Below are 121,896 nucleotides of genomic sequence, written 5' to 3'. Positions count from 1 at the left end.
GGGCCGAGTCCCTGCGGAGCCGCGGCCGCCGTCGGTGCCGGCCCTGCCGAGGCCGAGTGGCCGTGGCTGGGGGGCCCAGCAGCCTCCAGGCTCGGGATAAATGTCACCCCAAGGCCGAGTGGCCGTGGCTGGGGGGCCCAGCAGCCTCCAGGCTCGGGATAAATGTCACCCCAAGGCCGAGTGGCCGTGGCTGGGGGGCCCAGCAGCCTCCAGGCTCGGGAGAAGTGTCCCCCCAAGGCCGCGTGGCCCGCGGAGCCGGCGGGTAGGGGGGAAGCGGCCCCGGGAGGCAGCAGCACGGAAAGGGCTCTGAAGGGCTCCGGCTCTCCTCCCTCCCTCCCTCCCTCCCCACCCGAGCTCCAGCCCAGGCAGCGTTCGCCTTCCGCCCTCCTCGCACGGGTCCCGCCGGCCGAAATCACCCACGAGGCTCCACCGCGCCCGTCGTGCCCATCCCACCGCAGCGTTCGGCATCGCCCGCAGCTCCCGCTGTCCCGTAACGCAGAACACCGAGTCAGGAGCGAGGGGAGTGACCGCGGGGTGCGGGGCGGTGCGGCCGGGGAGGAGGGCTCGGGGCGCAGCAGCCCGGAGGCTGATCCCGGCTCTTGGCTCCCTCCGTGGTCTCGGGAAGCCACTCAACCTCTCTGCCTCAGTGTCCCCATCTGCAAAGGTGGGGGGGATTCAATTTTACCTCACCGGGCTGTTGTGAGGCGTGAGCAGCGCGTGACGTGTTCTCTAAATGTGACGTATTATTATTATTTTGTGTCATAGGATTATTCTGCAGGGGGTGCCCGAGGAGGGGGAGACTCCGCTGTCCCTGCGCCGTGGTGGGGGAGGCGAGGGCTGGAGAGGGGAGGTCTGTGCTTGGTGTGAGACAACAGCTCTGGGGGGGCCGGGGCAGAGCCCCCGGCCCGGGGGGAACCCACCGGTTGCTTCTGCCTTTGTGTCTCCCCTCCCCGGGGGCTGTAAGAGCGTCGTCTCCTTAGCAACATTTCCTGACTTGATGTTGTGATTTTACTATTGTAAAGGGTTGAAATAAAGCTTCTAGATGTTCCTCCTCAGGCTGGTGTGACTCTGTGGGGCAGGAGGGCCGGGCGGGGGGCGATGGCACAGTCCGGGGTACCTGAGGTGGTGCTGGCAGAGCGCTAAGGAGGGGGCTGAAGGAATTCGGGTGTCTCTGATTTCAGCCACAAGAGAATTTCCCTCCCTGGCTTTGCTCCTGCACTCAGAGGGGAGGGGGCTTTGGGCTGACACGGGGCCCTGCGGTGCCCATGGCACAGCTGGAACAGCTGGCACAGCCAACACAGCTGGCACAGCCAGAGGGCACCGGCACCTCCCAGGAGGTGCCCCTGGCCACTCACACAGATAAAGGTTTCCCACCTGGGCTTGGATGTGACCTGAGACCCCAACCAGGATTGGGACCCAAGGTCCAGGTCCCTATGGCTGGAGCAGCTGCTCCTCTGCCCCTCCTTGAGCGCTGCTGTGGGAACAGCCCCAGCTGCCCCAGACACATGGGACACACTGGCTTGGCTTCCCCAGGCACTTGGGGTCGGTTTTCCTGGGCACTGGGACACGCTGGGCTGGGTTCTCCAGGCACCAGCAGCACCAGGACACATCTCGTCCCAGCAGCCCCCCCTCAGTGCCAGCCCCCTGTGCCCACAGCCACTGTCCCCTGGGGGTGGCTGGGGTCCGTGTGGGGGCACAGCATGGCCCTGCAGCCCCTCACTCCCCCACAGCCCCAGGGCAGCTCTGCACCTCTCCCAGCAGACAAGCAGCCAATGCTGCTCTTCCCTACCCAGGAAAAGGCACAAAAGCCAAACTTTGCAGGAAAAAAAAAGTAAAAAATAATGAAGAGGACAGAGGCAGTTCCTACTCTATCCCTTTTTATTGTCTTTAATCTATGTTGTAAAAAGATCCAGTATCACATAACAGCCACGGAAGTATCCCAATATCACACTAGTTCGGAACCATTTAGACAATAGCTTAGTCTTTTTTTTTTTGTCTTTTTTTTGTCTTTTTTTTTAAACCTGCTGGAAGGGAAAACCATACTGCCCATTATACAGGCCAAAAGAAACAAACACTGGTCAAATAATAGTGACAACCTCAAGCAAGTGAAATGAAGATGAGCAGTTTGGAGTGACCCCAGGCTGCAGGACTCCGAGGGCCCCGCGCCGGCGTCCCCAGGGCCGGGGGGAGCAGAGCCTCGGAAGGGCCCCCCTGGGCCTTGTGCTGGCACAGCCACGGCGCCTTAAAGCCCATGAGCAGTAACTTAAATGGTAGAACTGGGAGAACCAAAGGGTGGCCCCGGGGGGCGCGGGGCAGGAGCCCCTGAGCCATGGAAACGGCCTCGCTCCCATTCCCGGCTGCAGGTACAAAGAGCGTAAGAAATGGGAATAAAAAGAAAGGAGCCCAGGCCCCGGGGGGGCACAGCCCTGGGCACGAGGGCTCCCGTTACAAACCCCGACCCTCACAACAGCCCTGTGAGGTAGGTCACTGTCTTCTTCGGACAGAGAATCCAAGGCAAAGCTGGGACTAAACTCCAGATTCCTCAGTGAGTGCTGTGCCTGTCGCAATCCTCCTTCCACAGAATATGGTCCCTGTTCATAGAAAACAAAGGATTTTGTGCCTCTGCTCCTGGCTTCCTGCAGGAGTGGCGCTCACAGGCAGCCTGGCAGCTACAATCACGTCCTGTGTTGCACAAGGGACAGGGATCCGGCCTCCTCCACATGGGGAGAACAGGAATTTTAAAAAAAAATCATAGGAACAACGCAAGAGGACGAGAAGTACAGGCAGGTTGGGAAGGACGAGTCACATCTCACACTCAGACACCACGACTGTGCTGGGGCTGGCAGGGCCCCTCGGATCCCGCGTGGAATTCCTCTCCATCCGGTGCTTTCGGGGCTTCCTCCATGTGGAGAGTGGAGAGAACACGATCAGCGATCCCCTCCCTGCCGGAGCTGCTGGATCCACGATCCTGGCACAGCCGGGACATCCGTCCTCCTCTTGAGCCCAGAGCAGCTCTGGCCCCGGAGTGGCTCCAGCCTGGCCCCGTGGGGAGGGGGCAGAGGAGGGCCCGCAGCAGCCGTGTCCTTGTTCCCGGTCAGGGACCGGCGCTGGGACGAGCGGAGGAGGCGGGTGGGCGTCCACGGAGCTCGCGCCGGGGTCCGTCGGCACTCCCAGTCCATTCCCGGCGGGACTGCGCTGCTCTTCCCACGCGGTGACCATGCACGGAGCCGACAGCAGGAGATTCAGACAACATTAATCTTCTAGGATGGAGAGAGATGACTTCACAAGGGATAAATAGAACTTTATTTAAATAAACATTTGTGAACATCTTTATACAAATTACAAGTCCCCACACGAGGCTGCAGCTCTGCCTACGAGCCGAAGCTGCCGGGAGGGCCCTTGAGCAGATCCACCAGGATGTCGAGCAGTTGGCTGTGCTGGTGGTGCAGGTCCCCGGGGATCGCGGCCATCTCGTAGCACAGGCACGTCTCCACCATCTTGGAGAGGGACACGCGGAAGTCGCGCAGCAGGCGGATGGTGTAGGAGTCCCCCTCCAGCACCAGCAGGTCGCTGTCCGTCAGGGACACCGTCGCTCGCCAGCCGTCATCTTGGGGGGAGGGAGAGCGCGTGAGCGGGGCTGCTCGGGCTCCTCTGCTGCCCCTGGGGCAGCTCCTCCCCACACTCGTTTCAGCCAGGTCCGGGGACTCGACTGGGCTGACAGCTCCCACAAAGCCAGGCAGCTCTGAGCACGCACTGGGATCCTCCCTGTTTCCCACAGGAGGTGACTGACAGCACAGCCCTACTGAGCTCGCGGCCTAGAGACTGACTGCAGCACTGCCAAAACCCCAGGGGCTGAAGGGACACATCCCCAGGGACAAGTGGGATCCTACCAGCTCAGCTCCCTTCCCCAGGATGCTCCAGGCAAAGCCCCAAGGCTCAGCCTGCGGGGGCTGGCTTTGTCTCCCTGCAGAGCAGCAGCCAGGAAGAGCTCACAAACCCTCACCTGCACAGCCCCACCACGGCAATGCGTGCCCAGCCCGAGAGCCTTGGGAAGCAGGAACTGGGGCCAGGGAGCAGGGGGAGCAGGGAGAGCAGGCTGGGCGCCCCCGGAGCACTCACCTCGCACGTGGATGTCAGTGTCGGTCATGAGCAGCACGGCCAGCGGGTGCACCTGGGACGAGTCCCGCACGAAGACGCCGCCGTTGGACTTGACGGCCATGAAGTAGGTGAGCCAGCGGCTGTAGAGCTTGGACGCCTCCCTGCAGGGGCAGCTCCGTCAGCCCGGCCGGGCCGGCACAGCCGCTGCCCCGTGGGACCCCCTCCCCGCTCACTCACCTGTTGATGGTGGACTTGTGCAGCAGCACGGTGCCAGCCTTGGTCCGGTACGCGTAACTGTTGGGCTTGAACTTCCCCTGGCGCGTCACCTTGCCTTGTCTCACCTGCCACGGGAGGGGACTGTCACAGCCTGCACCAGCCCCGGCAGCCACAGCCACCCCTCTGACAGGGGGAGGGGGATGATATCCCTCCACTCCCAGGAGCTCCATGGCTTAGCGGAGCGCGTTCTGGGGTGACCACACCTGGCAGTCACCCAGTGCCAGGCAAGGGACAGACAACAGGAGGAGGAAGATGCCACCTCAGGCAGCAAACAGGAAGAAAATGCCACTCAGTGGCTCCCAGACCAAGTGACGAGAACCTGAGCATGGACCCAACACAAGCCGGGGTGGCCACTCCTCACGAGTGGGGATCAGGGACAGAGCACAGGGCAGAAGCCTGGCTTGGACACTCACTCCCAGGAGAGCAGAAGCATCTCTGCACCTCAGCACTCCGGTGACAGCAATCCCCAGAGAGCGATGGCAGCGCCAGTACCTGGATGAGGTTGGGGTAGAGCCCAGCCATGAGGACGCCCTTGACCAGTTCCTCCTCCTCGCTGTACTGGTTACACACAGACGAGGGCATGGTACAGTCGGATGGGGACGACACCAGGAAGGCTTCGTAGAGGTTCTCAGAAAACTGCTTGACAAGGCCTGGAGGGAGGAGACAGGCCCAAGGATGAGATTCACCCTCTCCTTTCCCCCATGGAATGAGTCACCCCGGCAGGGCAGCACCAGCCCAGGCTGGGACAGGAGACCTGTCCTGGGCCAAAGCCAGACCCTGCCCGGTGCCACGGTCGCTGGCCCAGCACAGCCCACTTGTGCCCCGTGTCCCTCCCTGTGCAGCAGCTGTGTGGGGCCAGGGGAGGGGCAGGATGGCCCTGAACTCACCGTTGATGAAGCGCAGGCTGGGCCCATACAGGTAGTAGTCCTGCAGGTAGTTGTCCCTGGCACGGCTGTCCCTGCGCCGCAGCACCTCCTCCCAGCCCGCCACCGCCCGCACGAAGGCCAGGTGGTCACTGCCGCTCTCCCGGCTCAGCACGGCCTTGGCCTGGGACAGGGACACAGGTGAGCCACGGGCAGCCCCGCCCCTCGCTCCCTCCTGTGCCAGGGGGGCTCCTCACCTTGTCCACCTCGGCGCGGTTCTGCAGGCTGCTGCTGAAGGGGTCCCGCGTCAGGCACGACACGATGACCAGCAGGGGGTGGAGGCAGCGGTAGATGGAGGCCAGGACAATGGCCTTGGCCAGCCGAGGGTCCGTGGAGATCTGGGCCAGGCGTTTGCCCAGAGTGGTCAGGGCTTCCCGCTGGTCCAGCACTCCTGCAGGAGAGCCACCCACGTGGCACATCCATCAGCTCCCAGGGCAGCCAAAACAGGGCATTTGGGAACTGCCAGGGCTGGGAAGATTTGGGATGACCTCCTGAAGAGGCACGAGGACAGGGGCCTGCAATGAGCACCCAGAACCCCCCAGGTCTAACTGAGCTTAGGACAAAGAAACAGCTGTCACAGCCACAGGACCATCAACAAGGCCCGGTCCTCAGCTCCAGATCACCACTTCCCTTCCATCACCTCCCCACCCCTTTTTTTTTTTTTTTAACCTTGGGAAGTTACCCCCAATTCTTAAGCAAAGCAGTGTGGGAAATAAAACAGCACAGGGCATGGGGTTTGGGAAAGTCACTATCAACTGCCATCCCCATCCAGGGACAATCCTGCCCAGTCTGCCCCACAGCAGCCTGGGCCAACTCGCACTTCCCACGTTTATAGACAGCAGATGTGTTTCCATTGAGAGTTAACTCACCGATCTCCTGCAGCAAGATCACGGCTTCATCCACAGCTTTGATGTCAGGACTGTCCAGAGCCTTGGAGAGAAACTCAACTGCCTGCAACACAGCAGGGAAGGGAAAAAGCCTGTTTCCCATACAGGTATGTGGGAGAGCCCTCAGGAACCCAGACTGCAACATAATTCCCTCTTTGTTTGCCTCCAAGGACATGAACTCAGCCCTCTCCATTCCTTCAGTCTTCCAGACACACTCTGTAATCTCAGAGATCTACAGAGTTCCTGGTCTGAACCTCCCTGGGCAGCACCGTGCTCAGCAAAGCAAGAACTCAAGCAGCAGCACTCTGGGTTCTTCCAGCTCCTGTCCCTGGGGCTCCATGAACCCTGCTCGTTCCCCGCAGGCAGCTGTGCTCACCGTTTTCTCTGGCATGTGGATCTTGGCCTGCACCACCAGGTTCTCCAGGGGCGTGCGCAGGATCTCGGGCACCTGGTACGTGGGCATCTTGTCCAGGCGGCTGCGCGGGAACAGGTGGTAGGCGAAGCCCGACTGGCAGCGCCCGGCGCGCCCGCGCCGCTGCACCACGTTGGACTTGGACACCCACACGGTCTCCAGGCAGGACACCTGCGGGGACAGGAGCAGGGTGAGCGCTCCCACAGCTCTGCTCTGTTCACACCATGGAACCCCGGATTGACTTGGGCTGGAAGAGACCTTAAAGCCCATCCAGTGCCACCCCTGCCATGGGCAGGGACACCTCCCACTGTCCCTGGCTGCTCCCAGCCCCAGTGTCCAACCTGGCCTTGGGCACTGCCAGGGATCCAGGGGGAGCCACAGCTTCTCTGGAAAATCCATTTCAGCCCCTCACCATCCTCACAGCCAAGAATTCCTTCCCAATATCCCATCTAACCCTGCCCTCTAGCACTGAGAATTCCCCCTTGTCCTGTCACTCCAGGCCCTTATCCAAAGTCCCTCCCTTTGCCATCTTTCCACCCAGCCAAGAGAACTCAGACTCCTCAGGACTGATGAATGGTCCCACAGGGCCAGAGGTGCCTTTCCCTCTCTCCTGCCTCTTGCAGTGCCGCTCTCTGTCCGGCAGCAGCGCCGGGGCTGCATGGATGGGACCCAGATGCCACCTGCTGGACACCTGTCCCAGGCCCCATCCCAGGGCTCCCCATCCCAGCCCTGCCTCGGGGTCTGCAGTCTGAACTGAGATAAAACCGAGAAAATATCAAAGGGTTGGGTTTTAACCAGAACTGCTCCAAGGTGTGAATGGCCACCTGGCCCTGGGAGATGATGTTCTAGAACAGGGGCAGAGGGATGCTCCCAGAATTCCTTCTCCCAACAGCAACAGCAGCACAGTTGCCTTCACCTTGCTACAAAGGTGTACGAACAAGAGCCTTCCCAGGGCCCAGCACTGCCAGGAACAGGCTCTGGGGCAGCAGATCGTCCTCGGAAAGCTGAGGAACAGGCTGTGGGATTGGGCCAGGAGAGCTGGAATTGAGCAGAATCTAACAGGTCAGGGCTGCCCTGCAAGGGCCAGCAAGAGATTTTTGATGAAATCATAGAAAAAGGCTGAAAGCAAACAGAAAAGCTACAGATGTTCTATGGTGAAACAGAGAGCTGGAAAGGGAGTAGGATTTGCCTTAAATTTGTTTGAAAAAACTCAGAATTTGATGGGGAGCCTGGCTCAGAGCTTGGACACAGCAAACACTGATGAGGAGCCAAACACTGTCCCCAAACAGGGACACAACGCCTGTGTCCCAGGGGCCAAATAGGAAGCAGCTCCATCATCCTCTTAATGGCACCTCCAACACTCCTCTGACCACAGCCCTCTCCAGTGCCCCAAATGAGTCAGAGGCAGCAGGGCAGCAGTACCTTGGTCTTGAGGTCGTAGCGCTCCTCCTTGTGCGTGCCACTGTCCACCACGTGCACGATGTCGTTGATGGTGATGGAGGTCTCCGCGATGTTGGTGGCCAGGACAATCTTCCTGACGCCTGGTGGAGGCCTCTGGAAGATGTTCTGCTGGTCCATCATGGGGATGTTGGAGTGCACTGGGAAATCAAAGCAGAGTCAGTCCCGCCCGGCTGAGGTTCTCTTGTACCATCACCTCCTGCTTCCAGAGATGGGGGCAGAAATGGGGACACCAGCTACCAATAGTCACAGCCAGCAGCTTCCTGCCAGCCAGACCCCAGGAAGAATCTTCCACAAGTCATTTGGGAAGGCCTCATTTCAGTTGCTTCAACCTGTGGCTCAGTAGCAGCAGGAGCTCTGCTCACCTCATGTCCCAGAGCACCCCAGGAATATCCCTGGCAGAAATCCCACTCCCTCCCACAATCCAGTTCTGAAGCTGCCCCTCCTCAAGAGTCCCCTGGGGCAGGGGAATGGGGAATCCTCACTACCACCTGGGTCCACTGTCTGAAGTGGGTCTCAGCAAGGGCCCGTGGCTGTCCTGTGTCCCAGCTTTGCCCTGTCACAGCTCAGCGACGCGCAGGAATCCCCAAGCAGCGGCAGAGGAGAACAGGCACCTTCCACCAAACAACACCTGCACTTATTAACAGCCCAGCTGCTCAAAGCTCTGCTCCTCCCTGGCCTGGTTTGACATTAAATAGGCAGAGCTGCTAAAAAACAAACAAAAAATGCCAAAACCCTAAAGAGCTTTGCAGAGCAAAACGGGCTTTTGTTATAAATTTCCTCCTGGGGCAAGGAATGTTAAATTCACTGATCAAAGCTGAGCTCTGGAGTTCACCTGCATCCCACAAAACAGGTCCTGAGATCTTTTCTGTGCAGGCTCAGCATGCAGCCACAACACTGCAGAACTGAGCTGCTTTCCCCTTGCCTAATTCCGAATTGCTGGAGGCAAATGGGAAGCCACTCTTTGATCACACACAGGAGTTACTCAGCCTCTGCTAGGAGGAGTTACTCACACTTACCACACACCATTACACAGCTGGGACATCAAAGCTTACCAGCACTGTACCAGAGCAAAGCTGAAGGAGCACATTGAGCCAATTGTCCCAGATTCTCCCGAATCCTGGGAAGAAGGGGCTGGCCCTGCCCTCTCACCTGGCAAGACGAGGTAGCGGCTGTTCTGCGAGCCCAGCATCTCCAGCAGCCGCTGCTGCACCCCTTTGATCTCCTGCCAGCCAGGGAGGAAGCACAGGATCCCACCTGGAACACACCGGGAGTTAAGAACACACAACCTCAAAATCCAGGTGCTTCTCCCCAGCTGGAGACACAGGTTTCCAGGGCAGAAAGCAACCAGGCTACCTGGGGTTTGACAGTGAATAGCCAGGAGCTTTGAAACACTTCAATCTCTTGGAAGTCACCCGAGAGTTCTGCCTTCTTCCCAAAAACATCACCCTCCAGGCAAGGGTATTTGACAGGATGGGGCTCCAACACAAAAGGCAATTGTGCAGCACAAGGCTGCCAGTGATGGAGCACAGACAAGTCCTAGACCAGCTGCCCAGGACACTGAGGAGTCCAACCCTGTCTTAGCCAAAGACTCAGAATTTGCTTGTGCCACATGGCTCAAGACCACTTGGATCAGCAGGAATTCAAGGAGCCCTTGCACAAGAGGCATCGGGGTGTGTCTGGAGGGGTTCCCTTTCTCTCCCCCCAGCAGAAGGAAAGAGCTCGAGGTGAGGCAGGACCCACCTGGCTCTCCGTGGGCATCGATTTGCAGCACGAGGTCAGTGATCAGGTCAAGGTCGAGGACACACTCATCGTCGGATTGCTGGGTGGAACAGGACAGGCAGGTCAGGGAGGTGTCAGCACACAGCACAGGGGCACCCTCCAGAGCACCTTCTGCAGACAGCAAACGCCTGTACTTGGACAGCCTGCCCAGGACTTGGAGCCAGGAGCCTGGTCTGGGCTCCATCTGGAACCTGCTCTGGTCACAACTGATGCCAGAGAGAAGGCACAGTCCCTTCCCATTGTCCAGATCTCAGAGCTGAGATCTGTGCACCTCTGCTGAACAGCACCTCACAATTAACAGAATTCCCATGAGATACCTGTGGACAAACTGTGCCACATGCACCTGGGAGTTCAAATCCATCAGGCTCTGAGCAGCAGCTTCTGTATCTCTCAGTAATTTGGAACAGACCATTAAAGCGCAGATAAAATCCCTGCCACAGCAGAAACAGGAAGAATGCCCTGGAGGCACTGGGATACCCCAAGCGAGTTTGCTGATCATCCAGGACTGGGAGAAGTGGCTGATACTTCAGACACTTGTTCAGCCACAGGGAGGGATCTCTCCAAGGCTGGAAAAACGGGCTGAAAGACTCCAGACCAGCAGGTTGGACCAGAAAACGTCTGGAGATGCCAGCCAACCTCAGTGAGTCTGTGACTCCATGACCCATCACTGGTATAGGATTACCCAGAGCACAGCACATGTCTGGAGGGCATTTTCCAGAGGAACAGTCAGACTAGTTGCAGAAAGCAGCAGTCAGGGAATTCAGTCATGCAGGACGGTAAGCACTGAGGTAACAGTGCTGGAAGCCACAACCATCCCAGTCCTGGGCCATGCTTGCCCGGGGTGTGCAAACATCCAACTCTGCGTCTGTGTACACACAGCAACGAGCTCTCAGCCTACTCAAACATCAAACTTCCCATTAAAGGGAGACAAAAGCAACTCGACCTCAATGTGGAGTCATCTTCATGCATAATTTAATCAAACTGCTCTGGGGTTCTACTAAGCCGACTACACTTCACGAGGACTAACGTGGAATTAAAGCTAAGCAGTGTCCAACAACCACAGGGAAGCAGGAGCAGTTCCAGGCCCAAACTCTCCCCCTGCTGATAGGCCAGAAGCCAGTGCCCCATCCAAGGGGGACAGCTCCCCCACGACACTGCACACCCACCTTGATCTCGTAGTGCCGGTGCCGGTGCCGGCCCAGCTTGGCCAGGATCTCCTCCAGGTAGTATTCCTTCACCGGGTACATGAAGCCCGGCACCTTGACCACGGGGCAATCCCCAAAGTAGTGGGAGAAGCGCTGGTTGTCCCCAGTGGCGCTCATGAGCACCAGGCGCAGGTCGGGGTTCAGCTTCTGGATGCCTTTGAGCAGGATGAGCAGGAAATCTGTGTTCACGTCCCGCTCGTGCACCTCGTCCACCACGACGTGGCTGACGCCCTCCAGGCTGGGGTTGCCCTGCAGCTTCCTGAGCAGGATGCCCACAGTGCAGAAGAGCAGGGCCCCTCCCCGGGCAGGGGGTTTGCTCTCCAGCCGCACCTGGTAGCCCACGTTCTTCCTCATGTTGGGCCCCAGCTCCTGCGCCACGCGCTGGGCGACCGAGATGGCGCTGATGCGCCGGGGCTGGGTGATGACCACGTTGCAGCGCGCGCCGCGGCCCTCCAGGATGTAGTGTTCCAGCAGCAGCTGCGGGATCCTCGTGGTTTTCCCACAGCCCGTGTCTCCTGCTATCACCACCACGGGGTTCTGCTCGATGGCTGACAGGATGGTGTCCTTGTGAGGGTCTACTGGCAGCGGGTGGCTCTCCTGCCAGGAGGCTCCTCTCCTTTTCCAGAGGGCCAGCAGGTTCTGGCTAAGGCGCACTTCCTCTGCTTCCAGCATGGGGATGTAGGTCTTCCCCGTGATGGCATCGCTGATCGCACCGGATTCCTTGGTCAGGTTCATCATGTCATCAGCGATCCGGGGCCTGGACTCCCTGATGTCCACGGGATACTGGGAGAGAGCGAGAAAGTTGGCGAGGACAGCAAGGTTAGTACCGGTCCTAAGAAGGACAGAAAGAAACAAGTGCCTGGAACAGACTCAGCCAGTCTGGCTTGGCCAAGGCTCTGCCAAGGTCTCCTCAGATCTTAGGTAACTCAGCCTTGTTCGGAACTGAGGTTATTTAAAGTGAAAACTAATTTGGGCAGCCCCCTGTGTGTTCCTTGCTGCATTCCCTGTTTTAGGAGGGGTATTAGTGCTGCTGCCTGAACTGACAGGCACAAACCAGTAACTTCAGCTCTCCAACACAACAGCCCCTCAAAGACAACTTTTGGAAACTATCAAGTTACACCACCACCCAGACACATAACTTACACAAAACACAAGCGTTTGGCTAAGCCAGAAATATTCTGTCTTGGCAAAAGAAAGAACAGAAGTCCCACATCCCACAGGAAGAACTACAAGGAGCAACAGGTCAGGAATTGTCTAGAACAAAAATCAAAGCATTGGCCCAGATGTTCATGGGATTAGAAGTTGCTGAACTTTTTATCAATCACAACTTTTGGATTCAACCTTAAGAGTCCTGGAGTCTTCCAAAGGGAAGGCCACTGCCCAGAAAGGGCAGCAGAGACTGATCAGGTTTTGTGGCAACAATCAAACCATGAATTCCCTCAACATTTTGACAGGAAGCTTTCAAACACATCCAATTCCTGAAGTGAAATGGGATCAGGCAAAGGAGATCCTCAGGGGGCTGAGCCTTACGTGGTTCAGGTAGTTCTCAATCTTGCGCAGGGTGGCCTCAGGGACTTTGATGTGGCAGGGCTTCCTCTGGTTCTCCCCCAGCTCCCGCAGGGACGTCATGTTGTACATGGCATGGCTCAGGGGGTTGTTGTTCTTGTCCACCAGGCCAAGGCTCTGCAGGGAACAGGCAAACAACACCATCAGGTCTGAGGCTGCTCACACCAAGGGCTGGTATACAGAGCACCCGGATCCCATGTTTGGCTAGGCCCACTCCTTACCATCCCAAATCCATCAATTCCTGCCTTTCTTGCCACAGCAAGAAACCAGACATGATCCCACTCCAGCTCTGGAGAACCAGACACACCAGACACAACACTTGCAAGGTCTCAAACAGTCCCATGAGAGGAACAGCAGACATGACTGCAAAACCCTCTTGTTGAGTCCCTTGCTGTGGTTCTGGCATGCTGTGAATCCCAAGGTTTGGAAGTTCATGTTTATTAAGCATTAGCTCATTAAGCAAGCCAAAGATCAGGAAGTTTCCGGCATCCCCTGTCAGGCTCAAACCCAGTGAGTGATGTGGGAGGAGCTGTATCCACAGGCACATCCCCAGGGGATACAGGAGCCTGGGGCACTCACCTTCAGCTTCTGACAGGCCAGAGCTGCTGCTTTGTTCTCGGCCTCCACCTTGCGCCGGCCCTTGGCAGCGAAGGTCATGGGGCAGGGCCAGCGCAGTGTGAGCTTGCAGATCTTGGTCTTGGTGCCCACCGTGCGGAACTGCATGTACTCCTGCAGGGAACAACAGCACCGGGCTCTGCAGGACCGCCTGGGCCCAGAGGGACCACCCTGCCCAGCCCCTGGCCCTGCCCAGACACCCCAGCAGCCCCACCCTGGGCATCCCTGGCAGCGCTGTCCAAACGCTCCTGGAGCTCTGGCAGCCTCGGGGCCGTGCCCATTCCCTGGGGAGCCTGGGCAGTGCCCAGCACCCTCTGGGGGAAGAACCTTTCCCTGCTCTCCAGGCTGATCCTCCCCTGGCCCAGCTCCAGCCACTCCCTGGGTCCTGTCCCTGTCAAAGGGAGCAGAGCTCAGAGCTGCCCCTCAAGAGGAGCTGCAGCCCCTGCTGAGCTCTGCCCTCAGTCTCCTCTGCTCCAGCTGAACCAACCCAGTGCCCTCAACCACTCCTCGTGTGGCCCTTCCAGACCTTTCACCACGGGGTTTTTTGCTGGATTAGTTGGATTTTTTGGGATTTTTTAAAACGGAGCACTAGAAGGAGTTTACTGCACTGAACTCCACCGCCTCAGCTCGCCAGGCGCTGTCTAAGCCAAAGTGAGAGCAAGCAGCTGTGGGGAACATCCTGAGAGCCTTGGGGTGGAACTCAGCTCCTTTCTGCTGAACACCTCCTGGGAAGGAGGTGGGTAACACATCCCGGGAAGGAGGATCACCAGATACGGGCAAGAATCGAGCTGTGGAAAGATTCCATCAGCACAGAAGCTACACATTGCTCCCAGTAACACAAACTTGTGCTTGTTGCAGATATATGGGGAAAGGAAACCTTAGATAGTATCTCCTTCATTCAGACAGCAGCTCCTCCACTGCCCTGGCCTCAGGGAGCAACATTCCTCATGATTCTATCAAGACATTCCCTCATGTCTCACCACAAAGTCTTTTCTCTGCTGTTCACACTGATTTCTCTAGGTCTAGTTCTAACTTCCCTCCTCTCCCCAGTTCTGCTGCCCAAAGAAAGCACTGAAAATGATTCCAGTTGGAGCCTCTGAGCTTTGTCCCTGGCAGGGGTCAGACAGCACCTTACCTTGACTGTGGAGGAAGAGGTTGCAATCTGAATCACTTGGGCCAGGAGATTTTTGGGAAGTGGGAACTGTGTCAGGGCACGGATGGCGGTGTTGTCGTCTGTCATTTCAATGGAACTCCCTCCTCGGCTGCATGGAACATGAGGAGAGTTGGATGTACAAATGCCCACTTGTGCTCAGACCCACTCCACTCCAGGAGTGCTGCTGAGCTCTGAAACCACTCAGTGAAAGCCCAGGTAATTCTGGTCATGTGCAGAGTCCAGCTGTCCCTTGCTACTAAAATCTGTCAGTCACGACCACCCAGCCCAGCAAAGCCACCTACTACAGAGTGATCCAACCTTCACACCAAGACTAAACAGCTCTAAACAGATTTAATTAATAAATAATTCTGAATAAAAAACCCCATCACTGAAATAACCACCATCACCTACATCTCTTACAGATCTTGCTCCTGCTGCCTATTAGAAATCCAAGATCTGTGCTCATAAAGTCAAGCAGGCAGCTTCAAGCAGGGGATGAGAAGGAGCATATTTAGCACTGCCCTCAAAACCAGGGTGGTCAAAACCTGGTGTAAGTGCACATGCACCACTTCTGGGGATGGAAATGTCCTTAGGCACAGAAGAATAAGGCAGCTAACAAGACTGGCAGCAGTCTCTCCAGAGGGCAGAGCTGCAGAGAAGAAGTCTATGCATTCCCTGGATGGCAGCCAGGTACAAGACCAGGCTGCCCCAGTATTCCTCTGGCCCATCTCCAGGCCCCCCCCAGCTACAGGAAAACCCTCCCTTCCCTCTGCCCTGGCTCAGCATTCCCAGCCAGACCCACCTGGCGTCTCTGCCTGGGGTCCGGGCGTCCTGGTGTGCCATGGGCAGGTAATCCGAGACATCGATCGCCTCCTCCTCCAGCTCTCCTTCCTCCAGCTCCCCCTCCTCCAGCTCCCCTTCCTCCAGCTCCTCTCTCCTCATGGCTTTGGGCATCCTGCCCTGCTCCATGGGCTGGATGGCATCATCGGGCTCCATGCGGCGCCAGCAGGTGGACAGGTCAGCGAGGGAGGGGCCGGACTTGGAGCGCCACTTGCCCTCGGAGCACCAGCGCTCGTCGGGACAGCCCAGCTGGTCGGCCAGCAGCCGGTACTTGGCCGCATCGAAGAGCTCGTTCCGGGGGCCCAGCAAGCCCCAGCCCTGCAGGAGACAGGGGCAGCTCTGGGAACACCCCCCTGCAGCTCTGGGAACCCACACCCTGCTGGGGACAGGGGGGCAGGAGCGGTCCCCTCCTCTCCTTCCCCACGCAGAGAGAGAGCGAGGAAAGGCACTTTCAGGAACTCTGAACTTTCCCCCGCCACTGTTCTGTACCAACGGGAATCTGGTCCCTGCCCTCTCTTCCCAGGGCATGCCTCTCAGCCCCACACAGCTCCTTAGAAAGGGTGGGCCAGGATTTATTGGGGTTTTACAAACTCTTGGCTATATTTAGAACCCTCAAGTTTTGAAATCACCCTCAGAGCAGGAAATGCATCTTTTTGGGAAGGCTAGTCTGAACTGGCATAATCTGGGATAACACAGGATGAGAATTCAGGGAATGGTTCATCTTTCATTTCCCAGGAAGAGTTTTTTGTACAAGCAGCAGGAAAATGTCCCTAACCTGGCAGATTCTGAAGCAGGCCTGCAGTAATTAAACACTCTCCTACCATCACCATTTAGGACTGAACCTTGCAGGAAGCTCCAGACATACCTGGAGTGCAGCACACATCATTTCTTACCAGGATGCTGCAGTAAGTTCTAGCTTTAATTTTCATAAATTAAAAGTTACAGCTTTAGACCTTTTAATGGCCTTAATGGGCCTGTACTATAAAAAGCTGTATTATTTTGTGCTGTGGGAGTGCCTGAGACACCAAAGTTCACCTGGCTTGCTGCTCTACTCAAAGCCTCTGTATTCACTCTCTGCACTAAATAGATGCTATTAATTTTCTTGAACTGATGGCTTTTTAAAGCAGCATTTGTAGCTCTTTCTATAGCTGTGATCACACAAGGCCTCCATCACAAGGGTCTTCTGCCAGCTTCCAGTTTAGCTGGCAAAGAAAGCTTTGCATGTTCAATCTGTGGTTTCAGGGGCCTGGGTTTTGGTTTAAGCTCTAAACTAAAGTACACTTCAGCCATTTCCAAAATTTGGGGAAAATGTGTCAATAGGGTATTTTTCTTTGAAGTCTCCTTTGAAAACTTCCAGGCTCTCAAAGAAAGCAGGGAACAACACTGGACTAGGGAGGATAAAACCAGGATGTTTTCCCAGCGAACGCTGACTGCGTGAGGTGGAATCAAGTCAGTGAGTGAAACAAGTTTTGCTGATTCCAGGATTAGAGGACCAGCTCGAGCAGCTGAGGAAGCTGAGTTTTCACACTGTCTTCCTGAATTTCTGAAAACTGGTTATTTCCTCACAGAGCATTCTGATCTACAAGCAAACCAAAACCTGTCTCACTGTCAGAGCATGCACAGCATCTTCTCCTGAGCAGAGAGATATCCCTGTTCCCATTCTACACACAGATCAATGGGAAACTCTCAAATCAGTCTCACTTGCTCAAGGTAACACATAACAGCCAGGGGCAGAGCTGGAGATAAAACTGCATCTTTTTCTCAGCTATAAAACACCGTCGAGAGAGACCTTCAGAGTTTTACTGTGCCTGTTTGATACTGGCTGCACACACCCATTTCTAGCCATAAGTAAGTGCCAAACAAAGCATAACTGTCAGAGTAACAGCAAAACACAACATGTAATTGCCACGCTGGCTTTGATGAAGAGGAAACAGGAGGCTCTGAAGGTCCTACAGCTGCAAACACACCCAGCTGTGCTGGCAGAAGTGGGAGTAAGTGACCAGCAAACCCACCTGAGGGATGCTCTACTCACTGTAGATGCTGGGACTAAGGAGCTGATTAAGGTCCAGGACAAAAGGAACAAAGACCAGGACTACCTGACGCAAGCGGGATTTTAAGCTCAAATGGATTCAGACTCAAGACTTCACCCTCTACCCCTGACTACCAGAGGGGCCAACTAAGGGAGTGCACAGGCAAAGAGAGACGAAAGAGTTCCCATCACCAGGCCAGGCTGGCTGCACACTGCAGGGTGTGTCGGGCCAGCCGAGCAGCAGCAGAGCTCACCTTGAAGAGCTGACACGCTGCAGCCGCCGCCTGCCGCTCCGCATCGATCTTCTTGGTCCCATAGCCCTCCACTTCCACATTCTTCGGCCACTTTATGTGGAGAGTGACTTTCTGAAAGGCAAGGAGAACCAGAGAATGAGCCAGGGCAAGCTCTCCCCTCCACCAGAGCACACCCACTCCAACCATCTCTGCACTCCAGGCAAAGAAGAGAAACACAGAAGAAAACTGTGAACGAAGTGTTGTCTGGTCCCTTCACAGGAAGCTCCACTCCAGGAGCACTGAAGGAAAAGGCTGAGCAGGGCACAGAGGTGCCACAGCCCCACAGGAGCTGCAGGGCTGAGGTCCAGCATGGGCTGTGGTGTCACAGCGTGTCAGCACCGAGGGATAAATGCCAGGAGGTCATTACAGGAACAATTCCATTCCAGGGCTGTCCCTCTGCACTCTGCAGCACACCAAAGTGTGCCCCGGAGCAAGATCCCCTCTCCAACAGCTTCCAGCTGCAACAGCAAGGAAATCTTCCCAACTGTCTTCCTCACTGTCATGGAAGCAGCACAGGGTTGCCTCAGCTCCCAGGCACTCCAGCACTCAGTGGGCACAGGAGCACCCAGCTCCAGCACAACACAAGCACTGGCAGAACCACAGCCCCACCACAGCTCCTGCATGGGAGCATCCTCCTGGATGGGAGCACTAAATCCTGCAGAGAATGCTGAAAGATGAAGCCTGCCCTCTTCAAAGAAGTGCTCCAAATCAAGAGCTCGCTCAGCTGCTGGCCCTGCAGATGCCACAAGGCTCCAGGAGGGAAATGCCTAAGGAATTCTCTCCTGTTTCTGCAGCACAGATGAAAGGCGGCAATGGATGGATCGGCTGGGGAAGCCCAGCCTCCAAGGCTGGAGCACAGGCTCCTGACTCTCCAGCACCTGGCTGGCTGCCTTCCTGCCCCTGAACCCAGCTCTCTGCAGGGAATTACTATGGATTTTGCCTCGGGGCTCTGCCTGGAAAGCACAGACCTGCTGGGAAAAAAGGTGTCTCAGAAGGCCAAGTACTCACAAAGCCCCTGTTCACATCCAACAAAAGCTCTCCAGGCTCTCACCTGTCCTTCTGCCCACATCTGCTGGCTTGTTTTTCTTTGTGAGCCAACCCTCATTTTTTTCCCAGGGCTCCTTTATCTCCCTTATTGTTTTCCTGGTTTAGTTTTTTGTTTTAATCTGAAGTTACTCTGCACATTAATCTATTTAAGTGCTGGCAAGAATGGGAACCAATTACACAAACTGAAGAGATGAGGCACTGCCTGGGGTATTCCAAATTTTAGGGATGAGGCACTGGCTATGGTATTCCAAAATTTAAGTTAGGAAACTGCACTACTGCTTGAGAAAGAGCAAGAAAAACAAACACAAATAATGAAGAACTCTGAAGTAACATTACTAATGTATCCCCTAAAATCCAGGGATGCTTAAGAAGGATGTGGCAATAAAAACTGTCTGGGAAATTTTAGACAGAATGTTATTGGAAAATGTTAATCCATCAGAACTGAGTCTTTTCCTGGAATGTGGGTTACAGTTAAACTTCAGCTGGAAAGGGCTTTCAGCTCTGGAATGAGAGCTGGTGTGACAGGAAGAGGCAAAACCTTGACCATGGAGCACCATTAGGTAAGAATTCCTGCTCAGTTCATAGCCCAGACCCAGATCTGGGGCTCTGGCATCCCAGTGACAGCTCAAACTACCTGGAAAACTGTTTGCTTGGGATTCCTCCACTTCATTTAACAAACAGGCTGTATTTCACCCTGCTCTTAAATACTATTAGAAGCCTCCCTCCATTGCAAACAAACTCCTCTTTTCCGGTTGCAATTGGACATTTTTGGCTTCGGAATTTTTTCTATTGGAATCCACAATCAAATCTAGGGTTCCTAAGGGCTAGAATACAGCTTTTAAATCTTAATTTTCTAAGGTAGTAGGACACCTTTAAGCACATTTAAGCACAGACTCTGTGTCTTTCTGGTGAGAAAGGCCAGATACAACAAGTCACTTAAAAGAAAAATATCCACACAAAAAGAGGAACAGCCCCTGCATTTATACACCTTTAAAGCATATGGAGATCAGGAAAAATAGCAAGAAGTGAGAATATTTCTTGTTTGAAACTTTTATGTGGAATTAAAACTCTTCTATGATTTTCTCTAGGAAAGTTACTTCCAGGATTAGCAGTTCCGTGGCTCCCTTCCCACTCTATGTCCAACACCCCTCCAGCAGCACGGGATTACCTTTTTCCTTGGCCCATTAGTGTGGATGTAAACCAGCTTGTCCCTTGCATGGGAAATGCCCAGGGCTCGGCCAATCACGCTGTTGAGCAAGTTTTTAGGCTGTGGAAATTCCTTTAGTAAGTCTCTGGAATCTGGAAAAAAAAACGAAGAGGAACTAAATGTCTCCCAGTTGCTGTGCAGTCCCGTTCAGAGGCGCGTTCCAACACCTGCGGCTCCAGGAGAGCCGGGCTCAGGGGGCAGGCAGAGGGTCCGGTGCTCACCTACAGCATCTCCAGGCACCAGCAAGGTCCTGGATCCCTGAGGCTGGGACAGACCTCCAGGATCATCGAATCCACCCTGTGCCCAATCCCCACCTTGTCCCCAGCCCAGAGCACTGAGTGCCACCTCCAGGTGTTCCTTGGACACCTCCAGGGCTGGGCACTCCAAACCTCCCTGGGCAGCCCCTGCCAAGGCCTGACCACCCTTTCCAGGAGGAATGTTCCCCAATATCCACCCTGAGCCTCCCCTGGCCCAGCCTGAGGCCGTTCCCTCTCCTCCTGTCCCTGTTCCCTGCGAGCAGAGCCGACCCCCCCGGCTGCCCCCTCCTGTCAGGGACTTGTGCAGAGCCACAAGGTCCCCCCTGAGCCTCCTTTGCTCCAGCCTGAGCCCCTTTCCCAGCTCCCCTCAGCCACTCTGGGGCTCCAGCCCCTTCCCAGCTCCGTTCCCTGCCCTGGACACGCTCCAGCCCTCAAGGTCTCTCCTGTCAGGAGGGACCCAAAGCTGCCCCCAGGATTCCAGGGGATCCCTCAGCAGGGCCAGCACAGGGGACAGTCCTGCCCTGGGGCTCTGCCCACACTGGGGCTGGCACAGCCCAGGGGCCATCGGCCTCTTGCCCACCTGGGCACAGCTGGGCTCGTGTCCAGCAGCTGGCACCAGCATGGACCCAGTGCCTTTCCTCACCAGCTCTGTTTGTTATTCCTCAGTATCAAAACCCAACTGAGCAATAACAACTTTGAACAGTTTGGGCGTTTGCAACGTCCCCCCCCCAGCCACAGGTTAAATCCAGGGTCTCACAAGTTACACATTAGATCCAGCCAGCAGTAGAAACATGAAAAAATGCCTGAGGACTTCATCCTGAAATGACCGGGATGGCTGGATTAGAGCCTGGGAATGTGGTTTAATCTGAATTGCTTGGAGAATCCCCTGGAAAGAGGCTTGCCAACAGCGTTTGGAGATGCAGCAGCCCCAGAGGCAGCAGGACAGAGGGCAGGTGGGACTGGCCCCGGCCCCCACAGGGAAATGCTGCTCAGGGTACAGCAGGGAGGGGATGCTGATGATCAAACCAAATCACTCATTTAAAAAAACAACAGTAATAAAATCCCACTGCCCCCAACAGAGCCATGTCACACCCACGTCCCAGGTCAGTCTCCTCCCTGACCACCTCCAGCAGTTTCAGCAGTGAGGGAGCTGCTCCAACTCCTCTCACCTGCATCACTGCCATGGCCAGCACTGGGAAGGGCCTTTTCTTCCAGCAGCAGGTCCAGTGAGATCAGATCAATGGGATAACAATTCCGGATGTTCCTACACCTCACAAACAGAGAGGTGGCACAGCTCCCTGGTGAGGAGAGGGGCAGCTGCCCCTTCTCCCAGGCTCCAACACCCCCACTAACCCAGATGTGCAGGGAGACGACCTGCAGCCCTAATCCCACAGAAAACCAAGGCAGGAAAAGGGAACGCACACGTTTTTGCTGGGCTCACAAGTGAATCAGCCAGCACAGTCCTGCAGGTACCAAAAGCAGCACAAGGGAACAGGGAGAGGGATGGGGTCTCCTGCTCTGCAGCAGCAAGGACAGCTCATCCCACACTCAGCCTCATCCCACACAAACTCCCCGGGCAGTCAGGACTTGGGTGACCTCCCTGCAGACCACCCTGGGGGTGAGCATTCCCTTTTGGAGGGTTTCTGAACCCCCTGCAGGAATTCAGGGCATGTTTCAGCAATGAATCAGAAGCCACCACAGAGATCACTGGTACCACCAGAAACCAGAATTTCTGACTGAGCCACCAAATCCAAGGAGAAACGAGGAGCCAACAGTCACTCATCAGAGCATCACCAAGCATCACCGTGTTCTGCTGGAAACTGATTCTAGAGCTGCTGTCATAAAGACACAGAGGAACTGCAGAGAATCCCAGAATGGTTTGGGTTGGAAAGATCCTTGAAGATCTTCCATTCATTTATTTAACAAATGGGCAGGGACACCTTCCACTAGACCAGGTTGCTCCAAGCCCATCCAACCTGGCCTTGGACACTTCCCAAGATGTTCAAGGCAAGAAGAATTTAGGAGAGGCTCTGTCACACAGGCACGTGGAAGAGATGCTCTCCAAGAACATGCTCATCATGATGATGTCCTAGGAGGGCCCAGCTGGAAGCTGAGCAACTGGGAAACCATGGGAGATTTAGAGAAGGCAGAGTTCTGCTGTGCCACTGGAGGCCTGACACTGTCAGCCTGGGGACACTTGGCTAACGGAGAACAAAAAGCCACTGCTGATCCCATCACCCTCTCTGGCAAAACCCAGCAGGCTGATCCACAGCTCAGCACAGAAGATTCACTGGTGACACTCAGTTTTGAAACTTCTTCTTGCAAACCATAGAAGAACCACCTGGATCTTGAGAAATGCTTTCAGTAGCCTTGGATAACTCCAGGGGAATTGCAGGAATTACTGTGATTTACGACCACGATTTGTCCATGAATTACCTTCTATATATTGGCCAAGGGAGCAGGAAAATGGTCTCAGCCTAACAAAAAACTACGAGCCAATTTTGTGTAATTATACAGCAAATGTGCTATTTCTATCTACTCAAGCAAGTTTCTCTATATTCAGACTTTGGCCTGCTCAGGAAAACTGGAAAAGCATCCAAGATTTTGGCACTCTGCAGTTGTATTCCGTTCCACAGTGGTGGGACAAACGGAGGGAGGAGCAGTAACACAAGTCCCAAATGCACCATTCAATTCACTTAATAAAAAAAGAAAAGCAGAAAGCAAATCTCCAGCACCAGCATGGTTATTTGGCTTCCAGCTGTTTCCTCTTTCAAAAACAATAACCTGGGAAATTCTGTGATAGGAGGTGCAAGAAGCACATTTTTAATACCCCCCCAAATCCAATTACCTATGACCGAGGCAGTTTCTCACATTCTAAGGTGACTCCTCAGTGAAGACTAAATATTTAATCTGCTCTAGAGGGGAAAATAGGATCTCTGACTAACAAAGCCCAGTTCTGGTGACAGCTCAGGCTTGGAATTCCCAACAAGGTGCAATGTTTTCTCCCCAGCTGAAAACACCACATCCAGCAGCACATTCTGACTGTGTCAGGGGCTGATGGATCACCTTCAGCCCATTCCTGCCCCAATCCCAGAGCTGAACGGATCTTATCCTGCAGGAAGCCATCCCTCCCTCGGAGCTTTTAAAGAAACAACCCCAAACTGCAGAACTGGATTTGCAGAATGTTCCCTTCCCTGCCAAATCAGATTTCTCAGCATCTTCCTCCAAGGAGTGTCTCAGTTCTGTCACAGCTGAGAGTGGATGTTTGGGTGGGAATTGTGTCAGTGGGAGCACAAGGAGTACAGCTCAATACTCCCAAAACTGAGCCACACATGACACCCAAACAGCTCTGAGATCACGAAGGAATATTAAAAGCCTGTCTTGGAGAGCAGACAAGTCAGGGTGGGGCTATCAAAGAAGCCAATTAACTAATTAAAGTTCCTCAAAGCCAGTGAGCGCTTTAGGTTAATTCAATTGTGAAAGTCCAGGATAATTCCAAGCTACACTGAAAAACACAAAAACCAAACCCCAAAACCAACAAACCACCCAGCTGGAGTGGCCCAGCCTCCTACAAACCCCAACAAATCTGAGTGAAAACACTCCTGTACGAGAGCACAAACCAAACAGCCCAAAGTCCTGTTCAAGGAGGACAGAGGAGATACATTAGTTTCTCTCTTCTCTCCAATTCTGCTCCCTGGAAGCAACAAATTAGCACCAAGGACAAGCCAGCAATGACAAAATTCCTCAAGATATAACAAATTCAAGTAATAAACCTGAAAGTGTTTTCAACACATCAAAAATCCCCAAAAAAGAAAAAAAGCCCTGTGGGTCCACAATATCCATTTCACAAGGAATTAGCCCAGACATGTTCCACTGCAGAGATGGAGGGAGACACAGAAAGTTCCTCCTGGCAGCTTAGCTTCGAGTACACCAAAACATGGCTTTTTGGGGAATTTCGGGGGTTTTAAACCATCCCCAGCCATCCTGAACACGGCCCCTTTCAACACACACAGACTAAAACCCACACACAGCTCCTGGCTGAACAAGAGCTTAAAAACCAGGAAAACTGAGCAGGTCCCTCCAAAAACAAGTGGGATCAGCTGAGGAGAAGGAGCAGTGGCCAAGCTCCCCCTCGGAGCCACTGGGGCTGATCAGGAACCTGCCCTGCTCCAGGAAGGGATCCAGAGCTCCAGCCCAGCCCAAATTCTGCTCTGGTTCTACAGGACAAATTTAATTAGTGACAGAGGAGGGTTCCTGGAGCAAACCCGAGGGCAAGGGCACGTCAGCCTCGGGAACGAGGGGAAGTGACTGAGCTGCCCAAATCCCACTGTCTAAGCCAAAAAAGTGAAGCCTCAGACAACAACACGGATCTACCAGTGACTTTTTGAAGCTGGCCTCGGGTCCGGGTGGATTTTTCCGTATTTGTATCCAAGGCTAATAACAAAGCAGCCAAACGAGGATGGCTAAGGAGACATCAGCCCACAAGCTGAGGGTGAAGAACCGATCTCAGAAAGAGGTTTTTCAAATGACATTCATGATCTCCACGTGCTCAAGTAGCAGCTGGACAGGTAGGGCAAGTTCACGAGACCCTGAGGGCTTTTATTTGTTCATCCAAAACAAATCCATTATTGGAAACAATCCCAGTATCACCACACTCCCATCTCAAGAGCCTTTCATGGTCAATCCACCACATAAACTGGGAGGGCGAGTGAACTGAAGACCAAAAATAAAAGTACTCGGGCACTGCCTGAAAACACATTACAAAAAAGTGCTGACAGACGAAATACAAAAGAGGAAAGAAAAAAAAAAAATCCTGGTTTATTCCTTTTCTCAGGCAACACCTGAAGCAGCTCATTAAACAATAATTTGGGGTGGCTCAGCACCTGCTTTAGCAGGGAGTTAATCTGCTCTGTTGAACAGCTTGAACGTAACAATTAAAAGACCATCCCACTATGAACGCCAAATTAAAGCTCAGCAGCTTCTGAAAGGCAAATGGAACCAAGACCCAAAGAATCCTGAAATTACAGAGAAAATAATAACTTTAAAAGTGCTGGAGAGTGGGAAAGAAGCACCGAACACAGAAGGATAAGGGTTGAGAAAAAGGGAAAAGTTCTATTGTAACAATACCCCAAATTTCCAAAACGCAGCCCACGAAAGAAAACTGAAACCAAAACAGTGATTTTCAAGGGAAAATGGTTCAAGTCACAACCTCTGGCACAAAAGCACTCGCATCTCTCTAAGCTCCAAGTGCTCTCCACACTCCATAATCCAACAAAAAGTGATTCAAAACGTGACACCAGACCCGAGTTTTAAACATTCTTTCACAGCAGTGACGATTCCGAGCAGCGGGAAGGCATTCACCTTCCCACCTGGGCCCACGCACCACTGACAGCCAAACGGGGAAAATCTTCCAGGCTCTGGCCAGAGACATCACCCCTGGCCGGCTTTAGGGACGCTGCAGTACCGAAGGCCGGATGCTCCAGAGCTGTCGGTGTCTCCATCGGCGTTTCCCGGGCTCTCCAGGTGGATCCAGCGGGATCCCGCGCACGGAGAGGCGGGGAACGGCCCTAACGGCCCGCGCTGCCCGGCGCCGCCCGAGCGCTTCGCAACCCATCCCCTTTCCCTGACACATCTCCACGGGGGATTTTCCTCTCGCGTCAGCGACGGGAGGCGGCCGGAGTTTCGCCCAGGCCCGGCTCGGCGACCTTGAGGGGAATCACCGGGGAAACCCAACTCCGGCCAACAAAGGGCTGCCGGGGCGGCCACAAAGCAGCTCCGCGGTCCCCCCGGCGCCCCCCGGTACCTGCGCAGCTCGGCGGCTCCTCTCCCTGGCCGCGCATCCCGGTCCCGGCAGAGCCGCGGGAAGGAAAGGAGGGATGGAGGGAGGGAGGGATGTGGCGGCTCCCCCGCCCCGCCGCGGGCCCGGGCTCGCCCCTCCCTTCCGCTGCGCGAGCGCCGCGCGGGGCGCCGAGAGCCGGCCGGCTCCGCTGCTCACCCTGCGCTGCCTCGGGCTCCTCCTCCTCCTCCTCGTCCCGGCGGGGCTCGGCGGGCCCGCGGGGAGCGAGCAGAGCCCGCGGGGGCCCGTGCAGGGCCCGCGGGGGCCGCGGCAGAGGCGCAGCGGCCCCGCCGCCTGCAGCAGCAGCCCCAGCGCCGCCATCTTGGGCCGCCCCGCGCCCGCGGGCAGCGCAGGGGCCGCGCGCGGCGGCGCCCCCCGGCGGGCGGGAGGACCGAGAGCGGCCCGGGAGAGCCGGGCCTCGCGTCCCACCGGGAATGGCGAGGGAAGCAGAGGGAAAAGGGAGGGAAAGGACGAGAGGGGAAAGGAAAAGAAGAGCGGAAAGGAGAAGGAAAAGGAGTGGGAAAGAAGACGGAGAGGGGAAAAGGTGAGGGGAAAGGGAGGAGATGGGAGAGGGAAAAGGAGAAGGGAAAGGGGGAAAAGGAGGCGAGGGAGGAAGAGCTGCTGTGGTGCCCGCGGCCGGAGCCCCGCGGCCGCGGCATTGCCGGGGCTCCGGAGCCCTGGGAGCGCAGGGAGTTCGGGCCGGGGAGCTGCGGGGCGCACAGAGCCATTGTCCGGCCCTGGCGGGAGCTCTGCGGCCCTGCCCGGCCCGGCCCTGCCCCGGCCCGGCCCCGGCCCCGGCCCGGCCCCGGCCCTGCCCCGGCCCCGGCCCCGGCCCCGGCCCGGCCCCGGCCCTGCCCCGGCCCGGCCCGGCCCCGGCCCTGCCCCGGCCTGCCCCGGCCCCGGCCCCGGCCCTGCCCGGCCCCGGCCCACAGCTCCGGCGGGAGGCCCCGGGGCCCGGCCCCAGCCCGGGGCCGTTTCCCTGTCCCCGAGCCGGCACCACGGGGACGGGGCGGGTTTGCTCCCAGATCCCGGCGGTGCCTCTCCCTGCATCCTGGCGGGTCCCTGGATTTGAGGATCGCTATGAATCTTCCCTGATGAGAGGGAAAACACAAACACACAGTATTTTCCTGCTTTCAGCAGCATCTCCCTGGGCTGGGTTTCCTCCCACACCTTTTCCTCTCAATCCTTCCACCTCCAGGCAAAGCCAGATCTGGGATGGTTCCACACGAGTGACCCCAGGTACGACTCCAAGGAGAAATCCTGAAACTCCTTTGGGGATTGTTTCCAGCTCCACACACCCCAACACACACACAGACCAGGCAAGTCATGGCCAAGTGCATATTCCTAAAAACCAAGTCGTTCATCCTGCAGCCCATTATTTGCTAATATTTGAGAAAAACACTAAAAAAACTTAAAATCTTTATAAGCTTTTAAAATGAGTCTTTCTAAATATCTTAAAATCTTACATCTTTATCAAATCTTAAATCTGTAAAGATCTAAAAATCTTGATAAAGATCTTATAACCTTTATAAAATAAGTCAGCCCTTCCCCACTTCTCCCAACTCCGAGTCCTCCTGTTACTCAGTTCTACATGAATTATTTCATATCCAGGTATGGAATTCTTAAGGCTGTAGAGCTGGTTGAAATTCCGACCCTATGGGATTGTTTATTTGTTTATTTAAATCTGAACTATTTTTTCTAAGCAATTAATCTATATTGGCCCTGGCTGTACTGGGACTACCATTAAGTTTTGTGTTTCTTTAAACCAGGGTCTCATTTTTATGTCAAAACTTTATTACTGAGTATTTTGTGTGTAAAGTGAAAATGAACATGGATGGCTGGTTAAGCATCATGATGCAAAATGAGTTTTTAAAAAATTTTAAGTGGGTTTTGTTACTTTTGAAGTCAGAAAGAGAAAACTTCAAAAAAACAAAAAGTAGTGACTGATACGATGGCACAGTTCAGTTTTACAAAGCCTGGGCTCCATGAGAAGAGGTTCAAGAAGAATAAAGTTATCGAATAAAAACCCTGTAGAAAAAAACCTCAACATTGGAAGAGCTGAACTCTCAAGAAAAGTCTTATTATACTAAGTTTGCCTTTTCCTGTATTCACTTTTTAGAACCTCTGAATTAGCTGCTAATTTGTCTTTGTAAGTTCTTGTACTTAACAAAAACCCAAATGGAAACACAAACCCAGATCTTGAAACAGCACCAAATGACCAAAAAAAAAAAAAAGCACTTCTTTTTGAAAGACATGAAGTTATTCTGGCACTCAGATTACAAATTTTAAGAGATTGGTCCACTAAAATGGGAAAAATCATTCAAAACTGATTGTTCATTCAAAAATCATCCAAAAATCATCCAAACCACTAAAAAGGAAAACAACTCATTCCATTTAAGGGAATTAATCCTGTGTTAATCTTGTGACAGCACGTTGCAAAACTATTATTTTTATTTTTTTACTGTAATTTTTACTATTTATTCAGAAATAAATGGAGGTGGTTTGGAAACAAAAGCTTCGAGGAGGACTGGAAGGAAAGGGAGGCTGGAAACAGCACGGCACCATCCCCTCATCCTGCTGGGAGGCAAATCTACTGAGAAACTGCTTAATGTGACAGAGTTCCTGGGTTTTAGCATCTCCCCAGATCCAGCCGAGGCAATGAACTGTCCAGCAGGGAAGGAACCCAAATTCTAACCACAGCCATGGAGCTGCTTCAAATCCTGGACATGCAGGAAGGAACCCAGGAGCCAACAGGAGAGATGGGAGATCTCCCCAGGGAGATGGGAACCGTGGCTGGAGACCATGGGGGTAAAGCAGAGCCACCCAAACACGAGTGAAGTACAGGCTGGGGAAACTTGGAAACACACGGGCAGGGGGCTGGAAAAGCTGAGGGAAACCTTGGAAACACACGGGCAGGGGGCTGGAAAAGCTGAGGGAAACCTTGGAAACACACGGGCAGGGGGCTGGAAAAGCTGGGGGAAGAGGCTGACAGGCAGGCCCAGTGTGCAGGAACAGTTAGGGGTGAGGAGGGCTGGTGGTTTGTCACCAAAAATGATATAAAAATTATCTTGTGGGCACAGAAACAGCAGTGAAGACTCAATTTATTAAAAAATTCCAGAAGTCGCCGATTCCAAATATCTTTATTTTGCAGAGAGCAGCGTTAACCAGCACAGACAGGAGGATCTCCAGAGCCATCTCCCAGATCTGGCAGCTCCTGGGATGAGCTGGGCTGGACCAGCCCCTCCAGCCAAGCCTGTGCAGAGGCAGCAGCTCGTTAACGAGCCAAGTTTCATTAACGAATTCCTTTATCCCCAGGGCTGGAGCATCCCGAGTCCCAAACCCAGCCTGGCCACGACAAACCACCAGCCCTCACCAGGAAAGCTCCTTCTCTCCACCCAGACTCCAACCCCGCTCACAGGATGTGATGGAGGAAAGGGGCTTTGCTCCCAGCTAAAGTGACTTCATACACAATTCCTGCCCTGGACTGGGAAGAATCCTGGGATTTTTGGTTTAAATCCAGCACCCCCAGTGCTGGTGACACAGAGCAGGGCAGTGACAGGAGTGCTGGGGTCACTGTTGGGTTTCCTGAGTGCCAAGGGAAAGGATGAATTCCCTGGGATGGAGGGAGGGGTCCCTCTGCTTCAGCCAGCGCTGGAATATTTTATTCCATTCTATCCACTTTCTTTAAGACCAAGTAACAGAGCTCAGGAAAGATCCACAAGTTAAAACAGAAAACTGTGACTGGAGGGATTTCTGAGGACAAAATATGATTGAAAGGAAGGTTGGCAAAGCAATGGCAGGGAAAAGAGCCATGGTGACAGTGACAGGTAATAAAGGACCAAATCCCAAGCAGGAAGAGCTCATGGAGTTGGTACTAAGGGATACAGGAATATTTAGGAGGACAAAATTAAAAGGGAAAAAAACCTGTACTTGAAACTAAACAGCAAACAAGTGTCCAATGTGTCTGGACAACACTGCAGGGCTCCTCCCCTGCCCAATCCCACTGTTTCCCTGAAACCCTGTCCTGTCCCTCCTGCTCCCAGCTTTCCTGCCACATTCCCTCCCTGCTGCACCGACCGGGACACAACTGAGCTGCCTCCTAACACAAATGAACTCCTCATCCACCTGCTCCAGCTTCCACCTCCAAGCACAGGGAAATCCCAAGTGGAACTCAAGGCTGTGTCAGGTCTTACCTTTGAGGGAATTCAGCGAGAACATCTCCATCCCCGTGGAAAGGGTGGGTTCCTGGGACAGCAGGAGGGAGCACAAAGAAACAGCAAGTTAGAATTGATACTTCCTTTAAAATGTTTCAGGTGCTTCTGCTTTGTCTCCGTGGTGACAATGAGGGTTTTTAAAAAGCTCTTTAGGCCAGGATTAAGTAGAGTATTGCCATTATTCCCTTTAAAGGAAAAAAAAAAAAAGCCAGGAGGAAAAAGAGAACTGTACTTTTGATAACGTTCTTTGCTGAAACTGTGTTAAACTTGCTATTTAATTTCTTACTAAAATAACTTTCACTCAAGACAAAACCAACTTTGCTTTGGGGTGTTTTATCTGTCATGCCAACTATTAAATACACTGTAGAAATTCTTGGAAACAATAACAAGGATTTTCTAACAAACTTGTATCGGGTGGGAGAGGATTGAAGGTCATCATTTACACACAAAGTTGAAGTTTGGAGCTGGACTTCCATGATCCTGGTGGATCCTTTCCAAGTCAGGATATTCTGGGATTCTATGGACATTAACTGTCCCTATGAATGACTTCCTGTGCATGCAATTAATAGCCTGCAGTTATCATTCAGATTACTCACTTTTGCTTTCAGTAAGACAAAATTACTTCAGCAGCAAAAAAAAAAGGCTTCAAATAAACCCACCCCGTTTTCTGGCCACATCTCTGGATGTGACACCTTGTTTGTGGTTCCCTCCCCACGGACACACGGACACCAACCTGCCGTGGCTGCCAGGGCCACACCCGGCCTTGCCCAAGGACCAGATCAATAAAAACAGAGTTCTTGACTTGGCAAAAATGAAACCTCGCATGTGCTGTGGTGAATCTCGGAGGGAAATGTCCTTGGTGTAACTAAATCACTGCAGGGAACAAAGTCAGGGAACCCTTTTGTGGTCCTGGAGCGAGATTCCCGAGGCTGGAGCGCTCAGCCATGGAGCCCAGCCACAGCAGGAATGCCAAAGGAATTGCAGGGAGCGGGGCACACAGCAGCCTGTGCCCCCTTCCATAGGGATCATCCCAGCCTGGGTTAAACTGCCTTAAAGCCAAGGGGATTTGTGACAAATTGGGTGAGTCCAATATTGCTCCGACAGGAAAGAGTCAATCCTTGAACCCCCCGAAGTCGCTGGAGAGAGAAAACCAGGAATGTGCCAGGGAATGCTGCAGTGAACCCCAGCTCCGAGGTATCGGCCATGTCCTCCTCCTGGACTTTGAAGCGTGACCAAAGAGGGGGAGCTGTTTGCCTGCAGAGAGAGTGAGTGTATCCCAGGGAATCCCAGGGAATCCAGGGAATCCCAGGGAATCCCTCCCTCAGCGTCCTGGGACACGGCACCACGAGGGCACTTAACCTGCAACTTTCCCTGCGGAGCAGGAATTCAGGGAACGGAGCAAGGAACGCCTCACCCACGCTGGCATGGGGAAAAGGGATCTTCCAAAAATGGCTTTGAGCCAAAAGAGGACAGGGATAGATAGGATATTGGGAAGGAATTCCTGGCTGGGAGGGCACAGGGTGCCCAGAGCAGCTGGGGCTGCCCCTGGATCCCTGGCAGTGCCCAAGGCCAGGCTGGACATTGGGGCTGGGAGCAGCCTGGGACAGTGGGAGGTGTCCCTGCCCATGGCAGGGCTGGCACTGGATGATCCTTAAGGCCCTTTCCCACCCAAATCATTCCATGATTCCATGGATAAATGCAACATGGAAATGATTGGATATGATGGAAATGGTCTTTTCTGCTCAAGAACAAGGAAATAAAAAATTGAAAACCTTCTAGGGATGAGGTTCCAAGATGAACAACTGAGATCCCCTTGGATAAGCAAGATTCCAACCCAGCTGTTTGTATAATCCTGTCTGCAGATCCCAGCTGAGCTGGGACCCTTGCTGGGAACCAGTAAGAGTCAGACTGGGTGGGAGCAGGACAGGACAGGGAGGAGAATAAATCTGAACACCGAGATCTGGACCTGGGAATCACTTTTAGCATGTTCAGCAGCCTGGGGGAAATCCCAGGGTTGGTTGCTGCAGATCCTGATCCCAAATAAAAAGAAGCGTCCAACTACAGCTGCTGCTCCAGCCCCCAGGGAAACACAGGGATGCAGGACCAGCATGGAAAGGGGATACTGGGAGACTCAAAATCTATTTTGTCTGATGACAGCAAAGATGTGGGAGCTCCGAGGACACTGGATCTGGGAAGAAATGGAACAGGATGACACAGGACTGGTAATGGTACAGCTGGAGTGAGAATCTGTGGGACTGTGGAGCCTCGTGCCTCACACCCAGCAAACTCCGGAGTCCCAGGTGGGGAAAGAGACACTAAAAGTTTGTTAGGAAGAGACTCAGTGCTCCTGCTGCAAAGGCAAAGAGTGAAACCAAGCAGTGTGGCACAGAAAGCTGTTAGATAAAACCCCAAAGGATGGGAAGGAATTGGGTCTTTGTTGGGTTTCCTTGATCCACTGGAAAACAACTGTGTGAGGGAAAACCACATCCCCGAGAGAAACACAGGGAAAATCACAGCAATTCTGATTATTGGCTGCTGGGATATTCCAGCAGTGTTGGAAGAGGCAGAGCCCCGAGTGCTTTGTGAAGAGAACAAAGGAGAAATCCTGCTGTCTCCCACATCCAGCCCCAAGGATCCCCTGCCCCGGGCTCCAGGCAGAGCCACTTGCAGTAGAGATTTCTTTTTTTTTTTATTTTTGGCTACTCGGGCCAACGGAGCAGCGGATCCGTGCAGGAAACCTTCCCTTCCCAACCCTAACCCTGCCGGATCCTCGCTGCTGAGAAGCTGGAAGGGACAATGAGGGGCTGCAGGTGGGAATGGGCGCTGGATGCTCTTGGACACCCCCCGAGCACCGGGGCCAAACGGGTGACCCGGAGCGACAATTCCCATGGCCACGGGGGAAACGGGGCCAGCGGTGACACCCGGGGCGAGCCACAGGAGGGGACGGAGAAGGCAGGACTGGGAAAGGGCCGCGGGAGAGCAGCTCTGTGCGGGAGCGAAGCCTTCGCAAGGCAGCGATGGGAACTCCAAGGAGAGCCGCGCTCCCGGGGCTCTCCCCGCCGGCCCCTCGCCCAGGGCCCGCGGCGAGCGGTGCCCCGGAGCCCCCCCGCTCATCCCTGGGCCCCCCGAGCATCCCCAGCCCCGCCGGTGCTGCCGAGCATCCCCGGTGCCGCCGAGCATCCCCGCCCGCGCCGCCCCGCCGCACAGGCCGCGGCCCCGCACGGCCCTCCCCGCCTCACCCCGCTCTGCTCGGCGCCATCCCCCGCTCCTCCCCCTCCTCCCGCCACCGTCTCGGCCCCGCGGCCCCCCCCGGTTCTCCCCGGGGGTCGCGGCTCGACCCCCCGCCCGCCCGCACCGACCTCCGCACCGCGACTGCCGCCGCCGGGCCGCCCCTCGGGACTACAGCTCCCGGCAGGCCCCGCCGCGCGCTTCCCGGCGCGGGCGCCGCGCTTTCACTTCCGGCCCTGCCCCGGAAGTGAGGCCGTCCGCGCGCTCCCTCCGGCCGGCGGCTCCACAGTGCGGAGCCGCGCGTGGGCGCGGGGCGGGAAGACTGTCCCATGGCAACGGATGAGCCAATGGGCGGCGCTGGCTGTTCCCATGGCAACGGCAGAGCCAATAGGCGGCGCGGCCTGTGGGGGCGCTGTAGCCTCGGCCCGCCGTGGGACGCGGCCGGGCCCCGGTCCCGACCCCGGTCCCGACCCCGGTCCCGACCCCGGTCCCGATCCCGGTCCCGGTCCCGACGGGGAGCTGCCCAGAGCAGCTGGGGCTGCCCCTGGATCCCTGGCAGTGCCCAAGGCCAGGCTGGACATTGGGGCTTGGAGCAGCCTGGGACAGTGAAAGGTGTCCCTGCCCATGGCAGGGCTGGCACTGGATGGGCTTTAAGGTCCTTCCAAGCCAAATCCTTCTGGAATTCTTGCCTGTATTCGCTGCCTTTTCAGAATGGCAGTTCTGAAATTCTGAAGTTCCGATTTCTGGATGTTTGGTGGGTTTAATATTTCCTGTGTCTCCAGGCGTTTCCTCTCCTGAAGGTGTTTATTTCTGCTTTGGAGTGTTCAGGGATGGGGCAACATTTATAAACTACGGTAATGCAAGGGGCGTTCTTATATCAGGAATTGTGATTTTAATGAAGGACTTTTTGACACTGTATTTGATAATGTTCGAACTGAAATATGCTGTATTTTTTAATTATATACATTTTTTGCTTGTTTTTTTTTTTAATTTCTCTGTTATGTTCGATTCACAAATAAAGCATTAGTAGACACTCGAAACGAAGTGGGTTTTATGAAGGGAATTTGGGGGAAATTGCTTCGTAATGACCCGTTCCGTGGGTCTAGATGTGGTTATGAAAAGGTAAAGGTACCCAGCAGTGAAGACTTAGTGCAGATACCTGTAGGTAATTATGTCAGCACCCAAATTACTCCCTAATTGGATCTCAGGGTCTCCATAGCAGGCTTGAGCTTCGGGGTCCGGAGCAGCCCGGAGCGCTCCCCGGCCGGTACCGGGGCACGGACGGTGTGTTCGGGAGCCGGAGCGGCTCGGGCGGGGCCGCCCGAGGCGGGGGCGGGGCCGGTCGAGGGGCGGTGCTGCGCAGGAGCGGCGCGCGCGTTCCCAAGCGCGTTCCCGTTCGCCTTCCCGATCACATCCCCAAGCACGTTCACGTTCCCGTTCGTGTTCCTGTTCGCATCCCCAAGCACGCTCCCGATCGCGTTCCCGTTCCCATCCCCGAGCACTTTCCCGTTCACTTTCCCGGTCGCGTTCCCGTTCCCATCCCCGAGCGCATTCCCGTTCACACTCCAGGGCGCGTTCCCGTTCCCATCCCCGACCGCATTCTCGATCGCGTTCCCGTTCCCGTCCCCGAGCGCGTTCCCGTTCACACTCCCGGGCGCGTTCCCGTTCCCGTCCCCGAGCGCATTCCCGTTCACACTCCCGGGCGCGTTCCCGTTCCCATCCCCGAGCGCATTCCCGTTCACACTCCCGGGCGCGTTCCCGTTCCCATCGCGGGCGCGCTCCCGGGGTGGGCGGGGCGCGGGCCGGGGCGCGGCGCATGCGCGGCGCGGGGCGCGCGGGGACAATGGCGGCGGCGGCGCTGGCGGCGGGCGGAGGCCCCGGGAGCGGCCCCGCGGCGGTCCCGGCGGGCGGGCCCGGCCCCGCGCTGGCCGCGGCGCGCCGCAAGGACGGCGGCCCCACCGGCAAGTTCTGGGAGAGCCCCGACACCGTGTCCCAGCTCGACTCGGTCCGCGTGTGGCTGGGGAAGCACTACAAGAAGGTGCGGCCCGGCGAGGGCGGCGGGCGCCGGGCGGGCTGGCGGGGGATGGCCGGGGATGGGACGGGGGGCCCGAGGTCGCCGCCGCTCTTTGTGAACCGCGGCCTCGCCGCTGCGGCGGGCGCGGGGCCGGGTCGGGGGCAGCCCCGGGGACATTTCCGCTCCCTCGGCGCCGGCCGGTGCTCGGGGCCGCGTTTGGGGCAGCCCCGGTAAGCCCCGGGGACGTTGCCGCGGCCGCGGGGGCCCGGCCGGTGCCCGCTCGCCCCAGGCAGTGACTTTCCTGTGCGGGCAGGTCCCGGCCCGGCTGGGTTTCGGTTCAGCCGCGCCCCGGCCGTGTCGGGAGTGCTGGAAAAAGGGAGGAAAAATCCCTCAAAATCCCTTCGGTGCTTTTGGGGACCGCGTCCGGCCGCGTTAAAGCCCCGCGTGTTGCTCCGAGTTCGCTCGGCGGCAGCGTCGCTGCTCGCTCTGGTGCCCTTGGGCTCCTCTTCCTCCTCGCGCACTTCGCTCGGCTCGCTTGCTTCGCTTTAAGTGGTTTTTCCCGTGTGCTGGTTTTGTAACTTCATTTCAATACCTGAGCCGTGAAGAATCACCCGGTGTAGCTTTCCAGCGCTGTAGCGATCCTGGAAGAGCTTTAGTTGGATCGGAGCGGTGCCCAGGGGGTGCTGCGCAGCCCAAAGGTGCCTTAATCTCCGTATTTTCCCAATGCTGGGGCCATCCCGCCGGTCCTCGGCAGGCCTGGTGTCCATCACCCGTGGATGAGCTTGTCCCGTGCTGTTGGTTGGGTTCTTTGTGTGGTAAAGAATCTGAGAACGGGAATCTGAACTGGGAACCTGAGCTGGATCGGTGTGGGGTGAAACCAGCTCGGGCTCGGGTGTGTTTTTCCAGTCCTTCCAGCTCGGATCGGTGTGTGGGGCGCAGTTTGAAGCGGCAGCTCGAGCCCTTTGTGTTGATAGGGAAATGTAACAGAATATTTCTGCAGTTTGGCTTGTTCCGGTTGTGGTTCTGTGCTGTCCCACGCTTTGGAGGAGCTGTGGTTTTCCCTCTCGCTGTCCTGCCTGAGCACCCCAGGATCCCAGCAGATCCCTGGAGCAGCACCGCTGTTCTGAGGAGGGTCTGGGTGCCCTGCTGAGCGCAGAAAGGTGTTTGCTGTGACTCCAAACCCCCCAGCCGGGCTGGCTCTCTCTGTACTGGCTGGGCAGGTTGTGTGTGGTGCAGGAATGGGAGCCAAGGAAAAACCTCTCCATTCAAATTGGTTATAAAAATGAGATGTTCGTTTCTGATGGCTCTGGAAGGTAATTAGAGTTGGGCTAAGGAGACTTTACAGGGCAAGTGAATTTTGGAATGTTGCTGTGAAAATCCTTTTTAAAAATGGAAAATAATTTTGGTTTGGGGAAATAAGAAAGCTGATACCAGCATTTAAAGATGGAGCCTTAACACTCCAGAGGGAAGGGTTGATTCCCTTTTGGATGTGCTGTAAATGGAGTCTGCTTCATCTTGTGCCTGCTTTCGTCCTGCTGTAGGTGTGTGGCTCCTTCCAGAGAGGTACATGGTGATTTTAACTGGCTTTTGTCCAGTTTATACTCTTAAAAATAGATGTTTGTACATCTCGGTGGCGAAGCTGTCAGCAGCAGTTGGTGTGTCCAGCTCTGGGAGCTCCAGGGACACTGGGGGCCAGCTGGAGAGAATCCAAGAGCAGCACCAAGCTCCATCAAGGATCCAGAGGTCCCAAGGGGCAGGGAGACTTAGAGAACTGCAATTACAGAGCTTCTCATTTTGTCTCTCGATTAGACAAGACTTTAATATGGAAGAGTTTTCCGTGTCTCCAGAGTACAACAAATATTGGGGAATTCTCTGTCTCCAGAGTACAATTAAGAAAGGAAGAGGTTTAAAGAGTAGTGTGGAAGACTCACACTGGACCTTGCAAAACTTATTGATGGGCACCAAACATAATGACAGAAAATGAAATTATTAATATTGTAATGAAATTATTTATTCCAGGCTCCCTCCCGCCCCCTGTTTGTGTGTGTGAGGTCGGGAAGTCAGTTTGTGCTGTTTCTGTGCATCAATGCAGGAGGTGCCCAGCTCCTTCCCAGGCAGTGGGGATGCAGTAGGGATGTTGCAGCCTTGCTTCCCTGGGAGCTGGGAATGGGTTCATGCCGTGGGTTTGGAGTCCTGGGGGATCTGACAGCCTTTCATAGAACAATGTCACAGGATCCTGGAATGGTTTGGGTGGGAAGGGCCCTTAAAGCCCATCCGGTGCCCCCCCTGCCACGGGCAGGGACACCTCCCACTGTCCCAGGCTGCTCCCAGCCCCAGTGTCCAGCCTGGCCTTGGGCACTGCCAGGGATCCAGGGGCAGCCCCAGCTGCTCTGGGCACCCTGTGCCAGGGCCTGCCCACCCTCATACCCAGGAATTCCTTCCCAATCTCCCATCCATCCCTGCCCTCTGGCAGTGGGAAGCCATTCCCTGTGTCCTGTCCCTCCAGCCCTTGTTCAAAGTAATTTGGGTAGACTGTAATGGACACCTTGATGTCACCATAGTTAATTAGAAATTTACAGTTCAGAAATAAATTGGGCAATTCTCTGTTTATTGTACTAATGCTTGTTTATCTCTAACATTGTGTATTGTTTAGATAGTTCCTTTCTCAGTAAGCCACATCCCTCATATTAAAATGGGGTGTCCCAAAGCAGTTATTTCCTGTCTATAAAACCTCTTTCTAAAGTATTTTGGGAGGGTTTTTAGCAGCTGCCTGATGAAGGATGCAGCCCCTGACTTTGGCCTTACAGCTGTGCTCCCCGAGGACCCATCCCGGTGAGTTGTTCAGATCCAGGTCAATACAGTGACCCCTGGGAGCTCTGGTGGCTCTGACAGCTCTGCCCCTCTGAGACAGAAGGCCGGAGAAGTTGATTTTTGGGACGCAGGGAGGAGGGCATTGAGGTTTTTAACGAGCAAGTGGAATGTTGAGTTAGAGGGGCTCGGGGCACGGGCCAGACACGGACTCAGCACTCGGAGCTCTGGGGGCAGGGCAGAGCTGGGACCCCCTTGCACTGTGCAGAGGGGTCTGTCCCCATCCCTGGAGCTGCTGCTGCTCCAGGGGGTTGGACCGGTGCCCAGGGAGCGTCTGCAGGGCCAGAGCTGCGGGCAGAGCGGGGGATCCTTGCTCGCTGCCGCGGATGTCCCTGCGCAGGGGCCGGGGCTGGCTGGGGACCCCCTGCCCGTCCCCGCAGCCAGGGCTGCCCTGGGAGCGGTCGGAGCTCGCCGCCGCCCGGCTCTGCTGGCCTTGGCAAGAGTCTCCTCGGTGACTGGCTCGGATTTAATCCAGGGAGGGTTCTCTTTCTGCGGCTCTTTTGTGTTCTCACCTTTGAAAAGAAACAAGGGTTGTAACCCAAATCAAAGCGTTTTAGTGTGGGTTTTCTTTTCGCTCGTATGTGGTGATCTGAGCTGAAATGCGCTTTGTTTTGGGGGAAGGTGTGTGCACCGGGGCCACACCACAGAGCGCGATGTGGTTATTTGAGGTCAGTGCCCACATCAAAGGCGGGTGTGGATCTGTCCCCGGTCGGTGACAAAGGCTTTCAGGGCAGCTGCAGTGCAGGTCTGGCTGCAGAATGATTCCCTCTGCTGCTGCTCACACTGGTTTCTGACCACACGTTTTCTGCTCAAGTACATTGGGGGTGGTTTTGTGCTTCTAATGATTGTGGAAATGTTGGAAAACTCTTTGCTGTGTCAGTGGGGCTTTGGCATTTTAGCACGAGAGCAAAATCCTCTTATGGAACAGGGCATCATTCTGTCCTCCAGAATTCACCGCTTAAAAACCTTTATTTCCTGCAGGATCATTTTGTGGAGACAAGGGGAAAACCTGGAGATCTGTTGGGACTTGATCCTTCTGTGGTCCCTCAAACCCTCTGCGAATTGATCAGGAAATTGTCTGCTGTGTTTTAGTGCTTAAAGATCCGTTTGTGCTGCTCTTTAGGAGGCAGAAATGATGGAGGGGAGTCTTGGGCTTCTTTTTGAAGGGTTTTCTCCCTTATTGTTCAGGGGAACCTCAGGCAAGGTAATGGGCTTCTAATTAAAAGGATGTTCAGGATGTGCAGAGGAAGATGAGAAGGTGTTGTCTTCCTTTATAGCTTCTAGCTGTCAGTGCCTCCTGCAAGAGGTAAAAATGGGAGCTGCAGGAAAAGGAATGATTGCCTGAAAAAGTTCACATATCTAAGAATAGGCTTTGCTAGGTGTATTCTCATGTAATTTTCCTTTTTCTCCGAAGGAAAATATCTGAAAAAAAAAAAAAAAAGAGTAAGTCAGTACAAGGATGCCACCTCTTCTGGATTTGTTTTTTTGAAGGCGTTTCATAAAATCCCAGACTGATTTGGGTTGCAAGGGACCTTAAGGATCATCCAGTGCTACCCCCTGCCATGGGCAGGGACACCTCCCACTGTCCCAGGTTGCTTCCAGCCCTGTCCAGCCTGGTCTTGGACACTGCCAGGTGCCCAGGGGCAGCTGCTGTGGGCACCCTGTGCCAGGGCCTGCCCACCCTCCCAGGGAGCAATTCCTTCCCAATATCCCATCTAACCCTGCCCTCTGGCACTGGGAAGCTGTTCCCCCTTGTCCGGTCACTCCAGCCCCTTGTCCAAAGTCCTGTGCAGAGCCAGGAGTCCGACTCAGTGATCTTTGTGGATCCCTTCCAACTCAGGATATTCTGTGATTCTGATGTAATTAAAACATTAATTCCTGGGGGAGGGAAGAGGTCAAATTAAAATGCAGCTTTGAAATTGTAGCCTTCAGTTCTTTCCAGGCTCGTGTTTCTAGGTTGGGATTTATACACAGGACAGGACACTCGGGAGCCTCACAGGAATTTGTGTCCTTTGAGTTGGGAACATTTAATTTCTCAGATATGTGTCTGCTCCTGAGAAAGTGCTGGGGGAACTCACATCTCGGGGTGGTCAGGCACTGAAATTATAATTGTTTCCATTCACACAATGTCTTTATGGTGTCTTTGGCTTTGGAGCTGGTGCTTTGCAAAGCTCAGTTAGGTTTGACTGGCATTTGGCACCACAGCTTTAAAACTTCGAGGGTTCTGGGTCTCAAAATCGGGTTTTTTTAAGGGGCTTTAGAAGAATCTGGTTTGAGCAAAGAGCAAAGGCTGAGAGTTACTGAGCAGAGGGACTGGGGTAGCTCAAATTGCTCCATGTTCTACCTGGAAAAGTGGTGTTTGTTCTTCTCTTGGAAGTCTTCTGGCACAGCGAGGAGGTGACATTCAGTGAGTGAGTACTGGATATTTAGGAGTGAGAAAAACTCAGCACCATGGGAGGGGTTTAATATTCCATGCTGTGATTTTACATTCACATTTTATTCGAAGCAGAACCTTGGGAGCTGCTCAGATTGTCCCAAAACATCGCAAGCGCAGCTGTGTGGCTCAGCTTTTCCCTCTGTGCAGAACATCCTATTTATACCAAGGGGTGCTCTGAGGATTAATTAGGAGTTGATTACAGCAGGAGGCTGTGAAGTTACTGCAGAAAGCTCTGTGTGTGTGGGCAGCACGAGCCTGTTCCTTTATTAGGAGCTGAGATCAGCTTGCAGCGGTTAATCTGTGTCTGTAACCCTGAGGAGCTGGGCACGAGCCTCGGGTGAGTGCTGGATTTTTAGCCTAAGGCTTGGAAAACGTTTGTGCTTGGTGCTTCTCCTGTGCAAACCCCTGCTCCACGCCTCCCCAGCCACACAGGGATCCCAAAATGCTAAAGCTCTGCTCTCCAAGTGCTGGAGGGAGCTGGGGTGTCACCAGTCAGCCTTCACTCCGAGCTTCCCTCTCCTCAATGAATGTGTGCTTTGTGTCTTGCAGTACGTTCAAGCAGATGCTCCTACCAATAAAACACTGGCTGGGCTGGTGGTGCAGCTGCTGCAATTCCAGGAAGATGCCTTTGGAAAACATGTCACCAATCCTGCCTTCACAAAGCTTCCTGTGAGTATTGGGGTTCTCGCTCTGCTCTCACAGCTCCGTGTCCTGCTCTTGCTCCAGTGTAGGTGCTGCTGGAATGTGTCCAGGGCATCCCTGCTCCAGCCCAGGCTCTTCCTGATGCACCCTCTGGAACAGCACACTTCTCCTCAATGCAGATTTTCAATGTAATGCAGCTTATTCTCTGTATATTTGAAATTATTTCTGGAATGCTGTGGGAATATTTTAGTTTCTACTAAAATTCAACGTAATTCATCAGTTTTAAGTAAAATCTAGACTGGTGCAGACTAAACTGAGTGAATAAAATGCACTTTCTGAGGCAAACAAGCTCCCACTGGGCGTTTTGGTTGATTAAACTCCAAACTTGTAAAGCTGCCAAGGCTGAGAAATGACTTTGCCACATTCTGCAGCAGCACTCGGTTACCTGGTTGGTCTGGGATGGTTCTCCAGTCCCTCAGGATACAGGTAGCCAGAAACAACATTGTGCTTTCAAATTCCAGCCTGGAACCCTGCCCACCACCCAAAGGATCTTGTCCCAGGGAGTGTGAGGTCCAAAGAGCTGGTGGAGGGCAGGGGATGCAGGACAGGGAAGGACAGAGGGATCTGGGAGGAGGGCAGGGATGGCAGCCAGGTGCCAAGGCCCAGCTGGATGATTGAGGGAGGTCTGTGGGCCAGGACAACTGTCCTAAACCTGTGTGTAAGTGTGGCATCAGCAGGGAGGGGTGTGCTCATCTGTGCCCCAGGATGTGTCCTGGCATTGGGGTCACGCCTTTGGGGTTCTGGATAGGTGGGTGCACACAGCTGGAATCATTTACAGCCAGTTCCAATGCTGAAGCCAATTGAAACTGAAGTTGGCCTGACAGCTGTTAGAGGAATTCCTGTGGCTGTGGGTCCATGTGACAGGACAGGTCCTTTCTTTGTTCTGTGCTGGGTTTTCCCAGGTGTTTTGCCCCTGTAACCTCTCCATGAGGGGTGGGATGTGCACACTCCTTCACTGGAAGGTATTTTCAAACTCACAGGGTGAATACTGGAACAATTCCCAGATGAATTCTGGAAGGAGTCCTTCCCTGTGAGGGTGGTCAGGCCCTGGCACAGGGTGCCCAGAGCAGCTGTGGCTGCCCCTGGATCCCTGGCAGTGCCCAAGGCCAGGCTGGACATTGGGGCTGGAGCAGCCTGGGACAGTGGGAGGTGTCCCTGCCATGGCAGGGTGGCACTGGATGGGCTTTAAGGTCCCTCCAACCCCAACAGTTTTGGGATTTTAAGAATCTCTTGGTGCTTTGGAGTGCACCCAGCAGCACCCCAAGGTGCCATTGAGATCTCACCACTTCTCCTGATACCTTGGTGATAGTGGGAAGCTTTAGGGACAGAGGGAGCTTTGCAGGGCTTTATTTGGATGTGGCAGCACAAACCATAAACCTGCCCACATTCCACAAGTGCATAAACCATTGGAGTGCTCCCGAGCCTTAAATCAATTTGTGTTATCTTAAAAATGGGCAATAAACGCTGCAGTGGCATCATAAAGATGTTGTTCCTGTGTTTGTTCTCACTGCTTCAAAGGTCTAATCTGGTCAAATTTGCTCAGCTTAATTTACAGCACTTGGATCTCGGTTACTTCCAGCAGGAGACACCTCCTCAGCACATCTTCAGGAGTGCTGCTGCCTGGGGGTCTCTGCTCTGCTCCCAGCAGAAGGCCCCTGGTAACCAGAGCCTGGCCACTGAGCAGCTCCCCACGCTCTGCTTTGTGCCTTGTGCAAGTGTTTTATATTTACTGAGAAATACAAAATAATCCATGATCAAAGCAGGTCCTGCTGTCGCCTCTCCCTGGTCCTGCCTTCAGCTGGCCCACCTGCCTGTCTCCATTTCCAGGATAACTTTGACAGCAGCCGGCTTCTCCCAAGCACAACCTTCCTGACCAGAGAGGTCAGGAAAGCTGCAAATAAAATCCCAAACTAAAATGTGTCAGAAAAAAATGAGCTTTCTGTGCAGGAAACAGGGGTTTTCTCAATAATCTTTCAGAGGAGGGACTTGGTGGGACTCCTGGAGCCTCCAGCCTCCTCGTGCTCCTGTTTGAAGTGCAGTTGTGGAATTCTTGCTTTGGGAACGGGTGACTCACGTGTACTCTGGTGAAACTAAGAAGGAAGAAATGAGCTGGATTGAAATGAGGTGGATTTGGTGCTCTAGGGCAGATCTACAACTCCTGACAAACAGCTTTCCGTGGGGGAGGGATGTGAATACGGAATATCTGAACTCTGCTTCAGGTGCTCATTTCTGATGATCTGGTTTGATGTTCTCATACAGAAGAGCTGCTTCCCTGACAGCTATGATTTGAGGTTTAATTTACTATGAAATGGGTGTTCAAAGAGTACTTTGTATTTTTACAGCTCTACAAGGAATTATTTTCGAGGAAAGACTTGGAGCTTTCAGATACATCAAGTCCTTGCAAATACAAAGAATTCTGCTTAATCCAAATGCATTTAATCTTCAGGAAACATTCTGAAAGGAGAACCTCAAACTCCCAAAGTGCTTCATCTGAAAATTAACTTTTCATTTGATATGTTCTATGTCTAAAACTCAGCTAACAAGTACATATTTGTTTAAAATAATTGCATAAAAGTCAGTGTTACTGTTTTTCCTTGTTCTCTTGGGTTCCAGGCAAAGTGCTTCATGGATTTCAAAGCTGGAGGTACATTATGTCACATTCTTGGTGCTGCTTACAAATATAAGAATGAACAGGGCTGGTAAGTTTTTATTTGTGGTTTATACACCTTTTGCATGAAACCAAGCACATGAATTGCTTATGCAAACTACCTAAAGTTTAATCCTTCCTGGAGAATCGGGCAGGCAAGGCAGTGGAGATGGGAAGAGGGAATTTTTTCCTGTTTTGCTGATGGTAGCTTTTTAAAGACACACCCCCACACTTCTAAATTTAAAGAGAAATTGGCCAAGTTTAAGGTTTTGGGTCTGTACTTGGAGTTAATTACAAGTGTGAGGCTCTTTTTTTATTTCCTTGCTGTCTGACTGAGAAAATGAACCAGGATCGGAGTCTCACTTCTGTGAGATGTAAATCTTTGTTTCTGTATTGATTATTTGGTTTAGTTACAATTGGGATATGCTGCAGATTCTAATAAATGCTCAGATTTCCATTGCTCCAAAAATGGGGAGTGTAAGCACTTAGAAACTGCCCCTGTAGCTGTTGACACTGGTATGAAAAATATCCCTGTGACATCCCAGGAGTGGTTTAACCTGGGTGTTGTTAAGTTATAATCCTCTTCCCAAGTGAACAGCAGCATAGGATCATAAAATCCTGGAATGGTTTGGGCTGGAAGGGCCCCTAAAGCCCATCCAGTGCCACCCCTGCCATGGCAGGAACACCTTCCACTGTCCCAGGCTGCTCTGAGCCCTGTCCAAGCTGGCCTTGAAATTAGGATTTTTGAGAGCATTGGGCAAAAAAATGAGGATGAAAAGTCAATAAAGGTAAACAATAAAAATAAGCAGAGATTGTTCCTGTCCACAAACTTAAATAGTTTGGATGTGATGTTTCCAATCTGTAACTGCATTCCTGGAATTGACTGTCGTTTTTACACACAAGAGCCATTTAAAAGGCAGAATAAAGTTGTTTGAGAATGGATGGTTGTTTTTAGGAATTATTTATGCTTATATCTGCTCTATCTGGGGTGGATATATCAGGAATAAGCTGCTCTCAGGGGTTTTCCTACTCCAGTCTTGCCAACACCTGGGACAGGCACCTGTTTGCAGTGTGGTTTATCAGGAGTGTCTTGCTACCTCTTGGCCTTAAGATACAGGAATGAAATGGTTCCAACTTGAGGAATATTTGAATATTTCAATGCCCCACGTTTTTACCAAGCAAATCTCGTTTCCAGTCAGTTGCCCAGCCCAGCTGAGCTCTGGGGCTGCCTCCTCCCCTGTCCCTCCCTTGCTGCTGCCTCAGGGTTAGCGTGGTAGTGCCTGGTGTCTGTGCATGTGGGCCGTAGCGGGCAGTAATCCTGGAACTTAACTCTGAGGATCACCCCTAGAGCCTGGAATGTGTCCTCACTGACTCAACCAAATAATCCGTGGTGTTTGCCTGAACTGTGATTGATTTGATTTTTGAATGGTCTGCATTGTCGCTCCTGCTTAACCTGTTTGTGACTGATCTGTCTTATAGGAGAAGTCCCTTTCCTCGCCACAATAGGTATGTCTGAGAGCTGGACATACCTGTCCCTCACTGCAGCCCAAGCCAACGTGGCACAGGGAGTCTCTTAAGCTGAGGACAGGAAGAATTAGTGCCATTTTATCCAAATGGGCAGCTAAAAAGTGCTGATGATTAATGTATCGATGTCCTTCTCTGGGTTTCTGAAGCAGGCAGGGATCTGGGGTCATGCACCATTCCATGGATGCACAGTGCAGGTTTTGAGCAAAACATGTAAAAATTTTGGTCATGCCCTGAGTGTCTTTGTCTCACAGGTACCAAGAGTTCTGTAGGTGTTTATTTGGCATTTATCTCCCACTGAGCCATTCTGGGTGTTTCAGATACAAACCATGGCTGAGTACTGGAGAAGGGGCTTGATCTTGACTCTAAAATCCTCTGTTTTATAGGTGTAAAATACTTTATTAACAGGGGCCTGACAGCCTTGATGTCTGGTCCTGCTTCTGCAGGTCAGGGTGAACTTTTCAAAGCACCCAGCAGAGTCATAAATTCCTCTTAAAAAGGCTGATTCCAGTAAACATGCCAGGATCTTACGTTTGATTTGTTTGCCATGTCCTCAGTTTGAAGGGCAGAGTCCCTAATGTCCTTTAGGACAGAAACCATCCCCCCTGACAGAGGATGTTTGTAGAGCTGCCCAGCACCTCAGGGTGTTCCCACAGAACCACCTGCCTGGGCACCTCCCTCCTGAAAATCCCAGGAGCCTCCCATGGAGAAGAACGTGGTGCTGCCAGCTGGGGTGTCACGTTTGATTTAGTGGGGTCACATGCTGGTGTGGTCACAGGGCTTGGGGCTAAAAGTCTTGGGGCTACTCTTTGCTTTCCTTTACCTTCTCTGAACATTTATGACTGGGAAAGGGGGTTTGTTGCTGGAAAAAGGGCTGTGTTTATAGGAAACTGTCCTTGGCTGTGGAATAACTGGTTTGAGCTGGGCGGTGGTTGCAGCCCATCAGTCCCTCGTGGGGAGGCTTTCCCGCTGCACTGGGTGTGCAGGACTTTGGATTTCACACCCTGCCACCACCTCACACCCCAGGGAGCCTTTCCAGACTCCAGCAGCAGCGTGTCCCCAAACCGGGGAGGTGCAGGTCACGTTCTACATCTGAGAGGCACAGCCTGAGGGTTGAGCACCTCCTGGGGCTTTGGGAGAGGCTGGGTCGGGAGGGCTCAGTCCCCTCCCCGGCACTCCCTGGTGGTGCTGTGGAAGTGCTGGTGCTGGACGTGGTGAGGGGCTGCTTTGGGGCTGGGGTTGTCCCTGCTCAGGTTCTGGGGGTCACCACTCAAATCCCTTGTTCGGGTTGGCCCATCCTTGAGTTCCAAACGTGTGCAGGGGTCAGGTGGGTACAGCAGAGGGGATCTGGGGGCTCTCGTGCTGCTTCCCAGGAGGAATTCTCAGGTTTTATGTCCTTCCCCCATTTCTGATGGACAAATCTCCGTTGGTATTGCAATAGTTGTGGTGATTTGCCCATGAAATACCGAACTTCAAAGCACCAGGGTCCAGTAAAGGCAGTGATAAAATGCTGACCAGGATTATTCGCTGCCTGTGTTCTGGGGGGGGTGGTTTGTTCTCACACCAGGCAGAGGAATTGCTGGTTTTCCTGGATTCCCAGGACTGGAGGACGGGTGCAGCTAGAAGTAAGAGAACCGTGAGAGCTCTTTCATGAATTTTCTCATCTGGCTGTTGAAATCCATCGTGGTTGTGTGTTTAATTACCCCCTGTGACTGTGGTGGAATGCACGACCCTGCTGCAGGGTTTGGTGGGCACTGTCAACCTTCCTTTTTCTCCCTGAACATATCACAAGTCAGCTGCATTTGTTGATTTGGTTCATTGTGGTTTTCTTGGCTTGAGGGTGCCAAGTGCAGCAGGAATAGTTGTGCCTGTGCTCCAAGTGTCCTTACGCCGCTGCCATGATCCAGTGTTTGTGTGGAACGGGGAAGGTTCTGGACTGCTGGCAGGGAGGGGACTTGGGGAGTTAATATTTCTGAATCATTTCCCTCAACAGGAGGAGGTTTGACCTGCAGAATCCCTCCCGGATGGATCGGAACGTGGAGATGTTCATGAACATTGAGAAAACACTGGTGCAGGCAAGGAGCTCCCCCAGCAGCACTGCTCGGGCCAGGGATCCTCCCCACCCCCTGGGGACTCAGGGAAGGGCTTCATCCTGCCCTTTGCAGGAATATGGGGCTCTCCCTTCCCTCTCCCACCCAGTTTAGTCACAATTCCACGTTTTCACTTGAAAAATGCAGAGTATTTCCACTGACCCTCTGTGGATATGCAGAGGGTGAGGAAAACCTGTTGTAAGGTAGGAGAAAACATCCCATGTGTCCCCATGTCCCTGTGGAAGTGGCACCCTTGGGACTGAGTAAGTGGTCCTGTGCACACCCATTCCAGGGCTGACCTTCAGTTTGATCTACACTGGCCTTTTTTCAGGTTAAGGTACATTTTAGTCTCACTTTATCAAACACATTATTATCTATACCCATTAAGCAGCTCTGTGGAGTCTAATTTGAAGTTCAGTTTTTTTCACTGCTGCATGGGAATAATGTATGATTTTTTCAGACTCTAAAGCCAAGTTCAGTGTATAATAGAGTCAAAACATAACTTTCAGGTGTTGTTAGGAGTGGCAACAGAAAGAAGAACAGCAAAAAGCAACAATATTCTTATTACAGAAAGACTTTGCCAGTGTGCAGGGGTTTCAGTGCATAATAAAACCTGGGCAGGGCTTTGCTGGGGAGGTGTGTGGAGGGAATGTCCCTGCCCAGGGCTCCTGGAGCTGGGATCACTGATCTGTGTTGTCCCCTGCTCTGGGTTCCTTTGGAGTTCCAGCACTGGGGGTTTTAATAGGAATATTGTGATTTTTGCCACGGATCACCTCCTAATTCCTTGTTTAACTTGCTGTTCTCTCACAGAACAACTGTCTGAGCAGACCAACCATCTACCTCATTCCTGACATGGAGCTGAAGCTGGCCAACAAGCTGAAGGACATTGTCAAACGTCACCAGGTGAGTGTCACACAGCACAGCTGTACCCAGTGTTGGTCAGCTCTGAGGGAGAACCCCTGGGTTACCCTGTGTGGGTCTGAGGACACGGGGCTGCAGCAGCAGCTCTCTTGTGGAGTGGTTTTTATCCTCCCATGGATGCTGAATCCTGGCTGTGCTCCAAAAGCAAACCTGGACCTGCTGCTGCCAGGTGGCTCTGGCTGAGCTGGGGGCAGGCCTGGCTGATTTATTGCTCAGTACAGGTTTGTCCAAACCTGGGACTCAAGCAGGGAGTGAGGCAGCTGTTCCAGATGTGTGGGACAGCAGAAGGAAGCTTCACTCTTTAAGTGATTGTTGGTTTTTGCTTTATTTCACTCTCTCACTGCTGGTGCTGAGCAGAGCCCAGGCAGCCCCAGACATTCCAACACCTTGGAATTCCAGGTGCTAAAGGATGGCCTGAGCGAGATTAATGGCTTCATCTCTTACAAACATAAACAATCTTCTCCCTTGTCTGGAGAGAGATACCCTGGAACGTGACCCCTGGGTGGTCTGATGGCTTTTGTGTCAGGACAATTCACAGCTGTAGCCAAAGAGTTTCTTTTCCAGATTTAATGTATTTCCTGTGTTGTGATTATGAACCATTGTCTCAGCCTCAGTGGGGCAGATTTTCACAAGTTGCTCTTAGTTATTTGGCTGATTCAGGACGGGTGTTATTGCTTAAATTAGAGTGAATGAGTCAATTTTCCTTTCCTAGAGGAAGTCTGTAGTGAGCTCCACGCTGTATCCATGAGTGATTGAAGGGATTTCTAAAGCAGCTTTGTCTCTACAAGGATGTGAAGAGATGAAAACAGAAGTTGTCCCTAATTCTCTTTTTGGGCTCTCCTTTGCTCTGCCTCTGAATTCTCATCTTGTCACTAACTTTGCTTCCTCACTCTCTTGGTTTTCACTTTTTAACCCCTTGCTGTCATCTCCCCACGACCCCAGCCCAGCGCCTGTAGCTCCCTGGTATCCCAAGTCCTCCCTGCTCCAGCTTCTCTTCATCTCTTGTGTTTTAAAGCTCCACAGGAAATAAATGAACCTTAATTATGTGGTTCACAAAGCTCAGATCTACAGGAGCATCTTCAGCTCATGGGGAGCTAAGGGAGAATTTCCGTCCTTTTTCCTCAAACACTGGGCAGGTTCTTCATTCGTGCCAGGGCTCTTTCTCTAAATTCTTATTCTCCAGCTCCCTCCTTTGCTGCTGCTCAGAGCTGCTCCTGGCCCTTCTCTGAGTTCTGGGAACTCTTGGAGTGGGAACTCTTGCCCTTCAGCCCCTGATCCCAGAGTATCTCCTCATCCCGCTCCCACAGTGCTGCTCTAATTCCTCCTTTTGCTGCTGCCATCCAGGGATGGGATTTGCAGCTTGTTGTGCTCTGAAATAAATCTCCACGTGTTTATGGGATGGAGGTTTTGAACACCATTTTCCTACCAAACTGTTGCAAAACACAACATCCCTGCAGACTGGGAGATTCTGATCTTTGGGAATGACTCTTCCCATGTGGAGGCTGGGGCTGTCAGCAGCATGTGGGGGAATCTTCTGGGCCTCTGCAGGAGGGAAGGACACTTGCTGGATTGGCAGTGTTAGGGATTTATTTCACAGATATCTGAGCCTGTAGTAGATTTTTTTTCCAGATTGGTGTAGGTTGAGTAGGAATGTTGTTATGGCTTGTGCCCATAGGAAGAGAAATTGCTTTATGGACCTCTCCACAACTTCCTGACAGGAGGGTGGAGCTAGTTGAGGTTCTCTAGACTTTTTCTGCTGTAAATTGTCATATTTACAAATTGGTTTGGACCAAAATGTAGAAAGTCCCAGGTACTTTCTTACAACCTATTTTTGTGTGAACTGGTTCCATTTATCGTGAGGGTTGGGGCAGAGGGAACAAGGGCAACAAAGGGTTTGGGATGAACAGAGCAAAAGATGACAGAGTAATTTGGCAGCAGCCTTAAAGTAATTGCCTTTTCCTGGCACTTCTTGGAGCTGGTTTTATTCATTAAAGGTGGCCTTGAATATTCCTGGGGTTTGTGGGATGTGGGTAAAAAGAAGCAGCTGCGAGGTTTGGGGTGATGTGTTGAGGGTTTCTCATTTGGTTTCTCCTCTTCTTCCGTGTTTCCCACAGGGAACAGTCACTGAAGAGAAATCCAAGGCTACCCACCATGTGTATCCCAGTCCTACCTCAATGGATGATGGTAACGTTCTGTTACAGTTTTTGAGAGGGAGTAGTCCTGTAATTAATTCCATGAGAAGTTCTGGAAGTGTTCCCCAGACTCAGCTGTTCCCAGCCCGCTCTGAGGAACACTTGCTGAATTATGGATAATGTCCATGGGGAGCTTTAGGTTGGATATTGGGAATATTCCTCCTGCCCAGGGCCGTGGTGGAGTCCCCATCCCTGGAGGGATTTCAAAGCCCCGTGGATGTGGCACCTGGGGACATGGGGCAGTGCTGGGGAATGGCTGCACTCTGTCATCTTGGAGGGCTTTTCCAGCCTCAGTGATTCCCTGATTCTGAGTTCCTGGCTGTCCAGGAATTCTGTTGGGAATGCTGGTGCAATCCTTGTGTGTGGGAGCAGTGGCAAGGAGAGCTCCTCAGTGAGGCTTGGCTGTGTTAGAGTTCATTCTGCCTGGATGAAGGGCGAGGTCCAAAAAAAGCAATTTCACAGCTGCCACCTTCAGCTGACAGCAAAAAATACTTCTTCATTTCTTCATCTTAAATGCATTTAATTACCTGGTGGATCGTTGTCCTCAAGTTGCACAGACATAAATCCCTTTCCCACATTCCCTGGCCTGTGCTGGCCACTAGATGGAAGTGCTCCCTGCAGTTTGCAGGGATCAGGGGTGGTTTGTGCTCTGTCCCTCTGGCAGTGCCATGCCCAGGCTCAGCTCTGTGTCTGTGTCTGGCCAGTCAGGCTCTCAGCAGGGTGGGACAGAGCTCACAGCTCTGAGCCCCAAGTTACACTGTGGGGAACAGCCCTAAATTCCAGCAGGGATGAGAGATACAGGTTCACATCCTCTGGATTCCTCCTGTAACGCTTCTCTGGGCTCTGTTCTTGGGATTTGGGTTGCAGGGTTTGGTACTTGAGAGCTGCCCCAGCCCCGGGGCCAACAGCACCAGGACCTGGAGCTGCTGGAGAGAGTCCAGAGGAGGCCCCGGAGCTGCCCCAGGGCTGGAGCCCCTCTGCTCTGGAGCCAGGCTGGGAGAGCTGGGAATGTTCCCCTGGAGAAGGGAAGGACACAGGGAGAGCTCCGAGCCCCTTGCAGGGCCCAAAGGGGCTCCAGGAGAGCTGCAGAGGGGACTGGGGACAAGGCCTGGAGGGACAGGACACAGGGAATGGCTTCCCAGTGCCAGAGGGCAGGGCTGGATGGGAGATTGGGAATTGGGAATTGTTCCCTGGGAGGGTGGGCAGGCCCTGGCACAGGGTGCCCAGAGCAGCTGTGGCTGCCCCTGGATCCCTGGCAGTGCCCAAGGCCAGGCTGGATTTGTTTTGGAGCAGCCTGGGACAGCAGGAAGTGTCCCTGCCATGGCAGGGGTGGACTGGGATGAGCTTTAAGGCCCCTTCCCAGGTCAGGCCCTGAGCAGACCTTTAGCAGAGGGGTTTGCAGTAACTTCACTCTGATTCACTGTGGAAAAGTGAATTACTGTGCTTTTCCTTCCACATCTGAGCTGGATCTCGTTCCCTTTGCAGATGAGTGGTTGAGACCTGTGATGAAAAAGGACAAGCAGGTGCTGGTACATTGGGGCTTTTTTCCAGACAGGTAAGGATGGTGGGGGGAAAAGCAAACCCTGAGTTTTAACTGTTTGTTGGTGGAAAAGTCTTGATCCCAACATGCAAAGCTTGAAAAGAATTAACCATTGATTTAAAACAGAAATATCCAGATCCATTTGTGGCACTGGCAGGTGGCTGAGGCTGGAAAAGGAGTTTTTCTGCAGAGCCACAGGGAACTGGTTGGAAATTGAACCAGATTTTAAAGCTGGGATGAGCCTTTCCTTAAAGGGAGAACTTCCAACCAATGGCTGAACTTTGACAAAGAGATTTCACTCCAAGGGTTGTCTTCAGTCAGGTGCAAGGGACTGTTAAAGTTCCCCTTTGAGAGACCTGCCCTGTGCTGCTGGAACAGGTTAAAATTCTGTGTGTGTGCTGTTAGGAACTTAAATGTATTTGCAATAACTGGTTTCTGAGCCCAGGCTATGGAAATCAATCAAAAAGTTGATAACCCAGTATTGACTTCTATTTAATTAACTTTTTCAGGCCTCTAAAATCTATGGTTCACACACAGAATTCCCAGGAACTGTATCTCATATGAGGATTTCAGTGGAAGAGAGCAAACAGTAATCACACTGAAGTTTTTTTATTCATACAGATGAAGAACTTTTAAATATTTTTATATTTCTATCAGTAGTCAAGTTTGTATTGGTATTTATAAATCCAGGCACACACAAAACCAGTATAAATCCAGGAATGCTTGTGCACATCTTTCCTTGCACCTGACCTTTCCCTGTTCCTCAGTACCTGGTGTTGATTACCAAGTATTTTGACTCAGTGCAGTTTCTTAATAAAGAGGCTTTTGAGGAAATAATGTGGAAGAGTGAATGTAAATAATGAGTGGTTTCCAGGACAGGATGCAGCTTCCTCCCTTCCAGGAATCCAGCAGCTCTTGCTTTGAAGGCATGAGAACAGAAAAAAGTTAATTAATTGAGTGGCAGGGTTTGGTTGGGTGACTCAGAGCTGTCTTTAACCCCTGAACCTCTCCAGATTTGCACTTGAAGCTGGAGCTGGTTCACAGGGAGGGATTTTAAATTCTGGTGTGCATCAGATGCCCTGGAGCCCTCCCTCTGCACTGTGCCCAGCTCCTGTGGCACAGAGCAGGACTATTCCCTGTGGGAAGCCCTGCAGTCCCAGCAGTGGGATCTGCACGTGCCAGAGCTGCTGGGAAACCATTCCTGAGTGATCCTGGTGGCTGAGCTGCTCTCTCCTGACTCTCTAGCTACGACACCTGGGTCCATGCCAACGAAATAGATGCCGAAATCGAGGATCCCCCGATTCCCGAGAAGCCGTGGAAGGTAAGCCTGGCTCAGTCCTGGCCAGAATTCCCGTGCTGGGGCAGTGGGGTGTTGGCACTGCCTTGCTTACTCCTGCCCCTCACTGTGTTACCCTGACAGTGTTCTGTGAGTGCTGCTGAGCAGCTCAGGCTGGAGGGACCTTGGTGTCTGTTCAAACACTACTTACTCCAGGTAGTAACCTGTAACTCGCTGGAAAGCAGGACTTTGGAGTATAAACCTTACTAGGAACAGTAAGAGAGCACTGTAGGAAGCATTAATAAATCCATAATAAATTGTATCAATGACTCTACAGCACCAGAGGTTTTTTCAGCTGTATAAACCAAACTATCTGAAGGTGGATGTTGTAATCCAGACAGTTGGTCGTGTCTCTCCAGGGAATGGCCAGCTCTTAGTCATTTTTTTGGTGTTTGTGGCACATCTGCCCAGGGGATCTGAATACTTGGGAGGTTTTGATGGTGATGTTCAGCATCCAGAGAACACTGTTAACCCAGAGCTGTTGTCCCAGCTCTGAGAACTGATCTCACACTTCAGGAGGCTTGGAAATGGTTGAGGAGCAGAGGTTGGATTCTGAGTCCTGTTCATCCTTTGTGGTCTTGCCTTGTGACACTGCCATGAGTGTGTGTGAAACCGGTGGGAGAGATTTGGGCATGCAGACCTGATAAAGCTCCAGGAATTTCCTTAATCCCGGGAGGTCTCTCGTGGAGCTATTTCTTCCCAAAGCATCAGCCTCTCAATGCCTCCTGTTCTGCAGGTTCACGCCAAGTGGATCTTGGACACAGATGTGTTCAATGAGTGGATGAATGAGGAGGATTATGAGGTGGATGAGAACAGGAAATCCGTGAGTTTTCGCCAGAGGATCTCCATGAAGAATGAAGAGGTGAGTGGTTCTCTGCTGAGGGGGACCTGGAGGGACAGGAATGTCCTTTATCTCTGCATGGATAGAGCTGGAGAAGGGAGGGCTCCAGGGAGAGCTCCGAGCCCCTTGCAGGGCCTGAAGGGGCTCCAGGAGAGCTGCAGAGGGACTGGGGACAAGGCCTGGAGGGACAGGACACAGGGAATGGCTTCCCAGTGCCAGAGGGCAGGGCTGGATGGGAGATTGGGAATTGCTGGCTGGGAGGGTGGGGAGGGGCTGGCACAGGGTGCCCAGAGCAGCTGTGGCATCCTGTTGTGGGATGGATTAAGGAAGGACGGAGCCTCCAGCACTGCAGTCAGAGTATTTGGGAATAACTCAAACCTCTGCTCCCTCCCAGCCTGTGCGGAGCCCGGAGAGGAGGGATAGGAAAGCAGCAGCCAGCACTAGGAAGAGGAAACATTCTCCTTCTCCACCCCCCACTCCTGTGGAGTCCAGGAAAAAGACAGGGAAGAAAGGGTGAGTGTCTGGAAATTGCCAGAGGCCTGGAATTTGAGGTGAAAAAAAATGAGGAAAAAAAAGAAATTCAAGAAATGCTTTTGGGGAGAGCTCTGTGACCTGGGCTTCCATAATTATTTCTGGATAGGCTTGAGGGATTATTCCTGAGCAGTTAGTGTAATTCCTTATTGTGGAGGTTTGTTCTTATTCTACCAATCTGCTACTCAAATAGGAACTTAATTATGGGGTTTTGTGGGGGGGGATGGGGGGCAGCACTTCAGAGCTAAAAATTCAGGTCTTGTTTATGGATCTGTTGGGCTCTAATAAGACAAAACTGGAAGTTTATCAAGAATGAGTTGATAATCTGAATTACTCCTTCCCAATGTAAAGCCTGAGCTGGGGTCTGTGAGGAGATGTGGGGCTGGTTCTGCCTTTGCTCCCAGAGTGGTTTCAGGAGGGTTTGACCTGAACAATGTCCAGAGCAGATCTGGCAGAGCCCCTGTGTCTGCTCTGTTCCAGACAAGCTGCTCTGTATGGGAAGAGGAGGGGGCAGAAGGAAGAGGATGAACAGGAGGATCTCACCAAGGACATGGAGGATCCCACCCCAGTACCCAACATAGAGGAAGTGGTACTTCCCAAAAATGGTAAAACATGAGACCTCTTCGGGTTCTTTGAATGTTAAAAATTAAACTGCATTAAAATTGTGGATATATCTTGTCAAATCTTTTCAACACTTTGTGGCCACGGAGCAGGGATCTCTGCAGTCAGGGATGTAACAGCTGAGAAGGGCAGCATATTCACCTCCTTTTGGCCTTTTAAAATACAAAAATACATTTACAAAATACACTTTCTAAAGTAGATTTACAGCAATCTACTTAAGTGTTTCATTTCACCTGTTCATCTTGGGGGAGATGGAGTTCTCTGGAGCAAAATATTTCCCTGCCAAGTCCCCAGAAGAAGGATGTTAAATGAGTGGAAAATGTGCTACATGGCAAGTGCTTTTAGTCCTTTTCAGGGAAGTGCTGGTGCGAGCAATAATAATTCTGGGAAAAAGAATTCCTTCTGCATCCTTGACAGCAGATTATTTTGGGAGTGTCTCCGTTTGGGTTTCCCTTGGTTTGGATTTGCACATAAGCCTTGTTGTGTGTTGGACAGGTGGGGAAGTGCAGGGGTATCCCCGGGTAGATCCTGCTTTGTGTGGAGCTGGGAATGCAGGGAAATGGGACAAACGGGCCCTTGTGCTCCTGTGTGAACTCTTGAACTGCAGACAGGGCCAGCAGAGCGCAGGGAAATCAGGCCAGACTGGATAATTCCCCGTCTGCTGCTCTCTCATCACTCCCTGTTCCTTTGCAGTGAACCCAAAGAAGGACAGTGAGAACACGCCCGTGAAAGGAGGAACTGTGGCAGACCTGGGTAAAGCCCCCTGCAGCCCTGCCCCACACTTCACCCTCAAGTCCTGCTTGCAGTCAATATTTTTAAATAGATTTTAAATATTTCTAAGGCTCTCCGTTTTAAAAGCAATCTCTGGTTCTGCTGTCTTGTTGAATTAATTCACTTTCCATATGTGTTTGAGTTCCAGTGTACCAGCTCTTCTTCTTTTCTTTGCAAGGCTGTTCCCTCATAGGCTATTGTTATTTTCATTTTTTTAACATGACATACATAAAAGAGTTTTTATTTTTTTACTGGGAATCAAGGTAAATCACAGGTGCCCTGAGCTTTGTTGAGCCTTGACACGAGATACAAACTCGTATCCCATATCTTATTACACAAGGCTCATCTAGGAACTGGGAAAGGAAGTAATTAATTATGGATTCTGAAGTGTTGAGATATTCTAATTATCCTTCCTCTGTGTTCTTACCTCTTCCCTGGTGTGGGATAGGTAGAGCTGTAATTGCTGTAGTGATGTGGGATCCACTTTGCTTCTTTCCAGTTACACAGTGGTGTTGCTGGAAAGGCTCGTGAGCATTTAAATGAGTTTTGTTGGTGTAATTCTCGATGTTTTTACCTTTCAGATGAGCAGGATGAGGAGACAGTGGCAACTGGAGGAAAGGTAACAGCACCTGGTTCTTCCTAAATTTGGTAACAGCTGAGATTGTAGAATCCCAGATGGTTTGGGTTGGAAGAGACCTCAGGGATCATCCCATTCCACCCCCTGCCATGGCAGGGACACCTTCCCCTATCCCTGGCTGCTCCCAGCCCCAGTGTCCAGCCTGGCCTTGGGCACTGCCAGGGATCCAGGGGCAGCCACAGCTGCTCTGGCAATTCCAGCCCAGCCCCTCACCAGGAAGAATTCCTTCCCAATATCCCATCCAACCCTGCCCTCTTTCTCTTCAAAGCCATTCCCTGTGTCCTCTCAACATCTTAATCTCACCTTCAGTAGCTTCACCTGTACTAATTTTCGAGTGATCTGTAAGATTAAATCAGTTACGGACAGGATTGAGGGTTTGTTATTATAAACCTCTCCAGATTCTGTGGGATTACTTGGTGTTTCTAAACCTAGTATATTAAAAAGGAAAATGAGGAGACAGATGCCAAGTGTTTTCCAAGAAGCATTTTTCAGATGAGAGGTTTTTCAGAGGTTTTGCTTTTTTTTTTTTAGGTTTTAGGACTAAATCTAAACCCTGCTTAGACTAAATCTAAACCCTGCTTCCTGCTCATTTCAATAGAGCTGCAGGGGTAGTTTCTGTACTGAGTTGCATTTGTGGCATGCCAGGCACTGTTTTTTACAGTTGTCAGATCACTGAATGTGCTCAGAGTGTACCTTGTTGTCTTGGGGGAGCTCAGTCCCAGACAAAGATCCATTATTGATGCCACTGGCTCCTTAGGGTCTGCCTGTGGGGGCTTGGTTATTTTAACGTTGCTCAAACAACCCCTGAGGGGTTTTGTGCAGTTCTTGTCACGTCCTGACCCTGTTTTGATGCCTCCTCTGTGCCCTCCTCATGATCCTTTGGGGTCAGGAGTTGACTTCTGCTGGAACTTGAGGTGCAGAACAACAGCTGTTCACAGGAGGCTTCTGTGGAGCAGCAGAGAGAGACCAAAGCTCTTCCTCCTCCCAGGGGTGTCACAGAATGTGTGTGGGGTGGGGAAGCCCCTGTCCTGCACTCACCCTGCAGTGTCAGGGTGCTCAGGGGTCCCCTCTGAGTGCTGTGTCCCCTCTGTGCCTCAGGAGGACGAGGACCCCAACAAGGGTGACCAGAGCCGCTCCATCGACCCGGGGGAGGACAACGTCACCGAGCAGACCAACCACATCATCATCCCCAGCTACGCCTCCTGGTTCGACTACAACTGGTGAGAGGGAGCTGGGGGACACTTCTGTTGGTTTTGTCTGCTCATAAATCAGCCTGAGAGCTGAAGGAGTGGCTGTTGCTCAGCTCTGGTTCCCGTGTTTTGTGTTTAAATCGTTCTGGCCGTTCTCAGGGACTGGGAGTGAGGAAAGGAATTTCAAACAGCAGAGATCTTCACTCTGCCTGCTCAGCAGTTTTTGCTTACACTGATTTCCCTCTGATTCCCACCTTAATTCCTTTCTCTCTTTTACTTCTCTGGTCTTTATGTGATCATTCTGTGCTTGTCTCTACTTCTAAAAGCCTTTTTATTTTGCTTCAGAGCTTGACTTTGAGAGAAGTCACTGATTATAGAGGGAGGATATTTGTTCCAGCTTGGAATCCTCCTTGGAGGCTGTTCAGGATGTGACATCTGAACTGTTTTTGTTGCAGTATCCACGTGATTGAACGTCGTGCGCTTCCGGAATTCTTCAATGGGAAAAACAAGTCCAAGACTCCAGAAATGTGAGTAAAACGTGAATATGGGCAGTGACAGCGTGGCAGGATGAAGGAGCTTCCCATCCCATAAATCCTGTGGACACAGCTGGGGGTGTGTGAGGTTGGTACTTCTGTAGGGCCCTGAAGGAGGGACAGAGCCACTGACGGTGTTTGTACATTGTTGTGGTAGAGATAGAAGTTTAAATATCAAAGTGATGTTTACCAGTGGTTATCCAGGTAAAATAAAACCACTTTCTCCCGAGTAATACTGGAACAACTTCTTGAACTGTGTGTGGTACACGATGTGATCAACCTCCAGAGTCACCTAAAAATGTCATGAAAGGGTAGAAGTGGAATAATCCTCCTTGCTCCTCCCTCTCTCCTCATGCCATGCTGTATTTCTGGATTTCTGTGTGTTGTAGATCCTCTCAGACTCCTGCCTGTTCTGGGTTTGTTTATTCTGAGTGATCTTGAAAGGTGGTGGATAAAGGAAGATGGTCAAAGGCTTTTGAACAATATGCTTGTTTCTATTAAAATGATCCTAAAATCTGAGATTTCAAACTGGAAAATCCTGGATTTGGACACCAGTGTGTGTGCTGGTCAATGTGGGCAGTGGGACTGGGCTGGTTGGGGTCACTTTGTCCTGGTGTCAAATCTTGGCCTGGTTGCAAAGCAGCTTTTGTGGATTTTAAAAGGTGGTTTTTCAATCAAGTCCCAAAGGAAGCGTTTGAGGTGTCTCCTCATTGTCCTAATGTCAGCTGGGCCCTGCATTTCTCATACACAGCATTTCATGGAATCCCAGAATGGTTTGGGCTGCAAGGGAACTTGAAAAACACCCAGTGCCAGCCCTGCCATGGCAGGGACACCTCCCACTGTCCCAGGCTGCTCCCAGCCCCAATGTCCAGCCTGGCCTTGGGCACTGCCAGGGATCCAGGGGCAGCCACAGCTGCTCTGGGCACCCTGTGCCAGGGCCTGCCCACCCTCCCAGGGAACAATTCCCAATTCCCAATCTCCCATCCGGCCCTGCCCTCTGGCACTGGGAAGCCATTCCCTGTGTCCTGTCCCTCCAGGCCTTGTCCCCAGTCCCTCTGCAGCTCTCCTGGAGCCCCTTCAGGCCCTGCCAGGGGCTCGGAGCTCTCCCTGGAGCCTTCCCTTCTCCAGATGAGCACCCCCAGCTGTCCCAGCCTGGAGAGGAGAATTCCCCCAGATTGTCCTTGTGCTGGAATCTCCCACCTCAGGTGTGGCTGTTGGTCTGTGATGCTTTGGATCTGATAAAGGAATAGAAGTTAGGGACTGCCCTTTCTCCTGGGCCCTTGGGCTGTTTGTCCCCTGCCCCAGGAGGTCCCTGGGGTGCAGCCAGGCTGTCACTGAGCCTGTGACAGGGCAGAAGCAGGTCAGGCTGAAACAGCAGGCTCTGGCTCGAGAAAAGGGGAGTTTTGAGCTCTGAACAAGATGAGGCACTGGCGTGGGGCCTTGGGAAGTTGGGATTGCTCCTCCTTGGAGTCTTTCAGGCCTTCCTGGACAAAGCCCTGAGAAACCTGGTGAAAATTCATGGCTTGAGGAGGAGCTTGGCTCAGACACCCCCTGAGGCCCCTGGCACCCCAAGGATTTCCAGTCCGTGGTCTGTCCTCATGGCTTCTGTGCAGGTGTGAGTGCAGAGTAACCACAGCTGGATCCCAGAGTCCTGCACGGCCTGGGTGGAAGGGACTGCAAAGCTCCTCTTGTTCCGCTCCTGCCCTTCCAGAAGGGGTTTGTTCCAAGCTCCATCCAGCACTAACTCTGTCCCATCACTTCTGCTGCTCAGCAAGTTGTACTTTGGGGGTTTCTCAGAGTGTGAGGCAGCAGACAGCTGGAATGTGGAAGGAATGTTTATCTCCTGCATCTCTCACCCCTGTGATTGTCACTGCAGTCCCAGGGCCCTTTTCCTGTTGGCATCACAACATCAGCTCTCCTGATGCTGCTCCCTGGGCTGCTGCTGGTTACTGCCTGCGAGAGGAGCAGGCTGGGGGCTGCTCCCAGTCCTCGTGTCAGCCTGGAGATCTATTTTTGGTGCCATTTCGGGATTGTAGGAGTAGCACGTGGTCCTGGCTTTGTGTTTTCTTTTGAAATAAAAGAGGAACATCCCTCTGAATGGAGATGAGTCGCCTCCAGCTGAATGTTCAGGCCAAAACACCGTGTTTGGGGAGCTCACACAGGTTCCTCCTTGTGACAGCAGTGCCTGGGGGTGGGCCCTGGCTGAAAAGGGATTGAACTAAATCCTGCTTGACTTCTCACTGGCGACAGGGTTTAGCTGATGGGTCGTGTCATGGCTCAGAACAGTCTCCCTTCAGGATAAACCTGGGGATGTTTCTGTCTTGGGCTTCTCTCTCCACCTCGTGATGTGACCTTTGCTAATAAATATTAATTTCTGCAGCCAAGACCTGTTCCTGCGCAGGTTCTTCCCCTCCTCCCCTGGAGCATTCAGAAGCATTCCTCAGTGTTCCTCTGTGGAAGAAGCTCCTTTTGTTTCTGGCCTCCCAAACATCCCACATGGAGCCAAACACCTACTCCAGCAATTTCCTTCCAGCCAGTTGCACATATGATTTGGTCAGGAGGAAGATGTGGGATTTTGGCAGGGACATGTGCTTGCAGCATCTGCCTGCTTAGGCCTTGCCTGGATGATTTATATTTTTGGTTCCCAGCTGCTTCACACATTGCATGTGAAACATTCCCCCCAGGAATTTTCCAAAGGCAGAAATCTGCTTAAAAACCACTGTTTTACACACAGCTTTGCATGGGATACTGACTTCATAGAATCCTGGGATGGTTTGGGTTGGAAAGGACCTTAAATCCCATCTCATTCCACTCTGCCATGGGCTGGGACGCCTTCCATAGTCTGGGTTGCTGCAAGCCCCATCCAGCTTGGATGGTGCCAGCCTGTCTTTGGCAGATTGGGTTTGTTCCCTCCAAAGAGCAGGGCTATCAATAATTTTATGGCAGTTTATTTTCTTTGGGATAATTGGTATTAGGAAGCATCAGTATATTCCAGATATGGGAATCTCTCAGGGATTGTTTCTGCTCCAGCTGTTCCCAGCTGTGCTGGCTCTGGGCTCTTGTGCTCTGCTTCTCAAAGATCTTTTCTTCTCCATGTTGCTGTTCTCAGCCTTTCCTGCCTCATCCCTTTATCCATTAAAAACTCTGCATGCAGCCACAGCAGTGTTCCATCCACTTCTGCTTTCCTGTGCAGCTTTTTTCCTTCCAGCCTCACACAGGGATGCACAAGGATTATTTCTCCTGTCCCATGTGAAGACCAGACCCCGTTATTTTTTTTCCTGCAGCTTCTGTTCTGTTGTGGGAATATTTGGTCAGTGATCAAGTTACAACAGATAATTGTGTGATTTACAATTTAGACATATTTCCATGTGCTGCTAATCCAAACACGGGGAAAATCCCGAGTGAAGCAGTGTGGCAGAGTGTGAATTCCACTTACCTGTTGTTTTTGGTGCTGGTTCTGAAATTTCACCAATGAAAAGAGATGTGTTGGTGTTTCCTGGTCAGTAAGGGGTGTTTGGGGGAGTGGACATTAAAATGAGTGCCCTGACCTGTGTGAGAGGTGAGGGGACACGAGCTGGTGGCCGCTGTGTTGCAGATACCTGGCCTACAGGAACTTCATGATCGACACGTATCGGCTGAACCCGCAGGAGTACCTGACCAGCACTGCCTGCAGGAGGAACCTCACCGGGGACGTCTGCGCCGTCATGAGGTGACACCGGGGGCTCAGGGGCTTTGGGGCTTGGAGCTCTTGGACATTTCCAGGCATCAGCAAGATCACAGAATAACTGAGGGTGGAAAACCCTTCTGAGATTGATCCCCACCAGAGCACTGAGTGCCACCTCCAGGCGCTCCTTGGACACCTCCAGGGCGCCTCCCTGGGCAGCCCCTGCCAAGGCCTGGCCACCCTTTCCATGGGGCAATTCCTGCTGCTGTCCACCCTGAGCCTCCCCTGGCCCAGCCTGAGGCCGTTCCCTCTCCTCCTGTCCCTGTTCCCTGGCAGCAGAGCCCGACCCCCCCGGCTGCCCCCTCCTGTCAGGGACTTGTGCAGAGCCACAAGGTCCCCCCGGAGCCTCCTTTTCTCCAGGCTGAGCCCCTTTCCCAGCTCCCTCAGCCACTCCTGGGGCTACAGACCCTTCCCAGCTCCGTTCCCTGCCCTGGACACGCTCCAGCCCCTCAGGGTCTTTCTTTGGGGCCCAGAACTGGACACAGAGTCAGGCTTTGGTTCATACATGACACTCAAGTGCCCTCAGGTGTGCACAGAGCTCCTGCTCTGGGATTCGTTTTGCTGTTTGGGATTAATGAAGGCCTAGAGAAGCTCCCGGGTCTGTGTTTGATCCAGAAACATCAGCTTTGTCCTTTGTCACCCCTGCGCGAAGCACAGGCGGAACTTTGGTGGTAAAGGTTGGATTTGTCCTGTTTTCCACAGGGTCCACGCCTTCCTGGAGCAGTGGGGGCTCATCAACTACCAGGTGGATCCTGAGAGCCGCCCCATGGCCATGGGGCCTCCCCCCACCCCTCACTTCAACGTGCTGGCCGACACCCCCTCAGGGCTGATGCCCCTGCACATCCGCACCCCGCAGGTGAGCCCAGGGCCGGGGGTGCCTGGCCTCTGTCCAGCAGAGGAGCCTGTGCCCAGCTGGGTGAAATGTCCCCTTCCTGACCAGCTGGGCTGAGCATTTGGGGCAGTTCTGTGCAGAACTACTCACACACATTGCTCAGAGATTTGGTTTAATGTCTTGGGCTTGTGTTCAGCTTCTCTGGCCAGTCTGTGCTCTTTTGAGAACATTAACTTTGAATTCCTGCCCCTCTCCCCTTTCCCCTGTAACGTTTGTTCCCAGGTTCCAGCTGCCCAGCAGATGCTGAGCTTTCCTGAGAAAAACAAGGAGAAGCCAACTGACCTGCAGAACTTCGGCCTTCGCACAGACATCTACTCCAAAAAGACTTTGGCCAAGGCAAGTGTCCTGGGATTCTCCCTACAGCTGCCAGGGAGCTTTGTCATTCCTCAGGTGTCCCCCACTCTGTGTCACAGAGGTGACTTGTGTTGCTCCCCCATTCCTGATTTGGATGTCTTCCACCCCTGTGCAGGACACTGCGCTGGGAGGTTGTGCTGGAATTCTGATTTCATAGGGATAAAGACATGGACAACTTCCCAGACAAGTGCACGCTGCCAGCCTTCAGATCCCAAACTCCTTGTGTTCCTGCATGCCCTGCTGGAACGGTTCCGAATGAGCAAACCACCCAATGGCTCAGGACACAGAGAGCTTCCAGCAGGATCACTGACTCTCCTGTGTGCCAGTCTGAGCAGGGTTTCTGGGCTGACAAACAGGGACCCCGATTCCCACGGGTTTGGGTGTCCTGGGGCTGTTGCAGGGGACCTTGGGGCACTGTCACTGCAGGCTGTGACACAGGATCATTAGACTGGGAGACACGGCTGCAGTGATGAGTTGATTCCACAAGTTCTGCCTTTCCCTGCTCCCTGTGTGTCCCTGGAGGTGCTGTGGCAATGCCACGTTACCTTAGCACAGCCTCCAGTGGGAATCCCCAGAGCTGGGTGGTGCCTCTCGTGGGTGGCATCAGGCTGATTCTGTGTCATTGGTTCGTTGTCCTCAGAGGTCACTGTTTAAACCTAAGAAATAACTGTTTAAACACTGTTCACCACTTCAGACCTTCATTAAAAACCCTACAAACCCAAAGCAGTTCTAGAGCTGAGTATTTTTTATAAAGCTGGTTCCATCTCACCTGTGATGGATTGACTTTTTCACTTGTTAGGGGAGGTGTAAATATTCTCCAAATTGATAAATCTGTAGTTGGTTCTGGGCTCTGGCTCTGTTCACAGGAGCTGTGAACTGGAGCAGGTTTGTTGGCAGATTTCCCTGGTTGGTTTCTGTGTGCTGGGGGCTTTGGCTGTGGAGAGCAGCAGTTGGGTGACTCACATTGATTAATGTTCTCTGTGGGTTAATGAGCTGTTTGAAACGCAGCTGGAGATAACATTTATTATCCTAAATAGCCTCTTCCTTTTGGTCTAGCACGGAGCCATCCAGTGGTGCTGATGTTCCTTAGGAGCAGGTCCCAAGCTGCTTTTGTGCTGGGTCATGGTGTCACAGGAGGGCAAGTTTCACCATGAATTTGGGGTTTTTAGCCAATCTGAGCAGTTTACCACAAGGTGTAGATTGGGGAGCAGCAGCCCTTGGAGCAGGTGATTGCTGGGTGTGCAGATGATCCTGCTGGAACTACTCTGCCTTCTCACACAGCTCATCCCCCTGTGAAGAGTTGTTATTTCTCTGCTGAGTTACTGATGAACTTGGAGATAGATTAACTTATTTTGGACCATGCACAGCCCACTCTGCATTCAGCACTCAGAGGGGGTTTACTATTGAGGGAAATCCTCTTTGCTGTGTGTGCAGGCACGGATGACTGGGAGGAAAATGTGCCAGATTCCTTTCCTTTAGCTTGGGAAGGCACGGTGGGAAGTTGGGATGTGTAACCCCCAGCTGTGCCTTCACTGAGGGGTAAATCACATGAGCCCCTGCACGGGGTCACAGGGGCTGCTGGAGGGGGGAGGTTTGAGTGGATCAAATAACAGATTCTTCCCCTTTCCTCCTCAGTGTTTTCTTCTACAAGGTTTTGTGCAAGTCCTGTGTTTCACCTTTATTTTCCCCTCCTGTCTTTTGTAGAGTAAAGGTGCAAGTGCTGGCAGAGAATGGACAGAGCAGGAGACACTGCTGCTGTTAGAGGTGAGTTCATGAGGCCAAGCCAAAGGGTAGGAAACCAAACCAGCAGGGGTAGTTCAGGCTTTAAAAATCTTCATGTGCATTTTTTGGAGCTAGATGACTACTGCCATCATGGCTACAAGAATGTTGCTACCAAAAAGAGATGGCAGGAGCATCTCTGTGAGAGAGGGGCTGCCTGTGTTTAAGGTTTAGTTCTAATTTGGACCTGCAAGCCAGAAATGAAGCATTTAAGAATTCTGTATAAGTCAAGAACAGGTTTTGCACTGCAGAGAGGTGTTTTCATTCAGCTGGACTCACTGACAGTAGGAAATAATGTAAGTAGTTCAAATAGTGGTAAGTAATTCAGGTAAAGGTTTACCTGGCACTCAGATAAACACTTGGAAATTCTGGTGATCACTCCAGACCTCAGCCATGCCACAGCTTAGGGAAACAGCTCATTTTGGAAGTTGAACTGGTAGAGAAACAGCTGAGGCATCTGAGAAGGGGAGTTCTTTGGTAGCTCCTTCATCCCGTCCATCTCCTCCTCGTTTTCCCTGTAGCTGCACTTGGGGTGTTCTTTGAGCTTTTTCTGGAAGTCTACCAAAAAAAAATCCCTGAGATGACTCCATGAGGTCCCTTCCAATGAGCTCCAGGAGCTGCTGCTGGCTGGTGGCCCCAGGTGGCTTCATGTGAAGCTCTGGAGCCACACGGGGATGGTTGGATCTCCTGGAATTGCAGTGGGGATGGAAACCCTCCCGAGGAGCTGCAGAGGCCTGTTCTGGGCTCTCACATCAGGGCAGTTGTTTCTCTCTGCTTCAGCAGAAGAAGAATCTCAGTGGCCTGAAATAATTTAAAGTGCTGCCACTTCCTGTAAAGAAAATCTCTTCTCCCCAGTTTTGCTTTCACGGGAACATTTTCCTGATGGAGAGGCTGCATGGCTGATTTCTTTCCTTTAATGTAATTTTTAGTTCTAGGAATTCCAGTTTGGGGCTGTGTTTTTGTTGGGTGTTACTTGCAGAGCTCAAAGCAAACTGCAATTGCCTGGTTGTTTCAGCTTTTTTGTCTTCCCATGTGTCAATAAACCCATTGAAAAGTTAATTTCCTAGGGAAAAGCCTGGAGGATGGGCCTGTGTCAGTGCCAAATCAGCAGCTGTGATTCAGCCTTTACACATATGGAGTGTGGTCATCGAACAGCCAAAATCTCTCTTTTATTTCTGTTTATTTTAGGTTGATATTCACTGTTTAGCCAATACTTTTCTATTGGCACATGGAAAAATTTTGCTTTTAGGGTGTAAACAGCTCAGATGTTTTCCATGGTGTTCTTGTAGGGAGAAACAAGGCTAATGCCTTGATACCCTGACTTCTTTCCTTTATTATTTATTTAAATGTATTATTTAAATATTTAATATTAATAGTACTATATTTAAAATTCATTGGTTGGTGTGTTTTTAGCTTATGGTCATACACTGCACATTGTAGCCTCATGAAATAATCCAGTGACATACTCTGTGTATAAAATAAACCAAAACCCCCCCTAAATCTTGAGATTGCAATCCTATTTAATGAGTTTAAATTAATAATGGTTTTGTTCCTCCTTTTTCATGGATTTGCTCTATGAATAAATCAGTAAAGAGTATATCAGTTCAAGCATAAGTAATTCAGCTGTAACAAGCCAGCTCAGTCCAATTAAATCCTCAGGGTAGCTTTGGGCAGATAGATATGCAGTGAAGTTCCAAATAATAAATCGTATCTGAAATAATTATTGGCCTTCTGCCTGTTGACTGAATAATTTGGGGGAGGAAATAGAGTTTTGCTCCCCAAACCAACCCTCCCTGCACAGCCCCTTCCGTGTCTCCACGGCTCAGGCAGAGTTAAGTGCATTTTCAGCTATTTTTAGGAGGGACATTTCTTGTGAGCGAGGGTTTGTCTGGCAGGAAAACAACAGACGGGGAAGGAGAAGGAGCAGAAAGCAGCAATTTGGGGGTTGAGAAGCAGAGCTGATCTCGTGTGCTGGTGGGGTTAAGAATGGAGACAGGGATGGAGAGGCCAGAGATGCAGTTAGGGAAAGGGGAGTAAAGGCTGAGCAGAGAATCAGTATCTCCCTCGAGTGTGACCTGCTGAGCTGAGCAGTCTCTCATTTGCTCAAAGCCCCCTTGGAAGATCCCAGGGGCAGCAGGAGGGCTCAGCAGGGCTGGGGAATGTTGATTCCCATGGTGGGGACCAGGCTGTCGAGGTTCATTCCCAAGCCAAGTGGCTCCTCCCATGGAGCTCTCACAACTCTTCGTGGTGTTGCTCGGGGTCTCAGCAGCTCCTGGGTGTTCTCCCCACCCAGCTGAGCTCCTCGGGGCCGTTCCCAGTCGGGCACTGCCCAGCTGATCCCACTGCTGCTGCTGGCAGGGAAGGAGCAGGGAGCCAGAGGCTTTCTGGAGATACACGGGGTTTCCCCCTCCCCACCCAAGTTAAGGAGCCAGACCTGGCTGTGAGAGAGAAACTTGAGCCAGGTTTCAGCTGAAACCCTCTGGGGTCAGGGGGCTGGGGAGTGCTTCTCCAGTTTGAGGCGTGCTGGATCTCTGATGCTTTGCCATTGAATTACCTGTCCTTGTAGCCAGTTTGCTTCCACATCTTTGCAAGCAGGAGCATTTTCATGACCTCAGCTGACCTCCTGCAGCCATGATGGGCCTGAGGGCCCCGTTCAGGTCGATACTTTGTCCTTGAGGAATTCTCAGAGGTTCTGTTTTAACTGAACAAATACTGAAACACTTTTCCTCCTGAAGAAACCAGTGTGTTTGGAAGGGACCTGAGAGCTCATCCCACCCCACCCCACCTTCCACTATCCCAAGTTGCTCCAAGCCCCATCCAGCATGGCCTTGGTGTTCCATAGAAGTTGTTACATATTCTGGGCCCTTCCCAGATGGGGGAACTCTGGGCACCAGGCTGGTGGCTCACTTTGGATCTTCCCCTTGTCCCTGGGAAGTGCTGAAAGCCCCAGCACAGGAGCGTCGTGTCCCTCTGTGCTCTGCTCTCCCACCTTGGGTGTGTCCTCCCCGGGACCTCTGGCAGATCCAGCCCAGCTCTGAGTTCTCCCTCCTTGCTCTGGGAGTTAAGTCAGTCTGGAAGGTTGAGACTGACCCTGAAGGTTGAGATTTCTGGGAGTTCTCAGCCTTGTGGGAGAGATTTACTTGAGAAAACCCATTGTCACATTAAGCATCTTCTGCCAGAATCTCAAATGGTTTTTTTGCCTTTTCTGGGTGAATGCACCATGAATCCTCTCAAAAATGTCACAGTTAATGGTTCAGGATATGTCAGTATTTATTTTATACTGTCCAGATGCTTCACTAAAACGATTTTCAGGGAGAAAAATGGCTTGTTAAGGAGTAATAATTTATTAGGCTGTGACTTGGAGGGTTTTACAGGATTAATGTGTTGGTTTTTCAGGAACTAGTACAGGGCCTTCAGGAGCTCATTGCTGTAAAATTGCTTTAAGACTTTTCTTGAGGAAGTTTAAAAATGACTGAAACTCAGAATTACATCTTTGATATAATCTGGAAGTTCTTACCTTATCAGGTGCCATATCTACCCAGTAATGATGTGTTAGCCTGGATGTTAACAGGAATCACACTGGTGCAGAGCTCCTGGAGAGCTACTCTCTCCTGGCCTCAGGATGTGGGATAGATTTCCCTCTTTTCCCCTGGTGTATTGGTTTGATGCTTTTCCACTTCCATAACATCTGTTGGGTCTATAGACTGGATTTCGCCATCACAGGTGGTCCATATGTGAGAAATAAATCCTGTTCCTGCCCCAAAGAGCTTCCTGTGTTCAGGGAGGGAACACAAGAGCGCTCAGGGGGGAGTGATGGGAATTAAAGAGTTGTGAGACTTGGTAGGAACAGCAGGTTCAGTTCTCTGTGGAAGCCAGGTGGGGAACACCTACTGTGTGAATATTAGTAAATCCCAAGTCTTCTGACAGTCCTTTCTGATACAGTAACAGCATCCACTCATGTGATGGTCCCTGTGGCATCCATGTCACTGATACCCCAGGGAAATGCTCGTATTTCTTCTGCAGATAATTTTGATACCAGAAAAAAAAAGATCTTTAATAGTTGTCTGATCCCCATTTATTGTTCCATCACCACAATAGCCAGTATGGAAAGTCTTTGTGCCCAAAGCAGCGCTGTTTTCCCCAGCAGTCCGTGTGTATCCGCTGGTTTTGCCTTTTGCAGGCCCTGGAGATGTACAAGGACGACTGGAACAAGGTGTCGGAGCACGTGGGCAGCCGCACGCAGGACGAGTGCATCCTGCACTTCCTGCGGCTGCCCATCGAGGATCCCTACCTGGAGAACTCGGACGCCTCGCTGGGCCCCCTGGCCTACCAGCCCGTGCCCTTCAGCCAGTCGGGCAACCCCGTCATGAGCACCGTGGCCTTCCTGGCCTCCGTGGTGGATCCGCGCGTGGCCTCGGCCGCCGCCAAGGCCGCCCTCGGTACGGGACAGCCCCGGCCCTCACCCTGTGTCTGCCTGCCCCTCCTGCCAAAGGGGTTCTGAGCCCTTAGTGATGAGTAAGACACGGAAATTGGGGTACTGTTTATGTAGGAAAAGCTCTGCTGTTCCCAGGTTTGTGTTCTGCTTTCCTGAAATCCCCAGGTTGCAGCCAGGTTGCCCCAGTCAGGCACAGCTGGAATATCATGTGCAGTTCTGCCTGGGCTCCTCAGTACAAGGACAAGGAGCTGCTGGAGAGGATCCAGCAGGGGCCAGAGAGATGTTCAGGGCTTTGGAGCATCTCTGATGAGCAGAGACTGCAGGAGCTGGGCCTGGTCAGTCTGCACAAGGGAAGGCTCAGAGGGGATCCCATCAATCCACACAAATCTCCCCCAGGGCTGCCAGAGGATGGTCCCAGACTCTGCTCAGTGACAGGACAAGGAGCAGTGGCCACAAACCAAAACACAGCAAGTTCCAGCTCAGCAGGAGGAAGAGCCTCTTTCCATGGAGGAGGGGCAGAGCCCTGGAACAGCTGCCCAGGGGGGGCCTGGAGTCTCCCTCTCCAGAGGGATCCCAAACCCCCTGGACACGTTCCTGTGTCAGCTGCTCCAGGTGCCCCTGCCCAGGCAGGGGCTGGACTGGATGGGCTCCAGACCCTCCCAACCCAGGCACTCTGAAGTTGGAGTGGCTCCAAGAGGCCACTGAGTGCCTGGGAATGGTTGGTGTTCCCTTCTGCCCTCAGTGCTCCTGATGTGTTTGCACCTGGTGGATGGTGTTCCTCTGACCACTGTCACCAGTGCAGCTCTGGGTAAATTCAGCGTGAATCTTCCAGTTTTACCTGTGGGAAATTATCTGCCAGAGATCCTAGAATTCCCAGATTGGATTGAGTTGGAAGGGACCTTAAAGGGACCTCCTGTTCCACCTCCTGTTATGGGTAGGTGCGTCTTGCACTGGAGGGTTCAAGTCTCTAGTGAGCACTGGATGTGTCCACTTGATAAAATAGTTCCTTTCACATTTTTCCTTGTTCTTCCACATAAAACACAAATTTATATAATTGGAAGGAGACTCTTTACTGCCACATCTGAAAGACAAAATCAGCTACGTCATGTGACAGGAAGGAACTCAGATATTTGAGAATTCCCTTTGTCCCAGGGTTTACCTGCACACCGATCAGAGAAAACGTGACCTAATTTGCTGCAAAAGCCCCAGAATGCCACAGCTTCTGTGTCCTGTCCCACAGAGGAGTTTTCCCGGGTCAGAGAGGAGGTCCCCCTGGAGCTGGTGGAAGCCCACGTGAAGAAAGTGCAGGAAGCAGCACGAGCCTCTGGGAAGGTGGATCCCACCTACGGCCTGGAGAGCAGCTGCATCGCCGGCACCGGCCCCGACGAGCCCGAGAAGATGGGTGAGTGCTCCCTCCCCGGGGAGTGCTGCAGGTGGGGTTTCTTGGGGCGTTCTCTTCTGAGTCCTGATGAGCCCTAAGTCCACCTCCAGCAGGAGATGGAAGTTGTGGGTGTGGAGAAGGGGATGGGTCGTTCTGCTCACTGCAGGATTGACTTGGACACTGAACTAAGGAATTCAGGAGTGGCTTGAGTTTCAGGGGTTTGTTTTCCTGCTCTCACTGTGTGGAAATGCTGTTGCTTGGGATGCACAGAGTGGACTGACCAAAAATACCAGAGCAGGATATTCCATCAGCTGGGGTGTTGGAGCAGTTGGAGGATGCTGCCTTTGCAGGGTTAAGACAAAGCAAGCTGAGGGGTTTGGGCAGTGGGTTTTAAGGTCAGTCTGGCACTCTGAGTCTGTTGCTCACTGCGAAGGCAGCAGGAGAGGAATTTCTGATGAAGTGCTGGACTGGCACATGATAATCCAGTCCTGCTCTAGTTGTGCTGGAATTCTGCTGGGCATTACCTGTGCGTGTTAACAAGCTCTGGTTTCATTTCTGTCATGTTCAGCAAATATTCTGCTGTTAAGTCTCTTCTCTGAAACCCTGGCTGGTGCCAATTGGTTCCTCAATACTCTGGAGTGTCAAAGCAGCTCCCTGGGAAGTGAAGCCCTGTGTGGCCCCTCTCTGTGGGACCCTCATGGCTCTCCCCAGCAGGAGGATCAGACACTTTACTCTGTACCCACGGCTTCCTCAGACTTTGCTTTTCTCGTTTGGGTGCAGATCTACCATCTTGTCACTGTTGTTTTCCTCTCAGCACTGTTGGCTCCTTCTTTGTTCAGCTTATCACAAATGATTTTAGTGAATTTAGTGACTGGACGTGTAAAGGCACGTCTGGCTTTGGGTGAAGCTAAGCAGGATGTGATGGAGCTCGACCGGGAGGCTGCATTTGGGATGTGCTCCTGCATTTCATAGCTGACCTGCTGTCACCCCATCCAGAGACACGAGCAAGGTGCCAGATTGTGGGATGGGATCACAAGGGACTGTGTTTGGTGCTCCTCAGTTATCAACTGCTACCCATGGAAGACTGCTATTTATAGCATTAATGTCCACTGCACAACTACCCAGTAAATGAGATTTCAAAATGCCATTTAAATCACCAAGATAGTTTTTAAATAGAAAAGAAGCAAACAAACCACTCAGCCCTTCTGTCACATCTCTCAGTTTTGCACTCAGTGGGACAGACTTGCCATGAGCAGCTTGGTGCTTTGGGATGATGTGCACTTTGTGCTGGAAAGGGAAGAGAAACATCTGGAATATCTGCTGCTCCCTGTTCCTCAGAGCTGACAGCAGGCATCGAAGCTCTGCTGGAAGGACAAGGCTTTGGGGTTTATTTACAAGTGAACTATAGACCAAATCTCAGTGCTCCTCTGTCTGGGGCTGAGTTTAATTTCATAGTTGTTTTAAAATAAGGTCAGCTTAAGTTAAATTTTTCTTCCAGTCTTTGTTCCCCTTTCCCATATTTCATGGTACAGGTGTCACTGTGGGTTGTTAAGGACCTCACAGGATCATTGCAGTTGGAAAAGCCCTCCAAAGTCACAGAGTCCAAGCTGTGCCTGATGCCCGCCTTGTCGCCAGCCCAGAGCACTGAGTGCCACAGCCAGGCCTTCCCTGGACACTTCCAGGGCACTCCAAACCTCCCTGGGCAGCCCCTTCCAGTATTTAACAACCCTTTCCGTGAAGAAATTCCTCCTGATGGCCACCCTGAGCCTCCCCTGGCACGTCCTGAGGCCATTTCCCCCTGTCCTGAGCATGTCCCCGCATAACACATTTGCTGCTTCGAGTCTGCAGCCCCACCCTGGGAGTTTTCCCCATTGCCAGGTTGGCCCTTTCTGGCCCTTTCTCTGGGAGAACTTGGGCCCAGGTTGGAAGTGGGGACTCTGAAGTGCCCGTCAGTGGTGGGGGTCTCAGGGCAGGTGCCCACCCCACCATTGCGTCCTGAGGGAGCGGCGTGGGGAGCTCCAGGCCAGCCCTGCCCCGGCGCCGTTAATGCGATTTGTACTGGGCTGTGACTAATGGAGTAAATGAGGGCAGGAGCAGATGGTTCTCCCTGGGGGAGCTGCTCAGCCCGAGTGAACTGGGTCACTCAGCAATCTGTGGTGCCTCCCACCCCCCTGAGCTGGGCACGGGGACCCCGAGTGTCCATGGCAGAGAGGGTCCCGCGGGCTGTGGCCGTGCTCGGACGCCGGGGGGATTGTACCTCAGCGCAGCTGCACAGGCATCAAAACATCTGCTGGGGCTTCCAGATGGGAATTAAAGCTCACTGGCTGTTACATTGTCATAGAATCAAAGGATGCTGGGGTGGAAGGGGCTTTAAAGCCCATCCAGTGCCACCCCCTGCCATGGGCAGGGACACCTTCCTCTATCCCAGGTGAGCCCCATCCAACCTGGCCTGGGACACTTTAAGGGATGAGGCAGCCACAGCTTCTCTGGGCATTCTGTGCCAGGGCCTCCCCACCCTCACAGGGGACAATTCCTTCCCAATATCCCACCTAACCCTGCCCTCTTTCTCTTCAAAGCCATTCCCTGTGTCCTGTCCCTCAGGTAATGGAATCACAGAATGCTGGTTTTATATTTAAATGCAACTATGGATAAATAAAAGTATCAGCTTAGGGTTCCATACTAGAATTAAAGTTCATTAGTTGTTATATTTCAGAAACAAAATTATGTCAGAGCTCTATAATCATTTTAAAACTCTTTAATATCAGTAAATTATAGTCAATAGGGAATGTGAAAAGGGAAAATGACTGGAACAGATTGGAGGAGCTTAAGTTAATACCCAAGAATCTCCTCTTCTAAGTCTTCATTGTCAGTTTTTCTAAAAGCTGGTGGTAATTCCTTTTAAGTTGATAAAGTGAGGCTTCAGTGGAGTTACGAGGAGACTGAAGTGGTTCAGGTGCTGTGGTGAGTGTGGTGGACTCTGTCCTCTGCTTTCATAGAGTCATGGAAACGTTTGGGTTGGAAGGACCTTAAAGCCCGTCCAGTGCCACCCCTGCCATGGGCAGGGACACCTCCCACTGTCCCAGGCTGCTCCCAGCCCCAATGTCCAGCCTGGCCTTGGGCACTGCCAGGGATCCAGGGGCAGCCCAAGCTGCTCTGGGCACTCTGCTCTAAGGTTCTAAGACAGTTCCCCACAATAAATACTACGACCTTTCTTAGGTCCTGCCCCAGTGCAGGTTTTGGAACAGATCACTGGAGCTGCTCTGCAGCTGTGTCAGTGAAAATCACCTGAGGGGAGCAAAGGAGGATCCAGCTCTTCGGGTTGGGATTGAGCTCCAGAGAAGGGGAATATGCAGCACACCTGTGGTATTTAATGATTTCTAGGAAGTCTTTGTTAATGTCTTTCCAGAGGTGGTTAAGGACACTGATTCCTCGAGGCAGCCTCTGAAGGGGCTGTGTTGGAATTACTTGAGCATTTCAGGTCTGATTCCAACAAGTATTTCCACTGCCACCAGTCCTGGGGGCCTCAGGCTGGAGCTGCTCTGTGCCAGTGAGTGAGGGAATGGTGGTTTGATTTCCTGCATCCCTACACTGTAAAGGGCTCCAGTGGAGGGTTACATTCACCACTTTGTGGATGGCTTTGATTCACGCCCAAGCACACACACTGGAAAACCACACACAGGGAGGGCACATCCACACGGGAGTTATTTTAGTCATGTTTGGTGGGGAGATTCCCTCCTGCTCTCCAGGGCGAGAACTCTGAGGTGATGGAAACTTTCCTAAACCAAGGGATTGCACAGCACTTCCTCAGCTTTGGGCGTGTCCAGGTGCCTGGTGGCTGGGTCTGCACCACTGGGGGGTTGAGCCCTTCAGTCCTCTCCTGGTGAATTCGTGTGGCTCACACTGAAGCTGCTGCAGCTTTTCCAGCTCCCCCAGCAGCTTTTCCAGCTCCCTCAGCCTTCCCCATGGAGCCCCCCTGTTGCTGAGCCCCCAGGCTGTGTGAGGCAGGGGCAGAGGCAGCTCTGGTGGCTGTGCAGCCCTGATTTATTGTGGGAAATGTAAATGATGGTTTGGATAACAGCATCATTATCGTACCCAGAGCCAGGATATTTCCACAGCTACAGTGTATTTCCTCTCAATTAAATATTAATATTCCAGCCTGGCTGTGACAGGTTGTATGTTGCCTCAGTGAAAACAAAGGAGTCTGGGATGTCTGGAGGGCACCTTAAACTGTTTGCTGAGCTGAAACTGAGGCAGGTGACTCTGCTTTTGTTTGCAGAGCTTTGTTTGTTCCTCTCACGATGGCCGAGGTTCTGGACCTGCTGCTTCTGCATCTCTTTGGTAACGCAGGGAATTCTTAGCAGGGAGATGTTTCACAGGTTTCCTTGTTGACCTAAGTCCATTTGAGTTCTCTGTGAAGTCACTGGGCTTGGGCAGAGCTCAGCTCCAAGTTCTTTGTGTTAGAAAAAAGGCTCAGTGTTCTTGGAGATAATGTGCAAGACAGAACAGAATTCCACAGAAACAGAATACTGCTGATTCGGGGGCAAAGAGGGCCTTGGAGAGGTGATGATTCCTCATCTCCCAGTGGCTTTTCCCTCGTGAGAGGTGTCCTGTGGTGGCTCACAACCATCTGCCTCTTCCTGACCTAAGAAACATCCTTTCATTCAGGGAACAGGGGCAGGACAAGAGGGAACGGCCTCAGGCTGGGCCAGGGCAGGCTCAGGTTGGGCATCAGGAGGAATTTCTGCATGGAAAGGGCGCTCAGGCCTTGGCAGGGGCTGCCCAGGGAGGTTTGGAGTGCCCATCCCTGGAGGTGTCGGGGGAATTCCTGGACATGGCACTCAGGGCTCTGGGCTGGGGACAGGGTGGGCATCGGGCACAGGGTAGATTTGAGGTGTATTCCAGCTTTAATGAATCTGGGATTCTGTGATCCCACATCCTGCAAGGTGCAATACCAAACCTGCTGGAGAGAGTTCAAGAGTATCTTTGGTGCAGGGGAAAGGGATTTCAGGGGTTTTCTCCTTAGAGTCAGGGCTTCCCCCTTTGTCCCAGGGACACAGATCTCCAACTGATCGATTCCTCTGGGATGTATTTTCATTAAGCTCATTAGATCACACAGGAAAATCAGTACAGTTGTGTTTGTGTCTGTGCCAGGGGCCAGAGGCAATTCTGTCATGGCTGTGCAGAAGGTCAGGCATGTTTTGGGCTTTGTGTGAGCCTTTCATTCTGGAATTAGGGATTAAGTTTTACCAGACTCAGCTGTTTTGAGGTACTTCCTGAGGAATTCTTCGTGGAAAGGGTGTTAAATGTTAGAAGGGGCTGCCCAGGGAGGTGGTGGAGTCTGGAGGTGGCACTCAGTGCTCTGGGCTGGGGACAAGGTGGGCATCAGTGGTCTCAGAGGTTTTTTCCAGCCTCACTGATTCTGTGATACTTTGAGCAGTCTGTGATTTAGAACCAAAAACCTGCTTCCACCCAGGCAAACCATTTCCCCCCAAGACTAATAATGGATCATTTAATCTGTTGTCCCTTGCACGTGAGTTGTCCCACCCGTGGGAGCTGGGAGCTGCAGCCACCGCGCTGTCGCTGCGCGTCAGGGCTCTGCAGCTGATGCAGGAAAACACTTTCCAAAACCATTGACTACAACCTGTCTGAAGTTGTCAGCCTGGTTTTAACCTGACATTTATTGCTGCAGCCAGAACCAGAGAAGCGAGGTTAAATCAGGCTGTTTGCAATAATCTCAGTGTCCCATGTCCCTTTTCTTCCGAGGGTGTCCCTGGGAATGGGAAGGAGCACTTGGGTTTGGATGGTGTCCATCAATGTGTCCTGGCACAAGGGAGGATCTAAGGGCAGTTTGAGATGCTCTGCATGCTTTTCCTTGAGAAAATCCTCTCTAAAGAGTGAATGGGAAGCAGTTTGTCTTTCTGGGATGTCCTGTTTGTTTGGAACCCCTCCCTGACAGGAGGGGGCAGCCGGGGGGGTCGGGCTCTGCTCCCAGGGAACAGGGACAGGAGGAGAGGGAACGGCCTCAGGCTGGGCCAGGGCAGGCTCAGGTTGGACAGCAGCAGGAATTTCCCCATGGAAAGGGTGCTCAGGCCTTGGCAGGGGCTGCCCAGGGAGGTTTGGAGTGCCCAGCCCTGGAGGTGTCCAAGGAAGGGCTGGAGGTGGCACTCAGGGCTCTGGGCTGGGGACAAGGTGGGCATCAGGCACAGGGTGGACTCCATGGGCTGGGAGGGCTTTTCCAGCCTTTCATTCTGGGATCCAGTGAACTTCCTCCACAGCAGCAGCATCAGTCCCTCAACAGCTCCTGTGGTCCCTGGATTGGTCTCTTGCCCAGAGCAGCTGGGGCTGCCCCTGGATCCCTGGCAGTGTCCAAGGCCAGGCTGGACATTGGGGCTGGGAGCAGCCTGGGACAGTGGGAGGTGTCCCTGCCCATGATGATCCTGATGATCCTCCCCACCCAAGAATGTAAATTTGGGTATTTCTGTGCAGTACTTTTTTGGTTGAGCTCCACCAAGCTGGGCACACTCAGAGTGTTTTGCACTTTGTCTCCCCTTTTTTTTCTTAAAGGATTGAATTCAGTTTTCTTAAAGGATTGAATCCTTCCCTTTCCTGGGAGGGATGACACTTTTAAGACCAGTTTGGAACTCTGCTTCTAGGCTTGAAAGAGCTGTCTGACAAAATCTAATCGAGATTTTCCCTGTGACATTATTGGGTCACTAAATCCTAACTCCGAGATAAAACTTGTGAGGAAGAATGTCCCCAGTCTCCCTAAATTGAATTATGGTGGCAGATAGTTCAGATAAGTGGGTTTATCATCTTAAAATAGGCCATGAGGAAAACCATTACCCTTCAGTCAGACATTTTAGTTGGTTTTTCTTATATATGGAAGGGACTTGTGTAAAAACTTCTCTACAGAACTGTTGCTATTCAAGGAGGACACTTTGTACCTTGTTTTTCCTCAGTGTAGCACACAGGAATTAGCAGGCAAATGAGGATTACTGAAAATGAACCCCCAGCACCAGCTGATGTCTTCAGAAGCTTAGAGATGGATCAGGGCTTGTCACCAGCAGTTCTGCATCGCCCCAGTCCAGGATCTAAATAAGCTCCTTTAATGCCTCTGTACATTAAATTGTGAAATCCTGGGCCAGGACCACGAGGCTGTGCTTCCTCCCTGTCCCTCCTTGCAGAGCTGTGGATAAATCAGGATTTCTCGGTCTTCTGAGCAATCCAACAAAATATCAGGGATAGTAGCACATTATCCAGCACCTCCATGGTGTTTCCTTGGCTGGCTGTTATCCCCTGATCTCTGGAACCAGCTGTCATTATAGCAACATTTAAAACCAATGTTTCATAAAGCAATAAAGGAATGAGCCAAGGGCTGTGTCTGGAGCACAGGGATGCACTCCCAGCTCTTCCACCACTCCTGCCAGGAGGTGCATCCATCCAGCCCCTGGAACAGTGACTCTCTAATCATTATCTTTATTATTTCTTTTTCTTTCCTCATGTTGGTCTCGCTTTCACACCAGTTGGGCCTTGTCTGGTCTGGGTTAGGGCTGGAGGGAGATGGGGGTGCCCAAGGCCAGGTTGGACAGGGCAGGGCTTGTAGCAGCCTGGTCTGTGGGAGTTCAGTGCTGGGACTTTGTTGAAGCCACTGTTAGAGAGCAGCAGATTTTAGTTAAGCCCAAAATAGAGAGCGAGTGTGGTGAGTGGCTGTGGGGGCAATTCTGAAAACTTCCCTCTTTGTTTCTCAGATGGAGCTGAGGAAGAGAAGATGGAAACGGAGGCAGAGGGGCAGCAGGCAGAGAAGGTGAGTTTGGGTCCGCTGGCAGGAGGCTTCTGGCACTTAAATCCTGAGTTCCCAAGCTTTAGGGTGCCTGTAAGACAGGGGACAGTTGTGCTGCTTGTGTGTCCACAGTTTCCAGCCTCCACAGAGCTTCTTCTCGGTGACTGAGTCCTAAATCCCAGCAGTGAGGCATCAGCAGTTGTTCCTGGTCCTGGGGAGGAAAGGCTGGGCTGGGAGGAGCTGGGAGCTGGCTGATGCTGTGGGAATTGGGATTGGAGCTGCACAAGGAGCTGGCCCCGTGGGCTTTCCTGCCTGGGGGTGCCCTGAAGTGTCACCTTGCCCTGGGACAGTGGCTTTGGCAAACGCTTTCCAGCAAGGCTTCCAGGGCACGCAGGGCTTGGAGCACTCCCAGTACTCCACAGCCATTTGTGCCCCAGGTGCCTCCAGCTGAGCTGCTCAAGGAGAATCCTCCTCACAGGAATTCTGGGCTGGCTCTTGGGCATGGATGTGTTTGTGTCCTCCTGATGCTGGGGGTGATCCACCCTGCCCAGGAAGATCAGATATTTAGACACCAATTATTGTTATCCTTCAGCCTGTTGATAATGACCACAAGAACACATTTGTGGCTTTTTCATAACCTGCGTCCACAGACAGGTACCTCAAACTGCAGTGAGTGTTTCACACCTGAACTGGGATTAAACTGGGATCCTGGAATTGCAGGATAGCACTTCAATTACTGCTAAATTATTCTAATATTTAAATGATTACTATTTTATTTGTTTATATATTAATATAATGTTGTTTAATATGTATTTTCATAAAACTAATGTTTTAATTATATATTTATATGTAAATTTAATTTTAAAGCTATAATTAATTTCATGTGTAATTCCTGCTACATTCTTGATAAATAAATGGGGATGGTTGTTTCTGGAGTCTGCAGCAACAGGAAATATTTCTTGTTGCCTCCTTCACCACATGAGGAGTTCAGACTAACCTGGGGCTGATCAGTGCAGCCTTGGGGTTATTTCCCACTCTGTTTTCAGGTCGTTCTTCTGCCTCCCTGATATACAGGGGCATTTGGGAAGAGATAAGTGGGGAAGACTCACTCAGGACTTGGAAATCTGCATATTCCCAGCCATTCCATGATTCTGTGATCTCAGTTCAGGAGTTTTTGTACCCACAGAGTAACCCAGCTTGGCCTGGGTCACTGGACTTGGTCCAGTTTAGCATTTACTTTTACTCACATTTTGGCTTTGTTTGTCAGATTTGGCTGAAGCAGCAGCCACCCTTTAAAGTGTGATCTCTTCATTTATGGTAATTAATTAATTTGAAGGCCATGAATGAAGTTAACGGTGAATATCTTCTCTCCCTGCCATTCTCCAACCAATCTCATCCCCTTTAGGTGGAGAACAAAGCCGAGAGTGAAACTGAGGAAGGGGAGAAAGTCCCGGAAGGGGAAAACGAGCGGAGTGCGGAGAAGGAGCCGGAGAGCGAAGGGGCTGCGGAGCCCAAGACAGGTAACAGCTGCCAGCTGCTCCAGCACCTCCCCCAGAGTGCCTGGGACAGGCCCCAAACCCAGCTGGGAATGTTCCCCTGGCACCTCGGGCTGCTCCGTGTTCAGCAGAGCAGATTCCACTGTAACCTCCCTGCAGAGCTCAGGCACCAAATCCCTCCCTGAGCTTCCCAGCCCTGGGCATGGGGGAAGGAATTGCAGCACCAAAGTGCCTGTGGGTCGTAGAAATGGGTGGGGGTTTGCTCATATTCCACAACATTTGATCATTTTGGATGCAAAGAAGTGGAACTGCTGGAGGTGCTCAAGGTTGGACGGGGCTGGGAGCACCCTGGGCAGTGGGAGGTGTCCCTGCCCGTGGCAGGGGTGGGATGGGATGGGTTTTAAGGTCCCTTCCAACTCAAACCATTCTGGGATTCTCTGCTCACTTCTACCCTTGTTCAGTTTCCCTGGGAAGTGATGCAAAGCCTGAGGCTGAGGAGTAACAACACCTACATAAAACCTTGTTCTTTTTGACATTTCTCATGTGCCCCATAAAATCATGGAATGGTTTGGGTTGGAAGGGACTATAAGGGTCATCCAGTGCCACCCTGCCATGGGCAGGGACACCTCCACTGTCCCAGGCTGCTCCAAGCCCCAGTGTCCAACCTGGCCTTGGGCACTGCCAGGGATGGGAATGGATATATTGCTTTTTTCCTGCAACTTAGATTCAGGTTCTTAGCACCAGGTAGAATAAGGAGCATTTGGATTTGATGGAGTTGATTTGGAAATGATATGGGGAAGCTGATGGCAGGTGCTGAATTGAGAGGATGGGGATGAAAAGCATTTGAAGTTGCCCCATTTGTTGGATCAGGTCCCCTCAAACTGGGGTTCCCCTGTCAGCATTTGGATGGGGAGCAGTGCTGGAAGTCAGGAGGAGTTAATTAGTGCCTGCCTAATGAGTGTGGGGCCCTCCCATCCCGGGAATGCGTGTAACGGCCTGGGCTGGGAATGTCTTGCAGAGGAAAAGGAGGCAGAGGAGAACAAGGAGAACGTTGATGGCAGCAAAGACAAAGAGGCCGAGGCTGGGAAGAAGAAAGTGGAACACGAGATCTCGGAAGGAAATGTGGCCACAGCTGCAGCTGCTGCCCTGGCCTCTGCTGCCACCAAGGCCAAGGTTGGTGCTGCCCCAACACCCTGGGCTTGGCTTCCAAGGACAGCAGAGCTGTGCCTGAAGTGCTCCTTGGTCCCAGAGCTGTGGAGTTCACACTCTGATCCCTGACACCTTGTGGGAGCACAGGTGCTGCCTTAATTTCTCCTGCCTGGGCCCCTGAGTGAGATAACGAACAGTTGTAATTAAGCAGCTCCTTGGGTGATTATGGACTCGATGAACATCCCTGAGGAGCAGCCCAAAATGTGTGTGATTGCTTGGCAAGGCTTTTTTCTGCTGGGAGGTCTGGCTGTGGTGCTGAGGGTGCAGGTCTGGGGCACAAACCCTTCGATGGCCTCTGCTGCTGCCCCAGGGCTGCACACAAACCCCTGAGCTCTGTGTGGAGCAGACACAGAGGGATGTTCTGTCCTGGCACTACAGCTTCCACAGACACCTTAATGATTCTGTGTTTTGTTAAGAGCTCTGTTAAAAGCACGTTGGTGTCTTCCCTTGACTCCTGTTTGTGTGTGGTCTCTAATGAGCTGTGTTGAATCAGCTTTTCTTTACCCTGTAATTACTAATTGCACGTTGTCTTGCCTTTCCTTCTTGCAGGAACCACACTGCTTTCATTGCTTTTAGAGTATCTTTTTCAAGTCTGTTTTCTCTTTACAAATTTCTCTGGATTCAAGTTCTAATTTGGGTTTTTAAATCACTCTTGGATTCAGTGCCACGTTCCACGTCCACCTGCTTTACAGAAACCAAGAGCGAAGCATGGGTGGTGTTTATTCCTGATGGATTTCCACGGATAGAACGAGCTGTTGTGTGTTCTGTTGACTTTTCCACTCTGATCTTTGACTCGTTAACTTTAGACTCTTTCCCCAGCTGCATCCCCCAGAGTGAGGATGGTGGGTGATGTCATGTGCAGTCCCTCCTTTTGAACCCAGGAGATGGAGGATATTTTCGTTCTTACCTTTCAAACCAGGTTGTAAAATCCCACAAGGCAGAAAACTCCTTGTCCATTAAAATCCCAAACTGCAGGCAAAGCTGAGGTTCAGTATTTTGGTGAAGTGAAGCAGAGTCCAAAGTGGTTCCCTTGTGCATCACTTTGAACCTGAGGGTGACTCTCAGTTCATCAGACTCACAGATCTCCTCAGCCCAGCTGGAAAAACCTGTGCTGCATGAGGAGCCGTGAGATTTAATCTGTGCTTTATGGAAGGCCACTTGCTCCAAATGAAGATGAGCTGCTGCTCCCTTCCTCTGGAGACAACGAGCTGGAGGGAGCAGGGACCTGGCTGATGGCACTTTCCATTATGGCAGTAACAATGTTCTGGAAGAGCTTCAGCTTTCCATTATTGGGAATAATGTATTGTAATTAGGAGGCTGACGCTTCAGAGTAGAATTCAAGTTCAACAGGGATTTCTCTTCCCACTCACTTAAAAAGCCAGACAGTATTAGAGCTTTGGGTGGTCTGTGTCTTGTCTGAGGGAGTAATTAAACTCTTCATCATGAGCTCTAGGCCTGGTCATGTGGAAAGCTGTTTTCCTTAGGATTTGATATCAGAGGAATATTGCAGTTGGATTCTGAGGAAAGACAGGGGTTAAACACAAGTGATTGAAATGGGGTTTCATTTGTTTTGGGGCCTTTTTTCTTGGTTTTTTTCTTTTGGGATCAGTAGCTTCACCAAGAAATTGTGAGTTGTGCTCTTTGAGAAATGGTGAACATGAATGTTCAGGGTGAGACTCTGTATTTCGTAGAGAGCAACAGTTAAAATGTGTTTTTACGGGTTCTGGTTTCTGAACAAACACCATCAGAATTTAACTCCCTTCTGCTCATTTTCCTCCCAATGGAAAGCCAGTGTGAGCTGGTTTTTTCCTTTCTGTGCAGAAGTATCCCTGCTGGATCCTGTCCTGTGCTGCTCCTGCTCTGCTCCAGCTGGGACTGAGCTGCAGAACTTCTGCTCTTCATCCACCACTTCCCCTTCCCAAAACAACTGTTCTGGTCCCAGTTTGACCTCCTGCCAGACAGACCTCCCTGAATTCCTGCTGGGAGTTGGCTGGGACTGAAGAGATCATTCCTAGAAGGATCACTGCTGATCCCAGTGATGCAGTGGGGCTCCAGGAGAGCTGGAGAGGGACTTGGGATGGAGGGACAGGACCCAGGGAATGGCTTTCCTCTGCCAGAGGGCAGGGCTGGATGGGATAGTGGGAAAGAATGGGCTGTAAGGGTGGGGAGGCCCTGGCACAGAGTGCCCAGAGCAGCTGTGGCTGCCCCTGGATCCCTGGCAGTGTCCAAGGCCAGGCTGGACATTGGGGCTTGGAGCAGCCTGGGACAGTGGCAGGGCTGGCACTGGATGATCCTTAAGGTCTCTTCCCACCCAAACCATTCATGCATTCCGTGATTATTTTTTATAGAACCATTTAGGCTGGAAAAGCCCTTTAGGATCACTTGCTCATTTGTGACTCAAGGCTGGTGCAGTGATGGGTTTATCAGGCATTTCAAATTACCACTGAATTTGTGTTCCTGGTTTTCCTCAGCTGCAGCTGTAGGGATTTGTCCCTTGTCCACGGAAAGCTCAGGTAATGTCAGGCTGGGGAACAGCCTCTTTGAGTCTCTCTAGGAAAAACTTCAGGGATAATTTCCTTTCTAAGGTGTATTTTGAGACCTGTCCTTTACCTAATCATGTGCTTTGATTTGCTGTTAATCCCATTTCATTATTAAAATTGCACGTGTGACACAGAGTGAAGTGTTTGGTAGAAGACTCTGTATCACCAGGTGCTTCCCTCACTCTGAATTTTCACACAAACAAGTTTAGTTTACTAAACAGTGTTACTTGACATGAAATTCCCTGTTCTGTCAGCATTGTTTCATTATTTTGTGTGCAGCACTTTGGTCAGTTTTGGAACAGCTGATGGAATTTCAGGCGGATGTGGTGTTGGATGAGGTTGGAGTCACTCTGCTTCTCTCAGACCTGATTTAAAATTTACTTTAGAGCCAGGAGTGCATTTACCCACATTTACTGAACCCTCCTTCACTGCTGGTGGGTCAGGGAGGTGAATGCTGTCAAATGGCACAGTATCACATGGGTTTGAGAAATTCTGATTATAATCAGGGTTTTACAAGGAGGTTTTTAATGGTGCTTTCCTCCAGCTTGGTGTTTGTCCCAGTTCTGAGGCAGTTTGGGGCCCAGCTCCCTCGGTCAGGGTCTGTTTGCAGCTGGGGCTGGATGAGCCTCCTGCTTTTCCTTTTTTCCTTCTTCCCCTCAGGCCTCACCTTTCCCTTCTGACAGCCCAGCCCTCCTTGCCCCCAGGCCTTGGATGTGTCAGGAAGGCTTGGACACGGTGGGAACGTGTGTGCCTGTGAGCACAGAGCCCCCAGGCAGGACACTGCGGGTGCCTTCTCAGGGCGTTCTCGTTCTGAGCAGCAGGTTTTTATAAAAACGACTAAAAGCATCATGACCACACTTGTCACACTCTGAGGGTGTGAAACACTTCCCTGGCTGTCTCATGTATCAAATATATATATACACAGAGCCCTGGTGTTATTTATGTGTGTGTATAAATGGGATGAAGCTAAAGCCTTATAAAGAATCCACGTGCGCTTTACTTGAGCAAAAACTATTTTAATGGCAAAGACATGGCAGTGCCATCTACCTGCTTGGGGGTCATTCTGGGTCACAGCCTCTCGTGTGTGTCCTGCTGGGAGCCTTTTGGGTGACCCACAGCTGACTCCACTGAACCGACCCTTCTCCCTCATTTGCATTCCCACTGGAAGTGCTCCCTGTGCCCAGTGCTGGGAAGGCTCCGAGGCAGAGCTGGATTGCTCTGAGCATCCTCCACAGCTCCTGTAGGAAACCTTCACACCTATTTATTTGATTAAAAGCCTCATAATCTTCCAAGGGCCTCTGGTTCCCAGCATAAGATTTATAGTCTAATTCCCTGTTTTCTGTCCAGAAGCGGAGCAGGGTGGCTGAAGCTAGATGATTCCCTCCCTCCCAGCCCCTTATTGTGCCCAGCTTCCCAGAACAACCCCTGTGTTTCATCCCCAGCACCTGGCGGCCGTGGAGGAGAGGAAGATCAAGTCCCTGGTGGCCCTTTTGGTGGAAACTCAGATGAAGAAGCTGGAGATAAAACTTCGCCACTTTGAGGAGCTGGAAACCATCATGGACCGGGAGAAAGAGGCAGTAAGTGGGAATTTGGGATTACATCTGTCACTGCAAAGATCTGTGTGCGCCAACGTGGAAAACCAGCAGCTCCTCTCCTCTCCTTTATTTCCTTCTCCTTCAGCTGGAATCCATGATTCCCTCCCACAGTGGCTTTTGAGCCCTTTCCTCCTTCATCCAGTGTTTTGACTATTCCATAAGCAGCACACTGGGGGTGTCCTGGGTTTGCTTCCTCATCCTCATTCCAAGCAGGAACGTGGAATTGAGCCTTTAGGTGGCCTTTTCACATGGATTATATCTGACCTAAGAACAGCTTTTCCCTGGAGGAGTGAAATGGGTGGAACCCTTCCTTCCCTAGGAGGGGAACCAGCCCTGTCTGCCTTTCCCCCGACCCAGGGGAAGAGTCAGTTCCAAGGAGATGGTTCAGGTTTTTGGGGGCATTCTGAGCAGCTCGTGGGAAAGCCCTGGAAGTGGGGTGTGGAGGTGGAAGGGGAATGCTCAGGTGTGACAGCCTCATTTGTGGTGGTGGTGCTGATGATGGGTTTGCCTGAGCCGGGAAGGCAGCAGCAGCTTCAGGAGAGGGGAGGTCAGAGGAGGAGTGAGGTCAGGACATGGAGAGGTGCTGCCTGGGCCTGGATTACTCAGGAATTACGAGGAGTTGTGTCACACACAGTGCCAGAGGCTTTGGAGAAGTGCTTCCTCTCTGGCTGCTCGAAAGATGACTCAAAATCTCATTTTTATCAGAATGGCCATTTTTAAATGTATTTTTTCTTAGCTGCCTCATTGTTGTGGGTAGATAGTTACTCCAAATGGGTTGAAGATGTTGATTCATCATTCCAGGGATTTCCGCATTTGCCCTTCTGTGTGAAGGCAATGGAATTATCCCCATTTGGCATCCATGGAATCATAGCCCAGGCTGGGAAGGGCATTGGGTCCAACTCTGCTGCTCACAGAACCTCAAACTAAACCATGTGAGCAAGAGCATCATGCAGACATTCCCTGAACTGTGCCAGGCCTGATGCCGTGGCCGCATCCCTGGGGAGCCTGGCCACCCTGTCCATGGAGAACCTCTTTTCCAGTGCAAAGCTCCCCCTAATCACACTGATGGAGTTTGACAAGATGTGGACTTCTCTTGGAGCAGGATGTCAGCAGGAATTTCTGGATTGCTCCACATCCTCTACCGTTTCAGTCTGTATTTGATTGGCAGCTCAGGAAATGGACCTAACTCTTTTGGAAAGGTTCCCTGCAGATTCTTTCTTTGGGGGATATATTCCATTAGTGACAGGGAGGGGTTTTTTCCTCCCTTTTGAGGCATATGACATTTCCCTTTTTAAAAATGTGCATACAGATTTTCCCCTTGGCTTCCTGGTGGTTAAATTCGGTCTTTTCACCTGTCATTGTGGATATTTAGTGGAATAATTAAAGCAGAAAAAGCTCCTTGTTGCCATTGCACACTGTGCCTGTCGCTCCTGCTGCCCTGGCTTCTCCTTGCAGGGAAGGAGCAGGGATTGTGAGTGTTGACAGGAGTCAGTGCTGCAGACTGGAGGGTGTTACATTTCAGGCAAAGCACATTTATTTGTGTTTGAGCTGAGCAGTGTCAGCGCTGCCAGTGCTGAGTGTGGCAAACCAGGGGCCTGTTGGTGGAGCTTTGCCAACCCAGAATTTCTAATGGCACCTGAAGCTTTGCTGGTTCTGTTCAGGGAGGAATCCCTGAGGCTGGAAAAGCCCTCCCAGTCCATGGAGTCCAGCCTGTGCTCAATGCCCCCCTTGTCCCCAGCCCAGAGCACCCAGTGCCACCCCCAGGCCTTCCTGGGACTCCTCCAGGGATAGGGACTCCAAACCTCCCTGGGCAGCCCCTGCCAAGGCCTGAGCACCCTTTCCATGGGGAAATTCCTGCTGAAAGGAAGTTCTGTGCTGGAGATGAAGCTGTAGCACAGTGATGTGTTGTATTAGGGAACATTAAATGCTTGTAGTTGCCCCTCCTGGTGCATCGCTTTTACAACAGTACAGAAGTGGTTGTTGAATATTGGGGGATTGTCAGGTGTAACACCCAGAACCACCTCCCTGAATCCCAGCTGATTTCCTGAGCAGGGTTCTGTAGGGAGACGCTGTGGGAGAGGGTCCAGCAGGGGCCAGAGAGATGTTCAGGGCTTTGGAGCATCTCTGATGAGCAGAGACTGCAGGAGCTGGGCCTGGTCAGTCTGCACAAGGGAAGCTCAGAGGGGATCCCATCAATCCACACAAATCTCCCCCAGGGCTGCCAGAGGATGGTCCCAGACTCTGCTCAGTGACAGGACAAGGAGCAGTGGCCACAAACCAAAACACAGCAAGTTCCAGCTCAGCAGGAGGAAGAGCCTCTTTCCATGGAGGAGGGGCAGAGCCCTGGAACAGCTGCCCAGGGGGCCTGGAGTCTCCCTCTCCAGAGGGATCCCAAACCCCCTGGACACGTTCCTGTGTCACCTGCTCCAGGTGCCCCTGCCCAGGCAGGGGCTGGACTGGATGGGCTCCAGACCCTCCCAACGCAGGCACTCTGGGATTCTGGGGCAGGTGACAGGAGCTGGCCTTGGTGAAGGTTCTCAGCCTCTCTCCTGCCTCATTCCAGCTGCAGGAATGACTGAGACTGGGGAGCAGCTGTAAGTTACTGATGGAGTTCCCACTGGAAAATGTGTTGCTGCAGTTGTTTTAATGCCAGTCCAGGTGTACAGCCAGGGGTTGTGTCTGAGGTGGTGACAGAGCCTGGTACAGAACCAGGGGTTTGGGCTCTGTACTAGAGCCCAAGCTTAAACTTGGCTCAGCTTTACACCAGCTCATGTTATAACTTGTCTTTCTGTGCCTTTTTATCCCCTGTCCAACTGTCTGTCCTCATCCCAAGCATAGGGATTGTATAGAGGGGAAGTTTCCCCTGGCTTTCCATACTCAAATGTGAATTTTCAGGCACTGGCTGCTGTTTGGGCATCCTTGTAAGGACTCTTTTAAACTGTAGCGGGATGGGGTGCCCGAAGAGAGCAATGCGGGCCACAAAAGGGTCTCAAAGGAATAAAAAAGTGTTGCCTGAGCCTTTGTTTGGGGTCATTTGCAGGAGTTCCTCTCCCAGCTGTCTGCCACCTCGGGAATGTTTCCCCACACGCCCCATTTCCCCGGTGGGGTGGATTGATCGGGTGCTTCCCTCAGCGTATCAGCGTGTCCGAGGAGAAAGGAGCCAGGGCAGCATGAATAATGCCATTGTGGGCCTGCAGCAGCCGCTCCACCCCGGCCAGGATCATGTTTAATTCATGAGCTCGGCCCTTCTGGGGCTGCTGAATGGCTGCTCTGTGGAGCTCCCTTCCCGCTCCCCATCCCTGCCTTGTCAGCAGCCAGGCTGCCAACACCGAGTACTGAGGGAGCTTTGGGATTTTTGGAGAACTCGTGCTAGGTGAGAGTCTCCTTGGCAACCTGCTTTTCAGCTGAATTACAGTCTCTACCTTAAAACACTCATTGAATATTTGTAAGTGAGTCACGCGACCCCGGGTCTGGTTGTCCAAGAGTTATAATGTGGGAATGTGTCAGTATTCCTTAAATAAGTCAAATTCCACTTCCTTCACCAGGACACTGATCCATCAAACAAATGCCCGATTGTAGGGAATGCTTCCTGTAGCTTTTTTGTCTTTTCATGGAATTCCAGACTGGTTTGGGTTGGAAGGTTCTTCAGGATCATCCAGTTCCACCCAGGGCAGGAGCACCTTCCCTAGGCCAGGTTGCTCAGGTCTCACTCTCTACACGATTTCATAATTAATCAAAGTAGCCTATTTGATGTTAATTGGCCTAGGTTTTTTACATAAAGCTCTTAATAGTGCAAACGACTGGTGTCTGGCTGCTGTGGCATCCAATTCCTGCACTCAGAGGATGGAGAAGGCTCCTGCCTGTGATCCCCAAGCTCCTGCAGCTGCACACATGTTCTGCTTTGGGCTTGCCTAGAAAACTCCTTGAGTTTCCTGTTCTCCCTCATTCCAGCATGCAGAACATGGAGAGAGAAAGCCCCGGTTTCTTCCAGAGCTGCATTAGGGCTGAGTTCTCAGTGCAGAGCTCTGTGAGTAACGAGCTGTGTTGCTGAGAGGTTTTGGGACAGAACAAGGTGAGTCCCTGTGTTCCAGCTGGAAGAAGCTCTGGAGACTTTCCCAGAACCTGCTGCAAACATCCACAGGACAGGTGTTCGATTTGGGTTTGGTGGGGTTGGAATGAGAGGCTCCTTCCAGCCCAGCCCCCGTCTGGTTGGTAGGAACACGTTTGAAATGCATCCTTCCTAACTTGCCTGTGCCTTCTGTCCCCTTCTGGCACAGCTGGAGCAGCAGAGGCAGCAGCTGCTGACCGAGAGGCAGAACTTCCACATGGAGCAGCTCAAGTACGCCGAGCTAAGGGCTCGCCAGCAAATGGAGCAGCAGCACAGCCAGAACCCCCAGCAGCCCCACCAGCACCCCAGCGGGCCTGGCATGAACCCCCTGGGGGCACCAGCACACCCAGGGCTGCTGCCCCACCAGCAGCCCCCGCCCTACCCCATGATGCACCACCAGATGCCACCTCCTCACCCACCTCAGCCAGGTAAGAGCTGGGAGCAGGGAATTCCTGCTGTGAATCCCTGTAGGAGTGAGCCCAGAGGGAGAGGAGCTGCCAGGAGAGGCTGCCCGAGGGGTGTTGGCTGGTCTGGGTTACTGGTTTGTAATGGTGCCACTGTCAGACACGGCTGGCTGGAAGGATGAGCTTTGCTTGTTCTGCAGGTTCATTTTGGAGCTTTTACCCCATTCTGGATGTGTGGATGGAGTTTGAGGAGGTGGTGTCTTATGGAGGGTGTGAACCCCAAAAGTTGGGAATGAGGGAGGGCCAGGCTCCCCCCAGCAGCACCAGGGTGGGAGGCAGTGGGCACAAACATGAGAAATTCCTTCCAGCCACAGGAAAACACCTTTTTTTTTCCCTGGGAGGTTCATCAGCCCCAGAGCAGATTGTCCAGCAGGGCTGGGAGTCCCCTGTCTGGGACAGTCAGGCTCTAAAGTCAAGTGAAATGTGAAGCTACCCCAAGCACTTCCAGATGTTTTTAGGTTATTTGTATTTCTCTAGACTTGTTTTGGTGATCTGAGCAGATGCTCCTTCAAAAACAATCATTCCTCAAATTCTCCAGTTCATGGCACGGAAGTTAAGAGACTGGGACAAGCAGCAGAAGCTCCTTAAGGAACTTCCTTTGGCAGGAGACCTGACTGTGAGAGGTTGCTGTGTCCTGCCTGGATGTGTTTGATGCCAGGGGAGGGTCACAGGACCGTGTTGGTCAGAGGGGTCACCTGGAAGTGTCCAGTGCAGCCCGTCCTGCTGGTAGGGGACTTGTCCTGCTGAGGGTTGGGTATCTCCAAGGGGGGAGATACTCCTGATTCCAGAGGGTGGGATGATCAGGTGCTGATGTGAATTGGCAGCTTTTACTTGCTAAAGGTTGTTGAAATGGTAATTTAAAATTGAATAATGGTGTCTGACACATGGGAATCTGGTTGTGGGACTGGACACAGCCGAGGAGCTTGACCAAAACCTGCTCCAGAAGAAGACCTGATCAGTTATTAGCCAAAAGTATTTTGGAAGATTTTTCATAGGCAGCTGCTGAAGAAGCTGGAAAGTTTGAGTGTCATAATCCAGATAGAACGTGGCAACAGGAAGCTGCAGGAACTTGAGTTTTCCTCTTGAGACAAAAAGCATTTGATTTGGGAAGGAGCAGAAGGGCACAGGAGACAGCAGGATTTGCAGGTGACCAGGAAAATGGGCACTAATCCAACTGGATCTGCAGAGTGATCAAAGTGGATTCCTTCAGCAGGGGCAGAGGACTGGTGACTGGGCAGGAAGGGAAGACTTGTCTGGTGAGGCTCAGGCTCACTCCGTTTTTAAGGCTCAGGGAGTTCCTGGGTTCGCTGTGGACAAAAATCCGTGGGAGCTGGTTTGGTTTTTGCTGGAATTGGATTGTGAGTGTGATAAAACATGGTCTAGCTTTAGACTCAGATTTAACATGCTGGCTCAGTGTGTCTGTTGTGGGGTGTGGACAGCTCAGGGCTGCTCACGTGGCTGTGAAGGAATAACCTGGAAAGGGAAAACTGGCAAATGGGGAACGGAGTAAAGGAGGCAATCCTGGCACATCCATACACAGCTCTCCTTCCATGCTGCTGTGGGGACTGGGACAAGATTAAAGCATTGTTGTGTTTATTCTCTGGGGAGCTGATAACTCCTGCTTTCTGATGTGCTCCCATCCTTGGCTCACACAGCCCCGTGTTACTCCAGCCCCTCGCAGCCACCCAGGCTCTGCATTCCCAGGGGTCCCTCCCGGAGCAGGAACAGGGAATGTGGCTCTGTTAATTAGTCAGAACATCTCTCTTTCAGGTTTGATTAAAGCTGGTCGATAGATTGACTTTTCCAGCAGCACCTCCCCTGGCTGAGGGCAGCAGAGCCCTGGCTAAGGCTCAGCACTCCTGACTCCCACAGCAGCATCCAGAGCTGTCCCATTCCACACGCCCCCAGCACCGGGATGTGCCCTCACCTCCTCTGACAGTTCTCTGGTTTGATGCTTCTGTGAAGGGAAGAGTTGGAGGCCTGCTCAGAGTTTGGAGCAAACCGCTCTGTGTCTCCAGCCACAGCCCAGCTGATCTTTCCTGGAAAGCAGAAGGGGCTCGTTTCCTTGAGTTCTTCAGTGGCAGTTTGTTAGGAGTGCCTGGGAAGGCCACAGGTGCCAAAGCTCCTTGGCTGCACAGCAGAGTTATTCTGACTTGAGGGCATGGAGAGAAAATGGCAAACTGGTGAACTTCACCTTGCTCACCCTACACCTGTGAGTTCCCTCACTGGGTCTGCCCCTGAGTCTCCTGCAGCCTAGGGGGAGATCCCAAATTTTGGTGAGTGAGGAGATTATGGAGTCCTGGAATGGTTTGGGTTGGACCTCGATAATCACCCAGTGCCACCTCCTGCCATGGCAGGGACACCTTCCACTGTCCCAGGCTGCTCCAAGCCCCAATGTCCAGCCTGGCCTTGGGCACTGCCTGAGATGGGGAGAAGAAACTCCCAAACCCCTGAGAGTGATCCAGGAGCACCATGGGGCAGCTGGGCTGGCAGTACCTGCACAGTTCCTGCTCAGCTGGCTGGGTGTCACTCCAGCCCTTACCTCGGTGCTCTCTGGTGGTTTCAGACAGGTTCTGACCTCAATAGCAGCTGGAAGTGCAGCCGTGGGCTCAGCAGACCGTGAACAGAACCAAGGTCGGTTCCTTGGAGTGATTGACGAGAGCTGAAGGGGTGGTGGGAAGCAAAGGGAGGAAAGGATCTGAGATGGCATTTGGAGAGGGAAGAGAGGAAGATAAATTCCTGCTCACGGCTCGTCTGGACTCGGGGGCAGAAACAGTTAAGTCAATCTCTTAACTAAAAGTGAGGCTTTTCCCAGAAATGTGGTTTTTAGCTCAGATGTCAGTCTGGACATGGTGGTGGAGAACATCTCCAGTGGAGGGTTGGGCTGGAGCCATCTGGAGAACATCTCCAGCTGAGGGTCACCCATTTCTCCTTGGCAGGACCATGTCTGGCTCTGCTGGACCGTAGATTCATCTTCCCTGAGCTTATTTTGTTCTCCCCTTTGCCCTGGAATGAAAACTTTTAGAATAGGGGGAAAAAATTGGATTCCAGTTTCACTGTGAAAAGCTGCACCTTGTCATTATAACGGGAAATAAAATTTCCAGTTTCTTCCCATGGCACTTCATTGATTTCTGTTTAAGCTCTGGGCTGGTGATCAGTGGGATGAGAACTCCTGGTTCTGGTGATACTCGTGGTGTGGACTACAGGAAACTTCTGGAAATTCTTGGAGGAAGAGAGATAGCTGGGATTAGTAGCTGTCATTATTAACTCTTCCTTCGGGTGGAATTTTCACCTGGTAAATCATCTCTGACCTAAGGCAGAAATGGAATGAGGAGGGCAGGATACACTTCCCACCACAGCTGGATGAGCAACTTAATAACCTTTCCCTGATATATTTTGCCCCATTTTCTGTCAATGGTTGAAATACTCAAAAAAAATACTTTGTCAGGAATTTTGAGCTTGTGGTTTTTCAGCTGCTGAGCATTTCATTATTTGTAGGTTTAAATTAAGTTCCTGGATGCTATTTGCTTCCTTATTGGGCTGGTGACTATTCCAGGGGGTTTTTTTTTGGGTACAGATAAAGATTTTGAGTTCACTTGCTTTAGGTAAATACTCCCTAACAGCTGTCAGTGCTTCCTGTTTCTCCATCAGATGTACAGAGTTTGCTGGGGAGGTGCAGGGAGCAGTGGGATGAAAGGAAATCCAAGTCATGGGGTGGTGCATGGGGTTGGAGCTGATCCACAGCATTGTAACCTGGGGGTAATTTGGGGTTGAAGGTGTGAGGGAGGTCGGTGGCACAGGAACACTGGCACCACGTTGGGCTCTCTGCAGTTTGGCTGTTTAAAAACCTGCCCCAGGCAAGAGGCAGCGGCTCCTGGGGCTGAGCGCTCCCGGGGATGTTTGGTGCAGGATCCTTTCCTCTGGGAGGGTGACAGCAGCAGCTTCCCCACGAGGTATTCCCAGAGTCTCCTACGTGCTTCCCGGGAGGCACGGAATGGTGATCCCGGCGCGGGGCCCAGGCACGGCTCCGGCCCTGGAGGTGCCCGAGCGCGGCACTCGGAGGGAGGGCCAGAAATGCTGGATGCCAGTGAAGTGGAAATTCTGCCTCTTCTTCCCGGAGACACGAGGCCAAACGAGTTACTGTGGTTAATTATTCACAGTGCTTGGCTGGGGGGGCAGCGGGAGGGAGGGTGGAGGGAAGGATGGATCTGCTGTTGGAATATCCCTGCCCATGGCAGGGGTTGAATGAGCTGAGCTTTAGGGTTCCTTCCAACCCAAACCATTCCAGGATTCCCAGAGCCTGTGAAACCCATTCCCAGTGGGAAGGAGCACACCTTGGAATGCCAGCCAGCATTCCCTGGAGGTGTTCTCTGCCTCTTCCATGTCAGGGCTGGGAAACAACTCCTCAGTAGCAGGAGAGCAGGCTGTCAGCCAGGCTCATCCCCACAGAGCTGCTCCGTGCCCTCCGGAATCCCGCCCGCCAAAGGCCCCTCCTGCACGGAGCACTGGCTGTGTCCACAGGTTTTCCCTGCAAAGGCTGGACAGGGAGAGGTGCTGGAGCATTTGGATCAGCTCCAAGCCTCGTGCATCAAAACAAAACCCCTCTGGCTGCTTATCAGCCCAGTGCTCCTCAAGTGCTGATTTAATAGAGGCAGAGGCTTTTTAATGGAGATAAATACCTTGGAGAGCCTCTAAAGGCGTTCCTCCCAATTCCCTGGAGTGTGAGGCTGCGTTGGTAACAGGGGAGGGTGCTGGAGAAGGTGCCCAGCCCCTCCCTGTGAGGGGTTTTCATTCTGGTAAATCTCGATGTGTTGAACCTTTGGACTGGACCTTTTCCCACAGCTGCTGTTCCTCGGCTCTCCCCCCTATGTAGGTCACACTTCCACATTTTCTGCTTGAGCCGCTGTCTTGGAGCGCTTTCTCTTGGAAAAAAACATCTGTGTAGGAGCAGGGCTTTGGTTCTGCCATGGTGGCAGCAGTGATTTCCCTTGGTTAATCCCACTCTGGATGGGTTCAGTACTTGGGTACTCTCAGCTTGGGTGTTTTGGAGCTGGGATGGGATGGGATTGTTCCTCTGCCAGCTCCCTAAGCTCATTTTGAGGTAAAATTGTTGCATCCCGTGTCAGGAAGGGAAAAAATGGGCAGCCAAACCCCCACACAGAGGAGCTTCTCAGCTTACGGACAACTCCAGCAAACCAGCAGTGCTGCTTGGTTTTAAACCTCCAAGGTTTAACAGGGAAAACAGCTTGGGACAATCCATGGTCCAGGAAGGAGGGAGCTTCCCAGTGAGCATTGCTGGGAGGTTGGGAGTTGTAGAATCCCATGGTATGGATGGGAAGGGACCCTAAGGACCATCCAGTGCCACCCCTGCCGTGGGCAGGGACACCTCCCACTGTCCCAGGCTGCTCCCAGCCCCAATGTCCAGCCTGGCCTTGGGCACTGCCAGGGATCCAGGGGCACACTTTGCATTTATGAAGAAATGACATTTTAGAAAGTAGATTTAATTTCTGTTCAGAGGTGATTTTAGCACAACTGGGGTTGATTTGCATATCAAAACATCCTTGAAGCTGCATGTCCCTGTGGGTTTGACAGCCTTTTCCTGAAGGAATTCTTGCCCAGTGCTGGAATTTCACGTGAAGCCACTCAGTGTGTAGTAAAGTCTGATTCAGCTTCCGATGTTTCAGAAAAGGGATTTTAATATTAATCACTTCGTTAGTGAGAGAGAATCCCGTAGGCCTGTGGTGTTCAGGGATGCCCAAATTATTGAGGGTCCTTTCAGGTGGCAGCTCCCAGGCTGGGAATTTCTCAGTTCCCAGCTTTCCTGGGCCTTTCAAACACAGCTGTGTTATTCCAGTTTTTATGTTTTTATTCCCTGATCAACCTTAATTTTGCCAGTGAATAACACCCCTCGTAGCTGTGAATATCTTCTTCTGCTACAAAGTCTCTGAGTCTTTAGGAGGTTGGAACTGGATGATGTTTCCCAATATCCCATCCCCCTGGCACTGGGAAGCCATTCCCTGTGTCCTGTCCTTCCATGCCTTGTCCCCAGTCCCTCTGCAGCTCTCCTGGAGCCCCTTTAGCACTGGAAGGGGCTCTGAGGTGTCCCTGGAGATTCTCCTCTAGGAGTTAATGGTGTTTGTGCCCAGGTGTTGGCTCCATCCCAAATGCAGAGCTTTAGCCCCGTGTGACTCTGGTGCTGTTCATGTGCGTTCAGAGCCTTTGTTGTGTCAGAGGGTTCATCACGTTCATTTCCCCCCTTGCCTGAAGGGAAGGAGCCATTTCCATCCCTGTCTCATTAAATACTGTCCCTCCATGGACATGTGTTAAAGGAAATGGAATTGGATTATGCCAAACCATCCCTCAAATGAGGTTTTAAAGTATCAGCCCCAAGCTGGAGGTGTCCAGGGCCAGGTGGTGTAGCTGGAACAGGGAGGTCTCCCACAGAGCTGGTTTGTGAGGAAGAGCCTTGGAATCCTCCTCACAGCAACACCTGGAATCATAGCAGGAATTCCTGTGCAGCCCAGCTTTAACTGTGTGATTTCAGTTCTCCCAGGAAGCTTATCCATGAGGCTTCATGGCTGCTCCTCTCCATCAGGGGCTCTTCCTCTGATGCCTTGTTACTCCGTCTGGTTCCCAGCACTTGGATTCCGTGGGATGCCCTTTCTGGTGGGGGTTCCCCTTGGGTTTGACTGTGTTCCCTCCCACTTGCCCCTTGTTCCGGTGTTCCCAAGAGGTTCCAAGTGCCCCCTGACCCTTCCTGGAGGTGTGTTGGGGGATGAAGAGGCGTTTCCTGGGAGTGTGGAGCGCACGCGGAGCCGCCTCTCACAGAGGGCTCTGCTCACTGCTGGGAGCACAACCCCACTGGTTTTCCCTCCCCAGCACTTCGAGGGCCTCACGCTCGTGTCTCTCCCTCCTCTGCAGGTCAGATGCCGGGGCCTGGCTCCATGATCCCAGGACAGCCCCTGCCGGGCCGGATGATGCCAAGCGTGTCCGCCAGCATCCACCCCGGTGGCGGGGCCGCCCCGCCCGGGATGGCCCCGATGTCGGGGAACCTCATCGGCCCCCGCGTCCCGCTGGCAGCTCCCAACGGCATGTGTGAGTGCACCTCCTGGGGATGCTCCTGGGGGGCTCCTCTGTCACTGGGAAAGGCATTCTAGTGGGAACTCCCTATTTCCTGCAGGAATAACGGGATCTGTGCACACTGCCAGCCCGAGAGTGGTGCCGGGGATGTGCTGGAAGCTCTAAGTGCTCCTCAGCCCTCTGGGCATCCCAACACATTCCATTGTCCTTTATTTTATTTATAACATCCCCTGGTTTATTTATAGTGATACAGAGGTTCAGTGGTGATGATCAAAAACTTCTCCCAGCTTAGTGGAGGGTCAGGAATTAACTATAACTCCTAAATAGTGGAGGTAAGAGTAGGATCCAGTTCAGTAATACCTTACTGAAAGCTTGGCACCCTGGAATCGGAGCGAGGAAGTCCTGTTTAGGAAGAAGGAGAAGATAAACCATGTAAGGAACATTCCCAGTATAAAATCTGCACCTCTAAAATGAAGTTGATTTATGGCAGCCAAAAAGGCAGCTGGATCAGGAGCCATGGTGTGGGAGTTGCTTGAATGAGTGTGAGAGTGTGGCCAAGCCCAGAAGGCAGAAGACAAGCTGGCACAGGGAGGAATGAGTGAGGAATTCTCTGTCAGGAATTCCTCAATAAATTTGCCATTATTAATTGCAGCCTGGCCCACTGCTGCTCAGGAATCCTCACCCCCAGAACGCTCGGTGTGGTTGTCACTGGACGAGCAGGAATTGTCATCACTTGTAGTACCTCTCCCAAAAAATGATGGGAAAAGCCCGTTTGATTTTGGCTTCAGCGGCAGGAGCTGCTGCGAGCTCTGACTCACGGGCATCCCCAGCCCCAGCGGGAAAACTCTGCCTGTGCTATTTCTGTTTGGGCTTTGCTCCTGTTCCTCTGCTCTCCCAGCTTTACTTCTCCGTCCTTTTCCCTGAGCCTTTACCACTGGGAATATCTCGTGTCAGGTTGTATTCCTGTTTGCTCTCTTCCCTTCTCTTAATTTCTCCTTTTTTCCTCCCCTACTAAACAAGTCAGTCATGTTCCATTAGTATCTCCTCTCTGGGCACGAGGCTGGTCCTTTGTATCCCTCCTCTCTTCCCTCCTGCTCGCTGCATCCGTGGATTCCTCTGCTTTAACCTACATCCACCCTTCAGAGGGAGGGGCAGCCGCTGTTTATATCAAACCCATTGTTCCATCTATTTTAAACAGAAAAGAGCTGTAATTTGGGCTTGGGCGCAGAGCTGGGAGGTGAGAGATGCCAATTCCAGCTCTGCAAGTTGCTTGGCATGGATTTGCCAGCTGCTGAGCCGCATCCCCGGCGCCTTGTCCATAAAAATATGGGAATTTTTCCCTCTTTCATGAAGTCCATGCGGCGCTGGGTGGTGGAAAAGCACCATAAAGGTGCAGCAGAGCTTTGGGAGCCACCATGGTGCCGTTCCTAGGGACGGTCCTGGCTGCAGGAATTCCCATCAGACAGACTGTCCCGTGGCCTGGAGACACCTGGGCACAGGCGTTGTGTCCCTTCTCTGTGTCCAGCCCCCCCAGTGTCCCTCCCTGTCCTCCCAGTGTCCCTCACTGTCCCCCTTGTCTCCCTGCAGATCCCGGCCCAGCGCAGCCGCCGCCGCCTGCGGAAGGAGTGACCCCGCCACCGGCCGGAGCCCCGCCGGCCTCAGCCGCTCCCTAAGCAGCCAAGGAAGGAGGAAGGAACTTCCACAGCAACATAGTGGTGACCAAAAGAGAATTCCTCAGTTCCCTTCTGTTCCCTGGGGAGGTTCCCCCCTCCTCTCCCAGTCGTGTGTGTGTGATCTGCACACGTTCGCGCGGCGGCGTTCCCCCGCTCCCCACCGGAGCCTGGCAGAGCTTGGCATTCCCTTGGGAAAGCTGGAGATAGGGATGCCAGGAGCGCCTCCATGTTGCTGGTGGGAAGTCCTTTACCCCTTGGCCTGCTTGCCTTGCAGAGCTCCACGCTGGTTTCCTTCCTCTTGGTGCTTTGAGCTTGGGCTTCTCCCGGGAAGGGTGAAATAATCCAGGTTTTCGGGCAGGAGCTGAGCTTTAGGACGTGCCCACCCCAGGGTGACTCAGTGTTCTGAGGTCCCTGGGCAGAGCAAAGCACTGAGAGGAGATGCCAAACCAGAGCTTGGAGCAGAGCAGGAAAACCAGGGTGTGCTGGGGCACGGAGGCGCAGGGCCGGCAGCCGTGTCCGCAGGGATTCCTGGTGGCTGCGGCCAGAGCTGCCTCTAACTTATTACAGGAAATATTGATCCATGGGAATGAACCGGGAGTGAATCGACCGGAATAAAACCACTCAATGGTAGGAGTTTTCTTGCTCCAGTTTTTACCTTTCCTTTGCCTTTGGAGGTGGTAGTTGGACCTTCCCTGAGTAGTTCGGTGCAGTAGCCAACTGAGGAATAACCCCCGTTTTTAGTCCCTCTTTTTGGAGCATATACTTTGTACTTTTTAAAATGAAGAAAACAAAAAAATAATAATAAAGTAGATAGCTGAGAAGTGCTAGAATTTGGGATTGGGTTGGGATGGCTGGGATGGGAATGCCAGAACTACCTCTGGACGGCCGGGGCGGCAGCGAATGCAGCTGGGACAGCTCCCGTCACCCCCCACTGCGGCTGGAGGGGTGGGGAAGGGAACAGCTTCAGCAGGTGGATCTGGGAGCACCCCAGAGCTGCTGCTGCACACCTCCAGGCTGCCAAAACTTGGGGAAAAGTCCTGCAAAAAGTCCTTATCAGGTTCTCTGCCCTCATCCCAGCCCAGGAGCGTTTGGGGTTTCCCTGCTGAGGGTCTGGAGGCTGCTCCTTGATTTCAAGGGTGGCTTTTGGCTGGGTGGGAGTTGAGGTTGGGCTGGAGAGAGACTCCCACAAACTCTGGAACCACTTCCACCATTTAAAAATTAAGGATTTGCCAGGTCTTCCAGCACGACTCCCCGGTGCCACGCAGAGAGCGGCCGGGGCCTTCCCATTCCCCTTCCCAAGGCTTCCTTCCCCTCCAGGGTCTTTGGGGTGAGCATGGGATTTCTGGTGCAGCCCTTAGTCCAGTTTAGAGTAACCTCAGGTTGTTTCTAGCGTGAGCGATTCCCAGGATCCAGGTGGAGACTATTTTTTACTGTCCTAGTGCTGATCCTGCCGAGGACCTGGATCCTGGACACTGTTTTGTTTCTGTATAAATAATCCCTGTGCCCACTTTTTCACCTGATCTCTGTATAGGGCCGGTTTGATTCCTGCAGCAGCCACCCAATTTTGTGAAATAAAAGCAAAAAAAAGCGGTTTTTGTACAAAGCCTGTGGAGTTTGTGAAGTCTCCTTTGCCTTTGTGTGCGGGAAGAGCTGGGAATTGTCACTGCAATCCGGGGCTGTTTTGGGGCTGAACGTGAACTCCGGAGGAGCAAACACAAAACCTGAGCTTGGGGCAGACCCCGAAGGCACGGGGGGAGCGCAGACCCTTCACTCACCCGGAATGTGCTGCTGTGGACAGGCCCTGGCAGGGTTCGGAGCTCAGGGAGGCGGCTGCAGCGGAGCAGCCCCGCAGCACGGCTGCTGTGGGCTTCCCGCGGGCTCCGGAGCCTGTTCCCGCTGGGATCGCGCTGGAGGGGGAGCTCTGGTGAGGCAGCTTGGGCTGGGGAGGCCTCGGTCCCACTGCTCCCCCCTCCAGCTGCTCTGGCAGGTTCAGTCCTGCTGCTGCCCTGCCCTTCCCTCCAACCCCGGCGGGCTCTGCAGGCTGCGGGGGGGGGGGGGGTTTGTCTTTTTGATTAAACTGAAACCAGAATCCAGTCTGGATCACATTCCAGCCATTCCTGCTGCTTTGCCCAGGGAGAGGCTTTGCCTCGGAAGTGGCACCTCTTCCCAGGCATCTCGTAATGCCCGCAGTCCTTAATTCCCGAGGAGGGAAAAGGCCAGGGGTGGAGCTGTGTCCCCGGGTCCAGGACACGCCATGAAAGCCGCATTCCCAACTCGGAATTCCTCCTTGGGTGGGCAGGGGGGTCTCCAGGGCTGGGGCGTCCTGCTGAACATCCTCTTGTGGGCTCCTTGGTGCTGCTCCTGCACGGGGCAGGAAGGAGAGGGAAGGAGCTCTTGGATCTTTGCATTCCAGCAAGGCTTGTCCCTTGGATGATGACCTCTTCACCTCCAGCACGGCCAGCAATGGTCACTTTTCCTCCTCATCCTGAGGATCATTCTCCTGAGGGATGCACAGAAAGTGGTAAATCATAAATGTCCATTTTAGAAGTCTTCTATTGACAGCCCCCAAAGCTTTGTGGTCGCAGCAGCTGCCAAGGCCAGGCTGGGCAGAGCTGGAGTAAGGGAGAGGAGACTGGATCTGCTTTGGGATCCCAGTTTTGGGAAAGCTGGTGGGTGAGGAGCTGGCCAGACCCCGCCGTGCCTGGGCTGAGCCCCAGCGTGGGCAGCAGGAAATGGGGGATTCTGCCCCTCGGCCCCACTCAGGTGAGACCCCACCTGCAGAGCTGCCCCAGCCCCGGGGCCAACAGCACCAGGACCTGGAGCTGCTGGAGAGAGTCCAGAGGAGGCCCCAGAGCTGCTCCAGGGCTGGAGCCCCTCTGCTCTGGAGCCAGGCTGGGAGAGCTGGGAATGTTCCCCTGGAGAGGGGAAGGACACAGGGAGAGCTCCGAGCCCCTGGCAGGGCCTAAAGGGGCTCCAGGAGAGCTGCAGAGGGACTGGGGACAAGGCCTGGAGGGACAGGACACAGGGAATGGCTTCCCAGTGCCAGAGGGCAGGGCTGGATGGGAGATTGGGAATTGGGAATTGCTGGCTGGGAGGGTGGGGAGGGGCTGGGCTGGAATTGCCAGAGCAGCTGGGGCTGCCCCTGGATCCCTGGCAGTGCCCAAGGCCAGGCTGGACATTGGGGCTTGGAGCAGCCTGGGACAGTGGGAGGTGTCCCTGCCCATGGCAGGGGTGGCACTGGGTGGGCTTTGAGGTCCCTCCCACCCAACCCATCCTGGGGTTTGACTCCGCTGTGGGTGTTTGGATCCCCACAGCTGGGCTGGGCCTGGGGTGGGGGCCGGGGCTGCTCCTGCTGCTGGAGCACGGAGCGGGATTAGGGAGTGAATCCATTGCTGTTCTCAGTTTCCTGCTGTGGGTACAGCCGGCTGGAAGGCGGCTTTAGGACAGGGCTCTGAACCGGCTGAGTGTCCGCTCCAAAACCGCTGTTGGGGTCATTTCAATCCAAGATGTCTTTAGGATAAAGGGAATTACCTGCCCAGGGTGAGCCCTTCTGCCTTCTCCAGAAAATTCCCTGTAAAAATCCTGCCTGTACGGCGGAGAGGGGTTTGCATCTTCATCCGAGTAACCGGATCCTGCTGGAGACGGGCGATGCGATCCGCAGGATTTTTCCTCAGCACCATTGGCCGAGGGAGGGAAGAGGGAGCGAAACAGGAACAGGAACGGGCGCTGGCACCGCCCTTGTCCATCCCAAAACCGCCCTAAACCTCCAGTGTCCTGCCGGGGGTACGCACTCCACCTCGGGCTGCCTGAAAAGCTGCTATTTTGTCCTTTTCTGGCCGATTTAAAGCCCAAAATGCGCCTTGGGGCTCGTGGGCAGTTTGGGGTGTCTGAGTGCGCGTTGTCCCCTCGCTGCTGTTTCATCCCTGTGCCTGTCTCACGGGAAACTTCCACGCGAAGGGTTTGGAAGGCTGGGAGCTCCTTTTTCTCTCTCCCTCAGGTTTTACAGGAACGAGTCCAAGGCTGACCCTGGCGCCCACCCCCTGGATAATCCCCCCAAATCCCGGGAGGAAGAGACGTGCCCCAGACAGGACGGCTCTGGGTGACCTGCCAAGGGCTCGGCCATGCCGGGGCCATGCCGGGGCCGTGCCAGGGCCGTGCCAGGGCCGCTCCTGCCCGGATTTCCAGGAGCACTGTCCCCCTTTGTCTGCAGCAGCTCCCGCCCGGCCGCCGGCGCTGCCCGGCTGGGAATTTCCCCTTTCACGGGAACCTCGGGACGCTGCCGGGGTCCCGGCACAGGGACCCTTCCAGCGGCCCTGGGAGCCCTCGGGACCTCACCTGGAGGCTGCAACGGGAAACTGAGGGCTGATTATTGGGAATTTTTTTCCCCCAAATTCCTCGTTTTCTGTGGTTTTGAGTTGCAGTGTGATAAAAACAACCTGGTGTCCATCACAGCCAGCAGCCTTCCAGGCGTGTTGCCAGAATTCCAGCCCTGGGATGGTGCTGGTGGTCCCTGTGTGCCAGGACCAATGGTTGCCCACCCAGCAAAGACCCGGGGCCACTTCCAGGCGCAGGATCAGCCCCGCGGGACCTGAGGGACGTCCCCTCGCTGAGTTCTGGTCCGAGTGCTGCTGTGAGAGCCCCCAGATCCCCCCAGGAGCCATTCCATGGAATTCCCTTGTTCCTTCCCAGTGCCAGGACCGGGATGTTGTGATCCCACTGGTCCGGAGGCGGGCGCTGCCCTCGGAAGATGCTCCGGGGGGATTTCGGTGCCCTGCAGTTCTGGGTCTCTCTGCTGCTCCAATTTTGGGTTTCCTCCTCCAGAGGTGCTGGAGCCCGGGGGTGGTGAAATGGCTGTGACCTGCCGTGGGAGGAACGGGGTTTGCGTTCACATTCCGGGCTCAGCTCAGCCCTCCCCGAGCCCTTTTCCATCATTTCAGGGGATGAAGTTGTGTCCTCACTCCTTGTCCTGAGTGTGGAACAGCCGCCTTGACTCACCCGCGTTCCCAGCAGTGATGAAAGCAAAGCCTTGGAGGTGAAAAGCTTTTCTGAAGGGCCTTTAGTGCCCTCTTGGCAAAATCACAGGCACTAAACCGGGTTCCGCAGGCGGGAAGGAGGAAGGTGTGGGAGCAGTGCTGGCGCTCGCGGTGACTTACCCCGGTCAGGGACAGCTTTATTTGCCACCTGTGCAGACTGTGCACGTTCACAGACACGAAAGGAGTTGGGCACAGCTGGCAGGTGTGATGTGTCCTTGGATGCAGCGCTCCATCCTTGGGATGCAGCTCCCCGCTGGCCCCTCTCCCCAAAGCTCGACCTCACCTCGCTCAGGGTTTTCCTCACACTCTGCAGCTCAGAGCTGGGACAGGTGATTATTAAACCTCTCCCACCTTTTCCCTCTGCAGCCCCAGGGCAATGTGGCTCGGGAATGGCTGGGAGACCGAGCCAGGGGCTCTGTCCCTCCAGCATGTCCGGCACAGCCTGAGGCCTCTCGGACACTGGACTCTGCCCCTGCCCGCACCAGCTCTGCCTCTGCAGGCCCAAATGCACCGGCCCCTGTGCAGGTCAGGAAGGGTTTCTTTGGGAAGATCCCGGCTCCAGCGCCGCAGGACACGCAGAGGTTGTGGATCTGTGTATTTTTGTGCCTCCGGCATCCTTCCCCAAGCTGCTCCTGCAATCCCAAACACGGCTCCTGCTTCGAGGACTTTGAATTGCGGTGATTTTCGGATCAGCGGGGTGCCGGGAGCAGTTTGGCGTGTGCCGGATCCGGGGCGGGGGAATCTGTTCCCTGCAGAAAGGGGTTGGATGCTGTGGGCTGAGCACGGAGGAGGCTGAAGGTCGATGCGGCGGCGGCTCCTCCAGCGTTCGGTGTCGCATCGGGACTCGTCACCTCAGAGCCAGCCCGGGCGGTGCCAGCCCCAATCAAGGACAAAGCTATCCCTAAAACCCCGCCTGGCTGAGCTGGGCTCGGCCCTGGGCTCAGGCTCAACATCCAGGATATTATGACAGGGAAGGGTTCACTTGTCCAAGGGGAGTGGTGCCTGAGCCAGGGCAGGAAACGCCAACCTCAGTCCTGGCTCTTTGATTCAATTCTTTATTTTCTTTGCACTTTTCCAATACTCGTTAGTGAAAGAAAAATGGGGGAAAGGTGACTTGAGCCTCTCCAGTACCTGGCTGAGGAAGGAGGGAAAGATGATGGGAGGAGCAGAAGCTGGGGTGAAGTGCTGGCCCGGCCCATCCTGGCCCTGCCATCGCCCCCCCTGCCCTATCCCGCGGGTCTGGATCCCCTCACTGGACACGGGGATGAGGCGATTCCTGATGCTCAGATGATGGGAGGGAGCTGGGAAGGTGGGGATCCAAGCCCAGCCTGTGCCTCCCCCTGGCCTCCGTCTGTCTGTCCATCCCCATGGGATCCTGGACCACAATCCAACCTGGCACCTGCGGCCAGCGGTGCCCCCGCGGGAGGAAGGTGCTGGTGTGGGGCTGCCCCACGGCCACTGGGGCACTGGGAGCTGCCAGCCAGCATGAGCTGGGCTGAGGGACTGAGCCGAGCACTGGCAGGAGCGTGAAGCAGGACTGGGGGAGCAAAGCCCCTCCCGTGGGCTTTTGGGGATCCCAAGGTAGGGCAGGATCCACGGGCAAGCTCCAGTCCCAGTGCTGAACTGGGCAGGGAAGGGGTTTGGGATGAGATCCCTCCCCAGCTCACTGCACCGATGGACAGGGCTCACGGATTCGCTCTGGGAAGGCCCCCAGTGATGGCTGCAATTCCCAATCTTTTAAATCACCTTTCATATTCTGAGTAATTCCCCCAGGAAAACACAGACTTGGCAAGAGCAGCTGGTTCTCCCCAAGTGAGGGAGCTGGTGCTGGATTTCTCCTTTGAGACCGAAGCACCGTCACTGTCCATCTGTCTGTCTATCCATCCTGTCCATCTGTCTGTCTATCCATCCTGTCCATCCGTCTGTCCTGCCGTCCCTCATCCAACCCTCTGCTGCTGACGAAGCCCAATCCAAGGCAGGTTTGTAGGATTGTGGTGGGATCTGGCTTCAACCCCGTGCTGGGTTTGGGCACAGTGGTGGAATTGGCGCATTGGGGCTCAGCCCCGCTCCGCCCCTGCGAGGCTCCGGAATCCTCCCCGGCTGGATGTTCCTGCCTGTGCACGGCACCCACCGCCCTCCCTGAGCTCTGCCCACCCAGGGGCACCCACCCTGATCCAGAGCCGTGGGCACAGGGATGGGTGTGGGGCCTGTGTGTGAGGTGGGGGCTCCTCCCGTGCAAAGGGGACCTGCAGGGAACGTCCTGGCCCTGTGCCCTGAGCGCAGGCGAGCAGCCTCCAGCAGGGTGGGGATGCCCACACCCTCTTGTCCCCAGCACAAGGTCTCAGCCCCCTCATGGGGCTCTGAACCCCACGGTGACACTGGCTGGAGCTCCTGGGATGTTGATACCCTGAGGGGACACCAGTGAGGGTGGGAGCGGGATCCCTCAGGGTGGGGGACACCCCTGGATGAGGTGCCTCAGGGCTGTTGTGGGACACTGGCCACACAACTCTCTGGACAGGAGGAGCTGGTGCTCCAGGACACCAGCCCGGGCTGTCCTGAGGGCTGGCAGAGCCTCTGGCCATGGAGGTGTCCAAGATGTGACCCTGCGTGGCTCCAGGCCTGGCACAGGTGGCCCCAGGTGTCCCTGCCAGCCCCACCAGCTTCCTGCCCCCAGGAGTTACTGTGGGTGCTGGAAGCTTCCATGGGCTGCCCATGGAAGCCCTGCCCAGGCTCCATCCCAGCACCATCCCCATTCCCGGATCCCACCCGCCTCCCCTCAGCCTCCTGCTGCCAGGCAGGGACCTGGCACTGGGACCCCCCAGCCTGTGGGACCCCGATGCCTCTTCCCAACCCTTTTCCCGGCTGTCAAGGCCATGTCCCCCCATCCATCCTGGCGGCCCCTCGGCTGGTCCCCTTGGAAACGCATCCAGGGGCGGAAGCCTGGGGAATACTAAGCAGGTGCAGCCCCTTCAATCCCCCTTTGAGAGGGACAGAGCTGGGCTTGTTCCCGGCGCGGAGCCGGGCCAGGAGCCGCGGCTGCTGGGGGGAGAGGGGACCCCCATTCCCGGCATCCCCCCAGCCCAGCCCCCTGCACACACAGCCCATGGGGGCGGGGGGACACGAGGGGGTCACAGCCGAGCTGATGTGGGTCCCACGTGGGAGTGGGGGGCACTGCAGTGGGGTACCCAGGGAGCATCCTTCAGTGGCGTGGGTGCTGTGGGGTGTGGGATACGGGGTGTCTGATGCGGGATGCCCGACGTGGGATGCAGGATTTGGGATGTGCGATGCCCAGCGCAGGATTTGGGAAGTACGATGCAGGATGCCTGATGCAGGATGTGGGATGCCCGATGTGGGATGCAGGTTGTGGAGCAGCCATGACAGACACATCCCTGCGCTGCAGGTGGAGGTGTCCAAGGACACACAGCGACCTTGGGAGGCCTCGGCCAGCCGGGAGCCGGTGCCGGCCTCAGGGGGACGAGGTATCCATGGAGCCAGTGGTGCAGGGACAGCGAAGGAGCAGCCGCTGTCCCACGGACGGGTCCAGGCTGAGGCCCCAGAGCAGCCCGGGGTGTTCCCGGGTGCTGCTCCAGCACCGCCACCACACCCTGCGGGGGTGGGCTCTGGGGGCGAGGGGCCGGCGGTCCCCGGGGGCCCGTGGCCATTGCGAGGCCGGGCACGTCCGCGCCCTTTCCCTCTCCCGGCTCTTCCCCGGCTTCATCCAGACGCTGCTCCTGGCGCTGGGCTCCAGCCCCCTGCCCACACCCCTGCCCGCCCCCCCTGCCCATTGGAGGGGCCAGCCCATGGTGCCCGCGGGGACAGGTCACTGGTGACAGAGGCCGCGGTGGCACCTGGTGGCAACTGGACCAGTCTGGCACTGGCAAGCGGATCCAGGGCCGTGGGGCACCCACGCGGGGAGCAAGGAGGGTCCAGCCTGGCACTGGGGGTCTCTGCCTGGGCGCTCTGAGCCGTCACAGCCCCGGCTGGGCCGGAGCCCCGCGGTGCCCCCGGGGCGGTGCAGGAGTGCGGGTTTGGGGGCAGGGTGGGGGTCCCCCCGCACCGGGTGAGGATGCTGGGAGAGGATCCCGGTGCTGGTGCGGGGAGGGGTCCCCGCCCCATTGCAGGAGCAGTTTGGGGGGGCCAGAAGGGGATGCCGGCGCTCGGGGATTCCCGGAGCTGTTCCCCCCGGTGCTGGGGGGTGCCAGGATGTGTCCCCGGTGTCCTGCTCCAGGAATGCCGATGCGGGAGGTGCCGGGGTGTGTCCCCCCAGGGATAGTGGTGCCAGGATGTGCCCTCTGTGTTCTCCGCCCCAGGGGTGCTGGTGCCGGGATGTGTTCCCCGGTGTCCCTCCCCGAGGATGGCGATGCCGGGGGGTGCCGGGGGGTGTTCCCCCGATGCTGGGAGTGCCGGAATGTGCCCCCCGGTGTCCCCCCCAGAGGATACCCATGCTGGGGGTGCCAGGATGTGTGTCCCTCGGTGTTGGGGGGTGTCGGGATGTGGCCCCCCGTGTTCCCCTCCGGGGATGCCGATGCTTGAGGGTCCCGGGGTGTGTCCTCCCCGAGGCTGGGGGGTCCCGGGGTGTGTCCTCCCAGAGGCTGGGGGTCCGGGATGCGCCCCCCGGCGCTGCCCGCGGGGTGCCGGGGGGGTGCCGTGCCCGTGCCCGGAGCCGCCGCCGCGTCCGCGGTCCCGCCCCCGCCGCCCGGCCCGGCCCCCCGGCTCGGCGCGGCTCCGCTCGCTCGGCGCGGCTCGCTCGGAGCGGGGCGGGCGGAGCCGCTGCCGGTGCCGGCCCGTGGCGGAGCCGGGGTCCCTCCATGCCGCCATGGCCCCCGCGCCCCCGCGCCCCCGCGCCCTGGCCCTGCTGCTGGCGATCGGCGCCCTCGGTGCGTACCGGGACCGGGGACACACGGGATGGGCACGGGGGGGGCGGATCCCGGGGCGGGGGGATCCCGGGGTGGGGAGACGGGGGGCTGCGGTCCGGGCGGGGGCTGCGGGGTGGGGGGATCCCTTCACCGGGGCTGGATCCCCTGCCGGGGGCTGCACCCCCGCAGGAAGGTGGATCCCCTGGGCGGGGGGTTGGATCCCACTGCAGGGGGTGATGATGTTGATCCTGTTGCCGGGGGCTGAAGTCCTTATGTGGGGGGCATCTGCAGGAAGCCGGGGAAGGGCTGGATCTCCTTGCAGGGCGGGCGGGATCCCTTGCCGGGGCCGGATCCCTTGCGTGGGGCTGGATCCCCTTGGAGGAAGGGCTGGATCCGCTTGCCCGGGGCCGGAGCCCTTGCGGCGGGGGCTGGATCCCCGTGTGTGCAGGGGGAGCATCTGCAGGAGCTAGGGAAGGGCTGGAGCCCCTTGCAGGAGGGACCGGATTCCCTTGCAGGGGCTGGATCCTCTTGGGATTATGGGGGGCACTTGCAGGAACCGGAGGGGGTTGGATCCCCTTGGAAGGGGCCTGGATTCCATTGCAGGGGGAGTTGGATACCCTTGGAAAGGGGCTGGATACCCTTGCAGGGAGCTGGATCCTGTTGCAGGGGCTGGATCCCCTTGCAGGGGCGGGATCTGGTTGTGTGGATGGGGGGCACTCGCACGAGCCGGAGGAGGGCTGGATGCGCTTGCAGGAGGCTGGATCCCGGTGTGGGAAGGGCTGGATCCTGTTGTGTATCTGGATGGATGTGCAGGAGCCAGAGAGGGCTGATCCCCTCGGAAGGGGCTGGATTCCATTGCAGAGGGGCTGGATCCCGCTGCAGGGGCTGGATCCGCCGTGTGTAGTGGCCGCATCCGCAGCAGGCAGAGGGGGCTGGATCCCCTCGCAAAGACCGACGGATCTATGGGGCGGGGGGGCTGGATCCCATTACAGGGAGCTGGATCCCGTAGCGTGTATGGAGTGCACTTACAGGAACCAGAGAAGGGCTGGATCTGTTGGGGGGGGCCTGGATCCCCTTACGGGGGGCTGATTTCTTTGGGTGAGGGCTGGCTCCCCTTGCAGTGGGGGCTGGATCCATCTGGGGGAGGACTGGATCCATTTGCAGGGGGATGGATCCCGTTGAAGGGCAGCTGAGGGGGCAGGGCTAGGGGCAGCTTGGTTTGGGGGGGCTGTGCTGAGGGGGGGGCGTCACAGAGTTGGGTGTGGGGGCACCCGCAGAGCTGGGGCCTTCTGTGGGGTTCACCCCTTCAGTCCCCGGGAGAGGCTCAAGGATTCGGGGTGCAGCCCCCCCCCCCCAACCCCCCAAATGCCTTGTCGTGGTGCTGGTGGGTGCAAGGTGGAGCAGGTGGGGACCTGTTAGAACCCTCCCCCCGGATGCCGCGTCCTTCCGGGGGTGCGGGGGCCCCTCTGACACGTCCTTTCTCTCCTTGCCCCCCTCCAGCATCCGCGTGGCCCCCCCAAAACTCCAGCGTTGGCGAGGGGAGAGCCTGGGAGGGCTCGTTGGAGAGCAGTCCCCCGAAATGGGACCTGGCGAGTGGAGAACCCCCCTGGGGGACCCAGCAACAGCACCAGCGCCGGGGGGGCCGCGGCAGGACCCAGCTAGAGCCTCCCGGGGCGGGCACGGCCACCACGGAGCCGTCGGCCATGCCCGAGGGGTGCCCGGGCTGTGCCGGGGAGGGCGAGGCCAGCGCCGTGCCCCCTCGAGCCGTGACCTGGCCCGGGGACGGGGGCACGGTGCCGGTGGCCCTCGGCAGCCCCGAGGAGCCGGGGAGCGGTGACCGGCCCACGCCCGCCTCCCCGCCCGGCGCGGGGAGCTTCGGGGGGCTCCCGGCCGCCCCGCCGAGCCCCCCCGGCCCCCAGCTCGCCACCCGACTCTGCCGAATCCGACCTCCTGCTGGCGGCCGGGGGCTCGGCGGCGCCGCGGACCCCCGTGCTGGGCGAGCCCAGCCCCGTGCCCGCCGCCGGGGGGACTCGAGGGGTCCCCCGGAGCTCTGGGCGGCCGCCTCCAGCCCGGCCCCGGCGCAGGGGGCTCGCGGCTGGACGGATCTGACGTGGCTGCAGGAGCCCATCACCGCCGCCACGGGCCCGGCCAAGCCCCCGGCCGACCGGACGGGCTCGGAGATCATCGACGTTGACTACTACGACCTGTTCGAGGGGGGCGAGGGACTGGGGGGCTTCCCCGGGGGCGGCCGGGGGCGGCCGGCTCGGCGCGGCGGCGGGAGCCCGAGGGGGCGGCCACACCCTGGGCCCTCCACGAGCTCTACGACGACTTCACGCCCTTCGACGACGCCGATTTCTACCCCACCACCTCCTTCTACGCCGATGGGGACGACGAGGACGAGCTGGAGGACGAGGAGGAAGAGGAGGAGGAGGAAGACGGGGGGCTGGAGGACGAGAACGGCTACTGGCCGTCCACCTCGGCCGCGCCCGGCGCCGCGCCGGCCCCGCAGGACCCCCGGCCCACCGGGCACCGTGCCGCGGCCCCGCCGCCGCCGCCCGGAGTGTCCGGGGGCAGCCCCACGGCCTGGCCGCGGCCGGGGGAGCGGGGCCCGCCCGAGAACGGCTCCGAGTGCCGGAGCGGGTACGTGCGGCACAACAGCTCCTGCCGCTCCCTGTGCGACCTCGTCCCCAGCTACTGCCACAACGGCGGCCAGTGCTACCTGGTGGAGAGCCACGGGGCCTTCTGCCGGTAAGGGACGGGGCCCCGGCGGGCTGGGGGGTGTGGGGGCTCGCCATCCCTGGGCACACCATTCCTGGGCACATCATCCCCTGCGCCCCATCCCCAGGCTCTCCATCCCCCATACCCCATGCCCAGTCTTTCCATCCCCCTGCAGCTCATCCCCAGGTTCTCCATTCCCAGTATCTCATTCCCAGTCTTTCCATCCCTTGTGCACCCCCACTCCCAGTCTCTCCATACTCCATGCATCCCATCCCTGGGCTCTCCATCCCCCTGTACCCTATCCCTGGGCTCTCCACCACCCATGCACCCTATTCCCAGTGTTTCCATCTCCCTGCAACCCATTCCTGGCATCTCCCGTCTCTCTACTCCATCCCTGGGCTCTCCATCCCCCTGACGCCCCATTCCCAGTCTTTCCATCCTTTGTACATTCCATTCCGGACCTTTCCATGCCCTTGGCACCCCATTCCCGGGCTCTCCATCCCCCTGCACCCCAGCCCGGTGCCCCCCGCAGCCCCATCCCGCCGGGATGCAGAGGGGTTTCCCTGCCCCCCGAGCGGCGGCTGGGCAGGAATTAGGTCAGGGCCGCGCAGCCGAGGCTGCGGGGCAGCCGCGCTAATCGGCCCCGGCAGATTGTGCCCGGGAGGCCGATGCCGGCTGTGCCGCACGCACCGGGATGTGCCCTGCGGCTGGCACCGAGCCCGCCCGCTCGGGGGGCCTGGGGGGCCCCCTCCCTGCTCCCACCGCCGCTGGGGCTGGAAGCTGCCGGTGCGGGGCACCAGCACCGTCTGGGACACCCGGACCCCCCTCCTGGCATCCCCCAGTGTCCCCATCTCCCTCGGTGTCACCCCCCTCGGGGACCCGCTAGTCCCATGCCCCTCAGACACCCGTAATCCCCCCAGGTACAAACACCGCATCCCCCCGAGGATGCTCTGTGGGACGGGGGCACGTTTTGGGGCGGGGGGACGCGTTTTGGGGCGGGGCATCCCTCTGACCGCGTCCCCCGGCAGGTGCAACACGCAGGACTACACGTGGCACAAGGGCACGCGCTGCGAGTCCATCGTCACCGACTTCCAGGTGATGTGCGTGGCCGTGGGCTCGGCCGCGCTCGTGGTGCTGCTGCTCTTCATGCTGACCGTGTTCTTCGCCAAGAAGCTCTACCTGCTCAAGACGGAGAACAGCAAACTGCGCAAGACCAAGTGAGTGACGGGGACACCCCGGGCGGGCCCCAGACACCCCGCGGCCGCCGGGCGGGCTCAGCCCCCGCCCGCGCTGGTGCCAGCCCGTCCTTTGGCGTCACCGGGACCCCCGGTGCCGGTGGGGGCGCGGGGACGGCGGGTGGGAAGGCTCCCGGAGGCGGGAGACGTGGATGTGGCTCCTGCTCCACGGTTAATCCCTTAAAGCTGCTCCTGACTGGCACCAGTTAATCTGCTTCGCTGGGATCTGGGGACACCGGCTGTGCTGCCATCGGGGACGGTCCGGCTGGGGACAGGGGTGGGGGGGGGACAGGGAAGGCTTCGGGGTCATCTCCCCGCCCCAGCCATTGCTGCCCAGCTCCTGGAGCAGGGAGGAGGGAGCCTTCCCAGCCCGCTCCCTAATGAGCTGTTAATTAGTGTTTGGAAATGCCAAGTGTAATTAGCAGGGAAGCTCCGTGCCAGCTCCCGGGTCTCTCTCTCCAGCCCTACCCCGGGCTGCCCTTCCCGCTCCCCTGCCCGGAGCCCGGCTACCCTAAAACGCCAGAGCTGGGGGCACCGAGCCCCCCAAAATGTCACATTGGGCTCATTTAGCCCCAACTCCATTCCTGGGGACATTTAGTCTCCAAACCTCCATCCAGTTCAGGATATTAAATCCTGTAGACCTCCATCCCTGGGGATATTAAGTAACCAAGTCCTCCGGATTTGGGGGCATTTAGCTCCCCAAATCCTCAGAGCTGGGGGTATAAAACCCCAAAACCCCCAGCGTACGGGTATTTATCCCTCCAAAACCCCCAGGTCTGGGGGTATTTAGCCCAAAATTCCATCCCTATGGGCATTTACCCCCCAGACCTCCAGCGCTGGGACAAGTTAACCCCCCAAAACCAGGGTCACCCCACAACGTGGGCGGGGGCTGTTGGGGGGTCCTGCTCTCACCCCTGCTCTCCTGCCCCCCGCAGATACCGCACCCCGTCCGAGCTGCACAACGACAACTTCTCCCTCTCCACCATCGCCGAGGGCTCCCACCCAAACGTAAGGAGCTGTGTGGCACCGTCCCCCCTCCCACTTTCTATCCTGTCCTTGTCCCTCTGTCTGGTGACCTCTCACCTATGCCCCCTCCATGACCCCAGCACTGCCCTCCTGTCCCCCCCATCCTGCCATGGTCACAACTCTGTCCCCTTGCTGGTGGGTTCCCAATGACCTAAACTGGACCCAGGCCAGGCAGGGGGTCAGTGTCACCCCCCTGTCCCTTCCCTGTCCCCTCCTGCCTATGTGGCTTCTCGGGGAGCCAGCATCCCGAGTTCCCGGTGGCTTTGGCTCCATGCGTGGGTGGCAGGGGTGGGTGTGCCAGAATTTTCAGGGAGGGGACAGCCGGGGCAGATGATGCTCCCTGGCTGTGGCATCACTGGGCAGGACCAGCAGATGACTCCAGATGCTGGAGGATGACACGCTCCGGGCTGCTGCTGCGGTTGGGGTGCACCCACCGGCATCGCCCGGGATGCCCTTCCAACCTCCTGTCTTTCGACTCGGAACAGAGAGAAGCGAAGGGCTTTGCGGAGCGCGAGCCGGAGGAGGAGCGTAGGTCCCTTTAGCCTTTCCCTATCCATGGCCGGTGTTCCCGTCTTCTGACCGCCTTTAGCAGCCGTAGCGTCGGCGCGGCCCGGCCGCCCTGGCAGGAGGCTCCGGGGCCGGCCCCCTCCCCGCTGCCGAGAGGATGAAACTCGGGATGAACTCGGTGCCGCTCCCCGGTGTCTCGCCGGGCTCTGACACATCCCTCGTCCCCTCCGGATGCGGAGGGTTCGGCACGCGGTGCCTGGGATGCAGCACTCCAAGGATGAGGAGGGGTCAGCAGGGTCAACCCCCCTAGAAAGGGGTTTCTGAGGATCCTGCAGCGGTGGAGCCAATGGCACCAGCTCCGGACTGGCCGGACGTCACTGCCCAGGAGATGGAGAATCCTGTCCCTGTGTGACGCCGGCCCTTGGGTATCCCCGTCCATCTGCCGCTCTCCGTGTGGCACCGGGAGTACCGTACCCACCGCGGCCCGGCCCGGCCCGCCCCGCCCTGGCACCCCCCAGGCCGGGGCTCATCCTGCCCCGCCAGCGCCGCCGGGACCGTGCGGGCACAGCCGCACCCAGCGCGGCCGGAGCTCGGCCCCGGTGCCGAGGGACCGCTCTCCCCGTGGATGCGGGACAGACTCGGGGCACAGCCCAGCCCCGGCGCGGGGAAGATGCTCCAGCGGGGGGACGTCGGGAAGAGGCGTGCCCGGCTCTGCCAGCGGCGCGGGGGCACCGGCTGTACGCTGAGGAACCGCAATAAATCCAACCCCTCTGGCCTCCTGCCAAGCGCCGCCGGGAGTGGCTGATTGTCGCGGGGACGAGGAGATGCGCCGGGCTGGGAACGGGAAGAGGAATCGGGTGGGAACGGTGGGCGGGATGGCCGGGGGGGATGTGCCTGTGGCTGGCACAGGCTCCTGCGGCTGGCACGGCTCGTGGGCGCTGTTGGCTTTGGGAGCCGCAGCACCCCGAGGTGGGGAGGCTGTGCTGGGGGACGGCGTCACCGCGGGGGGGTCGGACCCTCGCCCCGCGCCGGGAGCACCACGGGCCCCCCGTGCCGCCATCTGCGCTGGGGGGGGACATTTGTCCCCTCCAGTGGCTCTCTGCAAGGGGTCAGTGAGACATCGGTGCCCTCACTGAGTCTCGCCCCCATCACGGCCCGGCCCTGACCCCCGTCTCTCCCGCAGGATGATCCCGGCGCTCCCCACAAGCTGCAGGACTCGCTGAAATCCTGCCTGAAGGACGAGGAGCCGTTTAACATCCACAACTCGACGTCGCCCAAGCACGACGGCGGCAAAGGGGAGCAGGACGTGGGGGAGCTCAACTGCCTCCAGAACAACCTGACGTGAGAGGCGGGGACGGGAGCGGGAGCGGAGCGGGAGCCAGGCTCCCCCCGCATCCACAGCCGTCTCCTCCCGCCGCTGTGTCCCTTCCCGCTCCGTGGCATGCTTTGGTGTGTTTTGTACAGAGGAAAACAAAAAATCCAGTCATAATTCGGCCGTGTCGTGGGGGTGTTTGGTTCGTGCTCCGTGTTTCTCGCTTGGGTTCGTTCCGCGCTGTGATTTCTAAACCTTTGCCGTTCCGCAACTGACTTTTTTTGTACTTTTGCCCCACTTTTTTTGAAATACAGGTGAAAACAACAAAAAAGGAGGGAAAAAAAAAAAAGAGGAATATCTTGAAATAAATAAACCGTTTTTTTTTTTAAAGTTAAGCCTCTTGCCGGTGCCTGCGATCTCCCGACATGGACATGGCGGGATTCAGTCCCTGCTTGCACAGGGTCCCATCTGAGCGTCACCCGGGGTGGTGGGTGCCTGGTCCCCCCTTCTCACCCTCTCCAGGCACCTTCCTGCCTCTGCCAGGCCAGGGGTGCAGCACATCCTGCCACCCCGGACACGCTCAGGAGCAGATGGGACACCCTGGGATGTCTGGTGGAGGTGCCTGGGCTGCTCCAGGGTTTGCTCCATCCCCATCCCTGTCCCCACCATGAGTCCCCCCAAACAGTGTGGCTGCACACGGGGTGACGGCTCCCAACCACTCCTGCTCCAACAGCCTCCTTCAGTGGAGCTGACCAGGCTGTCAGCGGGATTTTGGGTGAGACGCCCCAGGGTTGTCACCCCCCAGCTCCCAGTTTCCATCTGCATGGAGAAGAACCGGTGCCACTGTCCCAGTGGCTTTGGCAAGGTCAGGCTGGCCCTGCTGCCATCCCCCGGGATCGAGCATGGAGCGGGGATCTCTCCCCAGGGAGTCCCAGCACTCCCACCACCCTCCCCTCCAGTCATGGCTCCGTCTTGCTTCCAGCAGGAACTGATTTCTTCTGGAGATGGATTCATCCACGAGCCAACACTCTGGGTTCCTTGAGAGAGAGGACACAAAGCCATTAATCACCACACAATATTAAGTGTGCGGCACGTCAGGGATGCAGCCGGCGCTCTCCCGGGGTAGGTGGGAGCCAGAGCTGCAGCTCCGCGTGGATCGGATGTTCCCGATGCGTTCTGTGAGCTGCTAAATAATTAATTCTCGGCTTGCTTGGGGAGATTAAAAACTGAGGAGTGGTGGAGGGAGCCGGCAGTCGATCCCGGCAGTCATGCGAGGCAGAGCGAGCGGCTCACCAGCACCGGCAGGGTTTGGTCTTTGCCATTCCCCTTCCAGCACGGAGCTGCAGGACAGGTACAACCATGGATAGAGCACTGGGAATGTGGACACAGCAACAAAAAGGGTGGGGCGGGGGGAGAGAGTTGTGCTGGTGGAGCCAGAGCCCAGCAGAGCAGAGAGGAGATGCTGATGCCTGAGGAAACCCCGAGGAAAGGTGGGATGTCCTGGCATGGGCAGAGGCTGGGCACAGGCTTCCTGTGGGACGGGGAGGGAGGGAAAGGGAGCTGGAGTGGGATGAGCATCGCTGTGATGGGAGAGGATCTGTGCTTGTGTGTGAGCAGTGAGGGGAGAAGAAATGGTTGTGTGAGGAGAGGGATGTCGGAGGGGATTGGGAATGCGAGGATGATATAGCGTTGTGGGTGATGCAGGGAAGAGGAGGCAGGGGCAGTGCAGGATGAGGGAGGCACCCCTCATCTCCAGCTGCCCTTGGAGGGAATCAGCAAGGTGGGATGCAGGGAGACACAGAACGGGATGGGGCAGCCAAGGAGCGAGTCCACCCAGGGCTGTGTGGTGGGATCTGGAAACCGTCTGCTCCTCACTGGGATCCTTCCTCACAGTGCCTGTGGGTCCGGCCGGCTGGACACTGCCTGGGGAGACATCTGCCGTGGTGTCACCGTGGAGGTGAGGCTGGCACAGCACAGGACAGTGACACCATGGAGGTGAGGGTGATGTGGCACAGCCCCTCTGTCCCAGCACAGCCAATCCATCATGGACAGTGACATCGTGGAGCTGAGGGTGACACGGCACAGGCCCTCAACCCTGGCACAGCCCATCCATCCTGGACCTGCCGTGGCCCCACGCAGAGGTGCCCACCTTGGAGCGGTGCCCACATTCCCTCGCCACCCGTTTTTGTCCCTTCCAAGAAGCCCAGTGTGGTCCGGGTCAGCAGTGGGACCGTCCCCTCCACAAAGGCGGGCGGTGGCTCCTCGGTGCAGGCCCTATCTCGGAGCTGTGAGGGATGACCCACAGAGGAGTCCTGGATTCAGGAGCCATCCTCGGCTGCAGCCGCTCACCCCCACGGGCTGGAGGGACTTACTGGGATTCAGGACAAAACTGGGTCACAAGGATTTAAGCAGGTTTAAGGATGCTCCTGCTCACACACAGGTTGGGAGCGCTGGGGGATTTGTCACCCTGTGCCCCTGCTCTGGGGTATTGTTCTGACCCCATCATTCCCCCTGGCTGCTCCCGCTCCCTCAGACCCTACTCACCTTCCTGGCGTGCTCCTGTCTCCCACGGGAAGGCACAGCCTCCGTTCCCTGCCTCGCTCCAGCCGGCCACGAGCCCTGGAGCCCCATCTGGCTCCGGGGTCAGTGTCCCTCGCCATGCCTCCATCTCCCCCGGGGGTACCAGCCCAGCCCCAGCCCGCGGGCTCTTATCCCCTCTGGCTTTCCCAGAGCAGGGAGGAGCGTGGTCTGGAGGGATGGATGGGGTTATCCGAGGGCTCCCCGCCAGCGCCTGGTCAGACACGGGAAAGGCGAGGAGCAGGCGCCGTGTACCGTGCTCAGAGCCGATTTCACGGGCCCTGTGGAGGAATTTGCCTCCCAGCCAGCAGAGCAACACATGGGCTTTAATCACAGGCCTAATCACTGGGATGGAGAGAGAGGCCGGAGAGCTATTAAATTTCAATGCTTGGTTGGTTTGCTGGGAGGGGAGATGGCCCGTTGTGGCCAGAAAGGGCTGGCACGGGATGCGGGCAGGGAATTGGCATCGGCAGTGGGCCTGTCCTCCTCTCTCCGCCGTCCTCTTTTCTCTCGCAGACACATAACAGGATTAGAGCCACGACCCCGAGACAAGGAGCCTTTCTTCCCTTGACAAACTCCGGCTGCCTGAAACAAAATATCCGGAGTCGGGATTCATTAGGTGAGTCCCGATTCACCGACCAAGAGTCCACATTCACCAACCAAGAGTCCAGGTTCACTGGGCGAGAGTCCTGACCATTGGCTGAGTCCTGATTCACCAGCTGAGAGTCCCGATCACTGGCTGAGTCCTGATTCAATGGCCAAAAGTCCCAACTCACTGACCGAATCTTGATTCACCAACCAAGTGTCCTGATTCACCAGCCGGGCGCTGGTCAGGAGCGTGAAGGGCTGGAGAAGGAGGTGGCAGCAGCTCAGTGTCCTGATCAGCCCCCGCACACCCCAAACTGTGCTCAACACCTACGGTCAGGATGCTGCTCCTTTGGGATGCCAGGTTGGTCTGTCCCTCCCTGAGGTGCCAGGAGCTGGCTGTGCCATGTTTATCCCTTGTCCCCTTCTAGACACCTCTGAGGACATTTCCTCACCTGAGGGCTGGCTCCACACCCTTTCCCTTGGAGGAATATTTGGAAGATGAGGTGGGCTGTCTCCTTTCCTTTCCTTGGTGCTTCTGTCCTGCATCTTCCACCACGGCACAGTCTGGCCCCGTTCACCCGTGGCTCCATCACACACAGCTACAGCGGTCGGATGAATCCCACCCTTGCAGTCCCACCTCCAGCTCTCAGGGCTGGTCAGGCTTGAGGAACCATTCCCAAACCCTTCTGGACCATCCCTGGTCAGCAGCTCTGCTGACCCCCAGCACAGGAGCGTTATGCAGTGAACCCCAGGATGAGCCGAAGGCTTGGGAGGGGACATTCCTGTAGGTCACTGTGGAGAGCTCCTGGGAGCATCTCCTGTGACATCCCGGTGTTCCCAGCAGTGCTGGGCTGCCTCCTGGCTGGGAGGAGCCCGTAACTGGTATTTGTGTAGCCAGAAAGCCCCGGGATCCCAGTATTTAGTGCTGGGAAATACCAATTACTCCATTACTCGCAGCCTGGCTGTAACAGGGAGCGAGTCCAGTATTAAACTGACTCCGCATTGGATTTAGAGAGAGGAGAAAAGCAAAATCCTCTTAACTTCGTGAACTGTAAAATGCCCAGTGTGGGAACGAAGAGCTGGGCATGTGCCCGCTGACGCCAGCGAGGGCTGGGACGGCTCCAGGCAGGGCGGCTTCTCTGCGTCACTGCTGTCACTGGGCTGACTGGTGCCACTGGGAGAGGGACAGAGCGGGGCACGGGCAGCAACCAGCACCAGACACTGGTTTGGAATGTAAAGGCAGGAGGAAAACCGGCCAAGACTGTGCGTGGAGTGCCCGAGCTCACACCCCTCATGGAGGGATGTGGGAGAAAAGGGGAAAATAAAGACAACGGACGCCGAGACTTTTGGAGAAGCGGGAAGTAGGATCTGATGGGAGGCATGTTTAAAAGTGAAAGGAGTTGAGGAAACTGGCGGGACTTCAAAGAAATGCTGCAAGCAGCACACACAGAACCCATCCCAATAGGAAATGTAGCAGGAACCAGCCTGGCTACATCGCAAGCTCCTCACCGACCTCAGGCTCAACAAAAAAGGTTTATGGGAAATGGGAACTAGGTCAAATTACTAAGGACAGTTACAAGGGGAGCATAAGCATGTGGGGAGACATCAGAAAGGCCAAATTGAGATGGAAATAGGAAGGATTCATTAAGGAGAAGAAGAAAAGGCTCCATCAGCAGGAGGAGAATGAGCAAGGGAGCATTGGTCTGGACCCAGGGAAGGAGGGAGGTGGCTGGCAAAGGAGGCTGGGAACTCAGGGGGATCACCAGCTTGTTTTAAAACCTTTTAAAACCCCCAGCCTTTAAAGATGCCAAGTGCAAGCAGATGCCCACCACAATAATAAGGTGCTGGGCTGCTGCCGAGAGAGCCATGACTGCAGTAAGGGGAATATTAAACAGCACACCCAGACTGCTCCCGACTCTCAGAACCTCATCCTGGGGTGCTTGGAAAACCAGTTAAAGCCACCTGAGAGGTGTTTGGCAGCACAAGGGATAGCTGAGGGTTTACAGGAGCAGGTCCAGTTTGGGGCATGTCATGTAAGGAAAGGTGGAAACCACAGGAGAAGGTCCAGGAGAAGCAAGAAGAGAGATTCAGGACAGACTGGTGGGCAGTGGGGAGAACTGGAGCCCAAGGGAGACATGGGAACAGTGTCTGAAAGACTCCACAGCTCCCTGACAGGAGGGGGCAGCCAGGCGGGGGTCAGGCACTGCTCCCAGGGAGCAGGGGACAGGACAATAGGGAAGGTTGTGCCAATGGTTCAGGTTGGATATTGGGAAAATTCCTTCATGGAAAGGGCTGTCCAGCCCTGGCACAGCTGCCCAGAGCAGCTGTGGCTGCCCCTGGATCCCTGGCAGTGTCCAAGGCCAGGCTGGACGGGGCTGGGAGCAACCTGGGACAGTGGGAGGTGTCCCTAGAATGGGATGAACTCTAAGGCCCCTTTCCACCCAACCCACTCCAGAACCCAGTGATTCAATCTGTGTATGCAATTTGCATTTATTAAAGGAATCTGGAGCCCTCCTGCAGGAGCACCCAGGAGTCTCCATCACCTTTTGCTGGGAGCTACAAAAATGCAGCGTGAAAATGCAGCTCTGGTGTCAGAGCCGAGAATCTCACATCAAGGCAAGAGACGGCAGATGGGACAATCTGGTGGGCTGTGGAGCACAGAGAAGCAGTGAGACAACACTGGCTGCCATGGCAGACAAGACCAGTCAAACTTGGTGGGGTTTTGCTGGAAAAGAGGAGATTTCAGGAAGGATTTGGGAGAAAATGCAGAGATTCTTTTGTAGCTTCTGAACTCCAGCTCTGCATGGTGATCC

At 54.3% G+C, this 121,896-nt stretch overlaps 3 protein-coding genes and 3 long non-coding RNA genes across 10 annotated transcripts; 3 read left to right on the top strand and 3 right to left on the bottom strand.

Moving 5' to 3' along the window:
• Positions 1-1,860: 1,860 nt before the first annotated feature.
• On the bottom strand, positions 1,861-33,550 carry DHX30 (DExH-box helicase 30). 2 transcript variants are annotated; one of them, XM_039548722.1, is made up of 20 exons: positions 33,458-33,550; positions 30,078-30,129; positions 19,753-19,883; positions 17,499-17,609; positions 15,178-15,533; positions 14,358-14,484; positions 13,187-13,336; positions 12,572-12,724; positions 11,003-11,824; positions 9,798-9,876; positions 9,207-9,311; positions 8,019-8,194; positions 6,561-6,767; positions 6,167-6,248; positions 5,495-5,688; positions 5,262-5,421; positions 4,867-5,024; positions 4,336-4,439; positions 4,120-4,259; positions 1,861-3,607 (listed from the first exon to the last, which is right to left on the bottom strand). In XM_039548722.1, exons 2-20 carry the CDS (start codon positions 30,106-30,108, stop codon positions 3,372-3,374), a joined length of 3,522 nt encoding a protein of 1,173 aa, XP_039404656.1. In that variant the 5' UTR covers positions 30,109-30,129; positions 33,458-33,550; the 3' UTR covers positions 1,861-3,371. The 2 variants fall into 2 exon arrangements, with proteins under 2 accessions (XP_039404656.1, XP_039404655.1); XM_039548721.1 differs by lacking the exons at positions 30,078-30,129; positions 33,458-33,550 and adding an exon at positions 25,852-25,958.
• LOC109144018 lies at positions 26,282-30,414 on the top strand. 4 transcript variants are annotated; one of them, XR_005601412.1, is made up of 3 exons: positions 26,282-26,428; positions 27,025-27,123; positions 28,370-30,414. It is a non-coding gene; the product is annotated as an uncharacterized LOC109144018 (long non-coding RNA). The 4 variants fall into 4 exon arrangements; XR_005601413.1 differs by having other exon boundaries at positions 26,392-26,428; positions 27,083-27,123; XR_005601414.1 differs by lacking the exon at positions 27,025-27,123 and having other exon boundaries at positions 26,384-26,428.
• A 1,682-nt stretch (positions 33,551-35,232) lies between the features above and the next one.
• Positions 35,233-100,835, top strand: SMARCC1 (SWI/SNF related, matrix associated, actin dependent regulator of chromatin subfamily c member 1). The gene is made up of 28 exons (XM_039548743.1): positions 35,233-35,364; positions 41,195-41,314; positions 43,961-44,046; positions 47,512-47,593; positions 48,419-48,511; positions 50,644-50,713; positions 52,207-52,276; positions 53,507-53,582; positions 54,334-54,459; positions 54,833-54,951; positions 55,450-55,574; positions 56,284-56,343; positions 56,943-56,980; positions 58,097-58,218; positions 58,644-58,715; positions 62,317-62,430; positions 63,148-63,301; positions 63,560-63,673; positions 65,396-65,455; positions 69,651-69,909; positions 71,146-71,307; positions 79,035-79,090; positions 80,472-80,586; positions 81,581-81,735; positions 85,754-85,888; positions 90,184-90,442; positions 97,400-97,573; positions 99,146-100,835. The coding sequence occupies exons 3-28, from the start codon at positions 43,973-43,975 to the stop codon at positions 99,229-99,231; spliced, it is 2,970 nt and encodes a 989-aa protein (XP_039404677.1). The 5' UTR covers positions 35,233-35,364; positions 41,195-41,314; positions 43,961-43,972; the 3' UTR covers positions 99,232-100,835.
• LOC120409668 lies at positions 97,797-102,893 on the bottom strand. The gene is made up of 3 exons (XR_005601415.1): positions 102,763-102,893; positions 101,007-101,731; positions 97,797-97,960 (listed from the first exon to the last, which is right to left on the bottom strand). It is a non-coding gene; the product is annotated as an uncharacterized LOC120409668 (long non-coding RNA).
• A 6,131-nt stretch (positions 102,894-109,024) lies between these two features.
• On the top strand, positions 109,025-116,193 carry CSPG5 (chondroitin sulfate proteoglycan 5). The gene is given in 6 exon segments (XM_039549687.1): positions 109,025-109,141; positions 110,621-111,375; positions 111,378-111,868; positions 112,867-113,055; positions 114,009-114,081; positions 115,790-116,193. Coding segments are annotated over 6 exon segments (1,731 nt in total). The 5' UTR covers positions 109,025-109,080; the 3' UTR covers positions 115,952-116,193.
• An 84-nt stretch (positions 116,194-116,277) lies between these two features.
• On the bottom strand, positions 116,278-118,919 carry LOC109144022. Its single transcript, XR_002044497.2, has 2 exons — positions 118,463-118,919; positions 116,278-116,955 (listed from the first exon to the last, which is right to left on the bottom strand). It is a non-coding gene; the product is annotated as an uncharacterized LOC109144022 (long non-coding RNA).
• Between the last annotated feature and the right edge of the window lie 2,977 nt (positions 118,920-121,896).

The sequence above is a fragment of the Corvus cornix genome, chromosome 2, assembly GCF_000738735.6.
Source record: "Corvus cornix cornix isolate S_Up_H32 chromosome 2, ASM73873v5, whole genome shotgun sequence".
NCBI classification, from domain to species: Eukaryota; Metazoa; Chordata; class Aves; order Passeriformes; family Corvidae; genus Corvus; species Corvus cornix.
This window is presented reverse-complemented; position numbering and strand designations above follow the sequence as displayed.

Excerpts from the sequence above, each read along its gene's own strand:
- DHX30 (XM_039548721.1), bottom strand. The coding sequence starts at position 25,888 with ATGCGCGGCCAGGGAGAGGAGCCGCCGAGCTGCGCAG. Across the intron at positions 19,884-25,851 it reads GGAGCCGCCGAGCTGCGCAG|ATTCCAGAGACTTACTAAAG; the intron begins GTACCGGGGGGC and ends TTTTTTTTCCAG. Across the intron at positions 4,440-4,866 it reads TCTACCCCAACCTCATCCAG|GTGAGACAAGGCAAGGTGAC; the intron begins GTACTGGCGCTG and ends CTCCCGTGGCAG.
- SMARCC1 (XM_039548743.1), top strand. The coding sequence starts at position 43,973 with ATGGATTTCAAAGCTGGAGGTACATTATGTCACATTCTTGGTGCTGCT. Across the intron at positions 54,952-55,449 it reads AAAAAGACAGGGAAGAAAGG|ACAAGCTGCTCTGTATGGGA; the intron begins GTGAGTGTCTGG and ends GCTCTGTTCCAG. Across the intron at positions 63,302-63,559 it reads TGCACATCCGCACCCCGCAG|GTTCCAGCTGCCCAGCAGAT; the intron begins GTGAGCCCAGGG and ends GTTTGTTCCCAG.